The 121,896-nt window shown below is 29.8% G+C and overlaps 3 protein-coding genes across 11 annotated transcripts; 2 read left to right on the forward strand and 1 right to left on the reverse strand.

Moving 5' to 3' along the window:
• Positions 1-20,191: 20,191 nt before the first annotated feature.
• On the forward strand, positions 20,192-84,074 carry LOC135949829 (mucin-2). Of its 4 annotated transcripts, none has more exons than XM_065499268.1 (7): positions 20,192-20,314; positions 21,065-21,256; positions 62,145-62,361; positions 63,415-63,637; positions 65,100-65,338; positions 68,513-68,678; positions 79,839-84,074. In XM_065499268.1, exons 3-7 carry the CDS (start codon positions 62,162-62,164, stop codon positions 81,849-81,851), a joined length of 2,841 nt encoding a protein of 946 aa, XP_065355340.1. In that variant the 5' UTR covers positions 20,192-20,314; positions 21,065-21,256; positions 62,145-62,161; the 3' UTR covers positions 81,852-84,074. The 4 variants fall into 4 exon arrangements, with proteins under 4 accessions (XP_065355340.1, XP_065355339.1, XP_065355342.1 ...); XM_065499267.1 differs by having other exon boundaries at positions 21,065-21,252; XM_065499270.1 differs by having other exon boundaries at positions 20,193-20,314; positions 21,065-21,252; positions 65,100-65,233.
• A 9,270-nt stretch (positions 84,075-93,344) lies between these two features.
• On the reverse strand, positions 93,345-96,083 carry LOC135951361 (HEAT repeat-containing protein 3). Its single transcript, XM_065501001.1, has 6 exons — positions 95,028-96,083; positions 94,824-94,973; positions 94,448-94,605; positions 94,309-94,385; positions 93,858-94,242; positions 93,345-93,780 (listed from the first exon to the last, which is right to left on the reverse strand). Exons 1-6 carry the CDS (start codon positions 95,965-95,967, stop codon positions 93,508-93,510), a joined length of 1,983 nt encoding a protein of 660 aa, XP_065357073.1. The 5' UTR covers positions 95,968-96,083; the 3' UTR covers positions 93,345-93,507.
• A 4,965-nt stretch (positions 96,084-101,048) lies between these two features.
• Positions 101,049-120,522, forward strand: Pten (phosphatase and tensin-like protein). 6 transcript variants are annotated; one of them, XM_065502567.1, is made up of 10 exons: positions 101,663-101,839; positions 101,943-102,011; positions 104,256-105,099; positions 105,166-105,335; positions 107,474-107,618; positions 107,692-107,879; positions 107,961-108,050; positions 108,125-108,284; positions 108,357-108,457; positions 117,201-120,522. In XM_065502567.1, exons 3-10 carry the CDS (start codon positions 104,652-104,654, stop codon positions 120,282-120,284), a joined length of 4,386 nt encoding a protein of 1,461 aa, XP_065358639.1. In that variant the 5' UTR covers positions 101,663-101,839; positions 101,943-102,011; positions 104,256-104,651; the 3' UTR covers positions 120,285-120,522. The 6 variants fall into 6 exon arrangements, with proteins under 6 accessions (XP_065358642.1, XP_065358637.1, XP_065358638.1 ...); XM_065502570.1 differs by lacking the exons at positions 101,663-101,839; positions 101,943-102,011 and adding an exon at positions 101,049-101,126; XM_065502565.1 differs by lacking the exons at positions 101,663-101,839; positions 101,943-102,011 and adding an exon at positions 101,060-101,221.
• Positions 120,523-121,896: the final 1,374 nt, after the last annotated feature.

A 121,896-nucleotide genomic window follows, 5' to 3' on the forward strand; every position in this document is an offset into this window, starting at 1 on the left:
TTTTGGGACTCTGCATGGAAAATTTCTCCACATCTGTAAACCGAAACCTTCTCTTCAATATCAATGTTAAATCTGTATTTCGCGCAATCTGGAAAACTGCAGTATGCATATGCTAACATTCGAGATGCTACGGTTTCACGCTGTAATAACTTAAAATACAAGCATTACTTAATTCATTAATGGTTAAAATAGAAATATGTAAAAAAAAGTACCACTTTTCCATCACTTGATTCTAAAATAAAAATTTCATCTTGGTTTAAATGTGAATTTAAAATTTCGTTATTGGTATTTCAACTAAATTCTAAATAAAAATTTCATCTTGGTTTAAATGTGAATTTAAAATTTCGTTATTGGTATTTAAACTTATCTTATTATCTCTTATCCCATCAGTAGTGCGATGCACTAACTTTTAACGAACCGACAATCGTAATGTTTATCGACATAAATAATCGCTTGCAGTAACGATAGTGTGAGTAATTTATTTTTAACGATTGTTTACATAATTCTATAAACAAATCTATAAAGGATTACTTTTGGGACATCGTGATCAAAATAAGTACTTCTTCCTGTAGAATAATAAGTCAAGTTCCCCTTATTTTTCGGCTTATTTTTTTTTGTAAATTTTAATAAGTTAAGTAAACTAAATTGTGTTTTCATTATTTTTACGATAGTTCTAGCTACAAGATGACGAAGAAAAAATTGCAAATACACTTTATTGATTAAATAAATATAACTTAAATTATTGTCGTTAACTTAACGAACAAAAACTGCTTAAAGTAACAACAGACTTCAACCGACAACGAATATCGTTAAAAATGTTACTGAATAGCAAATTCGATAAATTTTCGTTATATTTCACGATTATCGTTATAAAAGTTAGTGAATCGCACTACAGATGTCTTTTCAATAAATTCAACTTTTGGCTCCAAAAACGACTTTCTTATAAAAATGTACGCATATTAAAAAGTATTGATAGTCTTACTTCTTGAGATAAGATCATTAGAGCATCTAAAGTACATATCTCATTGTCATTTAATTTCGTATTTTGAATTAATACGTAGCTGTCATAGTCGATAGACGTGTTTTAAATCGCTCTCACAAGGAAATAACATTGTGAATAGAAATACAAAAAAATATATATACACAAAGATAAGTAACAGCGAATGGACGCTAATCAAATACTTAGTAATATATTTAAAATTAATTTTTACATCCAAAAATAAATTGTCGTTTTGTTAATGCAAATATTAACAATCACAAAAAAAAAACAAAGCAAAAAGTATTACAAAAAAAACAACAACATAAATAAAATCTTAAATAATGTGTAGTGTTTGTGTTATTGTATATGTATGTGTTTCTCTTACTCTCCATCAAGTGAAAGGAGGCTCAGCAGCAATGGGGAAAAATGCAAGAAAAATGAAGATTCCATATACGTAATTTTTTTGAAATCGGAACACAAACGAAGAAATAGAATCACCTTATGGGCTCCTGGTGGGCCCATAAGGTCCAAATTCAAAACTTAAACTCGACAACACTTCCTCTTTGCGCATGTGAAATATCATTCAAATGGGACTAAGCGTTTAGAAGTTACAGATTTATTTCCCTCTTTTTTTTCTCATACCACTGTGCGTTGTTGATAAGTTCATTAGAGAAATGTAATTTGAAATTGGACTCTTAATTAAACTAGGTTTACAAGCAGTGATACTAACTATTTATTTCTTTTGATACCAATATCTTCTATTTTCTATATCTATAAAAATTAATGTTTATTTTTTTGTTTGTTTGTGACTTATAGGAACCTAAACCACTGTACCCATTTTATTTTGAAATTTCAAGAAGGCGTGGCACTTCCCATACAAAGTAAAAAGTTATTATGGAATATCTGTTAAACTATAACTGTGAAAATCTGAAAACTTTGCTGAATTTAATTCGGTACCATTGTGCGCATCTTGGATGAATATGGACAGATTTGAATAAATGAGCCTGGCATCACCCATACGAAGTAAATAGTTATTTTCGAATATTTGCACAACTAACACTGCGAAATTATAATATGCGAAAGTATAATATATAGAATATGTATATAATATATAGAATATGTATATAATTATACTTTAAAATAAATTTTTTTAAATATTTTTTTTAAATATTTTTAGGTTAACAAAATTAATTTTTTTTTAATTGTTTTTAAAATTTTTTTTTAATTTTTTTTAAAAAAATATTTTTCCCAATTTTTTTTTTAAATTTTTTGTAAAAATAAGTTTATTTTATTATAAATTAATTTAAAACGTTTGTTTTGGGCTATTTTACTTCTTTTCGTTGGAAAACTTGTATATTGTATTAATTTTCAACTTTTTAGTTTTGTTTGCATTTGCAACCATATGTTTTAAATGCTTTTTATGTTGATATTTTTAAAAAATATCATGTTCTCTATCTACGAACTGACACTTTTAACACTCTCTTTCTCTCTCGTTACAAATTTTTAAAAGTAAACGAACGGAATCCCGTAACTTCCAGTGATAATTTGTACAAATTATCAAGTACGTGAACACAACTATTTTTACATATATTTGTTTTAAGAGCATATTTATGTTATATTTCTGCGTTTTTAGAGCATATTTTACTGTTTAATAGCATATTTTGACTTTATCAAAAACACATTTTTTCTTACTTATTTTTCGCTGTTGTGTTACAGGTTTTTACTTCCTTTGTTTAAAATTAAAAATTGAAAAATAGATGTCTTTTTTTAATATAAAATAAGCACTATTTATTAACCGTTCTTTAATATTAAGAGAATGTACAATAGCACAATATATAAAATATAATATGAGAAACAAAGACAGCAATATTCACATTAAAATTATAACTTCCATTCTGAATAATGTGTCAATGTAATTTGATAAATTAAATACTAAACCAATAGCTGCTTGCTCTTATATGTGAAATTTTTACTGTTTACTGTCAAAGTTAGTACGAAACAAATATCCGCCGTTTTGTTTATTACTTTTTACCAGAGCCTGTTGTAACTCGCCAGGGAACATGGCTTTCAGCTGTTAATTATTACGCCAACAATTTTGAAAAAATTTGTGAAGTTATCAATGCTTTAAATGCTGAGGAGTCTCAATTTATTAACATTGCTAAAGATGCAATAAAAAATTACTTAATTTTTTTAACGTCAAATTTTGGATTTATTGAAACATTTATTAAAAAACTTCAAACAGCTGGGCTAACAATGACCGAACAGTATAATTTAGTGGAACAAACATTTAAAAATATTGATAAAATACCAAATTGTAGTGTTAAAACTAATATTAAAATAAAATTATGATAATGCCTAATTTTTCGACCTTATGGAAACATTACTTGACCAATGCATTGAACAATTGACTATTAAACCTAAGATATTGACAAAATATGTGGATGATTTATTCTGTATAATTTCAGATAATGAAATAGAAAATGTTTTAATGAAATTTAATGCATTTCATCCTGACATTAAGTTCACAATAGAAAAAGAAAACAAATCAATGCTTTCTTATTTAGATACTTTGGTAATAAGAAAGAAAAACTGTATTTTAATAGATTGGTACCAAAAACCAACTTCTTCAGGAAGAATAATTAATTACTATTCTAATCATCCTAAAAGAATTATAATTAATACAGCTAAAAATCTTATAGATAGAATTCTAACAATAAGTGACTCTACATTCCACAAGAAAAATATTGGAATAATTAAGAATATATTAGATGATAATAATTTCCCAACAGACATTATTTGTAAATTAATAAGACAATACAAAAATCAAGAACAAAATACATGCACAGTTCCTGAACCAAAGATCTATAAATCATTAACTTATGTACCTGGTTTATCAGAAAGATTAGAAAGATCAAATATATTTGATAAAAAGAATTATAAAATGCATAATACAGTAGGAAAATTATTTAGCAAAACAAAAGATAGAATACATAAGTTAGATATGTCGAATGTAGTTTATAAAATTCCATGCAATGGAAACAATAATGAAACATGTAATAAAGTTTATATAGGTACAACAAAAAATAAACTTAAAACTAGAATAGCAGGACACAAATCAGATCAAAAATACAGAGACATTTCATCACAAAAAACAGCATTATCATCACATTGTGCTAATTTGAATCACTATCCTGACTTTGAAAATATATTAGTTTTGAATACAGAAAATAATTATAAACGTCGTTATATGTTAGAAATGTTACAAATTATAAATGTACCAAAAAATCTAAGAATTAATTTTAAGGCAGATACAGATAATGTTGCTCAAAACTACAGACACTTAGTTTATAAAAACGGAAACAGAAGTTAAATATTTTTTGTTCTAAATATTTTTTGTTTGTGTAATATTTAAAATTTTTTCATTTTGACAATTTTATTGAAATATTGAAAAAACAATTTGTTATTATAATTAATTTATTAAACTATTTTCCTGATGATGCTACACAAAGAGTAGCGAAATATTGAAAATAAATAAATATAATTATTTATAAAAAAGTGACCTCAAGCTTAAATAAAAATAAATAAAATTAATAATTAAAATAAAATTTGAACAAATAATAGGAAAAAATGAAGGATTAAAAATTATAGAAAGCATTTGTAAACAGTTTAAAGGACTTTCCTCAACACAGATTTCAAAATTAAGTGTTAAAAAATATTGGCCCATAATCATAGTCAAAAATAAAATACATTTTAAGAGAATTAAACTCGACTTTACTTAAGAGTGGACTTTAGGTCTATCATAGACAAGTTAAAGTATACTTCTGACGCTGAAGTCGACTCTAAATATAAAACTAGCTGAAGTTATTTTTAACTCGTTTAACAACAGCATCAGCTGTTCTTCGCTGAGTAAAAAAGTTCTGCAGAATGTAAAAACTGTTTAAGTTACAAGATATTGGTAGAGATTTTGCAATTATTGAACAGTTATCAATAAAATTAGTACCAAAATATCGTAATTATGATATTAATTTTATCTTTTCCACTTTTCCACAACAAACAACTTTCGTTTTTTAGATGTCCCTGTTACTTTTATTGTTTACGTTTTTTGTTTTTTTTTTTTAATTTTGTATGTCAGCTGTTCAGCGTTGCCACTTGTCTGTTTTTTGTTGTATATTGTATGAAAACATTTTCTACATTTGCGGTGGCACCCAGTTAAAGTCGGTTCAATTTAAAACATGCTTTACTTTTGACTATGGTTGCAAATTAATAAAAAGCAGGTATTTATTTTAAAGTTGTTTTTAAAAAGAACCGACTTTAGTGTTTGACTATAATTATGGGCCAATGGTTTTATTTTTTTCTTTTACAGATTCATAAAGATTTGCAGACGGACTATTTCAGCAGATTCTTGGGTTCCTAAGTATCCTTCCAATATAATTATTGATCAATTTTAATGTTTTCTTTCCTATTTTTTTGTCTTTTCAGGACACAAACTAAAAAACACATTTTTCTATATTTTTCCTCAGAAGAATTAGTTTTTCTTCAGAAGAATGTGTTTTTCTATAGGAAAATTTATTTTTGTATACAAAAATATATTTTTCTATAAAATGTTGATTTTCCTTATAGCACTATTTGAATATAAACCCTCGATCATAGCCCTCGATATAGTTTTTTCTACTAATACATATTTGAAAACAAAACCAACACTCGTATGTGTGATTATTCGGAGTAATTTTTTTGTTTTTAACAGTTTATTTTAATAAAAAAAACTAAAAAATAAATTCACATTTATGGTTGCAGGAGCTGTTGCTGCTGTTGCAGGTGCTGCTGAGAATTACCTGCACCGGCAGGTAATTCTGCATGTAGTATTGCGGCTGGTATGGATGACCAGCCCCATCATACCCAGCCCCCTTCTTAACTTTTAAATTAATTACTAACTTCTGATGACAGTGGGGGCACTTCATGTTCTGAAATAAAAGTAGTATTTAATAAAAAAAATAAAAACAAACAAATTACTTACTTACCATTTTAATATTTAAGTTTTCGTGCAGGTGGACGGACAGGTGAACGGCTTCTATTCAAATGACGCTTTAAGGCATCATTTTAATTAATACCAAGTTTGTAAAATTTTTAGTACAAAATTAAACTTGGTATTACTTATAAATTCAATCGATTCAATAGAACTTTTGTTTATAAAAAGTCGAACAGTCGATTATTTAAAAAATTCGTAAGTGAATTACTAAAAATTAATGGATTTTGTAGCACCAAAATGTTGTTAAAAACACTCATTACTCATCTGGCAGCACATGTATATATTCTGCACAAAAAAGAGAAAACACTCAATTGTCTGCACAATTCGAGTAATATTCTCTCTATTCATAATGAGTGGAAAAAGTATTTAGTAAACTACTTTATTTTCTCGTCCGAGTTACAGTTTGCTATTACAGCACTGCTATTTGAAAGCATTAGGCTACTTTTTAACCAGCCGTTAATATCGTTATATTTGAATTCAAGTACAATTTCGTAACAATATGTACAAATTTTAATACATAGATAGTAATATAATTTAACAAATAAACATTTAATAATTATATTATTAAATTGTTCAAGCTTGAGTACTTTTCTCGATTTGTTTTCATTATTTAGCGATATTTAATTTAAGATATAGCAACACTACTTTTCTTTTTAGAAACAACTTTAAAATAAAAACCTGCTTTTTATTAATTTGCAACCATAGTCAAATTTTCCACAACAAACAACTTTTTTTCTTTCAGATCCAATAGACAACGATTTTTATTTGAAAATTTAAGTCAACATTTTGTAATTTATTGCAATAATAACCTAAATTGAAGAAGTGACTTTATATTTATATAAAATATAATCAAAAAATTACTCTCGAGGCCTTTTAATAACTTAAGTTCCTATTGGTTTTAAGTTGTATTTATTTTTTGTTATACTTGTTTTAGTTCTGGTTATTTTTGTTTATTTTATGTTACTTTAACTTTTTAGAAATAAATTATGTTGATTTTTTTAAATAAAAGTATATTTTTTTGTTAAAAATTATGTAAAAGTTGTTTTTTTAAGAGCATATTTTAAAGTTTTTACTGCATATTTAAAGCGCTTAAAACGCTTTTTTTAGAGCATATTTCCGGTTTCCCTGCTAATGATTCTACCTTGTAGTATTATTTTATTACAACGCACATTTGCTGCAACAACGTCATAATTAACAAAACCCAAAATTTCGATTAATAGCGCTATTGCATAATAAATAAGTCGATCTAATAACTGACGAAGTCATGTGAATTAAATTCTTAAATTACACGCAGGATCGGTGTAGAAGCATTTTGTCCTAATAATTCATAACATATTGTCTATTACTTGCAATATCGTAGTATTTTAGTTTTGAGTTGCCGTTTGTGTATTCATATTAACTTTTTAACCAGATGTGTTTGTCCTTAAAAAAATATATATCGGTTTTAAAAACCAAAAAGCTCCTGAAAAATTATTTCTGTGTTGGTTTGGAAAAACTGGTAACTCCATCTTTTGAAAACACGAGACCATCACATTTAAACAAGGCGAATTTATATACAAGCTGGTGTCGGTGGCGAATTCAGGAAAATACGAGCGAATTCATTAATTTTTTATGTATGGAGTCAGGGCTGTCAGATGTGGCGATTTCTCGCCAAACGTGGCGTTTTTACATTGCCTTTGGCGACCAAAATTTTCAATTGGCGACATGGCGATTTTTTAACGATTTACAGACTATTTGGCGATTTATATGGCTATTTTTTAACAAATTATTTGTTTTTCTTGAAATATTTTTTTTTTTTATTTATTAACCCAATAGTTAATAAAATTAATCATTTATAATATGATCATATGGATGCAGGTAATATACATGATCAAATAGTTTCAACAATATACATTTTTTCTTCTAAAATGTTTAAGCCGTCATTTTTAAATAATAATGGAAATATTGATAACCAATTAAAATTGGCTATCGGTTCGACGGATTCTTTGGAATCAGGAATCTATCAATTTTGGCACAGAATTTTAAAATATAAAAATGGAGGAATATGATGTAGAAATTTTAAAAGAAAATTGTTTTTTGTACTTAAAAAGCTTTTAAAAGAAATGCTTAAACAGTTACCAGAAAATATAACTATTTTTAAAGTATATAATAGCGGTATTCATGATGTAGTGCTCTTGTCTGGTAAAAGCGCAAAAGAGCAATTTAGTGACACAAAATTTTACACATTGTGAACGTACCTTTAAAATTTGCTGTCGATAAATTTTATTCTCGAACCATAAATTGCATTTGTAATGCACTTTTCGATTTCTTTCTTCGGATTTGTCCACATTATTTTGTATTATATTTTTTTTCTATAAAATTTATTTAGAAATAATATTGAAATTATTTCCAAAATACAAATAAAATGTCATGAAATATCAAATACAAAATTACCTCAAATAGTTTAAAAGGCAAAAGTGTAAAGAAGTAAAAAAGTAGTTCTAATGTATTTTGTTTTTGGTTTTTGCTAAACTGCTCTTTTGCTACTTCATATATTTAACAATGGTTTACTACAGGTGTTTTAAGCTAATTTTCGTTTTTGGATATACTTTTATCGAATTTAGCTTAACAACGGTTAGTAAGACTGTTGTAAGTTTTTTTGCATAAGACTGTTAGCATTGGCCGTTCTAAATATGTTAATTTTACCAAACAGCAACGCTTGCGGGATAAAATTCAATATGAACTTTTAGATTCATTGATAATAATTTAGTTGCAATTCATTTCAGCCTAAAAAAGTTTAATTCTAATACAATGTATACTTTTGATATCAATTTAATAAAGTTTTTAACATATTTCACTAATTATTTAATATGAATTTATGTTATTATGCATGGGCATTAAACAAAACATAATTTTAAATAATGTTGAAGATTTCCATTAAACTCATTTTTGGACATTAGAACCGAAAATCGATGTCAGTTACCTAGTTTTTTCGAAAAATGGAGTTACCTAGTTTTTCAAAAAAAAAAATATTTTTGTAATTTATTTTTATATTTTACGGAATTAAGGCAACTTTAGTAATCATTTGTGGTAAAACATTGACTATTTGACTCAATACGTTAATGTATCCGGTTTTCTTAACAAAAAAATGGAGTTGCCCAGTTTTTTCAAAAAATATTTTTTCCTTTTATTCTTATATACATACATATCAAAAATAAACCGAGTTTTTTTGTTTAGTTTAGGATTTCTTCTTTTCGCTCTTTGTCTCTTAGTTTTAGAAACAACGTCGTTTTAAACTTCTAATTTTTCAGTTTTTTATGAAAATATGAAGTTACCTTGCATGAGAAACTATATCAAAATTTCGATCTGACAGAGTGATAGTAAATGAAACGTACTTTCTATTTTTGGTTTTATCAAAATTTTCACAACAAGTGGAGTTACATACCTAGTTTTTCCAAACGACCACAGATTTTTTTGAATTATGGACGTTATTGCAGTAAATGGGCGATATATTATTTTTAATTTTTCAAATACTTGAAACTTTTTGCATTTACAGTACAATACTTTTTGAAATTTTGGTTTATATTAATACAAAGATTTTTTGAAATTAGTAACGTGTATAGCAAGGCGAATCTAATAAGGTGACCTCACGAGAACAGCTGACTTTTATTCTTGAATTCGCTGAATTCGTTCAACTGTCAAAATTCCTCATTTGTTTACAATTGTTAAATGTCATTAAATTATAATTTTAGTTTTTAGTTTGTCAATTTTTTGTATAAAAATCGATTAATTTATCACTAAAAAATTGAAGTATTATAGAATATATCAATTTCTTTAGCACAGTTTTAGTTTTAATTTGTTTTTAATGTTAATAACTCCTTGCATGTATTGGCAGCCTTTGTCCGGACGCACATCTTTAATACTTAAAAATTTCATTGAAGTATACAGAAACTTGGATTATATATAGTACAAAGTTGTCGGAAATGAAAAATATCTTTCCAATGACACGTAAAATGCATAGGTTCAAATGTCGAAATTTTACATCATGTGAATTATATGAAGTACAAGTAGTTCAATGACCAATTCAATTTCAATTTAAACTTGATTTTTTGGTTCAGATAAAACTTGAAAATAACTGCAAAAAAATTTACAATACAATACAATTTGTATATATAAATGACAGCTGATTTTGACATTTGGACGAATTTTTTACAAAAACAAAAAGCATGTTGTTTTTGCCTTGTTGTATTTGTTGCCGTGGCGCTGTCACCTTATTAGATTCGCCTTGGTGTATAGTGTTTTTACTAACGAAAATCTTTGTTTTTTTGAATTCGATAATTAGTAATCATACATAATACAAAACCGTACTTCAACACATACTACGATTAGTACGAAATTTAGTTTAGAATCAGTGTGAAAACTTACAAAACAATAATGAATTATAATTTAAATGATATGTTATTTATTTCAATACTAATCCAACAAAACTAATTAAACTTTTTTCACAAAAGAAGGTTGTTGTTTTTGCTGGCAAAATTTTCTCGTAATTGGAAACACAAGCTAAGTGAACATTTTTACTTTCACGTCATAAACGTATTCATTTTAGGAACGTTTTTAAAATCAAAGGTAGAGTAGAAGTACAAAAAGACATGAACATTTTAGACTTAGCGCTAATTTAACAGACATAATTACTGACACTCCTTTGTAAATCAGTTGATAATATATAAATATACCTTGCATATTGTTGATGAAAGATTTGATTTTTGGATAATTATCAGTTTATGCATATTTAATTTCAAAAACAAATTTTTCTGTTAAAACCGAACACGAAACTCTAAAATGCTTTCAGTGCCTTTATGTTTTTTGTTTCTTGCATTAATAATTTAATTTTTTTTATTTTAATAAACAATATATGACGCTAGTCCTCCATCTGCATTCTCACTCATTCCGGATCATTTGTGTCTAATTTCATATTTGCAGGCTCTTTATGACAGAAAAATCGAAAAACAACATTAAATATTTTTTAAAAGAAAATATTAATAAAATAATGTAACGGTAAACCAGAATTGTGTGAAGAACTTCATTTGCAATGTCCACAGAGCTGAAGTACATAAAAAAATAATATTTAAATATTTTAATGGTATATGATAAAGAAAGCTAAATTATTTAAAAATGTTAGAATTAGAATTTTTCATGAAAAATATTTTTAACATAACAGTTTGAATGGAACTACTCCTACGTTTAAGTTTTTCCAAAAGAAGTTATGGCATTAGTTCATGAACATTTTTTTTCATGACATCAAAGTTTTAATGGACCTACCCCCTACGTTTAAGTTTATCCAAAATAAGTTATTATGCCATTCGATTCCTATGAGTGTCCAATTATCATTACTGTTCCCAGATATGATGCCCACCACCTCATATAATTTTGGCAATTTTTTTCTAATTAAAAATTTGTTCATGACATCAAAGTTTTAATGGACCTACCCCCTACGTTAAAGTTTATCCAAAAAAAGTTATTATGCCATTCGATTCCTATGACTGTCTACTTATCATTCCTGTCTCCAGATATGATGTCCATTGCCTTATATAATTTTGGCAATTTTTTCCCTAAATTAAATTTTTTAATAAAAAGTGGTTTTGACATCAAAGTTTTAATGGACCACCCCCTACGTTTAAGTTTTTCCAAAAATTGTTTATATGGTACGTATTTCTTGACATAATTTTTGTATATGCATTCAAAAATATTATTTGTCATTGTTTGTTAATTTTTTGGTTTATTTTAAGAATTTTTGTCATCACTGCGGTTTGTTACAAACCAAAAAACTTTTACAATAACAAATATACAGAATGTTGCGGTTTGTTAAAAAATGTCAAACCATCAAACTTTTACAATAACAAATATACAGAATTTTTGTCACCACTGCGGTTTGTTAAAAACCAACAAACTTTTACAATAACAAATATACAGAATGTTATATTCACCACACAACAAATAAAGTTGTTGTGTACAACATACGTACAATCAGCTGTTTCCGGTTTGTTTTCTTTTACTTCCAGGTTGTTTTGTTCACGCCGATCAATCAATGAGCAAAAAATGTTTTTTGTAAATTTGTGTTATTAGCTATTTTAGGCACTTTATGTGAACCATTATATTTTGTTGGGTTTTTTATAACTCACATAAGGGTTAATATTAGTTTAGACACATCATTGGTGTTACCATTTATTATAAAATGTGGCTATTACTTAGCAAATCACCAAACCAAATTAAATAAATTATTTTCTAATAGTTGGCAACATATTTATCATCATTTAGTTTTTTGGTAGATAATTAGGGTAACCGAATCATTCGTTTTTTTTATTTCGAAAAAACATTGTAACTTATATGATCAAGTATTAAACCTAGAAATATAATCTGATAATATCAGTATTTCTTCAATACATAATTGTTCGCAAATGAATTCGAAGAGTGCAAACAGATTTGTACACTTACGTCACTTGAATGAAATAAATACCCAATTGAAATATATAATATATATAGAAAGCTTATTAGCTTCTAAACCGTTAGAATGCTTAATTGCCAATCTGTAACATGGAGTTAAATTGTTATATCAGCATATATAATATGTTTACACTTATTTTAGGGGTATGTTTCAAAAATGCAACATGGCGCCGTAAAGGGTTAACTGTCAAAGTTCGTATTTTCTAGAGCTTTCTAATACATACGCCATCTGTGGTGTACTTTCTACAATGTTCATTAACTGAATATTCGAATTGGAATATACGGTCGCAGCATACAGCGTTGCCACACTTACGATCAATGGTCAACTGAAAGCTTTTATTCAATGTTAATAATGCCCACAGATATGTTACAGTTTGAGAGGTACTGCTATTTGAAAGCATTATGCAACTTTTAAATCAGCCGTTAAAATCGTTATATTTGAATTCAAGTACAATTTCGTAACAATATATTTAAAACTCGGGTATTTTTACTTCAGCTATGTATATTGAAAAAGTAATCAACATTAGTTTATTTTAAATTAATCAACAAAATGCTACAATTTAGCTTTCAAAAAAGCATGCGTAAATTGTAAGCATGATTATCTATAACGCACAGTGGTTTAGAAACTTTTTTTTTGGAAATAATTCGGTATCTCGCGAACTATTGGAGATATTATTACAAAATTTCACATGGTTAGAGCTGAGGTGTTTTTGAGTTGAATTACATTTGTTCAGCTTCCTAGGGGTAATACGGGCCAGTTTGTGCCCAATCAAAATTGGTCACCTCGGGTCTCAAAATTTTTAAAAAATCCCCAAAAATCAACATTAGTTTATTTTAAATTAATCAACAAAATGCTACAATTTAGCTTTCAAAAAAGCATGCGTAAATTGTAAAGGTAGGATCACACGATTGCCGCAATGAACCAATTTAATACAATTTTTATTGTGCTGAATTGGGGCCCAATAAAGAAATTGTCCCAATCAAATTCTCTGCAGTCACATGATTGCTTCATTTTATATAAATTTGATTGTCGTAAATTGGCGCAAAGCGATTTAGTGGCAATAATTGTCGTATTTCAGTCACACGATTGTTCTAGTTTACGGCAACTCAGAAAAACAGCTGTTGTGCAAGATTTTAAATTTTGTTTTGTTTACATAAATGTAAAAACAATCTATTTTTGAAAAAAATATTTGTTAAATAAAAAAAGAAAATTGCGTCGGCCTTAATTATCATATAAAAAAATTAATAAAGAAATGTTAAAAGATGTATGTGGGTCAGGGAGTGGCTCACAAAAACAATATTTCATTTACAAAAATTAATATTGGCGCTAATTGTCTTCTTTGATTGCCGCACTAGAACACAATAAATATTGGTGTATTTTTAACTTTTTTATTGGTGCATGTTGCCTATCAAGCATTCACATGATTGCCGTACCAGGGTTGCATTTGATTGGGCCAAATAAGCACAATATTGTTGTGGTTTGACATATGAGCCAATAAGTTGTGAAATCACACGATTGACGTATAAAATAGACCAATAATTGGTGCATTGCGGCAATCGTGTGATCCTACCTTAAGCATGATTATCTATAACGCACAGTGGTTTAGAAACTTTTTTTTTGGAAATAATTCGGTATCTCGCGAACTATTGGAGATATTATTACAAAATTTCACATGGTTAGAGCTGAGGTGTTTTTGAGTTGAATTACATTTGTTCAGCTTCCTAGGGGTTATACGGGTCAGTTTGTGCCCCCTCAAAGTTGGTCACCTCGGGTCTCAAAATTTAAAAAAAAAATCCCCAAAAATTAATTTATGATCCGAATGAGCTGAAATTTAAAATATAAATAGTCCTTGAGAAGATCTACAAAAAATACGCTTACATGTGTAGGTTATCTCCTTCAGTTGAAGAGATATTTAGGTTTATTTATTTTTTTTTTTAATTTTGCTCGATTTTTTTTTGTTTTTTAGATATGGCGGCCCTACGGAGGGTCGAATTTTTTTTTTCAAAATATCAGCTATATTGGCAATAAAATTCTAAATAATATAAAAAAAACTTGGTAACAGTTATGTCAGCTCTAACCATGTGAAATTTTGTAATAATATCTCCAATAGTTCCCGAGATACCGAATTATTTCCAAAAAAAAAATCGGGTTAAAAAATATTTTTTCTGATTTTGACCCATTGTAGGTCCAACTTACTATGGTTTTATATACGTCATTGCAAAGGTCTTAATTAGATATCCATATTGTCTATATTAATGACTTAGTAATCCAGATATAGGCCAAAAATCGAGCTTATCCTGGTTTTTTCCTCATATCTCAGCCATTTTGCTTATTTTAAATATGAAACTTCTCGAAAGCATGTCTGACAGAATTATTGAAAATTTGGATCCCGAAGATATCTGGGGTCTTCAGAAAATTGATTTCAACAGACAGACGGACATCGCTTAATCCGCTATCTATAAGGATCCAGAATATATATACTTTATAGGGTCGGAAATGAAAAATGTAGAAATTACAAACGGAATGACAACCTTATATATACCCTTCTCACGAAGGTGAAGGGTATAAAAACGAGGATTGCATCGTGACCTCACATTTTTCCCGAACTAAAACCATCTTAACAGCTACTACCACATGGTTCCAACTACACGCAGAGAAAAAATATAGTTGGGCATGGTTACTGTAACCATTTCAATATTGTTACAAGTTTTTTAACTATATTATAGTCACAGTAACCATTTACATGATTGTGGTAACCATAATATGGTTAATTTACGATTCACCTGATTGTCTCAACTATATATATGGTTACAGTAAACATATATATGTTTGTGACAACCATTTATATGATGAAGGACTTATCATATTATGGTGCTTCCGGCTTAAAGCTTATCATAATCTGAGAACAACATATTATGATAAAATTATTCATCATAAATATGGTTGCCACAAACATATATATGTTTACTGTAACCATATATATGGTTGAGACAATCATGTGAATCGTAAGTTAACCATATTATGGTTACCACAATCATGTAAATGGTTACTGTGACTATAATATAGTTAAAAAACTTGTAACACTATATAAATGGTTACAGTAACCATGCCCAATTATATTTTTTCTCTGCGTGTAGCAACATCATTTTAGCCGGAAAATTCTCAGTGGCCTAACTAAAACCAGCTTTATAAAATATAGTAAATATCACCATCAATATTTTAAGATAATTCCCACCGGCACTAGCTAATACAAACTCTACAATAAGTGAAAAATAACAACTACTTCTTACCAGCCTGAAATTAAACAAACCAGGTGAATTAAAATTAGTTTTTTAATTAACATAAATTTATTTTTTAAAATTAAATGGGGAACTAAATCACATAAGAAAGAGTGAAGTATTAGTAAGCTGAAAAGGAGTGGATTTAGATGTGGCATAATCACCGGATGAATTGTATACCATGGACCTAGCCTAAGTTAGAATAGCAAGGAATACACAGTAGTCTTATGACACCTAAAAGCCACTAAAATTTTAAGCAAAAACTCGAGCCCCTTTACTGTGCGGAGTTAGCTGAATATATTTACAAAGTAAATATTAATTTCGAATTTCTGGGGAACCAAAATGGGAGGGTCGGAAAAGGAGGTGAGTCACTTCCCATACAAAGTAATAATTAGAAGATTCTTCAAACTTTTCCAGCATTTACTTACCATTTTACAGAGATTGGCTGAAAATGGTCGAGATTGTATTAGTGGTCGTGGCAATTTATTACCATTCTACGGAGGATAGCTAAAAACTAATTTATTCCTGATCCTTTTACAAAGTTTAGCTAAACGTGATCGGCTTAGTAGGGATGACCTCTCCCATATAAAGGAAAGTTTTTCATTCCGTTTGAAATTTCTACATTTTTCATTTCCGACCCTATAATGTATATATACTCTGGATCCTTATAGATAGCGGAGTCGATTAAGCCATGTCCGTCTGTCTGTTGAAATCAACTTTCCGAAGCCCCCAAATAACTTACATACACGGTTCATACATCGATATCTCCGGAATTCTTCCGGCTCGGTTGCTATTTAAAATCGGTCCACAAATGGCTAAGATATAAGGAAAAAACCAGCATAACCTCGATTTTTAACCTATATCTGGATTAATAAGTCATTCATATATACAATATGGATATCTAATGATAGATATTTCAAAGACCTTTGCAATGACGTATATGTTGGACCTACAATGGGACACAATCGGAAAAAATATTTTTTAACCCGAATTTTTTTTTTTACCAAACATTTTTTTCACTAAATATTAAAAAAAATTTAAAAAACAAAAAAAAAATTTTAAAATTTAAAAAATCAATTCGAAAATTTTTTTCCCAAAAATTTAAAATCAACTTTGGAAAAAAAATAAATTTTGTTTACCTAAAAATATTTAAAATTTTTATTTTGAAGTATAATTTGGTGAAGGGTATATAAGAATCGGCACAGCCGAATATAACTCTCTTACTTGTTATTATTTTAATACGCGTACTAATTTTATAACGCACTGTACAAATTTATGGGATTGATGAATATGTGTGACACTAGATTTGTTCACAGCAATATGTCTTTGTATGAAAGTGTTTTTTTTATTGTTTGTTTGCTACCGGACTGATAGCAAGATAGACGTCATTCACAACATAAAAAAAAGTTGATCATACTTGTCTTGCGTTTGGCAAAACCACAATAACTACATGTGTAAATGGTTTGCTCTACGAGTACAAGTTCAAACCCAGGCACTCACATTATATGGTTGTTATCAACTTCCAAGATACACAGACACACACCAAAAATATCGTAAATAATTTTCACTTAAAGACAGATATATGTATGTATGTAGATACATGCGAATACTTGAATCTATATAATAACTATTTGTAAGCTTTCTCGCCTTAAACAACTGCCATGAAGTCAATTTAGTTTGAAATAAAAAAATTACAAAAAATTTATGGAAATTATGTAAATAGATCTTATTTACAGCAATGCCAATAGGAATTTTTTTAAGTAAATATTTGTACATAAATCTGAATATAATGAAATTCGACATCAAAGATTTAGATCGATGATTTGTGAAAATATAAAGTTTTGTTTGGGCATTGGTGAAATAATTGACTGATTATTTGAAAGTTGTGAAAATTATTTGAAAATTTTGTGATAAAAGTAATGCATTAAACACATTCAAGACAACAGGCTACATGACTACACGAACACAAATTCTGCTTGTTGTAGTCGTGTGACAGCTACCGAATTATTTTAAAGACGACAGCTATCCCCCAACAATAAATTTCAGTGAATTTATCAAACTAAAAATTGGGAATTAACATAAAAACAATTTTACTAAAAAAAAAAAAGAATTGATTAAAAATCGTGACTGACTCAAAAGTTATATGCATTTGAATTTCAAAATTTAAAAAAGGTGATTTTTTGCTAGTTTTTGAGAAAAGAGTACTTTTTTTCTTTTTAAGTTATCTCAAAAAATTCTCAAAAGATGTATTAGGAATTTATACTTTTTTAAAAGCTAACTTTACAATTAATATTTTAAATGAAAACAAATTTGAAAATTGTTGATACGCAAAAATTCTCAAATCGCATACTCGATGTCAAAATGTAGTAACCCAGTTTAGATGGCCAAATATGTTTCTAATTGTTTTGTAAAGGGTTTCGATAACCCCGTCAGTGCTATGGATATTATAGCCAAAAAAACTAAAAAAGCCCATTTTTGGGATTTTTCAACACTTTTTTGAGAATTGCGGGATTCCTGATTACAAAATTAGTTTTTAGTTTTCTACTTTCAATGGCAAAGTCTATATAACTGTAAAATTTTATTAAAAACTATTCATAAATAAAAATTAAATTTCAATTGAAAAAATTTTATCTTTGGAAAAACTCAATAAAAAGCAATTTTGGCATATATGTATTTCAAAAAACTATTCCATGAATTTTTTAATTGTCAAAAGTTATACATATATATTTTTGAAAAATAGACAAAATCCCCTATCCACTTATATATAATATGTCTCCCTTATGTTTTTTACGTGGCAAATTAATTAGGCAAAACTTAACAACTCGCAAAGAAATTGGTTCGTTTTAAAAATTGAACATACCCGAGGTGTCCTACATTGGGGAACACTAGACGAACCCCTGGTGGGCCTAAAGTTAAATCCAACAACACTTCTTCTTTGCGCATCTCAAATTTCATTCAAATCGGACTAAGGGTTTCGATGTTTCAGAGTTAGTTCCCTCTTTTTTTTTTCTCATACTACTGTGCAGCGTGTAACTAGATTTAATACCAAATTCGCAACTCTATTCGAGTTTTCGAATGACAAATAAAGTAGATTTGATTCACAGCTGGCCAGCATTGCATTTTTAAACTCATTTAGCATAAAAAATAGACATCTAGCCAATAATATGTAAGCGATTATAAGACAATCAAATAATCGCAAGATATAAGGGCAGGTCAATAAGTCCGTGACTTTTTGAATGAATTTTCAACATAGTATCTTTGTTCAATGTTTCACCAATTTGTTTATCCCTTCCAAAAAATAAGATTTGTTGAGGTCATCAAAATTGGTACTTGTTTGTGAGATGATTTCATCGTTGGAGTCAAAACTCTTTCCGCCGAGCCATTTCTTCAGGTTTGGAAACAAAAACTTTCAAACTGATCGACCATATCGTGAATTTTCCAATTGTTTCGGGTGTAGAGACCTCAACTGAGCATCCAGAACGTTCGGCATCTTCCGTGATTGTACAGCCACAACGAAGTTCAGTAAACCATATTTTTACCAATGAAATTGATGGAGCAGAGTTCTCATCTTGCGGAATGCTTTCTCATACCCCAGCGATCATTCAAAATTGAAACCACTGAGCCATGTGAGATCCTTATGGCTTCCACAATCTCTCGCACTTTCAATATCTGATCGACCAACACCATATCGTGAATTTTTCAATTGTTTCAGGTATAGAGACCTCAACTGAGCGTCCAAAACGTTGGCCATCATCCGTGTTTGTACAGCCGCAACGAAATTCAGTAAATTTTTACCATTAGTATTCATTAGTATTTATCAAGCTTAGTATTGATTTGTGTGATGGTTTTTTCACTTTTTTCCATTTTCTTCTCAAGTCACGTGGTAGTTTGCTATCAATGGCAGTCAAACACAAATCACGGACTTATTGACTCACCCTCGCATGTTAGACAACTTCCTGGATAACCAATAATTCCAATATTTACAAATCAATATATATCGATCGATACAACAATCCAACACATCGATGTTCGTTTTTTCAAAAGTTTCCCAGATTTTCTAGTGGGACACTTTTAATTACAAATTAATTTCGTAGCAAGTGGCGATGAGAAATAAAAGCTTATTTCGGGAGCGTAAAATACAAATACACAGCCAAATATACCTTAGTTCACACCAGCTGAATAATAAATAAAATACAAAAAAAAGAACTGAAATTATAAAGAAGCAACAAATAAAACAAGGTGTGCGAGCGTGTTGTACATCGATACCGCCATTATTAAGTGAGCGAACACACGAACGAATGAAGGAACGAACACGCAAACAAACGAATGAATGAACAAATTAATAAAGAGGCAACAACGAATTGTTGTTATTTTTGTTGTTGTTATAGCTCATCAGCCATTTATTTGTTGTTGGCAGTTGGCTATCGGAGCAAATTTTCCGATATTTTTTTCTAGACAATCAGTTCTAGTCTGAGACTCGTTGAGCGAGTTTCTTCATTATAAAGAAATACAATTAAGTTGAAATAAAACGAAAATAAAACTTAACAAATGTAAATATTCCAAAGATTCTTGGGTAAAATAATTAAAAAAAAAACAGCGATAGCTCTATTGATCGGTGGCCTCGTATACGCTCGTTTAATCATTCGGTCGTGTTATTGTTATTTTGTCTCCTTTAGACTCCGTGTTGTTATTGTTGTTTTAAATATTTTTTCATCATCATTGTCTTCATCATCATCAACAACACTAATAACAACAACAACAACAGCAGTATTATTAGTATTCTTTCTTATTATTATTGTTCTTGGTCGTGTTGCTATAGTTGTTGTTGAGAAATGACTGAGGCTGATGTCAATTCAAAAAATAAATAAAATGAAATAAATTTCTAAGAGAAATAATAATAAATAATATACAAAATGATGTGTTTTACTTAATAATAGAAATTTGAAAAAACAACTGCATAAATGTACCAAAATACCGAAATAAGAAAACATTAAACAAATTTATAAATAAATAAAAAATATTAATCAAAATACGAAGAAATAAGAAATTCAAATCAATTTTATAAAAGTGAATAAAAATTTGTTGTGAAATTACGTGCCTAAGTTTTAAATTTTAATACTATTGAAATATTTGCAATTTTTTTTAATAAAATAACGAATTTTAAAGTAAATAAAGCAATTTATAGAAATTTTTCACTTGCCTTAGTAATATTACAGTGTTAATTTTGTTTATTAGGCTTAAAAGTTACGTGGTTTTCTTTTTTCATAATTTCTGTTTCTTTTTTTTTAAAAAAATTACAGTGAAATTAAAAGTGTTCTTTTGCACAACAGTAAATTCCCAAACACCAACAAAAAAAGCTAAAACGTCAGCTCTTCATACTCGTGCAATACAAATTAAAGAAACAACTTTATTGTTTTCACTCTCTTTCTCTCATTCGCATAACAACGGTGGGTGAATGTCTATTATTTGGAATACCATTATACGACAGGTAGGTAGGTCTACTTACACTCCAAAAATACTCATACGTATCTGTTAACAATCTGATAACGATATAAGCTTTTAAGTATTAAAAAATTTTAATTAGCTGAGTAAAGAAGACCTTCAATTGTTTCATTTTATTTGAAATGTTTCTTAGAAGATTTGTTTATAAATTGGGATATTCAATATTTTAGCCAATATTCCCTACACTACTCACGACCCATAGTGAGTTTCAAAACATAACGTAGTGCCCAATGAGTTTTTGAAAATAAATTCATACGATTGCACACGGTGCTCCGCCGAGAGTCTATTCATAATGAATTACTAAACCAAACTAACAACAAAACAACCGAAAACTGTCAAATTGGCAGACACTGAAAACTATCGAATAACTTAATTTTAGAGACTTTACTTTAGATACCCCATTACAACTTATTTACTTAGTTGTCAAAATCTTTAGAAAGCACATTCAAAATTTTCTGATTATTTTAATGTGAAGAATATCAAAGGTTTGCGACATTCGAAAATGTCTTTGTTTACATTGGCCATGTACCAAAATTCTCAATCTGCTTGAAATTTGTATTTGGCAATGCAAAAACCTCACGTGTTCTAAAAATAAAAGACTGCATCTGGGAAATGTAAAAGGTTTGTTACAATTCTCAACTGAAATTTACCTCTAAAATGAATTTTTGGTATCAGAATTATGTAAATGCGATTATTTTGATTTTACATAGTTGGTCACGTGAATTAAGAGAATTAGTCATTATCATCATCAGTAACATACTACATACATATACATATGGTTTATAAAGTCCTAGGCCTAGGACATTTTAGAATTTGAAATAAATGTCATCTTTATTCTTAATGTAGTTCTTTGAAAGTTTATCTATGATTCGGATACCCTGGGAAAATAACCATTCTTCAAACACTTACAACAAAGGCCTCAGTTTCCATTTATTATACCCTTCACCTTCGTGAGAAGGGTATATAACTATAAGTTTGTGATGCCGTTTGTAATTTCCACAATATAATTTTCCGACCCTATAAAGTATATATATTCTGGACCCTTATAGATAGCGGAGTCGATTAAGCCATGTCCGTCTGTCTGTCTGTTGAAATCAATTTTCTGAAGACCCCAGATATCTTCGGGATCCAAATATTCAATAGTTCTGTCAGACATGCTTTCGAGAAGTTTCCTATTTAAAATCAGCAAAATCGGTCCACATGAGGAAAAAACCAGGACAACCTCGATTTTTGACCTATATCTGGATTACTAAGACATTAATATAGACAATATGGATATCTAATGATAGATAATTCAAAGACCTTTGCAACGACGTATATAAGACCATAGTAAGTTGGACCTACAATTGGTCAAAATCGAAAAAATATTTTTTAACCCGAATTTTTTTTTCACAAAAAAACAAATTTTAAATTAAAAAAATTAAAATATCAACTCGAAAAAAATTAAAAAAACAACTGGAAAAAAAATTAATTTTGTTTACCTAAAAATATTGTTACTAAATTGTACTTGAATTCAAATATAACGATTTTAAGGGATGATTTAAAAGTAGCATAATGCTTTCAAATAACAGTGCTGTAATAGCAAACTGTAACATATCTGTGGGCGTTATTAAATAAAAGCTTTCAGTTGACCATTGATCGTAAGTTGGCAACGCTGTTTGAATTCGAATATTCAGTTAAAGAACATTGTAGAAAGTATACCACAGATGGCGTATGATCTAGAATATTCGAACTTTGACAGTTAATGAGCAATCTAGAGTGCAGATGGCAGTGTTATAAATAGTGGCAGAGGTTGCAGTCGTTAGTGAGTTTATCAGAGACGCTTTTCGAATAAACATCAACTGAGTGCCTTGAAGTGTGTTGTGTTTTTCAAGTAAATTCGTGTACATTATATATTGTGTCTGTATTTCTGAGAATTTACAAACGTGTATAAAAAAAACATTGAGTGACTATTTAATTCTGTGGTTGTTGTACATTTGAATAAATAAAGAGTTGTTACCATTTTTTTTTGCAATCAAAAGTATCTTGTTTATTTAAAGGAAATAAACCAAACGTTTTAACGTTAAAACGTAACAATATTTAAAATTTTTATTTTGTAGTATAATTTGGTGAAGCGTATATAAGATTCGGCACAGCCGAATATAACTCTCTTACTTGTTTTTATAATCAATTTCCTTAGAACCTCTTTGCAGGTTCACTAGATCTTTAAGTGAACTTGCATTTGTGCTTTTGCGAAAACACTGACTATTTATTACCATTGCGGTGAAACGTTTAGTCTTTGAGCGGTTAAAATTACTTTATTTTTTAGTCTAAGTTATATTTATAATATTAGAACCACTTATCATCCCTTTTTTGAAAGTGTAGGAAATATTTTGATGGATGAGTGCGGTTTTTGTAGGCCAGTGACTTCTCAATTCGTGTTAGTACAAAATATTTGGATCATATTCAAGAATGTGCACTGAAAAAACTGTTTGATCATTTTAAATCAAACCAAAAATCGAAATTGTCGATGAATCGAAAATTATTTATGTATGTACCTGCCAATGGTTTGTAAATTTGTAAACCCCTTGTAATACCTATTGCTTTCCCGGATACAATTGGCGTAATTGCTATGTACTCCTAGAAAATAGAGGTGGGTAGTGATGAGTAAAAAATGTCTTAGCTTGTGAGAACCCCTTATCAAAATTATTAGGAAACATCAATATAGATAAAATATTTCATCATATTTACCTAAATAATAATTTATTTATACATATGTACATAATTTTACTTTTTATTCTTATTAAAAAATTAAAAAGTTTGGTCTAATAATGACTTTATTTGTATATTTATTTTTTCAAAACATTAATCCAATCATTAATAACTATGTATTTTCACTTTTATTATAATTTTTAGTTGAGTGTAAAGGCATGCAAAAATTCTTTATTAACGGTCGGTTATCAATTTTCAAGTTATCGATTCCGTCATTAATTCAAAACTTTGATATTTATACAAATATACGTTTGTGAGCGCAAATATTTACTGATACACCCAACAAACATTAATGATTTGTATAATTACTTAAATACGATTTCATATCACATCTTTGAAAATAATTTTTTCAATATTAGAAAATTTCACTGTCATTTTAACGTTGTCATTGTAGATTAAATTTTATTTTTCATGTCAGATACAATGTTGTTTATATAATGAAGTTTTTGGATCATATTTAACAATTTGTAGTGAAAAACAAAAACTATTTATCTACTGAAAATGTGAACTTGACATTATTGGATCTGTACATGTACAGCAGCTAACTGCTAATTAGAAATTTTTACTTTGAAAATTTTCTAAATAAATTTATTGAAGAAAATTTTAAGTTCAACGACAGTTTCAAGAATTACTCCAACTGTGAAGATTACAAGGCTTATTATTTAAACTGATCTCTGTAATAGCCATATTTTCTTTAACCAAACAGTCAAATATACATATTTTATATCACTCGAATCCCATAGGACACTAGCCACAAGGGTATTCAATTAATCGGGTTTCTGGTTTAATCGGTTATTCGAGAAAATAATTAATCGTGGTTTATATTTAATCGGTCAATTTTAAATTATTCGATTAACCGAATAATTACTATTTTAATTTTAAATAAGCATTTTTTTAATAAAAAGAACAAAAACATAAAAAACAAATCTATTTTTTAGGATTTTAGGGAGATCTTCTGAAATAATGTTTTAAAAAAAGAAATAATATTTAAAAATAATGTTTTACAGAATAATTTTTTGTTAAAAATCTAATTAAAATATTTATTGGGTTTTGCTGATTTAACTCAAACATTTTTCAAAACTCCACTGCAAATTTAATAAAATTTAAACCCTATTTTCAACTCATAAAAATATACCAAATAAATATTTGGTATGTTTTGGAAATTCAGATCTTAAAAGGGTCAAAATGTTAACTATTTTCGACCCTTTTTCATATAATGTTTTTCTATACATTAACATAAATATATATTATTATGATCTCCCACTATGGTATTGAAATTTACTCGAATACCATTATTGTTACCCCAATAGGGGTAAAAATGTACCATAAATTGTAAAAAATTTATTTTATTTAAAAATATTGAATCAATTTTGATAAAATTGAAAGATTGGTTTTTCCAGTCACACAACAATCAGCCAACAGAATGTTATTTGGAACTCGAATGGGCCAAATTTGGATAAACCTTTTGCTTCTTTTTAAAAACATAATTTGTTTGAGTCATATCTTCTGAGTAAGTTAAGAATCAAGACAGGGGCTTAATGGTACTTTCTCCTTCTGATGATACCAAAAATGGAGACCTAATGGAACTTTTTCGGTGTTCTAATGTTACTCTTTGAATATTCTATAGGCTTTTGAGTTGGGGAACTTAATATTCACCCCTATCGCGAATCAATATTTCACATGAAATATGTTGCCTTTTCCCATTTTTCATTCATCAACTTTGTTCTCGTTAAAAAATTCCCCAACATTTGAAATTTTTAGCTGGAATTTTGTAAACAATAAACAGCTGTTACGAACAAAAGCAACTATTGTGAATGAAAAGTTCATGGGAATATCACGATAGCAATTTTCGTTTCAAGGGAATGGATATTTCATGGGAACATACATACATTTCACATGTTATTTCCGATTACTTCTTCTTTCGACTAATGTTACTTTTTGAATTTACTATTTCTGCTATCAAAATCCTAAATCTTGGAACATCAAGTTACATGTATTCAATGTATTTTGTTGTTGTGCCAGTTTAAAAATGTAGGAAAGAGTAAATATTTTTAATGTTTTTTACTCTCAGTTGCGCCTCTAGTTCTACCCTATATTAACAGGTCTGTTGGTCCTGAAGTTTGAAGTCTTCGAATTATCTTGGTAATCAATATTGTATTCTCTAAATAATCTTAAATTATGAAAATACAAATTTAAATAATTCAGTTCATTGAAATTTACAGAATATTAAAATAATGTGGTATATTAAAATACCACCAATATTTTGTAAACTTTGTTAATCATTTAATTCAAATTACCGTAAATGAAATAATCCATAAAGCCTTACCTTTTAATCGTTTCGTATCTGTCAATCTTGATTTTTGGTATCTGTATAATTTTTGTAGTGTCAGTATAATTTAATTTGTAAATTACATATGATAAAAAGTCTATGGGGAATAACTATTCATAATCAAAAACCAAACTCTCAATAAATGCATGCATTTTCCTTTTTGGAATTTACAGACAAAAAAGTAGGAAAAGTTTGTCATGTTTATCTAAATAATTGGTCATGGCTGCAGATACATAATATAATATTGCACACACAGCTGCGTTCAAAATAATAGCACCATGACATTCACATTGTTATATAATAATTTTACGTAAAAACTTTGTTGTTTTTTAATAAATATATACTTAATTCATAAACCTGCGACTTAAGACAACCTCACAAGAAAAAGTCTAATGATCTCCCACATGAGGTGGCCAACATGCATTGCTGGATGCATTGGATACTCTTGGAACTCATGTGGATTAGTATCGTGCCAAATTCGACAATTTTATTTGTTGAGGTACTCATTCATCCAGAAATTGGCCTCAACGCTGAAGATGATTTTTTGATGAAAAACAAACAAACAAAAGAGAACATAAAATCCAATTTTAGTGGGCCGAGAGTGTTATGATTAAATGCGACATAAGATTTATATATTTATTCGAACGACATTGCATTCCAATATCACTTTTAAACCCTACACCACCATAGTGGGGAGTAGTCTAACACCCACCGTAAAGTATACCGATAGAAGTCCTTCCGTCAGTCTGGCTGGCTGTTAAATTTCCGCAAGGTCAAAATCCATTTTAGACCTATGGTTTCTAGGTCAAAGTTGCTTAGAATTCTTCATAGAACCTTTTCCCCCATACGATTTTTTGTTTGTTTTTGAATGCATACAAATATTTACATAGCTTAATATTTAAGATCTTTATATTTTACAAATAATTTTATTATTTTGGCTGAGTCTTTTCGATTCGATTACTTACAATTACCTACATAGTATTACGTTTTTACCTTATAAAAATGGTGGTTTATTTCTTTTAAATAAACCGGGTACATTTGATTACAAATAAAAACAGTTTAGTAGCTTAAAAATTGTAACAACTCTTTATCTATTCAAACTTACACAACAGTTTAATTAGTCACTATGTATTTTTAATACACACAATACAAAATTACACTTTATAATGTACAAGAATGAAGTTGATGTTAACTCTAACATCGCCTATAATAAACTCACTATTTACAGCACACTTTAAGGCAGTTAATTTGTCTTTACTTAACGATGCTTCAAATTAGACTGACTCTATACTTTGTGCTGACTCGTTGATGTTCTCACGGCCACTTTATATACTCATCTTTATCATCTAGATGCTTTTTGAAAGCTTTATTTCTACAATGAGCTGAACGGCCAAAACTAGTATATTCGAATTCTAGAGCTTTCAATGTTAAAGTTAGCAGCTTAAACATTTGCTAATAACTTCGTACTTATCAACATACTATATATATATATAACTTCGTACTTATCAACATACTATATATTCAGAACTGTCGTAGCCTACCTAAAGGCGACCAAAATCGGAACAAACCAAGCAGAGGTCAATTTGGTAACTTGAAACTACTGATTGAAAGTTTACTGATAGTTGAAATGAAGATCAATTAACGATTTTATATTATATTTAATTAAAATTACTATGAAATAAAAATATATTTCATGTTAATTACTTTAAGGTCTGTGCTATAATTTTGACCGGCAATTAATATACGTATGTATATTAATGTATGTATGTATGCATAAAGGTATTACCTCTCCATTGCAAATTTATTAGCAATATAAGCAAATAAAGACCTCTACTACTCATTAGCAGAAAACAAAAGGAATACAAACAAGTAAAATAATAAAACAAAATAAGTTAATAATAAAACAAAATATTGAAATTTTTCAACTTTGTATTGTTGTGTTGTTCGCATTACATTCATCACATTCTAAAAACTACAACAACAACACAAAAACAAATGCGAATTGTGGTGGAGTAATGCTGACATAACCTCCTAAAAACAACAACAACAAAAACTATAATAATAAACACATTAAGGCAAACAAAACAAAAAAAAAGCTAAAAACAACAAAACAGTGTAAAGAGCAAAAAGCAAAATTAGCAAAGAAACACAAAATTTTGTAGGAAAATACAGACAAAAAAAAGAACAACATAAACAACAAAAACAAACCTGAAATATAAATTATTTTTAAACATTTAATCATCAGCACGCGTAAACCACCATGAAATGCTCTAACATCGCCAGCACCATCACCACCACTCACTCCATCTTCATACTTATTCCGATCGGCTGAAATAATTTCAAGTATTTTGTGTGCTTTTTTCCGATTTTTGGAATAACACACCAACAACACTAGCAACACATTATGAAAACAACGAAGAAAATGAATTCGTTTCACTACAGTTCGATTTAAATCGAATCTATTCGATACGAGTACAATAGAACATAACAATCACTGAATTTGTATTGGCTTTAAAACGAATGGTTAAGAACTGAAACAATTCAAAAGTTATAGTTTTACATGTACTAATGTATCTATAACTGCACTCTATGACCGGCTCAAAAATTTTGAATTCCAAAGGGAAATTAGAAAACAAATAATATTAATTAGCATGCATTCACTTGATGAACTAAATTAAAAAATCTGATTAGGGTTCTATAAATCGTCAGTCGAACAATAGGTTGGGATAGTCGATTTAGGAAAAAACTCGAAAGAATAATTTATATTTTATCCCAAAAAAATTTAAATATTTATGAAGTGTTTTTCATTTAGAGATTTGTTTTAATTTTAAATAAAACAGTTAAAAAATAATTGGATATCGGAATCTTTATTATGACCAGAACATTTATTTTTTAAAGAAGTTCAAATTTTCGATCACTCTTTCCAGCATTGCTATGGGTATCTCTCGAATTATGAGAGAAATGTTGGCTTCCAAGTTTTGAATCATAGGTGAATTACTTCTTTGTGATCAACCTCTGGATTATTTCTTTGTGATCAACTGAAGTCAAAAATATTTGCCGATAATCAAGCTAAAATTCACGACTTGAAAGCCAACATTGCTAGAGTAATTCACGATGCTGGAAATAGTTATCGAAAGTTGGACAATACATCATTGTCTTCTAAAACCCTCTATCAAAAATTGAAATTTTTTTTAAAATAAGATTGTAATTTTTGTCGGGATCAACTTTTAAATAGCAGGATAAAGCCGCCAAATGCGGGACATATCTATGGTCACTTTATATACATAGTTATGACATCTTTTTTTTTCATGGACCAGCACTCAGGGGATGACCCCTACTCATGCAAAGCATTGTGTTGGAACTAGGAAAATATGTTATTGTAGGGAGGAAGTGAAAGGGACAGGAAAGACTTCAGGAGGAAACTTATTTCACATACAGACATTACGGCTAAAGAACGAATTGTCCCTGTAATGTTTTATACGATCCACTGTCCTGTCGACAAAGTATTGATGAGCCCTTGCGAATAGACTTCGAAGCACAGGACCACACATTAGAGTTGTATTCCATTTTAGGTCGAATATAAGTGGTATAAATATTATAAAACATTGAGTCTTGAATGCATTGAAGTCGACTCTATTCGCACAAACCCATTCAGAGATTGCCTCATTGTCCCAATCTCCGTAAGGCTTGGTCTATAATTGAATGAATATGAATGGCAAATGTGGCTGTCATTTGCAAAAGAGTAGATAGGTTTGTAAGTTTGATGTAGAAGGTCGGTTAAAAAGATAATCGTTTGATGAGATTGCATCTATAAAAACTCGTATAGTGCGTTCTCTGATAAAGCTCGATATAAATCGAGAGTAGTTATTACCGACACCAAAAGTAATAAGTATTGCTAAAAGCGTACCATGCCATACTCTCTCAAACACCTTAGAAATATCTATCTAGTGGTTGATTGCTTTCCGGTAAGTATGAATTATTTGCAAATAATTCTGCCAAAAGGTTAGCTTTATCAACTGGGTCAGTGAATGATTTGCCATTCCTTAAAATAGTAGGAATTGATGAACTAGCACAATCCTTTATTCTTTTAACGAATGATCAAAAGCTTTTACTGCCCCGGTGATCAGTGAGAACTTTGGTTCGGAGGCGCTGCTCGTAAAGATCTCGAAGATCTCTCCATTTTGCGCAGCGAATCAGTTTCGGCATTTTTGTTATCACGCCAGATTCTGAATGCTTCCTATCTAGATCCGATTGCAATTTTGCATTTCTGATTAAACCAGGATTTTTCCTTAGTTTTAATCGAAATTTTCTTTGATGGAATGAAGGATTTCATCCCCATCATAATTATGTTTTCGATCATTTTCGCCTTTTCTTAAATATAAGTTGAACATTTCGTAGCTGGTCGTGAAACGTTACGAAATTCAGAAAGCGAAAAGGAGGTATAATGATGGTATAATGATCTGAATTACCAAGAGTTGCAAAAGCATCTACTTCATACTTGTCGGGGTGTGAAGTTAGAAAAACGTTATGATGGTGCCCATCAACGCATGAAATATGCATTGGTTCATTCACTAATTGCGCAAGCTGATTGTGCTCCGCGAATAGTTCAACATATTGGCCTTCTGTAGTTGTATGACTTGAATGGTGAAGACAAGAGGAGTTGTGAACATTAAAATCACCAGCATCAATAATTTCACTGTTAGGACAACTCTCAAGAATCTTCAATATGGTATCGGAAAAGGCATCGAAGCCAGATATAATAATATTGGACTTCTATAAATAAACCCGAAGTGCAAACAGTGTGCCCCGATTTTGAATTTATAACTCAGAGGCAGTTAAATTCTACATCATACGTACCTAATGATTGCTAGTTCTGGTACAAAACTTCATTGCGAATCAACATGGTAATGCGGTAGAAAGTGATTCCCAGATATCTGAAAATCCTGTGCATCAGCATTCTCGGATGGGGACAAAAATGAGCGGAACTCTAGCCCCCGTATGTTGCAAAAGTCAATCCGGAAGTCCCTAGAGTTTGGAGATACTTATAGTTTTGCTTATCACTTCGTTTAGTATAATGTTTAGTAGAAGAGAGTTTTTGAAAATCGTTTGGAAAATGGCTTTGTTACGGTCGTTGATCTTTCAAATAACGCACTTTTTCTAAGTTGATCGTAAATGCAGTAAAGTGAAAAACAGTTTTCCAAAACACTTAAGTGAATAAAAATCAAAACCTTATGTATTCTTCAAAAACAAAAACATAGCTTAAGTTGGGGAGCATCCTGACTTTAAACTACCATAACTCAGCCATTTTCCAACCAATTTTTACAAATATTTTACTATTTAGAAGGTAGCCAACCTTGTTAAACATTGCTAATCCCTACCTGATTCAATATAAATTACTTTTACAACTACTGACATTTTTAAATTGACACCGAAACCCTATATTGTAGTGTATAATATGGTCGGACACGATCGTCTATAATATCTCATTTATATTTCTAATACATCATGCAATCAATGTTCATTGTAGCCCAACGAAAACAAAAACATTCTTGTTATGTAGACCATTATATAGTCGACTTTGTCGGCTAAATTTTTAAACAAGATCTTTTATTTTTTTTTTTTAAATGCTTTTCTATTTCATAGCGACCGACAGTTTGAATACGCTTACTTGTTATTTGTTGTACTCGAGCACAATTGTATCTATAAGATCGTTTTGTTTTCACTGTTTCTTATTATTTTTCTGTTGTTTTATTGATTTATACAATCGCAAAACAATTGAAACGTTTAATTAAATCTGCACAAACAAAAAAATATGTTCGTACGTACATACTACGTACTAACAGCGTGTGTAAGTAGCACGAACAAATACTTGTAGTATTGAGTAGTTCAGATAAATATGTATGTAGGTTTGTTATTGTTGTTTTTTTATATTTGTATCTATAAGATGTTATTTACACACTCATATCGATGGAAAAGTTAAATTATTTTATATTCTTTTTTTATTTTCTTCAATAAATTGGGTTACATACTTGTTGTTTATTGATCTTCTTTAATTTTATAAAATCATATTGTTCAGTTTTCCCCTCCGTTGTTCATAACGCTCATTTTTTTCTTTTGTCTTATTGTTGCTAAACAAATTGTATCTGTACATCAGATTTGTGTGCATATGGAACAAAAGAGTATAAAACGCATTTCAATCTGTTGATTAGTAGAGGGCATAACCTCCGTTATTATTTTGCATCCCAATAGAACATCGTTAGATTAGTCTATGCCGTCTGTCTAACTACACGTAGTACGTACGTCCTACTCAATAATTAAATAACACTCATATAATAGATACTCTAAGTACCGGTTCTTTATTGTACATATGTATTCTTACGAGATGCAATTTTATTGTTATGAAGTTCCGTTCAATAAATTTTAATTTTAAATTTGCAAAGAGGCTTTGCATCAGAAATAAATATGTGGGCATTCAATAGTAAAATAAAACTACTTTACAGTTCTACATGATTTTATATAATAAACTTACTTAACCCGGTGCGCTTCGTTACCCCTATCATAGCAAAAATAAAAAAATTGAGAATCACACACTCCAGATATCAATTTAAAACAATTAACCGAATGTGGGACGGTTTACCCAACCTGTTCTGATCTCGCCCATTTTTAGCTAATCTTCGTTCGAATGTTTAGTTCTCCAAATATTTGAAAATATCTATATATGGTGTATGGAAGGTGCCACGCCCACTAATCCAATCCGTCACATTTTCAGCCAACTACGTACAATGGTAACGAAATAAATTCTTTAATGTTTTACGGCTTTCTCTAATACAGTTCACCAGATATATATTTATTTTATATGTGAGGTGTAATGTCCACTAATAATAACACGTTTATTTTCTACGGAAGTATATATAATATTCAGATAAAGTTTGAAGAAGATCGCAGTTTTAGTTATCCAGATATTAAATGGGAGGTGCCATAACCACTGTACCTATCGCGAAAAATGTTCGCTGAACTCCGTAGAGTGATAAAAAATTGATTCATAAATACTTGGTCAATTCACAAGGTCTCTTATCAGTCATATTGTCATAATGTCCTAAAATATCACGACTCGGCGGCTCGGCTTAACCGACTCTTAGGCATTCGGAACAGGTCTCTGGTGGTCTCTGCGGAACAGGTCTCTGCAATAAACATAATAGTATTATTTTAGGACATTTTTTTGCATGAAAAGCAATAAAAACCATTGATAAATATTAGGACATTATGACAATATGACATGATAAGTGACCTTGTGAAGTGACCAACTTTAACAATTATAGGTCTTCAGATATTCGCAATTAACCATTTACATTATATGGGAGGTGCCCCGCCCACTAATCCAATACCGCACATTTTCAGCCAAACTATGTAAAATGATAAGAATGATATTCGAACAAAGTTTGAAGACTTCCACAATTATAGTTCTCCAGATATTCGATTATAACAATTTACTTTGTATGGGAGGTGCCAAAACCCCTGCTCCGATCAGTCCCATTTTTGGTTAAACTTCTTACAGTGATAATAAATTGATTCATATAAAATGTTAAAATTGTCATAGTTACATTTCTGCAGATATTCTAAAATAACTACTTACTTTGTATAGATGGCGCCACTCTCATTTATCCGTCGCGTTCAGCAAAGCGGCTTTAAGAATTGAGGCTATCAGTGCAAAAGAGGTGTAACCCCAAACTAATTATTTAGTGCTATATTCAACTTACACCACTTTTGCTACATTACTTTGTTATATCTGTGAACTTTTGACAAAAAAAACTTAAGTGGAATTTTCAAATTTCGAATTTATCGATCAATATTTTATTATTTGTCCTTGAAAAACTTTATAATTTGTCTCAAAGAATTATACAAAGGATAAATAATAAAATAATTATCGATAAATTCAACAGTTTTTGCGAACAACAACTCCAAATAAACTAATATTCGTAAGAAGAAGCAGATTAGTGTCAACGGAGCGTTTTGAAAAGTTAGCTTTATTATAAAAAAACAAGATATTTCCTTATCTCGAATTAAGATGTTTTGTCTAAACTCCACAGAATATTATGCTCTCTATAAAAACAATATTTTTTGCTTTTGAATACCAAAATTTAGCTCACCCACTTTTGTATTGATATTGCTAATGTAAGGACTGTATGTAACACCAGAACAGCAACCAAAAAAATTGTGGGTTACATCACTTTCACCAGTTATTCCACAATAACCATTTACTTTGGAATTTCAAAAGGATCTGTTCAGAGGTTTACCCTCCTATAAGGTACAAACAAATAAACATACATTCATTCATATTTATATATGCGGATATAATACAGATTGTAAAGTTATGAGGTCTATTTTTAATAGAAAATCTTCAAAGCACCCGGAATATAGCTATTGAGCAAAACAAATCTAACCCTGGCCATTGTAAGATTTGTCCTTCATTCAAAATTTTACTATTTTGAAAACAAAATTTTTCTTTAAAATCAAGTTTTTCTGCTACTTTAAACAATTGTAGTACAACTTGTTTGTGAGTTTATAAATGTGTATTTGTAAAATCATTTAAATTGTTTTAATATACTTACGAGCATAGATCTATTAGCTATTTGTTTAACAAAGTTTTAAACAATTTTTTTTTATAAGTTGTTAAGAAATTATGTATGTAAATTTTGCATGATTTTTATAAAGTTTGTTTTGTTTGTAAAATAATAAAATATGTTATATTTATGGCAACAAAACGTTTCAAAAAAATGTATTTAACGAGGGCAGCTTTAAAAGTTTTATAAAATCCTTTGAATCAGTTACCACCTATTAAATACGTGCATTTAACATGTAAATCACTGTATAGTGTTTTACGTAAAATAGGAGGGTAAGGCAGTTACATTCAGTTACTAAAGTATACGTACGATCGACTTTTTGGGCTTTTTTTAAAAAAATCTTTATATGTATACAAGTCTGACTCATTCATTCATTCATTCATTCACTGGCTCATCAGTCATGAGTTATGGGTATCATAATCTGAGAACATTATTCATCATAAATATGGTTGTCACAAACATATACTTGTTTACTGTAACCATATATATGGTTGGTACAATCATGTGAATCATAAATTAACCATATTATGGTTACCACAATCATGTAAATGGTTACTGCGACTATAATATTGTTAAAAAAAACTTGTAACACTATTTAAATGGTTACAGTAAGCATGCACAACTATATTTTTTCTCTGTTGTCCCGACTTTCGCGGGATTGTCCAGCTTTTGGTCATGAAATACCGCGTCGCGCTCGGGCTTCGTAATTCCCGCTTTTTTGGATTTTCCAAATCTAATAACTACTTATTTCATATCTAGCTTTTAAAAACATCATTATGTTGAAAATGTATAAAAAAACACAAACAATTAAGTGGAACTGATATGTATGTATTTTTCGTGAGCAAATATTTATTCAGAAAAGAGTTCGTATACTAAACTAGTTATTTCTTAATGATCAATCGACTCAGAAAAATTAAAAATCATTATGTCCATATTCTGGCTGGTTGTCCGTGACTGAAATACCGAAGAACTGGAGATAGTTGTCAAACTCAACAAGAGCTCGCGAAATCATTGGGAGCTACTCAGTCAACAATTTCAAAACATTTGCAGGAAGCAGGCTTCATCCAAAAGCAAGGAAATACGAATTGAAGCTGAAACACGTTGAAAGACGATTTTTTATGTCTGAAATGCTGCAGTACCTGTTAAAAACCACTTAAAATAAAGTGTTTGGGAAGTTTTGCTTCATCCGCTTTATAGTCCAAACGTTGCCCCGTCCGACTTCTATTTGTTTCGATTGAAACAGAACGTTCTCTCTGCAAGACGCTTCACTTTGGAACAGAGTTTCCGATATTGGCTTGATTCGTTCTTGGACTCAAAAGATGTGCATTTATTTTGGATACCAATATTTTCCAATATATGTATTTATTTTATTTTTTATTGTATGGAAAATTTCCAAATCAAGTTAAAGTAGCAAACGAATAAACGAACAAAACATGTTACGTATTTTTTATAATTTTCTTTAATTTAACTCTATTATAAGATTTACACATTTGTTGTGTAAATTTACAATTTGGGAAAAATACAGTAGCGGAGTTCCCTATTAAGTGCGAATGGTCTAGCATCATTGCAAATGCCAAATTTTACCGTAATCAAATAACAAAATACACAAAAAAACCTTTAAAATTTTGCATTTGCAATGATGCAAGACCATTCGCACTTAATAGTGAACTCCGCTCGTGTTAAGATAGTTGAGGTATAGTTTATTATCTTTTGTCCGTCGTAAGTTTTGAAAATCCCGCCATTTTACACCTATTTTTAAAATTGTCCCGCTTTTTGCAAAAATGAAACTGGCAACCCTACTAGGAAGTGTAAGAAACGTGTAGGAATATCATTTCATCATATCTTCTAACTATTTACACCACCTATATCCGGTCAAAAATGGAATACAACTCTCATGTATGGGCCGTTGCTTCAAAGTCTATTTTGGAGCTTCTCAACACCGTACAGGAGATGGCGGAAGTTGAGCATCCATACACGTTTTTTATCAAGAACTCAACCCTTTAATTTATTTCGGATACGATGATTTATCAGTAACGGTATTTTGCTTTACAGTGCACTCGCGATAATATGAACACCCCAAAATATGAACACTTTTTACTTCCTCTAAAATATGAACTTAGTGAATTTTTCTTAAGTTTCATCAAAATCGACCCAAAAATAAATAAATATCTTTAAATTAGAAATTCCAAAAATTGAAAAATTTTACCTTCACGATTTAAGGTTTAACGTTTTCCAATTTTAGTAAAACTTTCAGAGTATATTTAGAATTATCTGGACTATAATATTCTGAATAGGTTTTACTTAAAATTCATAATAGTAAGGAAATATAGCTCATTCTCCAAAAAATTTCCAAATAATTAGTTTTTCTCGAAAATTTGTAAATTTAAATCGCAGGTACGGAAAAACTATAAGAGATATTTTCATAATTTTTTCATATTTTAATTTCCTATTATATTTTCAATAAATCCCAATGAGATGATCAAAAAGTTCTGAAACTGCCGTCAAAAATTTTTTATTTGTTTGGTCATACCTGCGAATAGGTTAACGGTATCCTACGAAGACAAAAACTCATATAAAAGTAAATATGGATATATTTTAAGTAAGATATTGTATAATATTGTTCCTAAATTTTTTGTTCTAGTTGCCTGAGATACGTTAATGGCTTTTTAATAACATTAACATTTTTTGACCATTTTCTATTTTTATGTCTCATTAGAACAACAATTACGTACGCATTTCTATTCTTTTAAATTAAATTGTAAAAGTAAAATTTTAATGGCAAAATTTCTACAAAAACTGAAAAAATTGTATTTTTCCCTTGTAAATGCATCTCGAAACTTCAGAGGGAGTTTTTCTGGATGATTTTTTTACTAATGTTCACCAAACTGGGGGTGAGACTTGCAAAAATCCAACTTTCGTTTATTAAGGGCCACCTTAAAATATGAACAGCTTATTTTGTTTTTTTAACGTATTTTATCTATCTACACAGAGTTGAAATCTAAATCAAAAGGGTAGTGGCTAAATTCTAAATCAACTGCTTAATCATTTTTGGACTTCACCACTTGTAGATGGGAATTAGATGCCATTCGCAAATATGAACAATCTTGCAAAAGTGAATTAGTTCATATTGTTACGTTTTAACCTTTTCAAAACGTTTGGTTTATTTCCTTTAAATAAACCGGATACTTTTGATTGCAAATAAAAGCCGTTTAGTAGTTTGAAAATTGTAACAACTCTTTATTTATTCAAATGTACAACAACAACAGAATTAAATAGTCACTCAGTGTTTTTTATACACGTTTATAAATTCGCAGAAATAAAGACACACTTTATAATGTACACGAATTCACTTGAAAAACACAGCACACTCTAAGGCACTTAGTTGATGTTTATTCGAATAGCGTCTCTGATAAACTCACTAACGACTGCAACCTTTGCCACTATTTATAACACTGCATTACCATCTAGAAAGCTCTATTTCTACAATGTTCTTTAACTGAATATTCGAATTCGAATACAGCGTTGCCAACTTACGATCAAATCAACTGAAAGCTTTTATTTAATAATGCCCACAGATATGTTACAGTTTGCATTACAGCACTGTTATTTGAAAGCATTATGCTACTTTTAAATCAGCCCTTAAAATCGTTATATATGAATTCAAGTACAATTTCGTAACAATATTATCGCGAGAGCACTGTATTTTAATAACGTTAAATGCTGAAATGACAAAGTTGGTATTTTATTATTTAATTTTTTTTCTCTAGATTTTAATAAACTCAACTAAGATTATCAAAAATGGCTATTTTCATAATCAAGAATTATTTATGGAATAACGGTATTTTCGATTGTTTTTAGTTTAGCTGAAACGCTATTTAGGAGTTATGGTAGATTAACGAGAATAGTTTTTTGAAAGGTAATTGTAGAGAATTTTTATAAAAAAATAAAGTTTGTAAGAAATCTCGATGGATCTATCTAAACTTCGAGAATGATGGTTTACAGTTAGGGACAGGTGAACAATTTTTGCGAATATTTGTAAGAAAAACGTTCACATAAAATTTGATTATGTCATTTTCGAATGCTTTACGAATTTGTTCGACTCATTGGAAACAAAAAGTTATCTAATTTCGAACAATCGATTTTTTTCAACAAAGATTTAGTTTTTATTGTTCTAAATAATGACAAAAAAACAAAATTAGATTAGTTTAAACAAACAAAACTAATGACTTTGGCTATTGTATTTAATAAAATCTTTAGTCTACCCTCGTACAAAAACAAAATTACCTACAATATACACAAATTTGTTTATTAATGTAAAATAGAAGTTTTCTAGATGTTTGTACATAACGGAATTTTTTGTTAGATTTTGTAAAAGAATCAAATAGAAATAATTCAACAATATAAAAGAATATTAATGTTAAAACCTATATTTGTTTAAAAAGTCAAAAATATTGTACGAATATAATAAATGTGTAGGGATGTGTTGTTGTGTATGTTAAAGCCAAATATAATGAAAGAATTTATTAATAAATTCCGTTAAATGACGTCACACACAAATAAATGTCTGTTTTTATTTTAAAATGTGTGTTTGTTTGTATGTTAATTAATTTGCGAGCAACACAAAAAAATACTCACATATAGAATGAAAAAAGAGAATAAGTAAAAAATGAAGTTTTCTACCATTTTGTTATTGTCTTACAATTTTATTTAATGACATACAAATACATCACCAATTAATTGACAATTACATATATTTAGTTTTGGTTGTTTGTAGTTCTTGTTATTCTTATCGATAACATAACATTTGATAGAGATACGTAAATAAATAACACTTACATACATTTACACATATGTATGCCAATGCAATTTGAATGCAAAAGGAGACTGATGAACATTTCAAAGAAGAAGAAAAACAACAATACAAGTGTCATGATGAAAATAACAAAAATAAACACTTTGATATCAACTCTCACTAGGAGTGTCGTATCGTGTGTGCCTGCCTGCCTGCCTATTCGTGTTTATTTGTATCTTATAGATACATACATATGGGCAATTCCACGGGAAAAACAACCAAGACTGAAAAAACAAAAACCCTTGAATCTTTTTTCAAGATGATTTGAATAGGAGAAAACACTAAAATGTTACTATGTGAAAGTATTTAGAGGTTAGTACAACATTTTAAGGGCAAAAATAATAGTTTAAACTGACTATGTATATTGAATTTAATTAGTATGATTTAGGATGAAATTGCTGCGAAAACTAAGTACCCAATTAGCATGTAGTATGAAATGAATTTGAATCTGTTTTTTGCTATTACTTATCAAATATATATTTTCCATATATTTTTTTAGTTTTTTAATACATTACAGAATATAGTATATTGTTTTACTATAACCCCCTGTCTATACCTGATAAATTTTTATCATGATAAACGTCAACATCGTTGTTAAGATAAAAAATTATATCAGTTATGACAAAATTGTTAGTGCTTTTGCTCAGACAACTTTGTCTTGACAACAAACGTCATTAATTGTTATGATAAATATTTGTCAAGTATAGACAGAGGGTAAGAGACAAATCTATCACGTATAATATTTTAAATTTTATTTATTATAACATCATCCAAATGTACCTCAAAATTACTTCCGTTTTATGTCACGTGCGATATACCCTTATTTAGCTCGATATTTTGGACAACAATTTTTCGTGAGAAGGGTATATATAAGTAATTTCCACAATATAATTTTCCGACCCTATAAAGTATATATATTCTGGATCCTTGTAGACAGCGGAGTCGATTAAGCCATGTCAGTCTGTCTGTTAAAATCAATTTTCTGAAGACCCCAGATATCTTAGGGATCCAAATCTTCAATAATTCTGTCAGACATGCTTTCGAGAAGTTTCCTATTTAAAATCAGGAAAATCGGTCCACAAATGGCTGAGATGTGAGGAAAAAACCAGGACAACCTCGATTTTTGACCTATATCTGGACAATATGGATACCTAATGATAGATATTTCAAAGACCTTTGCAACGACGTATATAAGACCATAGTAAGTTGGACCTACAATGGATCAAAATCGGAAAAAAATATTTGTTAACCCGATTTTTTTTTCACCAAAAAAAATTTTAAAATAACAATTCGAAATTTTTTTTCCAAAAAATGATAAAAAAAACAACTTTGTAAAAAAAATTATTTTGTTTACCTAAAATATTTAAAATTTGTATTTTGAAGTATAATTTGGTTAAGGGTATATAAGATTCGGCACAGCCGAATATAGCTCTCTTACTTGTTTTCTTTTTAAAATATAGTATGTACCCTCTAAATGGAAAATAAAGACCAAATTATTTTTCAGATACTCTTATTTTTGCAAAATCTTTTCCACTCTATAGGCGTACAAATGTCACGTACGATGATATGGAATTGTCCATATGAATGTAGATACTACTACGTATTTTCCTATTTATAGCCAGTCAATAATGTAATGAATGTATGTACGAACAAATAAATAAATATATGTATGTATATGCAGTCTCTATATTGTATGCAGGTCTGTTTTTTTATTATTTCTAGCTCCATTCAAAATACAATACATGGCAGTCAAGTGGACTTTTGGTCTAATTTACATTCAAATATTTACACTCATAGAAATTTATTAGAAACTGATACATCTACTGTAGGACTTTTGCAATCAAAAATACATATTTTCTGGCATTTGCATAAACGATTGACTTTAACATGTGACTGTTGTTGTGGTTTTGGGGTTGAAAATAAAAAATGTTTATCAAAATCCTCCAAAATACATATGTACATATATGGGGCATTTCATGTCAAGTGAACCAACTTTTGAAATCGATGTCTTCCGATCGGGATGAAATTTGTACCAAGGTTCTATTGGATAGTAACTCAGACACAATTTTTCAATAAGATCGGTCGAGAACTCTCTGAGTTAGAGGGGGTCAAAATTGACATTTTGGCCAAGCAGGTGTGTTTTCTTATCCATCTATCTTATTACCTATTGTTCTTAGCAAAATGTTTCCCAAATAGCTTAGATAGCTCTTTCTTCAATCTTTCGAAAAAAATATTTAAAAAAAAAATAAAAAAATTAAAAAAAAAAAAAAAAACTTTTTTGACTTTTTTTAAAATGGGCCTTTTTTTTCTTAAAATAAAGCTTAGATATTTTCCTTGAAGACCTATTTGGTCGCTTAGTGCGATGCGAGTGAGATATCTATCAAAATAAATATGTTGTAGCTCTAAACATACAATTTTCAAAATTTATTTTGCAAATTCGAACTTTTTTTCCAATATGGGCCTTTTTTTAATTTCTTTTTTTGCTAAAAAGAAAGCTTAGCTTAAAACAATTTTAAAATTTTTATATGAAAATGAATCATTTTTCAAAAAAAAAATTTTTAAGTGATTTTCATAAACAAATTTGAAAATTAGGTTTAGCCGTATTTCTGAATCAGGACCGCGATGTTTGGAATACCAAATATTAATCAAATTTGTGAAGTTTATATGGGAGTTACATGATTTTCGTATATTAATTTTGTCATAATACGAAAAAATTATAAGAAATTTATGGGCGCTCAACTGGTTTTCATAGATAGGTTTTATATTATAACTTTGTCGAGTTATTGGCGATCCGTATAACATTTGAAATTCGATTTCTTACATAAAACTTACTTGTGAAGAATTTTGTGTGTATATCTATAAATTTCTGTCTAATGTATGGTCTGTCCTGACTCGGGATGACATTTGTATGTAGGCTATGTGAAATAATGAACCGATTTCAATCAGTTTCAGTAGGGTTCGTCGTTTGCCCAATACAATGTCACTTGCAAAATTTCGTTGTATTGATCAGCACTGGTCTTGATTTTGAATGAGTTTTGGAAAAATAATTCTGGGAGTTACACAAAATATCATGTCAAATGAATACCAATTAACACTACAATTTATAACAAGGGGACAATTGTGTTTTGCCCTTACTAATAGACCTGTCTGTTGTGAATAGTTCTGATATGTAAGATAAGTGTGTAGGTTGGTTAACGTGGTTTCCGTTTTGAAAATACCACACCACTCGTTTGATTTGGAAGATATAAAATCCAACATGTTGCCATGAGATATTACATTAGGTCATTAACTCACCAATGTAATTGCCAAGGAATCTGTGTCTCTTGATAGTTAGTGGGTGGATTAATATAGTCAGAAGGGTTACTCAACATGTGGGACAATTGGCCCAAAAGGCCAGCATGACCATATGCTTTCGGTCACTTCGGATTGGGTTTACCACTAGACTACTTTTAATAGCCAAGTTATTGAGTAACAAAGAGGATTTTACGTGATGTCACTTATCTCATCCAGAAACAATCCCGATTCTAGAATCACTACATCGTCCCCATGAGCATCGAATAAAATTTTAAGATAAACAAAAAATAGTGGAGAGATCACGCAACTCTTGAACTTAACGCAAAAGTAGTATTTGCACATCTCATCAAGTTCGTAAATATTTTCACAATACAAGTCTGTCGAGTATTTGGTATTGCGGAACTTCTGGTTTCGACTAACAGAATAAGGAGAATTCTTAATCTAACAAAGTGTTAGTATGTCGTCTGCATTAAATAACTTATTAAATAAATACAAATCCTACTAATATTGAATATTTTTCATAATTAATTGCTGCAAAAACTCAAATAAATTCCAATACAAATTGTAAACAATGCGTAAATTTAAACATCGCACAGTGGGTTCGATGGTACCCAAAGTGGCGATTAATTCATAGAAGCCGGAGTTTAAAAATATAATCTTTTTTTATTGATGAGTTATTATAAGCACATAAAAATACAGCATTTAAGATAAACAAAGGTAAAAACAAATTTTGTTTAACCCTTTAAGTGCATTATTGTTTTTTGGAAAAAAAGACCTTTGTTCACAATTTATGCTATAACTTTAGAATGGAAAGCAATAAATTAATGAATAAAATTGGAAATTAAAGCATACTTAATATGCTATTAAAAAATTCAAATAATAAATTTATTTGGTCAATTCACAAGGTATCTTATCATGTCTTATTGTCATAATGTCCTAATATTTCATAATGGTTTTTATTGTTTTTCAAGCAAAAAATGTCCTAAAATAATACTACTCTGTATGCTATGTTTATTGTGTTTTCGTAACCTACCAGCAGAGACCTGCGCCGAATGCCTAAGAGTCGGTTAAGCCGAGCTGTCGAGTCGAGATATATTAGGACATTATGATAATATGACTGATAAGAGACCTTGTGAATTGACCAATTATATGAATTTATATTAGTATAAATTTTATTTAAATTTTAATTTTTGTTTTTGACAAAATTTTTTTCAAAAAAGGGACAAAAAAGAATATTATAAATTTTTGTAATGAATAATCATAAATACATAAAAACACAGCTTTAAAAAAAAGATGGAAAACAAATTTTAACCTATTACGCGTTTTTTGTGTTTCGGAAAAATATAATTTTCGCTGTAACTTTGAAATCAAACTAAATTTAGTATAAATTTGTATCCAGTTTTTCTTTCACTAAATTCAGTAAATGTAAATATTAAAATTTAAAAGTTTTGGGGGAATCTTTGGTTTCGTTTTACCTTCTTATCTTCATCATCATTATTATAATCTTCATCATCATTATCATCATCACTGTCTTCATCGTTGTTATCATTTACTAGTCTTGTTAAATAAATGACAACCAGAGTTTTTACACAAAAATGAAAATAAAACAAGTAAGAGAGCTATATTCGGCTGTGCCGAATCTTATATACCCTTCACCAAATTATACTTTAAAATAATTTTTTTTAAATATTTTTAGGTAAACAAAATTTAATTTTTTTTTAATTGTTTTTCAAAAAATTTTTTTTTTTTGAAATTGTTTTTAAAAAATTTTTTTTTCCAAATTTTTTAAAATTTTTTTTTTTTTTTTTTGGAAAAAAATGTATGACAAAAAAAAATTTTTTGATGAAAAAAAATTCGGGTTAACAAATATTTTCCTTATCTACATCGTTGCAATGGACTTTGAAATATGTATCATTAGATATCCATATTGTCTATATCAATGACTTATATAGATGACAGATATAGATCAAAAATATGTCAAAAATCGAGGTTGTCCCGGTTTTTTGCTCATATTTCCGTTATTTATGGACCGATTTTGCTGATTTTAAATAGCAAACTTCTCGAAAGCATGTCTGACAGAGTTATTGAAGATTTGGATCCCGAAGATATCTGGGGTCTTCAGAAAATTGATTTCAACAGACAGACATGGCTTAATCGACTCCGCTATCTATAAGGATCCAGAATATATATACTTTATAGGGACGGAAATGAAAAATGTAGAAATTACAAACGGAATGACATACTTATATATACCCTTCTCACGATGGTGAAGGGTATAAAAAGTGCCGGGCATTGTTTGGACTTTTTGTTCTTAAATATAAGCTGATATCCTATACTATTCTAAAATCTATAAAACTATTTTCAACTATTACTAATTTAATACTTGTGGTCCATTAAATACGGATATTATCCCAATTTTGGACCTCTTTTAAAAAATTATTAAAAATCATTTTTATAAAATAAAAGTTACTATATACTTTAATACCTGATGTTGAAGGTTTCATTATAAAAGATTTACTTTTAATAGATTTAATACTAACAATAATCTCTTGAATTGTAAAAATTTCCAATTTTTTCAATTTTTATAAAAACAGTAATAATTTGCTAACTTTGACCGCTCACTGAAAAGAAAGTAAACAACTTAGTTGATTTATTTTTACAGCTACTGATGTAGAATTTTATCTACTTTTACCCTATACCAAAATTTATTATAAAAACTTTATTTCTAAATTTCAATTAATCGCCACTTTTATACCATTTGAACCCAACTTGCATCGATCAAGTCCATAACATCAAATATTGGTGTGTGTATTTATTTGCACGAGCTCATACATAAGTATGTAGTATTTACTATGTTTTAGAAATATGAATTCTATTCGGAATCTTTTACACATGACTTCAGATTTAATGAATGTTTCTTTTTGTCTGCCAGTCTGTCGGAATTTGTATTTATATTCTTTAGTATATAAGTTATCACATATGTATGTACTACATACAAAAGGTATGGACTCGTACAACAACTACATTATCATTAGCAAACAATGATCATTTAATTTATATTCATTATTTTATATTTAGTATAAGTAAATAAACATTTTCTTACTGATAATAATTTGTTTTTGTATTTTTTGCTAACTTAATTTTATTTTAAATTAAATTTATCAGATACTTTCTTAGTTATTTTGTTGGTTGGTTGGTTGATAGCTTCAGCTAGATGTAGAACAATTTGGGTTAGGTACATACTAAGTACATAAAATATACTACATACATACTTACTTATTATATCTGACTTTCTATATCTCTTTGTATTTTACACCATAAACTCCTTATTTGATTTGCTACGTATTTTTTGAAATTGAAATGAGAAAAAAGTGTATTTTTCTCTCATATACATTTTCAGATAAGAATGCAAAAGTAATTACTGTGTATGGAAGTGAATTTTAAAAAGATTTGTGTCTTCTGTTCCATTCATTGGTTTTAATTACTTTCTTTACTGATACAAACAATTATCAGCATGAACATCATCATCATCAACACCATCATTATTATCATCATCACCGTTGATTGCCATTGCCATTTATTTAAATCAGCAATTAAAACATCTACTTGAATTTAGTCAGATTTTTTTTGTCTTCCTTATTCCATAATTTATTTGTGGTATACAAACAGTATTGCTTAAAATTTTAGCAAAATCTTTAGAATTGATTAAATCTAATTGCATATGATTCAAAATAATTCCAAGAGCCAGTTTTTAATATAAACAAGTAAGAGAGCTATATTCGGCTGTGCCGAATTTTATATACCCTTCACAAAATTATATTTTAAAATACAAATTTTAAATAAGTTCTTAAGTGAAAAAATTTTTTTTTTTTAATTTTTTTTCGGTTTAAAAAATTATTAGGTATATGCGTTTATAAGGTGTATGCGTTTTTATAGTGTATAGTTTTTTTATATTGTCAAAAACAGCTGCTTAATGTATACAAATTGCAGCAAATACAATTTTTGACAAGATGAAAGTTGTAAACAAACTCGAGCAACAAATAATCAGCTGTTTGATTAATGTCACCTTGTATATCATTACACCATGTTCCCGATTTTGACCCATTGCACAGTGGTTTAGAAACTTTTTTTTTTTTAATTAATTCGGTATCTTGGGAACTAATGAGCTAAAATATAAACAGTACTTGAGAAGATCTACAAAAAATACGCTTACAGGTTTATTGATTTATTTTTTTTAATTTTGCTCGATCTTATAGTTTTTTAGATATGGCGGGCCTACGGAGGGTCGAAATTTATTTTTAAATATCACCTATATTGGCGATAAAATTCTGACTAAAATAAAAAAAAAACTTGCTGACAGTTATCTCTTCCCTATAAAAAGTTATACGCATCCAAAGTTGGAATTTGTAAAAAGGGCCGTACTTTTTACGTTATTTCCCAAAAAAGCCCATATATTTTTTCTTTTGTAGATAAAAAATTTCTTCGGGACTATATAGAATTTTAATATGATCCGGAAAGATAACTTAATGTAAAAGCGTGTAAAGAAAAATTTGGCTCACTTAAGGACATACCACCCCCCAGTTCTATGCAAACTTGGCCAATTTTAAAAAAAATTCCGGTTTGAGTAAAAAATTCTAAAAAGGCAAAGAGCTCAATATTTGTATAACCCCATGTGTTTATTAAATACCTGCTAAGTATTTTCACTATCACACGGTAAATAACGTCACAGTAGGCACTTTTCTAAACAAAAAATCAGTTTTTGGAAAAATAAAAATTTTCAAAAATTCTAATGTCATTGATTTAAGGACATTTGAGTCTATATTGGTTTCAAATTTTGTTATGATATCCTTAATTGTTAAAATTTTACATTAATTCAAATTTTATATTTTTATTCGTGGAAAATCACCATATGAATTTATTTTTAGTTTTTAAGGTAAATGAAGTCCCAAAATTTTATAAAATTATTTAATTTTACTAAAATATTAATCTAAAGGTGCATTGTAGGTCCAACTTACTATAGCCTTATATACATCATTGTAATGGACTTTAAAATATCTATCATTAGAGGTAGTGCCTGTTTTTTCCTTATATCTCAGACACTTGTGAGCCGATTTTCTCGATTTCATATAGCAACCGAGCTGGGAGAATTCCCGATATATTGATGTATCAATCATGTTTATAAGTTATTTATAGGATTTGGAAAGTTGATTTCAACATCGATTCCGCTATCTATAACGATCCAGAATATATATACTTTATGGGATCGCAAATGCAAAATTACTAACGAAATGTCAAAACACCCTTGCCACTCATGATGAAGGGTATAAAAGGAATGTTAATATATTGTTTTTGTAGCTTTAACTTTGAAAAATCTATGATGAAAGAACTATTTATAGAACAGTTTCTTAGGTGTGTTCCATAAAACTTACAGAAAATTAGTTCTTAGCGTGAGGACCAACTTGTGAGAACCAACCGATTCTTCTGATAGATTTGATCAGATTCATGAAATAGTCCTGACTGAGATGTATTATTCAAAGCTCTTTTAAAACGGGGCAGTCAAATAGAAGTTGTTGTACCGACTCCTCCTCTACAAAAATTTATACAATAATTATAACGTGGGTACCCATACGATCTAACATATGTCCAATCACATAGTGGCCAGTAATTATACCCGTAAGAAGCCTGATCGAATTCCAACCAAGGGACAAAATAGCCTTGGTCCTTTTATGTGACAGAGAGGTCCATAGCATTATGGATATATTTTACAAACTGTGATATTTGAACACATGAGTATCGTCTTTTTCAACGACCATGCATTTATAAAATTCGACACCGAGTTTGAATGTCCAAGGACGACGACATCAGCGATTTCATTTCTCGGATGCCTTCATGAACTGTAACCGATAAGTTCGGCCAGGGAATAACTACAGTCGAAAAGACATTTCGACCGAATTACGTTGAAGTTGAGAGCATTGATTGACGAAAGGCTGTCCACGTAGATATTAATAGTCGATGTTTGAAGAATTATTTCCCGGATTCTTTTCGCTTCTGTATTCATGACAGATGGTGCAAGTGTTGGGCAGTCTAAAAGAGACCAAATGGCCGAGTTTATCAGCGATAATTCTCGTACCATGCATTGCGCTGTCAGTGTAGATTGGCCCAATCATCTCTTGTCGTAATTATAATCGAAATTTTCACAATTGACCATCCACTCATGGTGTTCTGAATTCCGTAATTTAATATCTTCTGGTAATAAGAACCAATTCGGTCTTCGCCGGGTTGATCCGTAAACCATTTTCCATCGCTCATACTAGTAGAACGCTTAGGGATGATTCCATGAGTTCACTTATTCTTGTAAGAAATTTATGCGACTTGGTGAGGTAGCTGGTTCCAGACTTAATGACCTATTGAGATATCTCACGGCTACAGGTTTTGTCTAACAATCTTTGACATTCTAGCATACATTACGATGTAAATGACACTATATCTGATGAGTGGTGTGGTCTTGTCAAAACGGAATCCTTTCGATATAAGGATATATACACATCATAAAATGCACCCTCTATATCCAAGTAAGCTGTCATTACAGATTCCTTGTTGTCAAGTGTCGCAAGGGATTTTGTCTATTTTTCAAAAATATACATATGTATATAACTTTTGACAATTAAAAAAATTATAATTTTTATTGAGTTTTTGCAAAGATACGAATTTTTCAATTGAAATTAAATTTTTATTTATGAATATTTTTTAATAAAATTTTACTTTATATAGATTTTGCCATTGAAAACACAAAACTGAAAACTAATTTTGAAATTTGTAATTCCTAAAAAAGTGTTTAAAAATACCAATACTGGGTTTTTTAGTTTTTGGCCATCTAAAATGAGTTACTATATTTTGATATCGAGTATTCAATTTGAGAATTTTTGTCTTAAGATTGAATTTTAGATAAAAGGACCTGGTCCCCTCTAAATGAAAACAATTTTCAAATTTGTTTTCATTTAAAATATTTAATGTAAAGTTAGCTTTTAAAAAAGTATAAATTCATAATACACCTTCTTAGAAATTTTTTAGATAATAAAAAACTACTTTTTTCCCAAAAACTAGCGAAAAATTGCCTTTTTTAAAATTTTTAAATTCAAATGCATATAACTTTGGAGTCAGTCACGATTTTTAAACAATTCTTTTTTTGTTTGACATATCCATTTGCTTTTAGTCCAATAAAAGAAAAAATGTGGGCAAAAATGTTGAAAATTTAATTTTCAAATAAGTTATAAGAGATAATTGACGAGGTTTTTTGTAGTGCTCGACGAGGAGATTCTATATATGTAATGGTTTTAAAATCGAAACACAGCCAAAGAAATAGGATAGTTTTAAAAATTTAACATATCCGGGGTGTCCTACTTTGGGGAACCCTGGCCGCACACCTTGTGGGCCCATGCGGTCAAAATTAAACCAAAACTTAAAGTCCACAACACTTCTTCTTTGCGCATGTCAAATTTCATTCAAATTGGACTAAGGTTTTAGAAGTTACAGATTTATTTCCCTCTTTTTTTCTCATATCACTGTGTGTCGCCTCAATAATACTATTGTCAGTATGCTTGACCGGCTCCACCAACCTCCCTTTAAGGTAAGCGTGTTATACCCTACAGAAATTGCCAGGTTAAAGGATATTTCTGATATGGGCATCAAGCAGTCTTTCCTGTGTTTTCCAGTATAATCCATAGTGGAATAAATACCAGTTCAGAATGTAGTCTGAATATGGCTGACATCGATTGCTGGAATATCGTACATATATTTGATCTAGGGCTTGTTACAAACCCTTTTCCAACCAACACTCGTAGAGTCGTAGACTCCGATATCTAAAAGAATTCAAAGTACATATATAAAATAGTGGAGATTACAAATGGAATGACAATTTTAAATACTTCCTTACCTCCCCAGGAGAAGGGCATATAAAAAAAGATGATAATTATTTTTTATTAAATTTTGTATGAATAAATCCACTATGCGGCAGTATGTGAGATGTAAACAAAACAAATGTTTGTTTAATTACTGTACGACTTGAACAATTTCAATACAAAAACGTTCCTTTAATTTAAAAATTTTATATACTATGTACCTAATAAATATTTGCATACAAATTATTTTGCATTTATTTTAAAAGACCGCTAAATTTAATACATAATCCATAAAACAATTGTTAATTAACATCTAATATAAAACAAATCATCACATTCATTTCAATTACTTTCTCTGTTTAAATATTAATTTAAACAATAAATTAATTCAGGTCTATTCAGGAAAACTAGCTTGGAAGAAATTCAGCAGATATGTATGTTTTTATTTAGTTTAATACAAATAATTCTAAGTAATTTATTCAATAACATTTTATTAAGAGGTTATCATTAATATTAACTGGGTTAAACAGATAACGATTAATAAATATGTCTATGTAAATAATTTTATTAATAAATATTAGTCATAAGAACAATTTATTGTTTAGTTTATGTCTTTGTTACTATTTAAAATTTAGATTTGCGACTCTCTGTCATGACCCAGATGCTTCCAATACGAACCTCTGAGGTTATATTGGTCAGGAAAAATGTTTCTTAGAAAATATCCCTTATATAATTAAGCAGGATATAGATGTAAAAAATTTTAAATTTTCACGTTTTCACCCTTCATCACAAATCCTGGATTTTAAAAAATATATAGTTTGATATAACGATGTTCTTATGTCGGTTGCAATCAACTTTGCGAATGCCACACGTATCTGACGGATAGGACCGACAGATGTCCTTAAGAGATAATTGATCGAAGCTATCGTATTTATCTCTTATAGCTTATGAGATATTCGCATATGAAAATTAAATTTTCAACATTTTTACTCACCCTACTCCAGTTTTTTGATAACAGCGTATCCAAATATTTCCCGATTTTCTCCAGTTTTCCTTTATTAGACTAACAACATACACTGGTGCATATTCCTATAAACGCACACTACTTTTTTTGTTAACAAGATTGTAAAAATTAAACATGAACATATTTAGGGGGCTACAAATTTGTTTATTAAATTAGTTAAGACTTCACTTAAAATATTGTTTACAAAAAAAATCATTTGTACTTTATTTATTTTACTTAAATTTCGAGATTAACAGCCAATTTTCAGGGTATTTTCCTATAAACGCACTTTAATTTATGGGCCACTGTAGCATTTTTAATAATGTGTGGATGATCCTTTCTTATGGATTGTTTCAAAAATACGGCCTGGCATTGATTCCACTAATTTTTTAAGCAGATTGGAATCAATTTCCTCCCAGACTTGTTTAATTCTTAGTTTCAGCTCTGTCACAGTCATTATGCTTTCATTCTGGGCATTATTTGCATAAACTTTACGGGCCATGTATCCCCACAAGTTCTCCATTGGGTTTAAGTCCTGACTACAAGCCGGCCAGTCCAACAGAGGAATGCTATGTTCATTAACCCTCTAACCGGCCAATTTTATTTCGTGGTAAAATAATATACCAGGTTCTTGTTTAAAAAAAAAGAAATACATTGGAATAAAAACAAACAAAAGACAAGTGCACGTTCTTGTTTATCACAATAAGTAAATTGTTTGTCTCTTTACACATATTTACTGTTATAACGGGAAAAATAACCAAATAAAGCAGCATTACATACATTTAACATACCCCGCCTAAAGGCAGCCTTGCCGGTTAGAGGGTTAAGCCAATATTTCGATTGCTTAGAAACATGGATTGCAGCATTATATTGTTGGAATATGCAATCTTCATCCATTTTTTCATCCATAAATGAGAGAAGAGCATCTTCCAACAGTTCGTTATAAATCGCACTATTCATTTTTGTCGGAACAAAACATATTTTCGACTTGCCAACTGCAGAAAACGCTGCCCAAACCATAACACTGCCACCACCGAAATTACGTTTTGACATCCGAACATCGTTTGATCTCAAATCGTGCCAATAGCATGAGTATGAGTCAGGACCGTCTAAATTAAATCTTGTTTCGTCAGAGAAAATTACCTTTTTCCACTCATCTGTCCATTTCATATTTTTTCTTGCGAATTTTAGACGATTTTCTTTATGGTGCTTTTTTAGCATTGGTTTACATTTCGGGTTTTTCCATTTTATGTTTTCATTGTTTCGTAAAATGTTTGCAACGTGTTTGGAAGTCACTGGAAGATTCAATTTATTCTTTATTTGAGTGGAATTCAATTTGTTGCGGGTTGATTCTTGTTTTATTAGATTAAATTGTCTTCTTGTTAGTTTTGTATTTCCCTTTATAGGTTTCCATAATTTTGACCTTTTTTCAAGAAATTTCACACCACACCTTCCGAACGATCGATTTTACGTTGTCTCTCATTAAAATAGTTAAATTTTGCATTTGGATGAGAACAACAAAGATGTAACAAAAATACAGAAACAAATTAAGTGTATTTATAGGAACTAGCATAACCCGGTGCACTTCGCTACCCCTACCCTAGTAAAATTAAAAAAATATGAATGGATTTCTGATAACACCTTACTACGTACATGGTACGAAAATAACACATGCAAAATATAACGAATAAATTTGGACCACTCCACTGATCCCACCCATTTTTAAATATTTTATGTAAAAATAACTCATTTCAAGCTTTACTTTAAAGTTCCTTTATAAGGGAGGGGTCATTTCTACCACGCCGATCACGCTTAGTTAACCTTCGTACAGGGATCAGGAATAAATTCGCTTTTAGCTATCCTCCGTAGAATGGTAATACATTGATTGATACAGAGTTTAAATATTTTAAGAATCATAGTTCTCGAGATATTCAAACTTAATTATTTACTTTGTGCCACGACCTCTACTGTAATCCCGACCATTTTCAGACAATCTCTTTAAAATGGTAAGAGAGCTATGCGAACAAAATTTAAATAACCTTGCAATTATTACTTTGTATGGGAGGTGACTACTTTTCTAACCCCTCCCATTTTGGTTCCCCAGATATTTGAAATCATTATTTACTCTGCGTGGGAGGTGCTACGCCCTCTAATCTAATTTCTTATACATTCAGCTAAACTCCGCACAGTAATAAGAAATTAATTCGTAAAAAGTTTAAACACTTTTACAATTATAGTTCTACAGATATTAGAAATTAATTACATATACTTTGTATATGGTGTGTCACGCCCACTATTCCAATCCCGAACAATTTCAGCGAAACTATACAAAATTAAAAAAGAGCAATTTAGAATAAGTTTGAAGAATCTTGCAATTATAGTTCACATAATATTTAGAAATAACTATTTACATTTTTTCCGACCCGTCCCATTTTTTATTAAACTCCATGCAGTGATAAGTAATTGATTCGTATGAAGTTTGAAAACCGTCACATTTGGGAGTTAGAAAATAAAAAAACACCTTCAAAATATATTTTTGTGACTTTAAATTACTAAAGTCTTCTTCTTTGTTTTCTATAACAACTCTCACTTAAAACAGAGCGAAATCAATACTGTTTAATTGTTTCTCTTATTTATTTACAACAACTTTTTACTTTTTTGCTTAAGGTTCACATGTACACGTTTTTGCATATGTGTTAGTAATATCTTTAAACGCTTATAACTCCTAAAAAACTGAACCGATTTCAATAAAATATATATTCTGCACTTCTGTGAATAAATCCCTTTAAAATGGTATATTTTTTGCCCAAATTGAATGTATAATGTGAGCGTAAAAGGGGTCTAAAGAAATCGACTTGCCTATTAATATTATGATATGCACCAGTGTATGTGTGTGTCAAATAGAAAAAGAATTGTTTAAAAATAATGACTAAGTCCAAAGTTATATGCATTTGAATTTAAAAAAATTTAAAAAGGCGAATTTTCGCAAATATTTTGAGAAAAAATAACTTTTTTCTTTTTTAGCTATCGCAAAAAATTTCTAAGATGATGTATAAGAAATTTATACTTTCTGAAAGCTAAGTTTTCACAAAATATTTTAAATGAAATAAAATTTAAAAATTGTTGGTACCGAGGGGACCAGGTCCATTCAAAAAACATCTATTTTGTATGTAAAATAAAACTTTAGGGCAAAAATTTTCAAATCGCATATTCGATATCAAAATATAGTAACACATTTTGGATGGTCGAATATGTTTTTAATTATTTTGTAAAGGGTTCCGATAACCACATCCCTGGTATGGATATTATAGCCAAAAAACTAAAAATTCGAATTTTTCAACACTTTTTTGGGAATTGCGGGATTGCTGATAATAAATTTCAAAATTCGTTTTTATTTTTCCTTTTTAAGCTAGGTACTCTGTTCAAATTTTCGTGCGAAATACTGTCAAACTACATATAAAATATTTGGAATGAAATATATGCGAAATAATTTCGCAGAAGCAGTACTCTGTTTTTATTGTGGAAAACATGTGAAACAAATCTGGCAACCTTATTTTTCCACACGAAATAACATACGCAGCACTTCTTTCGCACGAAATTAAAACCAACAGCTAGCTGTCAAACAGCATGTAAAATTTTTCGCATGAAAAAACCATAATTTTTCGCAAATATGAACAGAGTACTAGGCTTTAAATAGAAAAATCTACATAACTGTGAAATTTCATTAAAAACTATTCATAAATAAAAATTTAATTTCAATTCGAAAAATTTGTATCTATGCAAAAATTCAATAAAAAAAATTTTTTGTCATATTTTTCAATAAAGTATTTCATGAATTTTTAATTGTCAAAAGTTATAAATATTTTTGAAAAATAGACAAATAGCTTGAAAATAATCAAAAAAAAACCTTCTCCTGTAAAATTTGTGTTTTCTCGCTTGCGATAATTTGGCTCCATAGCGATATGTTCGAGAATTTTGTTAATCAGTAAAATTGGTCTATAAATGTCTGCTATATGATAAAATCACGACTATCTTGATGTTTGGAAATATTTTTGGATTTATCTTGGATATATAATTTATATCAAATGAAACGTATTTCAGATAACTTTTCCCCACAACAAGGTATAAAGAGAGTAGGCAGAACAGGTTGTAATTGGAACAATCTCCTAGCCATTTTTATTCATTGGATCGATTTTTCTCATTTTAAATACCAAACATTTCTGGAAAATTTCATTCCCTTCCCTCTAGACCCTATCCTGACTTTAACATACAGTCAGACGGTCATAGCTAAATCGTGTTCGAATTTTATAAGGATCCAGAATATACATATGTATATAATTTTGTGTTAAAAAATTTAGTGGCTTCTAAAGCGAAAATTAAGTATTTCTTGATCGAATTTAAGGCACTTTTAATTATTTAGTATGATTTTTTTTAATTAGATCTAAAATTTTTCTTGATACAAATAAAAAAAAAAATCGACTTTTTAATGTGTTATGATAAGTTGTCATTATTAAAAATAAATTTTTCTCACACACTTCTGATTTAACCACAGTTAACATTAACAGATGGTTGCACGTCATTTGGCGCATTGTACATTTATAGAATACTTAAACAAAATGAAATCATATTTATTATTTGCAAATAACAAATAGTATTTGATTTGTTTATACACATACTGGGTTCCTCGAACATGAATAACGCATGTTTGACGTGTAAGGATGACTTTGGTTTTGTCGTGAAGTTAGTTGCGGTTTGGTTTTTTTTTTATTTCAACTAATCAAAATCAACCACTCGTAGTATCATCGAATCGAGTTTCACGTTTCAAAAATATTTGTGTATTAAATTAATTAGGAAAAATTAAAAATGTCAAGCGAACAATGGAATTGCATTGACAAAAACGATTTACCGCTATTAACAATATAAACTTGACCTGAAGTTAGTATTAACCACAGGGCTTAATATTTAATATGTGTACTCAAAAATGTCACTATGTTGTACTTAAATTAATCCTATAGTTAGTGCTAACTTTAGGTTAAATATTTTGCAAACTTTATCAATCAAGATCTCGCCTAGGGAAGAACTAAAATCAAAAATTACTGCTACAATTAAAGTTATGATGTAAATTGTTTTACTTTTAAAAATGCATCTCCCAGTATATTGAAAATGGTTTGTATATAATACAACACATTTTTATATTTTATTATTCCGATTTTCAATATATGTATCTGTCAAGAATATTTATTTTTACTTTCTTTAATTGATAAATAAATTACTGATATAATTTGTAAGTGGCTACAAATAAATGAAACAATCAATAAAATATTTATTTATTAATCATATAACAGTAATAATAACAATAATCTCAGATTTTCAATAGCTTAATTGCGAAACGATAAAAAAATACTTTTCATATGAGTTTCTATAAGAAATTGAATGACACCCTACAAAATAAATGTCATTGATTTATATTTAGGGTATGAAAATAATTGAATGTATCTACATTAAGGTGGCCCTTAATAAACGAAAGTTGGATTTTGGCCATTCTCACCCCCAGTTTGGTGAACAAATTTGAAAAAAGAAAAATGTGTACGTAATTGTCGTTCTAATGAGACATAAAAAACAGAAATTGGTCAAAAAATTTAAAAGTTGTTAAAAATTCCCCAGGCCATTAACGTGCCTCAGGCAACTAGAACAAGAAATGTAGGAACAAAATTAACACATTTTGATAAATATTAAAATAAAAACTCATTTTTACTTAAAATATATCCATATTTACTTGTATATGAGTTTTTGTCTTCGTAGGATACCGTTAATCTATTCGAAGGTACGACCAAAAAAATAAAATTTTTTTAACGGCAGTTTCAAAAACCCATTTTCAAATTTTTAAAAATTTTGTTAAACAAATTTCAGAATTTTTTGATCATCTCATTGGGATTTATTGAGAATATAATAAGGAATAAAAAGGTGAAAAAATTATGAAAATATCTCTTATAGTTTTTCCGTACCTGCGATTTAAATATTTAAATTTTCGAGAAAAACCAATTATTTGGCCATTTTTTGGCGAATGAGCTCTATTTCCTTACTGTTATGGAATTTAAGTAAAACCTATCTAGAATATTATAGTCCAGATATTTCTAAATACACTCTGAAAGTTTTAATAAAATTGGAAAACGTTAAACCTTAAATCGTGAAGTCCAATTGTCAAATTTAATATAAACCGGTTAACCGGTTTTTTTGAAGACCGAAACCGGTTAACCGGGTTTTTTAAAAGATTAAAGCGGAATCCGCAAAGTTGAGCTTTGCGGTTTCCACATGACAAAGACTGCACGCAAAGCGTGATCGTGCACTCTTTGTCATGGAACAAAATTCACATATTTTGATAAATATTAAAATAAAAACTCATTTTTACTTAAAATATATCCATATTACTTGTATATGAGTTTTTGTCTTCGTAGGATACCGTTAACCTATTCGCAGGTACGACCAAAAAAATAAAATTTTTTTAACGACAGTTTCAAAACTCCATTTTCAAATTTTTTAAAATTTTGTTAAACAAATTTCAGAATTTTTTGATCATCTCATTGGGATTTATTGAGAATATAATAAGGAATAAAAAGGTGAAAATTATGAAAATATCTCTTATAGTTTTTCCGTACCTGCGATTTAAATTTTTAAATTTTCTAGAAAAACCAATTTTTGGCGAATGAGCTATATTTCCCTATTGTTATGGAATTTAAGTAAAACCTATCTAGAATATTATAGTCCAGATATTTCTAAATACACTCTGAAAGTTTTATTAAAATTGGAAAACGTTAAACCTTAAATCGTGAAGTCCAAATGCCAAATTTTGCCATTCTCACCCCAGTTCACCAAACTGGGGTTGAGAATGGCCAAAATCCAACTTTCGTTTATTATGGGACACCCTAATCTACATACATATGTATACGGGAGTCTTTCATTCTGGAATATTCTTATATGCAACTCTCTCTCTATCTCCGATTTATATGATGAATGTCACCAACTTAATACCAGTTTTTTTCTCTTGGATTTTTCTGCATTCCAATTGCAAACTTTTGGAAATGGACAGTTTGAGTATATGAGAGCATCTGGGACTCTCTAAGTCAGATATAGTGTTTTTTTAGAAAATATCTGTCCCATAAGACACAATAAATGTTCGGGTGTCACGTATTTGTTATACCCTTCATATGACGGTTGAAAACAACTGACGTTCGGTTAACCGGGCTTTAAAATTTGGCACTAATATCCATAAATTTCATGTTTATAAGAATTTTTCCAATTTATTTTCATTGATACTTTGCCGAAAATTTGTATTCCATATTTAGTTGACTAAATTCTGTTAACCCGGCATGCCCACTGTTAGTCGTTTCGTTTTAGTTGATTTTTCAGGTCCTAACTTTTTTTTCTTTTTCTGAATCGTTCTCATTTTTTACATTGAGAGATCTGGTTTAGTTGTGAGATTGCTGTCGATCATACTGACTTGTTGTGTAATTCATTTAAGTGGTATGAATATGTTTGTAAAAACAGCGTAGTAAAAACATTGGTATTACTGCAATTTTTGTTTACTTTACAAAATGACTACAACTGCAATATCTGATGATGATCTTGAAAAAATATTGGCTATATCCGATGATGATGAATAAGATTTTAGTACCTCCGAGAGCGAATACGCGCCACGTTTATCTGAAGAAAGTTCTTCGGAAGATATAGTGGGCAGTGACAATTATGAAAGCTGTGGTCACTATTTAGAAGACAGCGATGAAGAACCAAATAACTGTACTGCTCAGGAGACAAATATTGAAGATACAGCTCCAAAAAATTAACAAAAGAAAAATTTGCGTGTTTTTTCCCTACCAGAAACACCACATGACAAAGACTGCACGCTCAACATGCGAAAAAATTTATGGGGCAAACACAAAGTTGAGCTTTGCGGTTTCCGGTTTAATCTTTTACAAAATACGGTTAACCGGTTTCGGTTTTTGTGTTCAAAAAAACCGGTTAACCGGTTTATATTAAATTTTTTCAATATGAAAAAGGTCTACTTTTTATTTGTCGACGCTAATAGGAAATGAATTTAGCGTTTTTTAATTCTTAAGATCTACATATCTTTATGCAATTATTTTATATATTTTATGAAATATTGTCAAATGCTATAATTTCCTATAAAATAAATCAATATTTTTAAAAATGGTATCAAAGTTTTTCATAAATATGTTTGAATGAGCTTTAGAAAAATATATTCCATTAAAACTGGTTAACCGTCTTACAAAAACTGGTTTGTCAAAAAACCGAAAAGTTAAAAACCGAAACCGCTGGAGTTTACAAAGATGAAAAAACCGGTTGACCGGTTTTCGATTTCGGTTTTGATACTCTACTCATGTTCTTTCCAAAAAAAATTAATTTTTAGTCAGTTTTTTTTACAAAACATCAAAATTTAATAGTGAAAAACATGAAAATTGATTAGATGATATTGGCAAAAAAAAGAGCTATTTTTAGCAGACTCCAATGATTGCAATTAAAAGCATGTTAAAAAGGAATGAACATGTAAGTTTTCATATAATTTTTAAATTCCACTGAAAATAGTTCAAAAATAGTTGGTTCTATTAACGACTTCAGGATGAGCCAAAGAGAAAAACTAATTTATGAAATAAGACTGTAAAGTGTATGTAGAAGGTATTGATTGACCAGACGACTTTCGCTATAGACCTTAACATATAACTATATCTTTAGAAGGTTCAATAGATATAACAAATAACTGAGTTTTTGGGAACAAAACTTTTAAATTATAATTTCCTGGACTTTTTTCCCGGAAATTCTTCAATACTTAAGCCATTAAAATTTTTCAAATAATCGGTCAAAATTCATTAATGGATATTTTTTATTAAACGATTTAAGAGGTTCGACAAGTTAAATCTGGAAAAATATATACATATAGCAATTCGTACAGAAAGAGAACTTTTTCAAGTCTATAGTATACCAGTATTATTGTCAGTATTAACATCATTAGATGTTTTAATAATAAGCCCTCATAATGTTTTAAATAAAATTGTTTCTGATTTTGTCTCAGAGAATTTATGTAGCTTTGCTTGTGATAACCAAATTTATTTCTAATCGAATGATTCACCTAAATGACAGAATTTTTTTCTTGTGACTAAAAAATTTAATTAGGTGTCACATAGTATCGATTTTTTATCAAGATAACGGTAGCCAGTTACCGCTACAAAAATAACTGCAATTACCGTTATCGCTAAAATTCTGTTACCAATATAATCGTAAATACCGTTACCGATATTCTGTAAATAACTTTAAATTATGAAAATGCATATTCTGATTTCAATAATTTTATTGAATACAGAGAATTTAAATTATTAAATCTATACACCTACATACATATGTCACGATATTTAGAATTTTTGTGATATTTATTAACAATTTAAGTCAGGCCGAAATTACCGTTACCGCTAAGCCGTTTCTAATCGGTAGTCTACATTGGGTTTTATGTAGTAATTATTATGTGTTAACTGATTATCTGTTGCTAGTATCAACAAATCCATGGATTTAATGGAATCATTCGATTGGCAATAAATAACAATGAAACTGTTTTATCTGTGCAGTAATAATACTGTAACTTTAACAATAGAAATTCCCGAAATTGCCCGATAAAAATATCTGGAAATCTGGGGAAATTTTCTCCGAATAGGATCCCTATTACAAATGTTAGAGTAAATACAAAATTGCAAGATAATGTAATTTAATAGTTTTTTTTTCTAAAATTGCGAATCTTTGTAGATGTTTCTTCACATAATTTATGATAACTCAAAAACGCTTAGTCCAATCAATAAATGCAGTTTGAGAACGGTACTAAAACCTGATCACTGAAAAGAATTATTTTATTTTTAAATATTTCTATTGAAATTTTTCAAACAATTCCATAATTTATCTTTACTCATTATTTGTTTATTTATGCAACTTGTTGTTTTTATTTATATTAAACATATTTAATTAGTATTAAATATTCGCATATTTTTATTTGCAACAGATGTGCTATCTAAGCTGCTTTATTATTTAATTATTAAATGATTGATGTATAATATTATTTATTTTATTTGCAGAACTGTAAATAGTGATAATGGGCAGTCTAAATGGTGACGTAATGGTAATGCGCAATGGGCGCTCAACCAGTCAAGTATCGGTGTATAATTATCCAGAACATTTAAATCCCTTCTACGAAGATGATCAACATAAACGCTTGCGATTTTGGAAGATAAGCAAAAAAGATAATGAGGGACGAAGGAATAGTTTTTCCATTGGAAATCTTAAGGATATGTGGTAAGAAAATGCGTAAATTTTTATTTTAAAATGTTTGAAAAAATACATACATATGTACATACAAAATGTAGAATTTTGAATTAAAACAAGTAAGAGAGCTATATTCGGCTGTGCCAAATCTTATGTACCCTTCACCAAATTATACTTAAAACTGTTTTTCACATTTTTTTTCTTTTAAATTGTTTTTAAAAAAGTTTGTTCCAAATTTTATTTTTTTAATTTTTAAAAATTTTTTTTTGGGCAAAAAATTTAGAAAAAAAATTTTTGTGGGCCGATTTTGTCGGCCCATTGAAATATTTTCATATTTCATATTTTCATGGGGGATTTCACGTCAAGTGAACCAACTTTTAAAATCGATGTCTTCCGATCGGAATGAAATTTGCACCAAAGTTACCCTTTGGATACAATTTTTCAAAAATATCGATCAAGAACTCTCTGAGTTATGGGATACTATCAGAATAAATGTGTTGACAAAAAAATTGTATGTCTTGAGTTATAAAATATTTATTTTGATAGATATTCCACTCACATCCCACTAAGCGACCAAATAGTTCTTATAGGAATAGACACAAGCTTTCTCTTGAACAAAAAAAAAATTTAAAAAGGGCCCTTTTGGAAAAAATTTCGATTTTGCCAAAAAAAAAATCTAAAATTGTATATCTTGATTTCGGAATAAAAAATGGAGAAATAGCTATCTCAACTATTTGGGACACATTTTGCTAAGAACCATAGATAATAGTTACATGGATGAGAAAAATCACATGTTTGGCCAAAATGTCAAATTTTGACCCCCTATAACTCAGAGAGTTCTTGATCGATCTTGTTGAAAAATTGTTGAAATTTCATCCCGATCGGAAGACATCGATTTTAAAAGTTGGTTCACTTGACGTGAAATCCCCCATATGTATATTTTAAATATTTTGGTTAAAAAACACTCAAAAATTATTTGATTTGAAATCTGATTGAAAATTGTCTTCCGGTAGTGTTTCTGAAGTACGCCCTTAAATATTAAAATTAATGTATTTTTTATATTTTCAATTTCTTCCTTTTTAGGGCTTTCAAATCATTTCGCATGAAAAAGAAATCTTCCACACTGGGTATTAATAAAACATCAGAAAGTCCGCCAACAATGAGACGAGATTATGTTGTAGATAATGGCGGCTGGAATACCTTCGATCATCGTTTACGTAGCAGCAACACATCTTCCATAAATGGTGACAGTTTTCAACGTAATGCAACCTACAGAAGTTCATTGCAAACGTTGCCAACCAGTAATGTGAGTATCAACAAATAGTTCGAAAGAATTAATAATACTTAATTTAATTTTCAAAATTAAATTTAAATGTTATCTCTTAACCATTTCATTAAATATTTCACTGCGAATTAATGCAGGCTTAATTCTATAGTTATTTAAACATTTAATTCATTAATTTATGAATTTATTCTTCATAGAATTAATTTCTTATTGAATTATTCAAGTTGTCTTTTATTCAGATCAATTACAAATAGGCTTTGGATAATTATTTTAATTCATTTTTTAAATGATTAAAAACAAATTGAATTGAACCCATAACTCTATTAATTCCACAACTACACCATTTCCAAATGTATTTAAGAAGTTTCTAATTGTATTTCAGAAAATTCAAATTGAATTTCAGAAATTTCAATTTATATTTAAGAATTTCCTAGAATGGTGTAGTTGACGTTGAGATCAAGTACAAATTCTTTGAAATGGTTTTGGACCAATTTTTAAACAATAACACAGGGCAACAAAATCAAAAAAATTTTAGAGGCTTTTTAAACCACTACACAATTTTGATGTATTGTGGTTCCAGTAGTACAAATATGGTCCAAATTTAAAATTCTATGGGGAAGTTTTTTTTTAATTTTTATTTTTTTTCTAAAATTTCGAATTTTTGTAGATGTTTCTCCATATAATTTACTCATAAAGGGTTAGTCCGATATTACTGAAATAGACTTGGAAAATTTACATAAGCTTTCATTTGTTTATATATTGCGTTTTAATCGGCTGAGTAGTTTCGGAGTTATAATAACAAATCGAAGCAAAAAATACATTTTTTATGTGAAAATTATGTGGAGAAACATCTACAAAAATTCGCAATTTTAGAAAAAAAATTTTAAAAAAATCTATCCATAGAATTAAAAACTTTTACCATTTTTGTACTTAGGTAACCATGATGCATTAAATCTATATAGTGGTTAGTGAAGCCTTTTTTTGCTGTTGACCTGAGTAATTTTTGATTATACTAATAATAATTAACACCCCTTAACACATCTTAAGAATGTTTCTATGGAATCTAAAGCGGTTCTGGTTATAGTCGTGATTTTGGAACAACTCGAATATTCCTGAGAAGAAACAATATTTTCATTCAATTTGGATTAGATTGAATAAATTGTATTGTTATTTCAATTAAGCTAATAAATTTGGTTTTCTAAGGATGGTTTTTATGAATAAAATTGGTGACATTTTTTTAATTTTGAATTAAGATTTTATTGAATTAATCTTAAATTGAATTAATTAATTCGAAGCTCTGGTATTATTTATGCAAATATAAGAAATATAACATGAATAGATTTTAAACATCAAATGCACATAATACGATAGTAATTAGCCAATTATATTAAAGTTTATTCAATTCTTATAAAGCTAAGAATTCAAAATAATTTACACAAACGAAAATATTTGATATAACTTTTTGTTTTAACTTTAATTTTAGGATCGTATTGGCTTAAATCGTAATGATGGATATCGCAGCACAATACAAGTTACTCGTTCAAATCCCCGCTATCAGGCCCAACAAAAGCAGCTGCAGCAGCAACAACAAACTACGGGAGTATCACAAAACCGAAGGTATGTTTATGGTGGGTCAGTAACACCACAACCATTGCGTAATACTCGTACAAATGTTGGTAGAGGCCCATACGAATACGATTGCGATAATGCCATGATCAGGCGGTGAGTCAGTCAGTCAGTTTGTCTCAATATCTAATCTTCGAAAGAGATTACCACCACACATATCCATTCGTTTCGTACTTTGTACATTCTTCGTTCGTGTGTTATTGATGTTCTTTCTATCCGTTAATTGTGTATTGGAAAATATGTAGTTTTTTGCATTTGAATTGCTCTTAAATCTAAATAATTATTGTGTGAAATGAAAGTGTTATCGGTGTACCGGATCTATTTATTATTAATTATTTTCATTACTATTGTTGTTATTGTTAAATTTCATGCTTGGGAATTAAATGTTCCATATGTTCATGGTGTTATTTTTTTGGTATATTTCGTTTTGGAGGTGAAATATGTCTTTATTTATATTTGTGATATTTGTTTATTATTAGCACCTTTTGGTTCATAATTATGTTTTTATCTGTATTTTTGTAATTTTTACGTTCATTGGTACTTTCATAATGAGTTGTTGGGAATGTATCTTAAGTGATGTAAGTTGATTTTAACATGAATTTATTTAATTATAATAAAATTTACGAGATTTCTTGCTCGTAAACCACAAATATGATTACGATAAATTTTACTCGATCAGGAGCATCATATATCTGGAATAAAATTCATTTAGAGTTCGTAACTTTTACAAATCATATATGCTTACAGTACTAAGGTTAATTAAATACTTAAAAAATTATTTCTGAAGAAGTTCAGACATATCCTAGACAATTTTTTAGTAGATTGTTTTTTTTTGTAAGCCCGATGACTATCAATCTGAGCGTTGCGGGTTCGATTCCCGCCAAATACCATGGTTGTATCAGCAGACAAGTTAAGGTAGTCAGCTGTACAGGAATCTTGGTCGTAAACGTTGCTTGGTTTTCATCTTATTCTACAGTATCGAATATACATACATAGAATTTGTTCAGTCTTGGATCGCTCTGAACGACTTATTCTCGAAATTATAAATGAGAATGGCGACAAAATAGATCTGCTGCAATTAAAGTTTTTCACGGGAATTCCCGGGACGGAAAATCCCGGGAATTCCGCAAAATTTTCAATCCGAATTCTCGGGAATTATTTTCGTTAGTTTATGTGATGTTTTTTGAACTTAACTTTCACTAAAAGATGCTTAAAGCTCCAAACTTTCACTAAAATAAGCTTAAAGCTCCAAAACAAAAGCAGAAGATTCTTACAAGAAAAAAAGATTTAACCCAATTAGACCAATAACAAGTTCATTATTCAAATTATTCCAAAAACTCGTGAATGTCACCGAGTTCTTTTCCGATCGCAAGTATTTTGCTTTTTCACAAAGAGTAAAACGAAAATTTTTGGAATAAAACCACCTTCCGTTGAATTGTATATTGTTAAATATTATTGGTTTTCTGCAAGTATTAATTTTTGATTTAATAAGCAAAACATTGCCAATTAAAAATTCAAAGAATAAAATATTTATTTTTTGTGAATTAACAAAATTAATTGGAATATAACGAAGGTAGAAATATCTAATGAAAATTGAAGCCATTCCGATACAAATGACAGGTTTGTATATAACCAAAATTAGAAATTGAGACAGTTTATCTCTTTATATTAAATTTTTATTGGACTTTTTTATTTTTATCCAATTACATTTTAATGTCAGACATTTTTTAAATATTTTACAGATACTGGAGTCTTATCAGTCGAACCGTATGTTTAGATACATACACCTACTTGATACACCTCTGATTTGCACAAGCACGATCCCTTATATATTTCTGTCATTCATTCAATGAATTAATTCATAATGGAATTAATAAATACGCATAGATCGGAAACTCTCTTGTCAAAGACATAACTCAGTTGTCAAAAGCCTAAGTGTGTAAGTGAGAAATATTTTTTTTCAGTTTCCGTTCTAAGTCTCTCTAGAGAAATACACATAGAGCGGAAACTAGAAAAAAACTCAAACAAAAAAACTTACTCAAAATAATCACACATACGAGTGTTGTTTTTGTTGTCACATAGTTTTTTCTACTAATACATTCTCATCACTTAGGTTTCTGGCAACTGCGTTAGGTCTTTGACAGGAGAGTTTCCGCTCTATATCTATTCTTATGGTTCTAACTAATAAAATGAATTTACAAACAAAATTGAATGACTCCATAAATGTTCATAATAGCGGAGTTCACTATTAAGTGCGAATGGTCTTGCATCATTGTAAATGCAATGTTATTGGATTACTGTAAAATTTTGCATTTGCAATGATGCAAGACCATTCGCACTTAATAGTGAACACTGCTAATATATTTTGTGATTAGTTCCTCAACATGCTGTTGGCGAGGGTGTAAGTGTTTATCTTATATACATTCTGTAACTGGTCATTTGTTCTGTTTATAATTAAGGTCAATAACACAGGTCAACAGCAAAAAAGTCTCAGTAGTTTCGGAGTTATAATAACAAAGTGAAGCAAAAAATATATATTTTACGTGAAAAATTCATTTTTTTTTTGTTTTAAAATAATCATGAAAAATCGAAATCTGCAGAAATTGTTCAAATTTATTGCATTATCGAAAAGCCACATGTAATAGGAACAAAATGAGTTATTGATCATAAAAATGTATTGATTTTTTTCGAATTTATTCACAATTAAGTGAATTCGCTTATTTTCTGAAAATTGCATGTGCGTACAAGCGTGTACTTTGAGTGTACATTTACATGTGTTTTGTTTTTGTTACAATAACAAAACACATGTAAAATTTACACTCAAAGAACACGCTTGTAAGCACATACAATATTATATTTGGGTTTCCGATAAAGCAATAAACCTGAACCATTTCTGCCGTTTTCGATTATTCATGAGGTTTTTAAAATAAAAATATTTGCTATTTTCACGTAAAAAATATATTTTTTTTTTCAAAATTTTTTTGGGATTATATACAAAGTAAGGTGAAATATTTAATATTGTATTAAATATTAGCAATAGTTTATCATTAATATAAAACCAATGTACAGCATTTAGGATACCTTCCCTCAGTTCTAACAAATTTGGTATGGCAACAACATTTTTTAAATAAAATTTACATACAAATATGTACAACAATACCTTTTATCAATTATAGCTATATTGTTAATTGTATATAGTTTGTATAATAATTTGTATTCTTTCTTCTCTATTCCCCTCTATTTAATCCGATCATTCTTATCTGTTATTAGATCATCACAGTCCAGTATGGTGAGCACAAATCCATTCGAATCCGATGATGATGAAAATGAAGACATCAATTCGAGTGGCATGAAAAGTGTTAATGGTGGTTCTACCACAACTCTAACATCTCGAACCGCTCGCAAAAAGCGTCGAGCCCCAGCGCCACCAACACCAGTAAGTATCCACAAATAGATTTTATTTGTTTGCATTTATTTATTATTTAATTCAACAAATGTTTTCAGTATAATTATTTGTTTGTATGTATTTTTTTTTTGCAAACATTAAATACTATTATATGTATTATACAATAATTAGTTTTTTTAGTTGGTAGAATGTGTTTGAGTTTCATAAACTTAGTCAGTGAGTATTTACTTAACGATAAATATTTTTTAGATAAGATATCTTATTTTCGTTGCGAGCACCATTGTCGCCATTAAAATATAGAAAAATATTGAAATAAATAATTACAACATTTTGTCAATAAATATATATGCAAGAACTGTAACTCCTAGATGGATTTCCTAATAGTTAATATTGTCCAAGAAATTTCGTACTTTGCAAGCGATAGTAGCTTCTGGTATTTACTCTCGGAAATATAAATCGATTATCTTGTCTGAGCACATACAGTGTGAGACAAAAATGTGTAAATGATGGTCATATATTTACATTTTGCGACACAATATTTAAAGTACAAAGTGTATAATGAAACGTTTTGTGTGTTTTTAAACAATATTTATTAAAGATATTTTTGAACTAAATTAATTAAATATAACCTAATCTTCTTCATATTCAATATTCCTTAAAGAATTGTAATTTGTTACCTTGTAAAATGTTTTAGTCAACTGTCATTAATGAAATTGTTCAAAATTGTTGCTTTTCTAAATAATAATAACAAGTTAATTTAACTTTAAACCAAATGCGTCAAAATTGTGTAACTCAGTTTTTAACTTTTTGATCTCCTGGTATTTAAATGCCATTACTTCACATTAAGTTTTTTGGTATTGCTATACTTTACTAATCCTGATCTCCATATTGTGTAAATAAAATTATTAAATTAAATTAAAATTATCATATGGATAAAAGTTAAGCATAAAAATTATATTTATATATATTTCCAAATTAATTTACACATTTGTGTCTCCTACTGTATATAGAACAAAAGTATATCTAGCTCTCCTATTTCCTAAATAATCAGCCCTGTCAATGCCAGAATGACTATCATGGACCGGTAGCCAGTACTTATCTTGATGAGCCTACTTAGTTAATTCAGAAACACAATATTGTTAATGACAACTCCTGACTTTATCTCTTAGGACTATAAGGGCGAAGTCCGGCTTTTCTACATCACAAGTATACTTAACCCTCTCTCAAGCGATCTCTAGAGCAAATAATGATGACATAAATTTCCGCTTAAAAGATTGAATAATATTTTTCAAATGCCTACTTGGACCATACTTGATTAGACACTACAGGCGAATAAGTTAGGTTGGTCCAAATTTGGTATTACGAAGCCAAATGTCCTGTGCAAACACATAGCCTGTTGTCAGGCATCTTGGTGATTTTGTTACTATTTTTAGTGTTTTTTGTATTTAGACCTTCAACATATTATTGTGAACATTTTTATAAATACATACATATGTATGTATATTTTTTGTTAATGATTTAATTTAAACTAATTTTTTTACATACATAGTACATACATTAAAATAAATTTATATTTATTTTATTAAATTTCAATGTTTTTTTGAAAATATATTTTTTATTCTTTTGTTAATAATAAATATTTCCCTTTCAAAAATGTTGGCACCACTGCTTTCATATTGTTGGCATTTTTGTGTATATATGATATCAGCTGTTTTAGCTGTCACTTAACGTTGCGGACAAAATTCTGTTTTCAACAGATTCATCCGCAACAGAACGGCAACGTTAGAGAAAAACTAACGACATACACAACTTTCCCAATGCTAAAAACAAAACTGCTGATTCGGAGCGGAACGGAACGTACAAACTAACTAGGCCTTAAGGTGGACCTTCAATGTTTCAAAAACGAAGGGCAGTTTTGTGTTAGGTTAGTATAAAAAAAATTTTGACAAAAGTTTGAGCTCGATCGGTTAAAAATTGGCGTGCCGCACGAGGGTTAAAGTTTGTGACAACATTTACAAGGGTAAAATATACCTTATGGTCTTAGATTTACAATAACAGTGCAAAAATTGATTGAAAAATTGATATTGATCTGGCAACTTCGTCATGAACTAACGCGCAAATTTTTTCGCTAAGAAAATAATTTAAGAAAAATTTATTAAATTGTAATAAAGTGGTTTTTATTTATACAAAAGTTGTTAAAAAGTAAAATTTTAAAGTGCCATCTGACAACAATATAAAAGTTTATTTCATACATTGTTTGTTTACTAAATACAAGTAAACATCCTATAAACCGTACTCTGTGGCCGAAATCATACTGGCTGCTTATAATATTGGGGTTGCTGTTTTATACCAATTATTGTTGGCGTTGAGAATACAAATTTAATTTGTTCTCCAAGATTTGCTGTTCTTGTTCTTCCAATTTGGAGTAATTTGGAGAACTCTTGTTTATATATTGGTGCTGCGGCTGCCTGAACTACATTTGTTTATTTACATCAGAGCTGGGACTTATGAATTTATTGCTATTTTAATCATGTCTAAAGTTCCATTTAAATGCCCTATTTGTGATAAAAATATAACGAAGACAAACAGAAGTATTGATTGCTCTTATTGTGAAAAATATTTTCACATATCCTGTAGTAATGTATCAGTAGAGCAACATGTTTTTCTTACGAAGAATAGAAATTTAAAATATGTTTGTGAACACTGCTCAAGACTACCAAAATACTGCAACATTCAAGAAGAACTAAGAAATGGATTTTCGGCTCTTATGTCCTCCTTAGAAGAAAAGTTGGAACAAAAATTCCTTGAAGCTAAACGTAAACTTGAGGAGCAACTCGAATGCAATCTTAAGTTACTGGAGGAGAAATCTAAGTCTGCTAACAAAAATATCTTGAATTGTGATAGTAGTGAGCAAATTAAATCGGATATAAAAAATTGTTTTGACGTCATTAAGGTTGTCGATAATGCAGCAAACGATAGAATATTATATTTAGAAAATCAAAACAACATTTTACAGAGGCGCTTAAACCGGTCAAATATTATTATTTCGGGACTGCCAAAGAAAATTAAAGATTTAAGAAAACCTATTTTAAAAATTTGTACATTATACAATGTTCTATTATCGTACACTGACATTCAACACTGCACATATTTTGCTGGTGGGAAAAAAGTCCTTGTGAAGTTCAACTCTGTCCAAACTCGTGATGCGATAATGATAAATTATCATAGGAATCGAAACCTTAAGCTGAATGATGTGATTGGTGGAACCTTACAATCAAATGTGTACCTTAATGATCACTTTACTGAAGTTGCTAAGAAGCTGATTACTGTTTGCCGAAAGTTAAAAGAGAAAAGTAAAATTATGAAATATACATTTTTGAATTATGACGTTCCCAAAGTTATAATTAAAAACACGGAAAATGCGGAAGAAACTCTCACATATGATCAATGTTTAAAATTACTTGAGGGAGACGAATTGAATGACTGCTCATTATCTTCTGCAAATAATCTTTAATCTGGAGATAGCTCAAGTATATACCTATTTATTTACATACATTATATTCATCATGAAATTTTTATCTTGTCGAAGCTTTGTAAAATGATTTTTTTTCTCTCTTTTTTATGAAAATATTGCTTTATAAAACTTTGATAATATATGAATTTCATTTTGAATAAATGATTCAATCCATATATTTCATTGTTTTATATAATAGTAGAATGTTATGTTCTCTCTATTGAACTTTGTATATCAGCTTTTATTTGCAATTTATATATATTTTTCTTATTTATTAATTTATATTAATTATTCATCTCAGAAGTTACATTTTTTTTAACGTCAGATTATTATATTATTAATTTGCATATAGTTATCAGCTTTTTTCTTATATATATTTATTATGGATTCCTTTGTTAATTTGGGTCCAGTATGTAGCAACAACTCTGTGCTTCGTACTAATCTTTTAAACTTTGTGGGACATTTAAAGATCGGTCATTATAATATTCAAAGTTTTAGTACATCCTCATCTTCATTTAAATTAAATGAGATAAGAAACATTCTTAGTGGTAATGTTCTTGACATTGTGGGTCTGAGCGAAACATGGCTTAAGCCGGAAACTTTGACTGAAACTGTCAATATTTCTGGTTATGATATGTGTAGAAGTGATAGACCTAGACCTGTAAGGGCTGGGGGAGTAGCTTTGCTTATATCTAAGAATATTAAATATAAGGTGGTTTTTAAATCTGATAGGTATGGTGTATTTGAATCAATATTTATTGAAATAATCTTACGTGGAATAAAGATTCTAATAGGTGTGGTTTATTTACCTAAGGGTGATTTTAATATTATGGATGAAATTGTTGGTGATATAATTGTTAGGTATACTAATGTTTGTATTATGGGAGATTTTAATATAAATATGTTTTGTTCTAGAAATTCTAATATAGTTAGACAGATATGTCATGGTATGGGTTTGATTTGTCATCATAATTCGGCTCCTACTCATTATGATATTAATAATAATTCTACTTCTCTTATCGATTACTTTCTGTTGAGCCCCTCTCTTGTTGTTGGTACATCTGGTCAAATGCAATGTCCAGGTATTTCTCATCACTCTTTTATTTATATTTCTCTTGATATTCCTACTCAATCATTCACAAAATATGTCTCATATCCCGATTATAATGCACTAAATATGGAAGCATTGGAACATACTGTGGATTCGTTAGATTTTTGTGGTATGTACTCGACTGCGGACGTAAATATTCAATTATCAGTTTTTATGTCGAATGTTGATATTTTGCACTCCTTGGTACCAATTGTGCGGCGTAAGATTTGTTTTAAAACTGATAATTGGTTTAAGTCGCCTAATATATTATATCATATCTCGTTACGGGATATAGCCTATAAATATTATCTCCGAAATAGGAATCATAGAAATTGGACAATATATTGTGAATATAGAAATCGAGCTAAGAGAGTAATTAAAGTAGCTAAGGAGCGTGCCTATTCAACTATGTTTCAGAACTTTGGTCCGAAGAAAATGTGGAATTTCTTAAGGAATAATGGTTGTTTAGAGACTCGAGATGATCTCATTACTGTAAATCCTAGTGAAGTTAATGAATATTTTGTTTCATGTCAAAATGAAGATGTACCTTTCTCACTTGACTCTCTAAATGATAACACTGCAGGAGCTTTCTCATTCCATTGTGTGGATCTTGAGGATCTATATATAGCTTTTGGAAAAATTAAGTCGAATGCATCAGGTCATGATAGGTTGTCGTTGAAATTCTTAAAAATTATTTTTCCATTTCTTTCTTCCCATATACTTCATTTAGTTAACACAATCATTACTACATCGGTATTTCCCGTAGAATGGAAAATGGCTAGAGTAGTTCCTATAAGGAAAGAAGGTGATTCTGTTTCTTTTAATAATTTGCGTCCGATATCTGTCCTTCCGATTCTGTCTAAAGTTGTTGAACATATTTTTATGAAACAAATGTTGCTTCATCTTGATGGTAACTCATTGTTACATTCAGCCCAATCTGGGTTTCGATGTGGCTATAGTTCCAGTGCACTTCTTGTTGGTTTAACGGATTCAATACGAAATTTTGTAGATAAAGGCAAGAATGTTGTTCTTATTTCTCTTGATTTATCGAAAGCATTTGAGAGGGTTATACATTCAAGACTTGTGGTAAAATTATTACGGCATTTTGATTTTTCGTTTTTGGCTTGTAAGCTTATATATTCTTATTTATGTGGTAGAAGCCAGTATGTCTCGATTGGAGACTCCAACTCCCCAATACTTCGTGTAGTAAGTGGTGTACCCCAAGGCTCTGTTATTGGGCCATTACTATTTATGTTGTACTTGAATGACCTTCTGAATATAGGAAATGGTCTGCCTTGTAGGCCTTTTGTCTATGCAGATGACGTTCAGTTTCTTTACTATGCAGACTCACAGTTTCCTGATGTCTTAAAGGAAGGAGTTAATTACATTATTAGTAGAGTTTTAACTTGGTCTTCTGAAAATGGATTTAAACTTAATTCAAGAAAGACTAAATTAATGGGATTTGGTTTCCGAACTGATAATATGGATATTACACTTGATGGCACATGTATTGAATTTGTAAATAGGATGAAATGTCTCGGTGTCTTAATTGATGATCACTTAAATTTTAAAGCTCATATTAACAGCATTTCTTCCAGAATATCATTTTTATTGAGAAGGTTATATTCACTTGATATATATCTTCCATTTTCTATTAGAATGCGTGTCGCTAATGCTTTATTGATGCCACATATTTTGTATTGTATAGAAGTATTTTCTGGTACTACGGGTCGTGAATTTGCTACATTTAAAATAATTTTCAATAGAATCGTGAGATTTGTTTTTCATTTGGGAATACGTCACCATGTAACTCCCTTTGTGGACAGATTCCTTCGATGTTCATTTCATAATTATGTAGCTATACGGTTATTAATATTTTTTTACAAGATTTTTGTAAACGGTTTCCCTGATTATATAGTAGACAACTTTCATTTGATAAACTCTGATAGGAACCCTCAATTTTTATATCCACTCTTTCATTCCGCAATATTTGAAAGATCATTCCAGATAAGATTATCAAGAATATGGAATACACTACCTAGGGATCTAAGATGTTTCTCATCTTCGCCTTATGCCTTTCGAAGAAAACTAATGAATTATGTAATTACACATGATTTATAATTTTTTCTCCTTCTCTTTAACTATTCCTCAAAATTTAAAAGATATGCACTTTCATGCATTATAATTTTTTTGTTTTATTATTATATAATGATTTAAAAAAGGGTCTGATAACTATATTTTTTATTTTTTTTATTAAATTATATATACATTTATATTTATTTAAATGTTTGCATAAAAGAAAAAAAAATTTTAATAATTTTGTAATTACTTGTTTTTAACTATTTTTATTTATACTATTTTTGTTAAAAGTTAATATATTTAATTATTTTATTTAGTAGCTTTTATTAGCCATTAATGGCCCCTAAGGCTTGGTTATATAAATTGAAGAAAAATAAATAAAATATTTATTATACAAAAAAAAAAAAAAAAAAAATTTAAATTAACCGTTAAGAGCAGTTTGGATCCAAATGACCCTCATTTTTCCAGAAAATCGCAAAATTTAAGCCGCAGGTACGGATAAACTGTAGGAGGTATGGACATATTTTGCATATTAGACACGTTAATGGCCTGGGGAATTTTTAATAACTTCAACATTTTTTAACCAATTTTTGTCTTTTATATCACATTACAACGACAATTACGTACACATTTCGATTTTTTTTATATTAAATTGCAAAAGTAATTATTTAATGGCAAAATTTTTACAAAAACTAAAAAAATAGAATTTTTCCCCTTGTAAATGTTCTAACGAAATTTAACCCTCGCGCGGAACGCCAATTTTTAATCGATCGAGCTAAAATTTTTTTCGGATTTTTTTGTATCCTAACCTCACACAAAATTGCCCTTTGTTTTTGGAAAATCGAAAATAAAAAAATAAGGTCCACCTTAAGGCACACTGATATGTGATTAATTTTAAAATATTTTTAGAATACACATATGTTCCACCAAGATCATCCTATGTCCTTCCAAAGAGTCTTTTACAGGCATAAACTGCCCTTATGATCAGCACAGAGTTTTAACAAGAATAAACCCTAGGTATTTAACCTCCTCAGAAAACTCAATAGTCCATGTCTACTTGAAAGGTCTGCGTCTTGTAAATGTAACATGGATAATTTTAATCGGTTTAATTGTCAACCATCTCTCCTCGCACAATTTGAAAGTCGAAGTTCCCATATGTGCAGAACCCAAGCATTTAAGTTTCCCCAGCAGACTACCTATAACCAGGGACCACAGAAGAAGCGTACAACATTTTTCAGTCCATTGCTTTGGGAATCAATTCTGACAATTGCACGTGAAAGTAGCCCCAAAAATAAGAACTTCTGTATCATTAGTTTTGTCAAGTTGGCTGCCATAATAATTTAATGGCCATACGAATTTTTTTCCTCAAGGTGGATTTTTATCACTTTTTCTATATTTTAGCACGGTTATATCTCATATACCGTACGGAATATCTCTTTTGTGGCTGAAGAAAAGTTGTAGATATTGAATAGTAGAAGAAAAGTACGGAACATACCTACCCGAAAAAGTTGCATCCAGTGCCTTAAAAATCGCAAAAATGCCCATTTTTTTAAATTTTTTACCAATTTTTCACCTTTTTTGTCCAATAACTGGATTACAAATCCAATTATGGACCGAACACCATGAAATTAGGTCGTGTGATTTGTGTTTATATGAAAGATATTTATCATGAATTTTGCTTGTATACCATCATTTTTAACAGATTTATTCACTTTAAAGTGATTTTCGGATGCGGGTCTTATATGGGAGCTATGAATAATTATGGACCGATCATAAAAATTTTTGGTACATATAATTCGCTCGGCACAAGGACGAAGCCTGTTGAAATTGTCTGAAATCGGTTCATTATTTCACCTAGCCCCTATACAAATGTCCTTCCGAAATTGGACTTTATCGGTCATAAATGTTTAATTTATATATGTATCTACACAAATTTCGCTCCAAATAAGTTTTATATATACAAAATTCATGTCACCAAATTTTATTATGATCGGTCCATAATTACACGACCTAATTTCATGGTGTTCGGTCCATAATTGTATTTGTAATCCAGTTATTGAGCAAAAAAGGTGAAAAATTGGTAAAAAATTTAAAAAAATGGGCATTTTTGTGATTTTTAAGGCACTGGATGCAACTTTTTCGGGTAGGTACTATTCAATATCTACAACTTTTCTTCAGCCACAAAAGAGATATTCCGTACGGTATACGAGATATAACTGTGCTAAAATATAGAAAAAGTGATAAAAATCCACCTTGAGGAAAATAAAATCGTATGGCCATTAAATTATTACGGCAGCCAAATTGACAAAACTAATGATGCATAAGTTCTTATTTTTGGGGCTACTTTCAGGTGCAATTGTTAAGGTAGGATCACACGATTGCCGCAATGAACCAATTTAATACAATTTTTATTGTGCTGAATTGGGGCCCAATAAAGAAATTGTCCCAATCAAATTCTCTGCAGTCACATGATTGCTTCATTTTATATAAATTTGATTGTCGTAAATTGGCGCAAAGCGATTTAGTGGCAATAATTGTCGCATTTCAGTCACACGATTGTTCTAGTTTACGGCAACTCAGAGAAACAGCTGTTGTGCTAGATTTTAAATTTTGTTTTGTTTACATAAATGTAAAAACAATCTATTTTTGAAAAAAATATTTGTTAAATAAAAAAAGAAAATTGCGTCGGCCTTAATTATCATATAAAAAAATTAATAAAGAAATGTTAAAAGATGTATGTGGGTCAGAGAGTGGCTCACAAAAACAATATTTCATTTACAAAAATTAATATTGGCGCTAATTGTCTTCTTTGATTGCCGCACTAGAACACAATAAATATTGGTGTATTTTTAACTTTTTTATTGGTGCATGTTGCCTATCAAGCATTCACATGATTGCCGTACCAGGGTTGCATTTGATTGGGCCAAATAAGCACAATATTGTTGTGGTTTGACATATGAGCCAATAAGTTGTGAAATCACACGATTGACGTATAAAATAGACCAATAATTGGTGCATTGCGGCAATCGTGTGATCCTACCTTTAGAATTGAGTCCCAAAATCATGTGTTGTACTGTGTAATGCTATAATAATTTGTCATAGATCTGAAAAACATAAATCATCATAGAAGATATTGGTATACCATATTTAATAACCTTGCAAAAGTATGGTTTCAGATAATATCTGAAAGTACCATATATAAATTTAATAATAGGCTGAGACATAGGTTCAGTTTATCGCAAGCAATGAATAAACCACACAATTCATTTTCAAAATGACAGATTCTGTCCTCTGTGTGATGTTTGCCAATGTATTTCTAACACCAGTAGTCAAATACAAAGTGGTAGAGCACTATGTGTCTTCGCAACATATCCAAACATAATTGTCTGAAACATAGATTTAAAAAAAAATCATCGACCCGAAAGATTCAAAAAAAATACAAATATCTCTTGAACTAAAAGCGTATTTTTTGTAGATATTTGTAATTCGGATAAGAACTGAACATTTGGTGATTTTTTTTATATTTTGTAGGCCAGAGGTGAGCAACTTTGGGGGCAGCTCACTATCCCCCATTCCAATTACCAGTTTATGTACTGACTATGTGAAATTTCATTAAGATATCTTTAATCGTTCACGAGCTACCGAATTATTTCTAAAGTAAAAAGTTTCCAAAACTACTGTGCATTAATCGTTGTGATGATAAGTAATAAAATATAAATCGTGACATCATGATATTGTAGGAACGGAACTGACGCTTGTCCAGATAAGGAAACGTTACATATATCACTCTTTTTGCTCCTTTTTAAAAGAAGGACAAAAAAGACCCGTGCCTTAAGGGTTTAGATGTTTAACATATTCTACAAAAATGTTCTCCGTAACATTTTACATAAATTTGCTGAACACATTTTATATCTAAAATGTATAGATCACATCGTTTCTTATGCAGATTAACAATAAGAATGTGCCAGAGTTGGGAAACTTTAACCCCTTTCAAATGAAATTCAGATGTAAACTTTCAAAACGCAGATACACGTGTTTTTTTTTTGTCTCTTCTATCAAAATTTATTGGTCGGACCTTGTAATTTTTTTGTCTTGTACATTGTAATGAACAAACATTCCAGAGTATCAATAACACATTCCTCAGCCACCAAAATCCCAACAGCACCACCCATAGTGGGGTTAGCTCGATGATTTCTGCATAACCTACACATATCCCAGCACAGCTACCAATCCGTCAGACATATCTGGTCTAAACCACGTCTCAGAGGGACTCATTACATATATGTCATAGTTCACTATGAAGTCTCTAAGTTCATCCATTTTAATAAATTAAATCCTGTGTTAATATTTTGACCATTTACAATATCTAAAATAGCAAAGTCACTGATATGGGATCCCATATTATGTAATATCATAGTAGATTATTGCAATAACTCTCGTTTAGACATATATTTTACTATAGATATTCATTACTTTCATTATAAAAACTCTCCTTTACTCATTTCAGATTCACGGTCGCAGCAACGGTGTAAATCCTCCAACTATTCGTATAGAATCTAGTTACGATAATACCCAAGAAGAGCTGCGTATTAAAGAGGATATAGATATTGCTAATTTAACAGCAGAAATAGAAAGTTTTGTGAAAACTAAGAGCAATGATGATGTTGAAATCACGCGGAAGGATGATGTTCAAACAGAAACAACGACAACCTCATCGAATACTTCATCAAATAATATGGAAAAAATCGAAGTAAAACAAGTGGAAGAAAAACTAATAAAAGAAACAACACCAGCATCCAAAAATACTTCCCCCACCACCACCTCCTCAGTAGTCGCTGAAACTGCGTCGAAAGAGAAAACAATACCGTCAGCTAAAACAAATGGTCAAGTTACAACTGAAATTGTAACTGTAACAACAACCACTAAAACAAAAACAACTGATGTCACTAAACCCTTGGAGAAGGAAAGCCATGTGGCTCATGTTTCAACTGAAATCGTAACAAAAACTGATGAAAGTAAAGAAATCAAATCCAATGGAGCGATACCAAAGAAACCAACCAACAATTCGGTGGTCAGTACGTCAGTTGATCAGCAGCCACAATCTACTAATACTGTGGCAGATTTGTGTATAAAAGAAATAAATACACAAGAGTTGCCACAAAAACCCATACCACTTAAACGTCAAACGAAACCTGAAGCTGAGGTGGAAGTTGGTCATGTTGAGTGCATTCACGTCCACGTGGAAAGTCCAAGAGCAACACCGCGCAAAGAACATCCTAGTGGCGTTTCAAGTTTCAAAACAAACGAACATGTTGAAACCACTGAAACTATTACCACTAAAACTCCATTTGTACTAACCAGCCCTCCAACCCAAAGAAGAAACCCCCAGCCAACACAGAGTGAGCCGGTCATCAAGGAAACGGTCAAACTTGTAGGAAAGACCCTTGGAAACGAACGACACAGCGAATTAACTATTAATGAGGAACGTATCAATACTAAACCGGAAATTTTGGTCAAGCCCACATTGTCCCCCAAACCAGTCACAAAAGAAGCAAATGGAAAGATACATGGTTTTGCCGAGATTCACAAACCCATGAGAAAGTTTACAAATACCCAAAATGGTCATGTACGAAGAGCATCTCGTGATGAAAGCATATCACCACCCATTCTGCCTCTACAAAACTCTAAAGAAGAGGAAAATAAAATAAACAATTCAGTTCCTTCTACTACCAACAATACTAATGGTGTGAAACTGGAAGAAGTCAAAATACCAGAAGCTAAACCAGTTGATACTCTGAAAATCGTAGAAACTACAACTTCCATTAACAGTAATGGTGTTAGCAAATCCATAGAAAGAGAGGAAACAAAAGATGTTAAAAAAGTAAATTTTGAAAGCTCAGTTACCCTCGAAAACCATAATGAGGTACAAAGACAGGAGGATGAATTCGACTTGTTGTATAGACCCAAACCCGCCAGTCATATGGAATGGAAACGTTCTACCTTGGCTCCGTTGGAGACCAACATACCGCCAGAAAAACGAAAGTCAGTCAAAGATATTATAGAGTCCATTAATCGTAGTCAGCGTTTACTCAATGCGGCAGCTAACAAAGATTTTACAGCTTTACAAACTCAAACAACCACCAACACCACTAGTTCTGAGACAGTATCAACACATCAGACTTCCGAAACACATAGCAGCAGTAATTTAAGTGAAAATCTTAAAATCTTAGATGAGAGACAAAAAGAAATTGAACGTTTGGTTGAAGAGATGACACCAACTACTTCTAACGCTACAACTGAAGCAGAGGATACAGCAGGAGCAGCCAATTCTCCTTCGCCAGCGCCATCGAACTGCAACAACGAATATACAGAAGCTCAAAAACTAGATAATAATGATATATTTCAGAAGTGTAAGGTCAAAAAGGAGGTGTACGACTATCGGGAAACATCGCCAATATCGTCCAATTTAGATTGGAATCCAGTGCCAAAACCAAAACGTACCAAGCCCGGCCATGAATAATAGCTCAAAGCTAAACGAAATTAAGTATTGTCCTTTAATATAGCAAGCAATACATAAATATAAGTGTTATTTACCAAATACAAACATCTATAAGATCACATCATGTATAACTATTTCAATTATGAAAATCTATTTTTAATATTTTTATTAAAAATCGTTTTTATTAACGGGGTTTGATTGCAATACTACATTAATTAATAGTGATTATATTCTAAATTATACCTTTTAATAATCCTTATATAAAACAAAATACATACACTAGGCGTCATAAGTCTACGCTCTATGCTCATTACAAGCTGTTAGGACGAAATAGCTTTTTGAAAATCATAGAAAACTGCAAAATATTTTATTTTTATAGTTGCTTAAAGGGTAGTAGATCATGTCCATACTATTTTTTTCATGTACGTATAATCTACCATGTATAACGGTATATTTTAAAAAAAAGCACGTGTTTATAAAGAATCAAAAGTGTACGCTCATGAGTTTAAATCAGTATATTTTTGAGAAGTGTCTGGTCATTGATCATAATTTATGTGGTGTTCATATTTGTTAACATTAAAAAATTTAAGAAATTAAAGTTATTATTTTTTTTTTTTAAATTTTAAACCATGGATGGAAAAAGAAGAGAAATTAAGGTTGAGGAAAGAAAAATAATTTTGAAGCTTTGGAAAGATGGACAAAATTATAGGCAAATAGGAAAAACTATTGGAAGATCATGGACATCCGTGCGAACAGTAATTACAAATTTTGAAAAAACTGGAATAATAACTTCTAAGCCAAGATCTGGCCGTCCACGCAAGTTAACAGATAGAGAGTGCCGAAGTGTAGTTTCTCTTGTAACAAAAAATCCGAGGACAACAGCAGCCCAAATAAGGGAAGACATCCACCAAAAGTTTAAAAAGACTATTAGTGTAACCACTGCCAGAAGAATTTTAAGAAAAGCCGGTTACCATGGTCGTGTCGCCCGAAAAAAACCTTTCATCTCCTTAGTAAATAGAAGAAAACGTATTGAATTTGCCAATAAATATGTGAATATGTCACCAGAATTTTGGAAAAAGGTAATCTTTTCAGATGAAAGCAAATTTTGCATATTTGGTATAAAGGGAAGACAGATGGTGTGGAGAAAAACAGGAACTGCATTAAATAAAGAAAATTTGCTGCCAACAGTAAAGCATGGCGGCGGAGCCGTAATGATGTGGGGGTGTATGGCAGCCGGTGGAGTAGGTAATTTTGAATTTATAGATTCAACAATGGACAGATTTGCCTACTTGGACATTCTTAAACGAAATTTAAAGCAAAGTGCCGAAAAACTGGGGTTGTCTGCTGATTACTACTTCCAACAAGACAACGATCCGAAGCATACGGCTGAGATTGTTAGACTTTGGCTTCTATATAATGTACCGAAGATGCTGCATACACCTCCCCAATCACCGGACATAAACCCAATAGAGCACTTATGGGCACTACTGGAGCGAAAAATTCGACAGCGGACTATTACTGGCAAATCAATGCTGAAAGATGTTATTAAGGAAGAGTGGGAGAATATTTCGTCCACGGAGACCACCCACTTGGTTAACTCGATGCAAAGAAGACTCAGGGAGGTTCTCAAATGTCGTGGTTATCCAACGCGATACTAATTTGTTATTTATTTTTGTTGTTTTGTATGTTTTAATTTGATGTGTTATCAATAAGCGTAGACTTTTGGCTTTTATGTTTTATAAATATGAAGATTTTTTTGTTGTTTTTGTGAATACTATAATTAAATTTAGAAAAAAATGATTTGTTATATTGAAGTGCTTGAAGCAAACTGTTTAATTTAATAAAAAAAATATGACTTAACATAAAGTTTTGCTGTTTGTTACAAATTAAACATATAAAACACTTCATGAGCGTAGATTTTTGACGCCTAGTGTATATAAAAAAATATATCTTTTCAATGTCCTTATTTAGTGTGATCATTATAAACAATTTTAATAATGTACTATACATATTTATAAATTATTTTTATGTAAAAATTTAAAAAAAAATCTTATTATATAATATCGTATACAAAAGAAACAAGTTTTAAATTTTACCAGCTACAAATGTACTTCACAAATTGTTATTTTGTTATCCTTTGGATGTATTCTCGGTTAGATTGATTTAATTAAGAAATGAGAGTAGAGAGTGCATTTGAAGTAAATCTTATACAATAAATAATATAAATGGATAAAAGAAAACTAATCTAAATCGTGTTCTTATTTTAGAGAAAATTGTTATTTCCTTTAGATAAAAAATTGAAAACCGATCGGTTCGGTCGGTTTTGGGATAATTTATTAAATATTAAGTGTTATAGAAACAAACTCCATTGATAATATAGGAAAAGCTAACAAATTTAAAATTAGTACATTTTCAAATAATCAAGAATAGGGGGCTCAATGGTATTATGATACCAAAAAAGGAGAACTAAACCAAACTAGGGAGTACTTTTTCGTTCTTCAAAATGGTACTTTTTGAATTTTCAATAATATTGAACCTATAGTCAGGAAATTAGTTTGATTTCCAACTTGACGGGGGTTCAATTGAGGAAAATTGGTACATTATCTTCTAATTGTAATTTGTATTATATTAAATTATTTTACTTATATGTATACATAATAGTTGACAATATTTTATAATAAACCTAAAAATTAGACACAAATGATTCTGAATGAGTTAGAATTCGCAAAAGGTGAATTTAGTGGTACATTTCGTTTGCATTTTCAATAATAATAATGGGCCCAGAAATATGAAATTAGGCATTCATGATGCTAAGTGGGAATACAAAATGTGGGTCTTTATGGTACTTTTTTAATTCTAATAATAAATTTTGAATGAGCGAGAATCCACATTACAATGAACCAATAAACTTGAAACTAGAGACATGTTATCCTGAATTATTATTAATTCGCAAAGTACTATTTCTTTCTTCTAATTGGGGTGGCGAAGCGCACCGGGTCAGCCAGTACTCCATACTTTTATTGGATATTTGAAAATAAATAAGTCTTTGTTAAAAACACTTTACATTCTTTTTTTAATTTAAATAAATAAACATTCATTTGAATTTTAATTGTCAGGAAATACTTGGATGAATCTTTGGATGAAAAAGTTTGTTTTTCATTTCTAAATTTTTAATTTTTCTACTGAAAATATATTAAAAGATTAGGCCTTGAAAAACCGCGGTTTCGCTTTCGATTAAAACCGAACACGAAACTCTAGTACACATTATTGGTCTGATTTGAAACCTAAACTGCTGATTTACAATACAAACTATTTTAGATTAATATTTTCAAGAATTACAATGATTCTAAATAGTAGAGGATGATGAGTTTACTGAAAAACTCTTTCAGAATAAATTACACAACTACAAACTATTAAAAATTTAATTACGCATAATTCTATAAGTTAAGGTAAATCATAATAATGATTCATTATAAACTTAGGGATGATTTCACCAAATGTTAAATTGAATTTGATGTACATACCTTCTTTCAATAAATTTGACTTCATTACTGTGTTTTGTTCTTAAAATTTTATTTTATTATTCATTTCAAAGTAATTTTCAGAAATATTACAGGAGAGACAAAAAACAAAATTCATGATTTGAAATATTTTTTTAAATCTGATAATGGAGTTTTATTACTTATTTGGTATGATTTATAATGACAAATAATCACAGCTAAGAAGAAGTGCGTTTGCATCTTATAGGTCCTTGTAACATTTTCTGTATATCAGAAAGTGATAATAAATTTTAAAATATTTAATTAAAAAATTGATTTAAATTTTTTGGTTCAAAATAATTAAAACAAGTATTATATATTTAGTAACATATTTATACTCAATTCCATTTGACTGAGATAATAATTTTTAGAAAATAAAATGGACTTAGCACTTTTCCATATTTATAGTTATTTAATATTAACCATTCCCGACTACTAAAAACTAAAAATTTTAAAGCAGTGTATACTTTATAGGAAATATATGACGGTTAACCGGATTTTTCGATGCCGGTTAACAGAAAAACCGGGTTTCTAAAAAGGCCAATTATCGGTTAACCGACAAACCGGTTTTTTAAAAAGTCGGTTTTTTATAAACACTAATGTACATACTTTTACATGTCAGGAGGCCAACACATTTTTCGATTTGTTTATTTTTCAACCCCTTAATATTATTTATATTGCTTCTGAAAGCTTCAGCAACATCTGCATTTATTAAATACTAGCTGACCCGACAGACGTTGTCCTGTCCAAATTAGAAAAAAAAATTGTGTTCGATTTGGGAATTTGTGAGAAGCTGTTTGAAATGTGTAAAAATAGTTAAAAAGACAAAAAACAACGTATTTTCGAATGATGATTTTTATACATACAGGCAAGGCGAATTTACTGTACAGGTGGCGTTGATATTACAACAAGTACAACATTGCAATAACAACATTGTGTTTTATTGTTGCTTGGGGGACAAAAGTGTCAAAAAAACAAAACAAAAATTTGTGGAAAAAAAAAAACAATAATAAAATCAATTTAATAAAAAATAAAAATGTAATAAAGTCAAAAAAAATAACGTTAATTTTACATCAACGCTAAATTTATTTGCGATCAGCAATTGGGTAGTCCAGAGAAAACATCCAAAGATAATAAAGCAAATGAAAAAACTGATAAAATAAGGGTGCCTCCTGGAAGCTCCTTTAATGGTGGCACAGTTTGCTGTGAAAATGGTAGCGCTAATGCTCCAAATGTATGCACGTGGCAAATGGTTGTGATTGATCGAATACACTCCGGAGCTACCCGTGGGAATATCGAAACCATTTTACAAAATAATTAAGAACACATTGGGTTATCTAAAATGGATTACTATATTTTAATACCGACTATGCGATTTGAGAATTTTTGCCTAAATTCGAATTTTACATAAAAAATAGGTGTATTTTGTATGGACCTGTATTTTGCATGGACCTGGACTCAGTAATGATTTTTATACAAATCTTCTTTTATTTGACATATACGTTTGTTTTTAGTCCAATAAAAGAAAAATAGCGAAAATCGGAAATTATTTGGACCTGTTGTTATCAAAAAACTGGATTAGGGGGTAAAAATGTTGAAAATTTAATTTTCAAATGCGAATATCTCCTAAACTATAAGAGTTAATTGATAACTAAGACTCAATTATTGGTCTATTTTATACGTCAATCGAGTGATTTCACAACTTATTGGCTCATATGTCAAACCACAACAATATTGTGCTTATTTGGCCCAATCAAATGCAACCCTGGTGCGGCAATCATGTAAATGCTTGATAGACAACATGCACCAATAAAAAAGTTAAAAATACACCAATATTTATTGTGTTCTAGTGCGGCAATCAAAGAAGACAATTAGCGCCAATATTCATTTTTCCCTGACCCACATACATCTTTTAACATTTCTTTATTAATTTTTTTATACGATAATTAAGGCCGACGCAATTTTCTTTTTTTAGTTAACAAATAATTTTTTTACATTTATGTAAACAAAATTTAACATCTAGCACAACACCTGTTTCTCAGAGTTGTCGTAAACTAGAACAATCATGTGACAGGAATGCGACAATTATTGCCACTAAATCGCTTTGCGCCAATTTACGACAATCCAATTTATATAAAACTAGTTGACCGCCCCGGCTTCGCTCGGTAGCTATTTACTGATGTTAGTTCTTCAAGTTTCTCCAACCCACATACACCTGAATGTTCTTATTTATTTGCTAATAAAATATCTAAATTTACACTGCATACTTTAGGGAGCTATTTTATTACAGTTGACTGGAGTCATAAAAAATTTCCGAGTTTTACCCGGAATTTTTAGATTTTCTTTGCAAACCACCTCCTCAAAATTTCAAATAAAAAAAAATCAGCCAAATCGATCCAACCGTTCTAACGTGATGCCATTACATACATGGACCATTTCTTTTTTATATATATAGAAGATAGATGAGGCAATCATGTGACTGCAGAGAATTTGATAGGGACAATTTCTTTATTGGGCCCCAATTCAGCACAATAAAAATTGTATTAAATTGGTGCAGTGCGGCAATCGTCTGATTCTACCTTTAGATTCTATATATCGATGGCTTAATTTAAAAAGGCCCTAACTCTTATTTTTTTAAGTCGAGATTTTTTTGGATAATTATGATATATGATCAGACCATTTATTGAAATAAATGAAAATCTGGACTTACAAATAAAAAACACGACTTAGGGCCTTTTTATATTAAGGCATCGATATGTAATTTTTTAAATCAGAGAGCAAACGAAGAAATAGTATTGTATTAAATATATATCATACCAGAGGGGTCCTACTTTGGGACCCCTGCCTGCGCACTTGGTGAGACCATGAGGTCCTAATTCAAAACTTTAACTCGACAAACTTCCTCTTTTCGCATGTCAAATTTCATTAAAATCGGACCAATGGTTTTGAAGTTACAGATTTTTTTCCTTTTTTTTCTATACCCTCTATTGTGAGTTTTAGATAAAAATAAATATCAAAAATGGATTCCTCGACCCCAAAAATAGTAAGATACCACAGCTTTTCGGGATAATAAAAATAAATAGGCCTTGTTTTACCAATTTTTAATGATTTTCTCTTGTTAGCCAGCGTTTCAAAATCACTAACTTCAAATGCGTGTAAAAAAAATCTAGGGCTGAACTAAAAAAAAGCCTTGAGGGTTTTGAAAACGAAAGTGTTTCAATTATTGAAAATGGTATATAAAACTATTTTATATTTGTTTATGTATAATATTAATAATATGTTCTGAGTGTTAACAGTATCACTTGTGTGTAGATCATAAATAATACCCTTTTCATTTCACACATTTGGTTTAGTTAAATATTCTTATCAATCGTGTGTGTATGTATGTATACCACACGCATTGGTAAGGATAATAGATAAGTCGCATGCGTATTATCACGTACGCATGTATTCTAGAATAGTTATTAGATTTTAATGTTTAGCTCTTAAGGTTTTAACTTTAATAAATAAATCAATGTCTTACAAACATTTAACCAGTAAAGACTTCTTTTACTCTGCAAGTTTTTACAGAAAGCTTTCATTTGCTTTTGAAACAAATTGAGTTGAAAAATCTCATTGTTATTTGCTTTTGTTTAAGTTTGTTTTAAATTTAGCTTTGCATTCGTCTGCAGTTCGTTCTCCTATAAAATCAGCAATTTCTTGCCAAGCTGGTATTTTTGGAAATGTATATTGTGGTCAACTGATGTCCCAAAGCGTTGGACATACTTGAACAGCAATAATAATGTCATCGTGAGTCCATTCAGTATTGACTTTTAGTTTAATTTGTTTGTAGGTCTTTCGCAGTTTGTTGGCAACTTGTATTTTTATATGTGACCCATTCGGAATCATATGCAAATGCATATAAATCCAAATACCAAAGGGTTAATTACACTGTGCAACAAATGAAGACTTTTGGAAAAACACACGGACTGAACAGTATAGGTTCGACTCTACTACCAAAGGGTAGTAAAACCCTATACTGAGTTTAGCGATTTTGGTGACCAATTGAAAGGTGCCATCACCGCTTAAAAATATATAGCAATAATATAGCTTAGACTCCACCGAACAAATTTTTTTAAATTTCTTGCCAAAAAATTGCTTTTTCGTGTCCTTTTTTTAAAAAAAAATGTATTTTCACTTTTTTTAGAATATATTACAGGGCCTAACTCCTAATTTTTCACTGACAATAGGTCTGTTCATTTTCTTTCCCAATAAATACTTGCAACGAGGTAATAAAATCAAAATTTTCAAAATTACTCTCTTAATTTCTCAAAAATAGTAAAAAGCAAGGCGTATTAACAAGGTGAGTGCGTCCCGGCAACAAATACAACAATGCAAAAACAACAGGCAATTTGTTTTTGTGAAAATGTACATTAAATGTCAAAATCAAGGCGAATTAAAATATTACTATGTTATTTACAATAACAAATGTAAACATAAACAATGTTTGACATACAGTGTACATAAAACCACAGCGAATTAAGAAACAGCTGATTTTATGCACTCACCTTGTTAATACGCCTTGGTAAAAAGTAAATGAACGCTTTTTCAGTAACAATTAGGGATGCCAAACGGGACTGGGTTTTACAAATCCCGGGATTCGGGATTTTAGAAATGTAAATCCCGGGATCCCGGGATTTTTCGGGACCCCGGGATTTTTCGGGATCCCGGGATTTTTCGGGACTTCGGGATTTTAATTAAACTTCAAAAACATCAAATTCAACAATAAAAACTATTATATCATTAATATATTTAAGTAAAAACATAACAAATCAAAAACTAATGCGTTAAATTAAAATAAAATGGTCCATGATTTCCCCTAGCTCCATACAATTGTCCCCCGGAGTACTGTTTGAGCAGTCATAAATATCTTGATTATGCGGCAATCCTTATAAAATTTTGCACAAAATAAGTTGTAAATACTCTGAAATTATACTGTAAAGTACTGCGGAAATCGTGCTACATTTGCCCCTAGTCCCCTTTAGAAAATAACTTGAAGATAAATTTCGTAAAAGTGTAAATTGTGTAAAAGCCTGTTAATGCAAGGGAGACGTGCTGCTCTCCGATTCAAATGAAAAAATCTGTCTGCGTTTGGATTTGAAGCGAGATTAGTATTATAAAAAATATGCTGAAATTTAGCTTTCTAAGTATTTTGGGTGCTTCAAAAATCTTCCTAAAATATCAAAAATCTCATAATATTTCGGGATTTGTTAATCCCGAAAAATCCCGGGATTCTTTTTCACAAATCCCGGGATTCGGGAAATCCCGATCCCGAAAAATCCCGGGATTTTCGGGATCGGGATTTCGGGATTGGCATCCCTAGTAACAATTGTTTTATTCTTTTTAAAATGTTTTATTGAAAATTCTTTGTTTTACATTTTTTCACCACAAAAATCAAATTGTAAATAAATAAACAATAACACAAAACATATTGTTACGAAATTGTACTTGAATTCAAATATAACGATTTTAACGGCTGATTTAAAAGTAGCATAATGCTTTCAAATAGCAGTGCTGTAATAGCAAACTGTAACATATCTGTGGGCATTATTAAATAAAAGCTTTCAGTTGACCATTGATCGTAAGTTGGCAACGCTGTTTGCTACGACCGTATATTCGAATTCGAATATTCAGTTAAAGAACATTGTAGAAAGTACATCACAGATGGCGTATGTATTAGTAAGATCTAGAATATTCGAGCTTTGACAGTTAAAGAGCAATCTAGAATGCAGATGGCAGTGTTATAAATAGTGGCAGAGGTTGCAGTCGTTAGTGAGTTTATCAGAGACGCTATTCGAATAACCATCAACTGAGTGCCTTAAAGTGTGCTGTATTTTTCAAGTGAATTCGTGTACATTATAAAGTGTCTGTATTTCTGAGAATTTATAAACGTGTATAAACACATTGAGTGACTATTTAATTCTGTGGTTGTTGTACATTTGAATAAATAAAGAGTTGTTACAATTTTCAAACTACTAAACGACTTTTATTTGCAATCAAAAGTATCCGGTTTAATTAAAGGAAATAAACCAGCGTTTTGAAAAGGTTAAAACGTAACAATATTTTTGTGATTGTTAAAATCAAAGGATAATAACAAGAAGTGAATCTCTGTCAAAAAAACCCTAAGTCGGTTGTCAAAAAAACCTAACTATAAAGCTGAATTCTCCCATGAGTTTCTGAAACATTTTTTGTTCGGAACAATTTTTTTTTATATGTATTTTGAAGATTCTCTCAAAAATATAATGTCAAATACATATAAAAAAATTGTTCTGAACCATGGTACAATCAGTTACCAGGTACAATTATTAGAGAGAGTTTCCAATGTTCACCCCTAAAACGTCAAACTATGTATTTAATCACTTAACTTTTTTTAATTTGTTACCGCGATATTTTTTAAATTTGTTACATTTTAACTGAAATTATACACACTTATTAAAAAATATAGTTTTTCTTCAATTGTTAGTAAATTTTTGTAATAAAAATTTAAATTCAATTATTTTTTTTTGGCATTTCCTTTTTATATTTTTTATTTTCTTTTGTTTGACGTTATAGGGAATGTATAATTGAGAACATACTTTCTAATAATTGTACCTTGCTAATTCTACAATGGTTCCGAACAAAAAATGTTTCTGAAACTCATGGGTGAATTCAGCTTAAGAATGTATTGGTATCATTTTATTTATATCTATTGGTTTTCAAAACACTTTCACCACAATCCTCAAACTCACAGAGTTGTAAAAAAGCGACCTTAAAAATTATAACAAAATTGTATTACAAATAAATTTAAAAATTCAAAGAATTCTGAAATTATTTGAATTATATTTGATCTGGAAAGGTTTTATGAATAGATTTTTCCGCTTTTTATTCCATAATTTCTGCAAAAATTAGGTTAATTTAAATTTTTTTTATTAATTTCCAATACGAAATTTTACAAATGTGTTTTTTTCAGTTTTAATTTCAACACCCAAAAAAGTAATGTGAATGGTGAAAGTTTATGTTAGAATTGCAATTTTGTGCAATTTTCAAGAAAAAGTTTTGCAATTCTAACATAAACTTTCACCATTTTTATTATTTATTATTTTTTTCCACACATTTAAACCATTTAAATAACCGAAACGAGTATATTTTGCACAAACGAAAAAAATATTTTTTTAATTTTATTTACAGTACTTTTTTGGGTGGGTGGTGAAATTAAAAATACAACACAAATTTCGTAGTCTTACAACAAAAAATACAAAAGGTAACAACAAAAGTACCAAAACACAAATCTTTACCATTTTCCCGCCTTTAATTTTTGTCCTTTAAGATATCGGTATTTAAAATTATTTCCGAATAGATATTTTTGTGATTGTAGAAAAAATTTACTATAGAATAATATATTTTATTCTTCAACATACATACATACATATGTATGTCAAAAAAGCTATTTATCAAATTTCAAAATAGCATGATTCAGGGCACACTTAGTAAGGTGACTGCATCACTACAACAATACAAAAACAACAGGTACTTTGTTTTTGTTAAAAAGTAGGTGAACTGTCAAAGTTGCTTATTGTTGTTTTTGCTTTTGAGTTTGTTGTATTTTTCGCCACAACAACCACAAGTGAATTGACAATTCAAACTGAATAAAAAAAATAATCAGCTGTTTCATCGCAGTCACCTTTCTAAGTGTGCCCGGGCATGATTCATGTAAGGCGTAGTCGTTTTACAACAACGACAGTTTCGTACTAGATTAAAGAAATTATTCAACCTGTTTCATTAATCTAGTACGAAACTGTCGTTGTCGTAAAACGTCTACGCCTTACATGATAAGGCTGAATATAAGGTACACTCAGTAGAAATCTACCTTCTACAATTATTGTATCATTGGTCAGAATTAGAATTGTTAAATATGTGCACAGATAGATAGATAGATAGATAGATAGTCTTTACAAAATATCGTTTAAATAAATGCTCTTTATTTATAAAAAATATTATTATTTTTTTTTTAATTTATAAAAATCGTTCGTCTACATTGCGAATATATAAAATATTCTAACAGAAAAGTTCAACTCATAGGTGAAAAGTTATTTCATTTCTTAACTAAAACATACATTTTCTTATGAAGCACTGCTTGTGGAATTTGCAAAATTATTGGCTTCTTTTTCTATATATTTGGAAAATCGTGATAGATTTGTTAGCACCGTCTGTACGGCCGGGTAACGTTCCTTTAACTCCTTGCGCTGAGAACGCACTTTTGTTTTGAAATATTTTTCTAGTTCTTTAATAGCAACAGGCAAGTTAAGATCTACTAAAATTTGATGCCAGTCGTTGTCTGAGAACATGTCCATTAAAGCATCCAAAGCTTCTGAGATAGTCCAAACGTCTTCTTCCTAGAAAATGGCAGTATGTATAATCATGATATTAAAAATGTTTAATTTTACATGAGAATAAAAAGAGATAAAATTACTTGAGAACAAGTTTCAACTATAAATGAAACAATAATTTTAACTAAAGGTTCGGGCAGCAAACATCCCAGTGTGCCCAACATGCGCAACCAATTTGCACGAATTTCTGCCATTGTACAATTTTTAACACCATCCAGCATAAGCTGTAAATCATTTTGAGTCATTTGGTTGAATAGTTCTTTTTTGGTTTTTAAATGTTCCAGAGCTGCACGCATTAAAGATGTTGAAGGTTCCAGTATGGATGTATCTTTAGGACCCTTAAATACTTGTTGTCCCAAATCCACCCAAACACTGTAGATGGCATTGTGACCTCCCAAATCTTCCGAGTTCAAACAATTGCACAAGTTTTGCAAACACAGTAACGAAGAGATGCGTAAATTTTTAGACCTGCAAGGAAAGGCAATTTGAATGTAAGACATTTTGTGGGCTGAAAATGAATTACATTAAACTTACTTCATTATTAGGCCAATATTTGATTCACGCAAAAGTTGCACTAGACTATCTTCAAGGGGTTGAGTACGTTGCCATAGCTGAAAATTAAATTGTATGTAGTTTAATGAATTCAAATTGAATTTTTATATTATATTTTTACCTTGTCGACTAGACTTAATGATTTAATGGCTTCCACAATTTCTAGTGGTAGTTTATCACCTTCATTTAGATTTGTTGTGCTTCCATTACTTTGGTTTGTTTCATAATCAACAACACTTTCACTTTCCGAAATTTCTTCATCATCAACATCATCCCATTCTAAAAAATATTGATATTAAGTTTAAATAAAGTTATGTTAAATATGTATAAGTAATAAATTTTATTGTTGAGAAAGAGGTATTTGCGAATGTCTGATCAATAAAGATTCAAAACTTATATTTTTAGTATCGGAAATGATTATTATGAAATTTATACACATTTCACTTTTTCTACTACTAAATTCATATTGATTCATACATTATAACTATCATATCTACCTTCTTCCTCCGATGAACATAAATTTGTTATAACTTCGGCGGCAATACGTTGAGCGTCCAATAAATAGCCAACATCACGCATAGCAATATCATCAGCTGTAGGTAATTCTTGGCGTCTTCTACGATTGGCAGCAGCTTCTTCAGTTTCATCTACAAATAAAGATATTTATAACGTTCCCTAAGTATTTTACATTTTCTACAAACCATCTTGAGTATCCATTTTAATTTCCAATTCAGGTGCTTGATCCTTATTATCTTTGCTGGGTATATTACTTATGCCATGAAGAGCCGTTTGATGATTTGTGTCTAGAACTTGTGTTAATGCTTGAAGAATAGTGCCTGCATATGAAGCAGCCAAAGCTGGAGCATTACTCAATATTCCCGCAGACAATGTTCGCAGATAAGCATGTCCATAGTCTCCAGTTACCGATAAGAGACAAAGGAAATTGGGTACATGCTGGTTTAAAACCAACCATGACTTAGGATTATTCTCGGTTACCACCAACAAACATTGGGCCACTGAAATAGATATATCCAAACCAAAAACATTGTAGTCCAAGCATCTAATGAATCCCTCCATTAGTTGAGTTTGATTAAATGTCTCAACAGCAATGGAAGTACTTTCACATAAATTCCACAAGAGATTGATGGCTTGAAGAAAGACATCGGAACGCAAATCCATTTGATCACACATGGCAGCATCAAATGTGGGTTTCCATTCGCTATCCAAAACATATTCTTGCAACAAGGCCAGTAAAGGTGTCAAAATATCTTGCTCCACTAGGAAGTCACATACTTCAATGCCGTTAACTGAAAGATTTCTTAATGCTCCGGCAGCAGCATTGCGCACTGATGTTTCTTTTTCACACAACAGAGGTGCAGCAATTCTCACCAAGTCACTTTGGCATATAGACTGAACTTTATCTTTGCTGGCTGTTAGCACAGCCAATGACTGCAGACCATTAAGTTTCTCCTCGATATTCGCATTCTGCAGTTGATCTCTGATTGCTTCAATGGGACCAACGCCTGAATTTTCAATCTCTTCGCAGGCATTTAAAAAATCATCTACTTGGCTGCTGTCGAGTCCAGCCAAAGGATTTGTGCTGGCTGCGTATCTGGTTTTACTTTTTCTCGTTTTTCCCATTGTTGTTGCTGGTTTATTTAATTTTGCACGGAGTTTCCAATTGAATGCAACAAATTGAGAATTTAAATAGAAATAGACCCCCACGTGCAGCAAAAAAATGAAAACACTTTGAAAGTAAAACAACAACAATATAGCAACACACTAAACAACACAGTTGTAAATAAAAAGTAGTAGTATATTAAAGTATTTCAAAATATGATGACAAGCAGGGAAACCGAAAATATGCTCTAAAAAGCCTTTGATCATAAATATGCATAAAAAAACAAAAAATTAGCTCAAATGATAAGAAATATATATAATTTTCTATGAAATAAAGTAGATCTTTGATGTAGATTCGAAATATTCAAATATTTTGAAAGAGTTTTACCAGTGCATTATCCAAAACAGTACACAATTGTTGTTAAAATGAATATCCAATAATTTTAAAGAACTGTCGAATTGTCTAGAAATGTATTATTAAATGAGTTTTTTTCCATTTTGACTACCATAGAGACGAGACACTCCGATTTGTCATACAAAAATACAACAAATCATATGTTTGATACAACAGCAAAATACATTGACTAGCATGTATTTTGTTGTTGCAAAATATAGGTATTTGACAACACTTAGGTTTTTAACAATTACGTTTCGTCTCTATGTTACCCTATGTTGGCTACCGTTAACGCTAAGCTACCCTTACCCTTTCAGTATAACTACCGTCACCGATAAGCTACCGTTACAAAAATAACTGCAATTACCGTTACCAATATAATCCTAAATACCGTTACCGATATTCTATAAATAATTTGAAAATTTAAAAATGCAAACTTTTTATTTTAATAATTGAGTTTATAGAAACCTATAGAATTTAAAATATAATAGAATATCAACTTTGTTAACTTAATTTAAATTTTTATAAATTTTATAAACAATTTAATTCAGGATGAAATTAGCTTTATCATTTAAAAATCTCGTTATCGAAATAACTGGAAATAACGTTACCGAAATAAGCCAAAATACAGTTACCGCTAAATCACCGTAACCGAAATAATCTAAATTAGCGTTACCGTTACCATTTTATCGTTTTGAATAGTGACAAAGTAGATTTGTTCAATATAGCTGAAAACAGATTACACAGATATGGAATAGATAACAGCAATATGGAATAGATAACAAACAAAAGAAAATGTCAAAATGGTTGTTGTTTTGGAAAAAGGGACAAATATATATCACACTCGTTGCCTATTGAACATTATATTTTTTTCTCTCGCTCGAACCACAACCATTGAAAAGTGGTTGTAGAATGTCAAAATAACGTTTACAGGGTATACCATATGAAGTTGTAAAAACAGTAACACTACATATATACATATATATATATAGTGTTACTGTTTTTACAACTTTATATGGTATACCCTGTAAACGTTATATATATAGTTTTTCATTCATAAAACCGATATCTTTCGTGGTGCCAAAAAACGACTAATGCATTTCGATAGGGCAATGTCCTAGGAATCGCGCTAGGGCGTTGTCTCTTTCGAAAAATTAGCCGATTACAGGGTATACCACATAAATGTGTAAAAACCTTAACATCTATATATATAAAAATGAAGAAAACAGCTGATTACATTTTTTTGCACAATTTGTACTAACATTGTTTTCAAGTTGCGTGCAGCCTTCGTCTCAGCTTTCAATTTGTAAATTTTGACAAACAGTATATGTAAAAGACTATCAAGAAAACCCGATCGTGTGGCTGCAGGGTTATACCATGTTCTCACGCCGGTATTATTCGTCATTCACGCTCTCATTCGTCATTCAACCCCAAATTACGAACTGAATTACATGATTCGCCATACAAAATTTCATGTGCGAATTACCTTATTCGTACGTAATTCAGTTTGAATTACCTTACGAATTACGAACAAATCAGTCTCATCTCTAATTTTTATCGAGTGTTTTGTCAATGACAGCTGTCAAAACAAAATCACCAAAACAAAACGAAGAAAAAAATTAATTTCATATAAGCATATTTGTATTAAATAAATTATTTAAAAATAATTAAAAATCTAATTAAAATTAATTAACTTATTTTTAAGTACAGGGACCGTATATTTGTATTGTTGCAGGTCAAGTTGTGCCACCATTTCCAGCAAAATGTGACTATTTTTTCGGACGCAACTCAACCATCTTTCCGGCTCATACCTCTATTCAGAGACCTGCGCCGAACGTCTGTAAGCCGGCTGAGTCGAGCCGCCGATAAATTTTCAAAGCCGCCGCCGTATTTTTTTCTGCTTAAGTCGGCTTGAAAATAGCCGCCGTTTTTTGATAAAAGTTCCTTAGTAATTTCATAAAATTTCCAGAATTTCACTAGCCAGCTAGCCGCCGACCTTTTTTAGAGTCAGCCGCCGCCGCCGTGAAATTTAGTCGGCGCAGGTCTCTGCCTCTATTAACGCGCGCTCGCTGCACTGGTTCCACTTGCTAGCACTTTTTCTTTTTTCTAATAACTTGGGGGTTACACGATCAAGTTTTGCCTTTCAAGTGTTAATACACTCACACTTTTTTACTAATACACTCACACTTTTAAGAATTGAAACGAACTTGCATTCAATTTCACATTCAAGTTGGTGTTCAATTTTTCATTCAAGAAAACAGCTGATTACATTTTTATGTCCAATTTGTACTAAAATTGTTTTCAAGTTGCGTGCTGCCTACGTCACCGCTTTCAATTTTTATAAATTTTGACAAACAGTATATGTAAAAGACTATCAAGAAAAACTTGATCGTGTGGCTGCAGTGTAATGAAAATAATAATTAAATTATTTATTTTGTTAATTGCTATTACAATTTTATATTTCTCCATTGCCAAAACACAAATTTAAAATTCGCACCAAAAAATCAAAAGTAAACAAGAAGAAGAAACAAATGTCAAATTGAATTACGAATCTGTCGTGAGAACGAGTTGTTTCGCAATAGTAATTCAGATCGTGAATTATGTAATTCAACCGCTCGTCAGAACATGGTATTAATCAATCTGATCGTTATAATAATTTTTGTCATTCAGCTCAAAAATCATGTTAGTTTAAAGTTGAAAATTTAAACAAATTCTTGAAAATACATCCTTTATTTATTTGAAAATAAAATGATACCAATTCATAAAACTCCATAGGAAATATCAGCATATGTTTAAATATTTCGCAAATAAACTAAACGATATCACCTAGGTGGTAAAAAGTATAATAAGTGAAAGTCGATTTAGAATCGAAATCGATATCGTTATCGTTTTTCCGTGACATTATAAACGATATCATAATTTCAAAAAATAATGATAGTAAAATCTCCATGCTACAGATCATATTCTGAATGCCAGAGTGGTTCACTCGTCAAAAGATTATCAATTCACCGACAGCTGTATAAACCGAAAGTTCTTTCCCTAGTGAAGAACTTTGAAAATGCACCAAAAAATATGAACAATTCTTCGAAAAACCGGTTATTTTCCAATTTTCCGGTTTTTAAAAAACCGGTTTTTACAAAAGGACGGTTTTCGAGTTATTCGACAAACGGTTTTTTTTGTCTCGAATTATTCGACAAAATCGAATATTTTTTTTTATTTATTTTAAGATTTTGCGATTACTCTTAATAATTAGTGATTACTTTACACAGCACTTTTCTTCTAAATGTGTAATATGATTTCATGTTCAATGCCATTAACAAGTTATACATCAAGTACTAGGCGCAGTCGCGAGTTATTGTAATTTTTTCAGGGTCATTTTTATTTTATGACTTTGAAAATTTTGTGCTTCGTATAACGGTTCCTGTTCTACGTAGTTTATACCAACCGCTTGTCTTTTAAATTGGAGTATATCATACAAAGTCATTGATACTGTACCACTACCATTGTCACTACTGATTTTAATAACAAGATTTAATCGTTCCAGCTTCCTATACGTAGATATAGGTTTAGAATATATTGAATGTGACTTGCAAAATTTAGAAGCTCAGCTCAGTTTAACAGTAAAAGAAGTTCGAAATCCACAAAAAGAAAATAGTATTACAACAACTAGCGACTTAAAACCAGATTTTGATTACTTGGAAAATTTTTCAAAAAGTTAAAATAAAGTAAATCTTTTATACAATGCAATTTCAACTATAAGTGAACGTGTTATTTCTGTTACTTTTTTAATCAAAAATAAATTGAGGAATCGTGTGTCCTCAAATATTATTTTAAAAAATACAACTAACTATTAGTATGTGTTAATATTATATTAATATATATCATTTCTTTTGATTTAAAATAGTAAATAAATTTAAAGTTGTGTTATATAAATTTAATTTAAATACATTTTTAAAAGACTGAATGATTTTTTAATTAGTTTTAATAAAAAAAATATTTAAGCTTAATTTATACCTCAATTCATAAATTGACAAAATATTTAAAAACCGGTTATTCGAACCGGTTTTTGATTGAAAAAATCGAAACCCGGTTTTTAAAAATTACGCTTTTTTGAATTATTCGAAAACCGGTTTTTGGAATATGTCGAATATTTGATCACTATAACCATATAACAAGAAATGTGCCTTTGAAATGTGCTGTGTGTAAATGTTCATTTGAACAAAAAGATATAAGTTTTTTAAAATGTCGTGAACAAAAAATTAAAGAATGGAGTACAGCTTGCGGCGTTGAGTTGAAGAGACACTCCAGGATTTGTATGTACCATTTTGATAACAGCGATTACATTGAGCTGCATCAAGACTCTAAAAGCGCACCTTCACGTGAGCCAATAAAAGGAGTAAATAATTTTTTGGAGTATGCAAATGAATTATGTTTTTCAAATTTAAAAAATTTTTAAATTTTCTTTATTCTTATTCAATGTATATTTTTTTCTCATATTTGACATAGCATACAATTTTCAACTATCCCTACTGATTCTACTGTACTAAAAAATGTACATAACCGCTAACTGAATTTCAATTTACACATTTCAAATTCTCTCAGTGTATAGCGATTGTAGCCACGCTGCCAGATCTAATTAACTCAGTATTATTGTGAATGAATAATGGAATATTGGCAAATGCAACTCTGTAAAATTGTGGTTCAAAGAGAACAGCGTAACTAAAGTGAAAAGACGGGGATAGACAGCAAGAAAAATGGAGGAATTTTTATAAAATATTAAAAAAATGTGAATTTAATATTGAAAATATCAAAAGAAATTAGAAAAATATTTAATATTTAAACATTATTGAAATAAAAGCGTGTAAACATTAAATGAACGTGGTAATAAGCAAAAACAAATGTGCAATTATTTTTCTAATCGTTAAACGATAATTATCGAATTTTATGTGTTTCTTGTGTTGCCCATTCTCTTTTCTCCAGCATTCGTTTTTTGGGGAAAATTGCTGTAAAGCAAGTGTCAGGATACCACTCGCGTATGAAAAAAATCCAAAGCAAGTGTCAGGATACCTTTTGCGAAAGAAAACTAAAAGCAAGTGTCAGGATAAATCTCCAAAACGATAGCCGTTGCTACTATAGACATCGATAACTATTGTCCCGTGTGTTTCAGACGCAAATTCGCTAATGGTGTCATCACTATTGACATTTTTGTTGAAAGAAAAGAAATATATTTCATTTTTTCATTTGAGTTGACTTTTTTTAGAAAAAAGAGAATAAAAGAAGAAAAAACGTGAAAATTTTATACAAATTATGAAAAAGTATGTAATATTCAAGTGAAATTGTGAAAATTTCAAAGATTATTTAATAAAAATGCCAATTTAGATGAGTTTCAGTTCAAAAAAGTACTAGCAGTGGATATAAAGCAAAGAAGAAAAAAGGAACGCATGTTCCATTGTGTGTTAAGCAAGCCCGAAGTTGTCCGGTTTCATACGAATCACGTATGTACGTACCAAAAAGACGAGAAAAAATGTCCGTCTGTTTTAAATAGTCTTACAGTGATTTTTGTTTCTACAATTTCCTTCTAATTTTTGTTCATGTATTGCAGTGAATTGAGTTACTAAAAAGCAAATTGGAAAAGAAATCCTGAATAAAAAGGATTAAAAAAGTGAAACAGGTAAATTTTTTTGTTGTTGCCATTTTGGTTGGTTGAATAGGAGATTTCTCAAAGGTTTTTTTTTGTTCATTCTTTAGTTCTTCTTGTTCTTCTTTATGTGTGTGCTTAGCAGCAGAAGTACAATTAACCCATTAAGTTGGTTGAAGTGTATGTATGTATAGTTGGTAGTTGGTTGTGTGTATAAAATTTTGTAGTGCACTTGCACACACAAACTCGAATGTATGTTAAAAAAAAAAAAATAAAAAAAATGAAGCAGAGAACAGCAGTAGCAGTGAAATAAGAAGAAGACAACGACTATATAAAAAAAAAGATTTTTTCTATCCATAGCAACTTGATGTTGAGGGCTGCAGCAGGAAAACTTTTTTCAGTTGGTATCTAGTGTAGAGGATTGTTGTGTAGCTTTTCAATCAGTTTGTCGTTCAGTTCGACAGTCAGTCAGACAGTAAGTTGATTGTATGTCGTCTGTACGTCTTTAAGTTTATTATTTGGTCGTGGTGTAGAGTGTAATATGATGTACTTACTCGGTAATTTATTGCTGTTCTCTACTATTTTGTCTAAAGGAAACATTAGTATTTTTGTTTATTGTTAATAGCAATATTTGTATCATTAAAGATACCTATTAAAATAACAATACTTTGCATGTATGCATATTTAAAAATGTTCATTGTGACAAAAGTATCAAAGTACTAACTATGCTGGTAAATCCAAGGTTTTATAACACTCTTGTTTATGCCAGTCAAATGTTTTGCTTTATTACAAGATCGAAAGGGCTTTAACACATGGATGGATCTAAAAATGGCTACAATTATATATTCTTTGCATCAGTATCGGCTAGTGGAAAGGATTTTTGAATCTAGATTATGTGCTGAGCGATGCCGTTTTGGCTATTTATTTAAATTTTGGTTACTTTTTTCAACACAATTTTGTATAGACATATTTTCCAATACTTTTAATATGTAACTATATTTTTAAATGCTGGTTGTAACTATTGAAATATTAGTAACAATACTGGGCTTAAATACGACTGGGATTTTTATAAGTTTTTCATCTTTAATAGTGTTAAATATTCTAAAACTAATTAATGGTGGTGTACTCAAAACAAAAGTTCGACATAGTTTTGTGTTAATCCTAATTGTTAGTGTATACAAAGTTTTCATAAAAAACCAATATTGTAACTGGCAATTCAATCCCTTTTAAATTATAATAAAACATTTGAGATCAAATAATTATTTAAGAGTAGGTACATGAGTTCCCAATACATGTTGGCTTAAATCGATTATTTTAGATTGAATTAGCTTGAAGAGGTGAAAGGTTTTATTAAATATATGTAATATAATAAAAACTACCAATATCGTACTAATACTACCAACAGACTGCATGCAAGCGTATTCTTAAAACTGTCTTTACTTGAGACAAGTATATTACAATTTCAAACAAATTCGTCTTGTTTTCCAATTCCTTTTGTAATAAATTATTTTATAAAAATTAAAAATAGTTTTCTTGCTTTAGCCAATAACGCAAATAAGATAATTAAAAATAAAAAAAACACTTTTCTGAGGCTGTAGCGTGTTATTAGAGATCATGAGTTTATGCTTGTATTAAAATATAGAGCCCTTTATGCAAATGATTGCATAGAACTAAGGCATGTTCGATAAATTGACTACGTTTTTCATTCGAAAAAAGTCAAGAACAATAAAATTAATAACAAAATTAAGCAAAAGTATTTCATTCTTATTTCTATCCCTTCTGTTCCGTAAATCGAATTAGCTTAAACAAATTTTTCTAAAAGAATCCGAGTAACGTTTTCGATTTTAAAACGAATTCACACGATTTGGTGTTCTGTAAATCGAATCCACATGATTTAATCGTTTTACTTTCGAGTACACAAACCTGTTTCAATATAAAAAATCGTGCGATTTGCAGAACATCAATCAACATCAATTATGTATTCGTTTTTGAAAATTGCTAGTTTTTGATATCACTCGATTTACAGCACATGGGCGTATATTAAATCTAAAAACACTTTACCTCAATAGTTTTAAATAAAAAGTGAAATATTGGAATTCCCAAATCATATTTAAAAACTGTTCTTCGTTGATATTTTTAAATGCTTCATTATTAAATAATTTATTTCGATCTACTATGTACTTCTAAATTTTTTTGCTGGGTACCTGTCATAGCTAGCATTTGAATTAGGTATAATTCTAAACATTTTTAAAATTAATTTTTCTATTTATCTTACAGAATGGATTTGCCAACGATTGATTTATTATCAATTTGATATTGAGCATCAAATCAGACCGACAAACAATCTCCCATTTAAAATAAATTAGAAACTAGAAATAAAATCGAAACCGTGCCGTGAAACAAAATTAAACGAAGAAGACGACAAGGAATAAAAGGAATACAAATTTAATATAACAATACAAAAAAAAAATTTAACCACCATCCCACAACACATCAATAGAGGCGGACCAAATTATATAGTCTTTTTTTGTATACAAATCACTCAAACTTTACAATTTCTACAAAGAAAACATACAAAAATAAAAACAAAACTAAACAGAAAAATCACAGCGGTTCCACAATGATGATCACTTTGGCAATCAAAAAACAATATCCATACAATTGAATATTTTTATGAAATTGTTGGATTTTGGCAATTTTTTATGTATGTTTCAACAAGGAGGTAAATTGTATTTAAATGTATCAAATTGGAAACGTTATCAGCAACTTAATTACACTAACAACAACAATAATAAGGATAGATATCGAGATATCGACAATCCAACTCCACAGCGAGATTTTAAAAAATTCTCATGCCATTTGAAACATTTAAATAGGTTGAAAAAGACAACAAAGTCAAACAGTCAAAAAACGGGTCTGAGAAAAGCAGCCAGCATATATAGTGTTAGCAGCGTTAAAGAACGCTTAGCGAACGAGGCCGGTTCAAATACCGGCATCGATATTTACAGGTTTAAACAGAAGATGGCCAATACTCTTTCCGTTATGACGAACGTATTGAGAAATGTGGTCAGCAAACAGCGTATACGCTACAAGGAAAAAGGATTTAATTTGGATTTAGCCTGTAAGTTAAACAAATTCTATACATACTGTATTATGGTTTATTTATTTGTTTTTAATTTATTATTAGATGTTTGTGATAATATTATTGCCATGGGTTATCCAGCGGACAATTATGAGAGTATGTACCGGAACCCTTTAGGGGATGTTTACAAATTTTTAGAAGATAATCATCATGATCATTATAAAATATACAATCTATGTCTTGAGCGCAGCTATGATATTACAAAGTTTCATGGGGTAAGTAGAGAAGTTATTTATTATAAATGTTTTTTTTAGTTGTAAAAAAAATCTGTTTAAATTTTAAGAGAATGATAAATTTTGATTTACAAAGTACCATTAGAAGAATGAAAACTTAACATTCAAAGTATGAATTTTATATAGAACTTTTATTTTATGAACCATTTATAAATTGATTATGAATTATTGAGGGTAAAATTCTTCTATTCCGGAGTACTATCTTATTCAATAACGAAAGAAACTAGAAAAAACTCAAACAAATTTCCCAAATTACGAGTGTTATATTTGTTTTCACATTGGTTTTTTTACTAATACATTCTCATCATTTAGGTTTTTAAAAACTGAGTTAGGTCTTTGCCATGAGAACGTTTCCGATCTATGTGTATTTATTAGGGTATTCGAATTATTCGATTTTTCTCTTGTTCGAATTAAACGAATAATTCGAATAAGAGATTTTAATTTGTTAGAATAGTTCGATCACACGTTTAAAATTCATCGAATTATTCGAATAATTTTAATTTTTTTTAATTTTGATTTCGGTTTTGTAATATTTTATTGTTAAAGAAAAACAAACAATAACGTTAAATTAACAATTCAAGTATTGATAATGGTAAAAAACATTCGAAAACAAAGTCCATTATTAAATTTTCATCAAAAATATTCTGATCAGATTAACTCCCGAACAATCTACAAAACAATTGACTAGCAAACCCTTTAGTTTCCGTTTGGAGCTATGCTTTACAAAATTTGAGCTAGTTGGACATGATCCTGAATTCAAATACAATATAAACGTATTAAGAACTTGGTTATTTTGAAGTCAGGCAGTGCATGATTGACGCATTTACAAATACGCAAAAAGTTTATTACCATGTTAGACAAAGATGTTCAACCATGTTCAAAATCTTGTATAAGACGAACCCCATGCGTTTCTTGCAACAAAACGTTAGTTTGCAATATTTGTGTTTATCATTCGATTTATTAAATATTTTGCAACACTTACGTACGCTGTTAATAACATCACTTATATAAATATATTTTAAGATCATGGCCTTCATCTATTTCAATGTAATCATTATAAATGTCATCCTCAATATCACTTTCAACTCCACTTTAATCTAAGTTAATATTTTGATTATTAATTGCGATTCTTCTAATATTTCGCCACCTAAATAACAAATATTTTATTCCGTACCTTTTATTTTCATTGGTTCAAGTCCTAAGTTAAAAATTTTGAAAGATTTGTTTTTAGAATTGTAGCATCTTGCAGTAATATTTATATATTTATAGATGGAGCTATCGGAACACTCATATACAGTGATCGAAAGCCCCTTTGTCTTTAGTTATTTGTCGAATTTCAGAAACAATAAAATTTTTGTGAGTCATTATTTATTTAAATTTGAAATTATGAAATATTTTAAGCAATTTAATAAATTTATATATGAAAATTTATTCGTTTTATTCGATTATTCTACATAAAATTGTTCGAATTATTCGTTATTCGAAAATGGCCATTTTTAAATTGTTCGAATAATTATTCGTAAGAAATTATTCGATTAATCGAACGATCATTAGTCGAATGAATACCCTAGTATTTATCTATGAGAAAAACATCGATAATCAATAAAAATATTTTTAATACAAGAAATGTAGTTTTCAAAATGATTTCTTTACAAACTGGATGAATTTAATAATAGTTTTAATTTTAAATGTATTAATATACATTATTGTCGTCTGTAAATATATTAACTTTGCTAGATTCATTAATTTAGTTAAATCAAAATGTTCTATTGGAAGATAGAAGAACGCCTTTGTTGGATTCTTTTAAGTTTCTATGTTCTATTATTTAGACAAAAAACAATGAGAATAATGTGTTTGACCTTTTAAATAGCAACCTGATTTTCAAAACAAATTTGTTAAATTCGCAACCTATCGTACAAGTTCTATATGTTGTTTGAAAATCACTTAAACTTAAAGTGAATTAAAAACACAACAAAACTTTGCAGTTGTATGTATCCATAACATTAACATGATAGTTCTAGTTCTAGATATTCCGATTGCAATATCTACAATTTAAGATTGTTATATAAAACTGTTATATTAAATCTAATTGGCTTTGTGTACATTCTTTTATTTTAAAGCGAGTTTCAGTTTACCCGTTTGAAGATCATAACCCACCTACGATAGAATTGATACTGAAATTTTGTGATGATGTGGACAATTGGCTAAAAGCAGACACTCTCAATGTGGCTGCGGTACATTGTAAAGCTGGTAAAGGTCGGACTGGTAAGTAAAAAACTCCTACAAAGCATAGCTATTAAAATAAAAACAAAATATATATAAATTTCAACTTTTGCAGGAACCATGATCTGTTGTTATTTGCTTTATAGTGGTCAACAGCGTACAGCTGAAGATGCTTTAGCATGTTACGATGAAAAGCGTACCAAGGATCGCAAGGGTGTAACGATTCCATCGCAACGGCGTTATGTTCAGTATTTTTCCAAATTAATGAGATTGGGTTTACCATATGAGCGTCGTAGTCTACAGGTTAGTTTAGTTTACCTTATCCTAAACATTAACTGCTATATATTTATTTAACTGTGTCTTTTTTCTTGTTTTTTGATTAAGTTTTGCGAAATACGTTTTTCGAAGGCCAATACGTTACATAGTCAGGGCACCGTACATTGCTCAATTTCTGTATTACAAGATAAAGTGCAGGTATGACATACCTTATTTTACTATTTAATATTTGTACTTACTCATATGAATTCTTTCTTGTTTTATTATTTTAGCAATTGCAAAATTTTCCAATTGATTTTCGCAAAAATAGTGTTCTGGATATGAAGAATCCACCCCTACCCGTAGCGGGTGATATTAAAGTCGAATTAACGAAAAATACTAAGAAAATATTTCATTTTTGGTTTAATACATTTTTTGTAACTGATTCTTCTGGTATGTTTTTTCTACATAATAATATTTTTTATATGTTATTTTTTTCTAATAACAAATATTAAATTTTTGCAGTTATTGAAGGTGAAGGCAATGATGTTAAATTTGTTTATACTTTACAAAAATGGGAAATCGATGATGTACATAAGGATAAATGTTATCCTGAAGATTTTAAGGTATGTTTATTTTATTACAGTTTTTAAAACATTATAGACATTTACATCAGCATTTTTAGGCTTTACAAATGCAAAATAACGGAATTGCACTTTATTTAACGACCGAAACTCTTTTTCAGCATATATTAGTAAACAAATACATTATTTTTCCTGCAAATTTTGTAACGTTATTGTACATTTTTATCACAGCTTTGACTTTATTATCTCAGATTTGTGGACGTTTTCTATATTTTTATAAGTTTGAGTCTTGTTATTTTTTCTTAAAGTTATACAGACAGTTTTCATACAAAAATTATTTTTACAAATTAAAAAAAATAACCAGATGTATGAACATGAGAGTTAATGTATTTCATTTAATCTAATATATAAAAATTCGAAACGGCTAATCCAATTTTTATGAAAAAACTATAACCCCAAATTTTCATTAACCGACCCACTTACCCATTTTTTTTTGCCGACATTTTAGTATTTTGTATGAGCAATATACAAATATCAATATTTTTATGAAATTTTTTATATATATTTTTGGTAGGTACGAGAATAGATCATAAAGTATATTTCATACCGCTAAGTCATTAGGATCTCACTATCCAACCATTTCTTTTAAATATTTTTCGAGTAAATAATTTGTTTGTATTTCTCTTCATTTGGCATCAAAAATACCTATAATGCCAAATTCACTTAGAATACATTCGTTATACTTTATTGACAACCAAAATATTAACTAGAAAAAATTTGTATGGCAGAACTACGTTTGCCGGATCAGCTAGTAATTTTATAAAATCCAATAAGGATTGTTTGTCAACAATTTCTCAATAGAATGAAAAATTTCTCAGTTAATATGAATTCTTTTTTAATTTCGAAAATTTTACTTCTAGGTTTCACTCATAAACTTGAATTGAACAATGATGTGCTGTTTTTCTATAGCGAACGAGTGCTTTGAGTTTGTTTTTGTTACAATAACAAATCACATGTTAAATTTACACTCAAAGTACTCGTTCGCTATAGAAAAACAGCACATCAAACTTTTATTTGAATGTTCTAAAAAGAAGAAAATAAACTTTAAATTAAATCAAACTATTTATTACATTATATAATTTATATGATTAAGAGCTTGTCGCCACATTTCCCTGATTTTTCAATAGGAATCGAGAATCCTAAAAAACGATTTAAAAATCTTCAAAAAAACAGGGAAATCATACGGCTGGCAACGAAAAGTAGATGATAGGGATGATAATTTGCAATTGATTTAGAACTTGTTCTTACTAGGGATACCAAACAAGATTCCGGGATTTTTGGAATTTCATGATTTTTGTAAACAAAAATGTTAACAATGAAAACTATTCTATTCTATAAATTATTAAATACAAATAAAAACTAATTCATTGAATTAAAATAAATTGGAAACTATATATTCAGGGATTCTCATGTAGCAAATCAGATTTAACTTTAAAATCAATTTCAAAACAAAAAATCAAACTCTATGGACTCAAATAAAACATAATTGCTATATTATTCAATTTATGTATCTGGCGAAAAACTAACTCTAGAAGCCATTCAATTAGAGTATTCAAAATTCGAAACCGGTTTTTTATTTGAAAAATCGACTGGTTTCAAATATTATATTAGTGTTTATAAAAAATCAACTTTTTAAAAAACCGGTTTGTCGGTTAACCGAAAATTGGCCTTTTTTAGAAAACCGGTTTTTCGGTTAACCGACATCAAAAAAACCGGTTAAACATGTTTGCCGTCATATATGAAAATTTCAAAATTATTATCTCAGCCAAATGGAATTGAGTATAAATATGTTACTAAATATATATACTTGTTTTAATTATTGTTTTATTCATTAAATTTCAACCAAAAAATGTTCATAAATTTTTTAATTAAATATTTGATAATTTTAAAATTTTTTATCACCTTGACATTCTGATATGAAATAGAAAATGTTACAAGTCCAAAAAAGGACATATAAGATACAAACGCACTTCTTAGCTGTGTTTATTTGTCATTATAAATCATACCAAATAATTACTAAAACTTCATAATCAGATTTCAAGTCATGGATTTTAGAACGTTTTCTGTCTCTCCTGTAATATTTCTGAAAAGGACTTTGTACACTAAGCTAACGAAATGAATAATAAAATAAAATTTTAAGAACAAAACACATTAATGAAGTCAAATTTATTGAAAGAAGGTATGTACATCAAATTCAATTTAACGTTTGGTAAAATCATCACTAAGTTCATAATGAATCATTATTAAGATTTAGCGTAACTTCTAGAATTATGCGGAATTTAATTTTTAATAGTTTCATTATGTGCAATTTATTCTGAAAAAGTTTTTAAGTAAACTCATCGTCCTCTACAATTTAGAATCATTGTAATTCTTAAAAATATTAATCTAAAGAGGTTTGTATTGTATATCAGCAGTTTAGGTTTCAAATCAGACCAATAATGTGCATACAATGAATATAAAAAATGCACAAAAACATGAGATTTATTAATTTCAGTCCCAAACTTTAAATTTTGTTGGTTCCACAACCGATTGCAACTGAATATGACATAACGTATTTTCTTTTATAATGCTATTTTATTAACACCATTATCCCAATCTATAGATATGTTTAACCGAAAGTTATGCTAACAGTTTTCATACATAATTTATTTTAGCAGTCAGTATAACTTTAAGCTAACATATAATCAGACGTCGTGATAATGGGGAAAGAATAGTTAGATATAATTTGAGGTCTCTAAAAAATCTTTATTTTAATAATATTTTTTTATATTTGTAAATACTTTTGACACTTATTACTGATCTGGAGTAATTTGGCGTACAGATTAATTGTTAATGTTTTTTAAAAAAATGTGATTAATATGACTTTTATATGTATATTTTGTTTGTTTCCCTTTAAATTTGTTAAATACTTATAACACGAACGCATACACATTATTTGAAATCGAAAAATTAATATTTCAGATTTGGAGATTTGGATTAAATGCTATTTTAATGAATAAAGCAGTTCCAATACTTTCAAAAACGAAATAAATTACCGAGCATAAAAATGCAACGATATGCTATGTGATCTTCAACTGTTATTATTTTGTTTATAACTGAATCCAATTAATCTTCGCTTTACCAATACCCTCCCGGGTGACCACTTCGTTTTTATTGGTTTAATAATTTTTTTAGTTTTGTTTCGATTTAAATGAAATTTATACTCACCGAACAAATTTTAGAGTTCTATAGAATTTAATAAAAACATTTTAAACTTTTTATAAGGTTTTTTTCGATTTTTTAAAATTTTGTTCGTCGCATATATAAAAATTTTAAGGATTTTTATTTATTTCTTGACCAATTTAAAATCTTGCGGATATTGTCTATGAAAAGGAAATCAACTAATTGATTTCAATAACTGAATCCAATTAAAAACTATAATTTTGTTACAATGCAATAATTTACTGTTAATACTAATAGATTCAAGGATATGAAATCTACGAAGGATAACAGTATTAACGAATGATGTATTTTCCCTTCAATAAGAAAATTTTAAGAATTTGTATTTATTTCTTGACCAATTTAAAATCTTGCGGATATTCTCTATGAAAAGGACAATACAAGGCTAAAACCGTGTGCATAAGAGCTTAAGTTCAAAAAAAAAATAGGTAACAAATTGTGGATTTTCTCGATTTTAAATAGCGACCGAGCCGGAAGAATTTCGGAGATATTGATGTATGAATCGTGTATGTAAGTTATTTGGGGGCTTCGGAAAGTTGATTTCAACACACAGGCGGACATGGCTATATCGATTCCGCTATTTATCAGCCCAATTATGAATAAAAATTCCGCGGGAGTTTTTTCCCTTTTCTCATATTTCCTATTCAATTTCAATGAGAAAAAACTCCCGGGGAACAAACTCCCTCGGAATTTTTTATTCATAATTGGGCTGTATAACGATCCAGAATATACATATATACTTTATGGGGTCGCAAATGAAAAATGTGGAAATTACAAACGGAATGACAAACTTATATATACCCTTGCCACTCATGGTGAAGGGTATAATAAATAAAATATATAAACTAACAGCTAGGGTTTAGACCTAAATATTATTGCTAGGGTATTCATTCGATTAATCGAATAATTTCTAAGGAATAATTATTCGAACAATTTAGAAACGTCCATTTTCGATTAACGAATAATTAGAACAATTTTATGTAGAATAATCGAATAAAACGAATAAATGTACATATCGCACACCCAGTGAGCCAGCGACCCAGCCTAATGTACATATCTCAAACCCAGTTCAAAAGTGACACAACTCAAAATTAATTTGTCGAGTTATATAAACCTGAAAAATTAATTTTACGCTTAAACTATGCACAATACACTTGTTTATCTATACAAAAAATATCAGTGTATTCTGTTGTTAACTGTGGCTAAAAAAACACTAATGTATTTCATTATGTTTCAATTGGTATATATTTTCGATTTCTGAAAAATTAAAATTTTGAGTTGTGTCACTTTTGAACTGGGTTTAAGATATGTACATTAGGCTGGGTCTAATTGTATGGACGATCCAAAAGTAAAAAAACGCAATCTACGGAAAATTCTAAGAAAGTTTTAAACGTCTGATCGAATTATTCGTACAAGTTAAAATCTCATATTCGTTTATTAGAACAAGAGAAAAATCGAATAATTTGAATACCCTAATTATTACATGGCAGGTTAGTTTATAATTATCCTTACGTACAAAAATATTCGACAAAATGTCATACAATAATTGTCTATGAATATAAAACAGCAGATGTGGACAATTAGATACCTTTTTGAGCAAAATCGGTGATGTTGAAAATCACATATGCAGTGTAGAGTAACGGTAGATGTTTATTTACTACAATTTGGGTAAGTGTAAACGAAATGCATAGAATGATAATCTGACTTTGTTATTGTATAAAATTTACACTTGTTTATCCATTAATATTACTTTTATCGTTCGTTGATCGCGTAAAGACGGTATTGTGGTTAAAAAAAGAAACGTAACATATTGTCATAAATTTTTAAATTTAATATCATTGTAAAAGCAAATTTAGGTAAGTTTCAACAAATAGAATAAATTCAATAAGAAATTATCGCAATATAAGTATTTATTACGAAAAAACTTGGCAAACGTGCTGTGGTCAGAAGAAACAAAGATAAATTTGTTTGGATCGGGTAAGAAACATTATGTTAGGCGCCCAGACAATAAGTCATACTAGGATCGCCTGGTGGTCAAAATTCGACCACTAATAACGAAAATATACGAAAATAGATGTGTATAAACATGTTGTTGTTGTTTTTCAAGCAAATTTAAAACGCTTTTTACCACTTTTATGAAAAGATTTTTTTAAAAAAAATTATATTGTGCACATCTAGAGAAAATAACCTTTTAAAACATATGTGTTTCATCAATATTCGTGGACAATAACATACTTAAAAGTGTACCACAAAAAAACGTGTGGCCTATTTATATATAAGATTATCCATAATAAACCAAGAAGACCGTAAAACACGCCAGTGGACCCATCATGGTATGGGGGTGATTCTCCTCTTCTAGTTTCGGTCCAATATATTTGATTAAGAACAAAATGTGTGACCCGGACTACGGGAATATATTGCAAATAGAGTTTTTCAAAAAATATGACTGATACAACAACAAAATACATACATGCAAGAGTTAGGTTTTTGACAATTACGTCTCGTATCTATGTTACCCTATGATTCAAACCATAGGGTTGTCAAAAACCTAACTCTTGCAACAACAAACTACATGCTAGTCAATGTATTTTGTTGTTGTATCAGGCATATGATTTGTTGTATTTTTGTTTGACAAATCGGAAGATTTTGATTAATATTGAAATTCATTTAAAAATATAATATTGATAAAAAAATACACTTGATAAACTAATAAAAAGTTTATTAGTGATTGAAAGTTACATTCAAATTCCTTTACATAGTTTACAGCGAACGTGTATTTTAAAATCCGCTTAGATGTCAACACGGTTTAGTTTATACTTATTTCATTTACAAAATCATTAATATTGCCGCAATATAAATCATTTAATATTAAATATAAATTAAATGGCATTTTAATGTTAATTTTTTAATTTTAGTATAAAAAGATTTTCCCATTTATTATTTAAAAGAATACCAAATAAAAGTGAAATATTGCATTTCCTATTTATTTGCGGAACTATTAAAACATTCCATCACTAAATTTTCATCAGAAATATTTTAATCAGATTCCTTCCAGAACAATCTACAAAACAATTGACTAGCAAACTCCTTGCAATATTTTGTGTTTATCATTAGATTTATTAAATATTTTGCAACACTTACCTACGCGGTTAATAACATCACTTATATATATATTAATATCATGGGATTTGTCTATTTCAACGTAATCATTACAAATGTTATCCTCAATATCACTTTCGACGACCGTTTTAAAATCACATTCGCCATCACTTTCAACGCCACTTTAATCTAAGTTAATATTTTGATTATTAATTGCGATTCTGCTAATATTTCGGCAGCATATGTTCATGTTTAGACGCTAAAATTTCTTTTTAGAAAACAATTCTAAAATCATTGAGCCATCGGACCACTCATCTACAGTGATCGAAATACTCCCTTTATCTTTAGTTATTTGTCGAATTTCAGAAACAATGCAATTTTTGTAAGTCATTATTATTTATTTAAATTTGGAATTATGAAAAATTTAAGCCATTTATAAATTTAAAAATTCTACATAAAATTGTTCGAATTATTCGTTATTCGAAAATGGTAATTTTTAAGTTGTTCGAATAATTATTCGTAAGAAATTATTCGATTAATCGAACGATCATTACTCAAATGAATACCCTAGTGATACTCTTTAGTAATAGAAATAGTTGAAAAGAAAAAATTATATAGGGATATTTACCCTTCGGTCCCTAGTTCTATGGTCCAGATATGAACCCTTTGATGTCTTATCTTTAGAATATAACAATATTTTTTGTTTCTCTTTACACTTGGTTAAGTATCAATATGTGAAGAGAAGCTTTATTTTCTTTGAACTCTGTTTCCGAAAATTTGATGGTATCGTAAACAGCTGATTCAACATAGTTTATGTTATATCGTTATTGATTCAAATACGCGAGTTTTTGAGTTTTACTTAGCTACGTGACTTTACAAGCATCTAATGTGAATTATTAATATTGCTAAAGAACATTAAACATTTCTGATACATATTTAATGAATCTAACTTTATTTTGGGGGATATGTAGCTAAAAAAATCTATATATGGCATTTCCATTATGGCGTGTCGTGACATTTGTACGACAAAATGTTAAAAAAAAATAATCACACATATAGCGAATCAATATTTCACATGAAATATGTTCCCTTTTCCCAGTTTTAGTTCATTAACTTTGTTCACGTGAACCAACATGGCAAATATTTAGATGGAATTTTGTAAACAATAAACATTTGTTACGAACAAAATCAACTATTGTGAATGAAAAGTTTATGGCAATATCACGATTGCAATTTTCGCTTCGAGGGAAATGTATATTTCATGGGAACATAAATGAAAATGAAATCGAATTGGACAAGACTTTTTGTATAAAACCTTTTGTAGTAGGATTTGGAATAATATAAACTATTTTCCAAATTATAAAATTTAAGAATCATTTGATTTATTAAGAAATAAGAAAGAGAAAACAAGTAAGAAAGTATGGTCGGTCAAGTAACATTTTTTTTTAATTTCAATAATTTATGTTCGTTAGCTATGATTAATTATGGAGCGATCGCCATGAAATTAGAACTTATTAGAAATAAAACTGACCAAAACGAGAACTTGAACTTTGTAGCCCGTTATCTCGCCATCGCAACTATGGAAAGCCTTAAACTCTTTAATTTAATTAATTTTGAATAGTTGTCTTAAATTGTACAAGAAAGAAAAAAACTGTTGATGTTTGTTTCCTTTTAGCCCACGCAATTTTTTCAAATTCTTACGAGTTGAGTATTTTCGAGACTTTGTAGATAGTTCAGTGTTAACAGAACTAAAATTATATAAATATGCAAATTAATATCTTTATATATATAATTCTTCTGTATGTGTGTTAGTAAGTGAACTGCTCCTTAACGGCTGGGTCGAAAAAATTTGTTGTGTGTGTTTGAGTGGGTCCCTGGATGGTTTAGATTCACAATTGACCTATATAGGAACAATGGGCATGGCACCTCCCATACAAAGTAAACATTTATTATTGCATATCTGGAGTACTATTATAGTGGGAGTCTTCAAACTTTGTGTGAGCTATGGCAGAACAACGTTTGCCGGGACAGCTAGTTTATAATAAAACTCGATATATTAATATAACAAAATTATCAGAAAAAGACGTTTTCTCTTATAAACAACAAAAAAAACTAAGATCCAAAGGCAGATTATTCCAGACTCTAGATACTTTCATTAAATATGAATCTGTAGATTACGCAATGAATGTAAAAATTAAAAGTATGTATTGCATAAATCCATAATAATGTCATATGTGATACGGTTAGATAATTAGTTTACATGGAATTTTGCAGATATGAGAAAAAATGTGTTTCTCTATAAAAATCAATTTAGAATAAACAATTGTTATCAATTCGAATTTATTAAGAAATCATTAATACTTATACAATTTATTAAAAACTATGTAATTTTCTATTTAATTTGCAGGTGGAACTTGTGTTCTATGTCGACGACACCAATGTTGATCGTGATCATATGAAAGTTTCTTGTAGCAATCGACTGACTTCAAATCATAGGACTACAATGCAAAATGCTGGTGCAGTGCGAATGTCATCACAGCATCAGCAACAATCAAACAACTATTCGTTGCCACAGAATAATAGCAGTGGCAGTGAAATGAACTTCTTATGTGATCAAAAATCATCCTCATCGACATCGGTCAGCAGTAGTTTAGGGGTTGGTGGTGGAACGGATACCAGCAATGGATATGAATCCATTAGAAGTACAACACAACGAAAGAGTGGTGTTGTACAGCAAACGTTTAGTAATCATCATAGCAATCACTATATGGCAGCTACAGATGTCGTCAATAATAGTGTAGTGTTTTCAGCACCAACTCCTGCACAACAACAACAACAACATATGACGCTACCACCGAGTTATATGGAACAGCACCAACCACAACATCATCAATTACAACAACAGCAGCAGCAGCATAAAAACAATATGCCACAACAAAAACCGAATCAACTTCAACAGAAAAATTTGACGACAAACCAGAGACATTTGCAAAGACAGGTTGCTGGTGGTGGTGGTGGAGGAGATGTACATGCTCATCATCCCAACAATATGGATGCTGCAACATGTCTACCGTCCACCAATCTAAATGCCAACAAATCCAGTAGCAACAGCAGCAGTAGCAACAATAGCACCAATAATATGGCTAGCAACAGCTACAATCATAATCACCACAACCACAGTAACAATAGCAGCAAAACTAGTAGCGTCAGTAGCCAATCATCGTCATCGGCCATTGGAGATAATGAAGAGGACTGGGAATCCGGTGAGTCCCAAGCTAAACAACTTGAACACATTACTTTACTACTTTCTACTTCCTCTATAACAAATCCAACTTCAACTCTCCCTCCTTCTCCTCCTCCTCATCCTCCTTCCTCTACTACTACCTCTCCTTCCAATCAACCTGCTACTCCTTCAACCACTACCACCCCAACCAGTTTCCCAAATACCGTAAGAAATTGTAAAAATCTAAATAGGGGTATTTCAAACTCTTCCAAAGCCTCTTCCCAATCCTCCTCCTACACTTCCGCATCCGCTTCCAATTGTCCTTCTAACAATAAAAGTAAAACTAGCAATAGTAGTTGTACAAATAGAGTTGTTGGTGGTGATGATGATGATAATGATAATGATACAAATAAAAATAATGACGACGACAGAAAATTAAAATTTAAGAAATTAAACTCGAACCATGTGGTAAAACCAGTCCCTAATACAACAACAGATACTAACACCAAATCTGTAGAGTTCAAGGTCGGAGACAACAATATTACAAGTAGTATTGAGAGTGAGGCTGATCAAACGGCTCTAGTGCCGGCTACGTCGATGGCTCCTTCTACTCCTCCTAATAATCGCCCCAAGTTAATGCATCTTTTAATGGCCCCAAAAAATCTGCAACAACAACAATCTCCTCACAAACCTATTTTTAAGCGTAAATCCTCTTACAAGCTTGTTAAAGGTTCGAATTCAAGTGGCAGCACTTTTGCTGGTGCCGACTGCTCAGATGATTCGTTGGCCTCCTCGACTGCCCTTGCTGCGGGTAGCGGGGGTGGGGTGGCGATCACTTCGAAGCTAAAACTCAAAATCAAATTAAAAAAGAACAAACTAAAGTTGTCACAAAAATTTCAATGGTTTCAAAACTATTTTCGTACTGATCCTGTGGATTTCTGTGAAAACTTCGTTCAACAGACCACCTCCATGAGGCGTAATAGTATGTGCAGTATGGCTAGTCGTACCCATAAATTGTCCACGACAACTCCGCCTTCCGTCACACCACCCCCGCCAGTTGTTAATGCGGGCTCATCATGCGAACAACTAGACCGGGCCACCAGTGTCAATTCAGTGTCTACATCGAATGCGAGCATTGCCACCGGTGACCTCTGTGAAGATTATTACTCTTCCATTTGTGACAATCAATTAAGCTTTAGTAACTCACCTTGTAAAAGTCCACGCACTATGGCGGACATGGCAAGTAGTATTAGTGGTGGGGCAGCTGGTGGCGGCGGTGTAAGCATAAGCCACGGGAGTAGTTTTGGTAGTAGTTTCGCCAGAAGTGCAGGAGTTTCAAATTCATATTTGCGCGAGCGTAGAGAAACATTGCCCGGTTGCAGTTCTCATGCCAATAATCGACGGACCAGTAATAACGTGGTCATTGTGGCAGCTAAGCCGGCTAAAATACATGCAATAGGTTTCAATGTCAAAACGACGAATCTGGCCAGACAGGATTCATTCGAAACGAATGAGGAAGAAGAAGAATCACCGGCCAGTATTTATTATACACCGTCTAGCGCTTTAATACCAACAACAGGTGACGCTAACGACCACACGAATACAGCATTTGTTTTTCCACAAATACACGAATCCGAGAAGGTATTAGATAATGTTGAACAAAAGCTCAACATTACTAATATCTCAACTGCGGGTTCAATATCAAAGCCACAGGCAAAATATTCCTTAAATTTGGTAATAGTGAAAGAATGCGCTGAGCCACCATCAGCCGCCTCTGAAATAGCGAAACCCTCATCATCGGCCAGCAATAATGAATCGGATGGCATTGATTCAGACTGTTGTGATACCAGCCAGAAGAGAATAGATGATCACAGGCTACAAGACGATATTGGTTCGGCCACGCTGTCGGAAGAACTAGAGATGGGCAAAATAACAGCCACTACTACAGCGGCATCTGTGTGCAGCAACAGTAGTAGCAGTGGCTTTTGCACCAGTGAATGTTGTACTACAAATAGTAGTAGCAGTAGTTGTAATTGCAATCCATTCGTTATGGATCTAGAGAGACATGTGGCCTCGGCTAAACAAGATCAACAACAAAACACTTTACGAGAAGTTATTGAAGCTACTACCAACGATGAGAACGACGACGAGGATGACACTACCAATAACGAAACTAATGCAAATGTCGCTGAACTCTTAACAGAAGTTTCCTCAAATTCAAACACAGAGGGCTCGACTTCTACTACTGATAAAGGTGATCAACAATAGTATGATGTTTAGGTTTGATTTTCTACAGATACAAACAAATGTGTGGTGGCAATATTTATTAGTTTTGTGTATGTGTGTAAATGTTTTCTATTTAAATTTTCCTTTACCAATTTTTTAATTACATATTAATATTCCCTCATAACAAGGTTAGAGGAACAATTAGGGCTCTCCATTGTTGTTTTGTTATTACTACTATTACTACTACTATTGTACTATTATTCAGAAGAAGAAAGAAAAACATACTCAATTCAGTTTTAATCGTATTTCACACTTTGTAACCAACAATCATCATTCTTTTAAGATGAAACAAAATTTAAGAAAATTATTTTAATAATTAATTTAATTAAATTTTAAATTTGAATTATATTATAATTCCATCCATTTATTATTGTCTTTGTTGCTGCACAAATTGTAGCTTTCGAATTCACTGTGTTTAATTTTCAATTTTTTAAAATTACAAATTTAAAAAAACATGATCTCCAATCTAAGATTAGTACTCACTCATCTCTTTAATGTATAAGAAATATCATCAGCAGTTTATATTTTTTTTTTGTTTGTTTCTTTTATACATTTGTATTCAAAATTTTGAGAATTGTATAAAATCAAGTATTTAGTTAGAAATTCGAAAATATGTCTAATTCGAATAAAATTATAATAAAAACGATAACGAGTTTAATTTTTATTTTCTTTGGTGTTTTGAAAATTAATAAAAAAAAGGCAGCGAAAATTTCATTAGAAGTTATTTAGTATGGGAAATAAGAAGTTGCATGGATATTTAGTTGTTTTAAAATTTATAAATTTCTTTATATCAATAATATAATGTGAAAAACAAAACATGTGATTGTTTGTAAATTTTAATTTATTTTTGAATACGGTCAATTTATTAAGAATGTGAGTGAGAATTTTGTATGTGAATCAATTCAATATAGACTGTGTTTCATTCAATATTTTCATTTTAAATGCTATCCTCCATTAAGAATTATGTCTTAACCTAATGTTAGCACTAGCCTTTGGTCTTGTAATGACAATGTTAATTAAAACAAATTTCAAAATTTCTGCTAAAGTTGAATTTTTTATGATTTTCCAAATTAAGACCTATAGTTAGAGTTAGTGGATCTAATTAGGAGAAATACTTATTAGATACATTGTTTTTTTTTTGTCAGGAATGCTAATGAAGAGTGTTTATAAAATAAAAATGTTTTTAAAGTATTTTTTCATGAACATATAATTATTTTTGTAAGACAAATTTAGTTCTCATGTGAACTCTGTCTTTTTCGAATAAACATTTTCAAATATCCAGAGTTGAACTTACGATAATATCAAAACTAATGGGTTATTCTGTAACTTAATTCAAAAATTATAATAAACATTGTAAAATTATACAAAAGTTTCGAAATTACGAAAAATTTTAATAAAATATCGAAAATTTATTCCTATATTTTGAAAAAATAATTCTACTCGAATGTGAATGTTTACGAATTTTAACATTAACTGTGTAGTTTGTTTAAACTCGAACTACGAAGTAGTACAGCTGTGGTCCTACATAACAACTATTTTGTTCATTCTTATCGAATTAATGGGTTATTGAACAGTGTATTACTTCCGGAATTAA

Source organism: Calliphora vicina, chromosome 2 (assembly GCF_958450345.1).
Source record: "Calliphora vicina chromosome 2, idCalVici1.1, whole genome shotgun sequence".
Taxonomy (NCBI): Eukaryota; Metazoa; Arthropoda; class Insecta; order Diptera; family Calliphoridae; genus Calliphora; species Calliphora vicina.

Bases quoted from the DNA above. Each gene is read 5' to 3' on its own strand.
- LOC135949829 (XM_065499268.1), top strand. From the start codon at position 62,162: ATGGGCAGTCTAAATGGTGACGTAATGGTAATGCGCAATGGGCGCTCA. The intron at 65,339-68,512 runs GTGAGTCAGTCA...ATCTGTTATTAG, and splicing joins GATAATGCCATGATCAGGCG to ATCATCACAGTCCAGTATGG. The intron at 68,679-79,838 runs GTAAGTATCCAC...TACTCATTTCAG, and splicing joins CCCCAGCGCCACCAACACCA to ATTCACGGTCGCAGCAACGG.
- LOC135951361 (XM_065501001.1), bottom strand. From the start codon at position 95,967: ATGGGAAAAACGAGAAAAAGTAAAACCAGATACGCAGCCAGCACAAAT. The intron at 94,974-95,027 runs GTTTGTAGAAAA...CTTTATTTGTAG, and splicing joins TAAAATGGATACTCAAGATG to ATGAAACTGAAGAAGCTGCT. The intron at 93,781-93,857 runs GTAATTTTATCT...GCCATTTTCTAG, and splicing joins TAGTTGAAACTTGTTCTCAA to GAAGAAGACGTTTGGACTAT.
- Pten (XM_065502570.1), top strand. From the start codon at position 104,652: ATGAAATTGTTGGATTTTGGCAATTTTTTATGTATGTTTCAACAAGGA. The intron at 107,880-107,960 runs GTTAGTTTAGTT...TTTTTGATTAAG, and splicing joins ATGAGCGTCGTAGTCTACAG to TTTTGCGAAATACGTTTTTC. The intron at 108,458-117,200 runs GTATGTTTATTT...TTTAATTTGCAG, and splicing joins GTTATCCTGAAGATTTTAAG to GTGGAACTTGTGTTCTATGT.